The sequence below is a fragment of the Hetaerina americana genome, unplaced genomic scaffold (genome assembly GCF_022747635.1).
Source record: "Hetaerina americana unplaced genomic scaffold, ioHetAmer1.1.p SCAF_11, whole genome shotgun sequence".
In the NCBI taxonomy this organism is placed as follows: Eukaryota; Metazoa; Arthropoda; class Insecta; order Odonata; family Calopterygidae; genus Hetaerina; species Hetaerina americana.
The window spans coordinates 37,440,005-37,562,784 of NW_027286181.1; the positions used below are offsets into that span (position 1 = coordinate 37,440,005).

The 122,780-nt window shown below is 37.5% G+C and overlaps 3 protein-coding genes across 5 annotated transcripts; 1 reads left to right on the top strand and 2 right to left on the bottom strand.

Annotated features, from left to right (window-relative positions):
- The first annotated feature begins 3,479 nt into the window (after nt 1-3,479).
- On the top strand, nt 3,480-10,815 carry bonsai (28S ribosomal protein S15, mitochondrial). The gene is made up of 5 exons (XM_071599593.1): nt 3,480-3,648; nt 3,723-3,894; nt 6,266-6,399; nt 8,079-8,274; nt 10,372-10,815. Exons 1-5 carry the CDS (start codon nt 3,531-3,533, stop codon nt 10,682-10,684), a joined length of 933 nt encoding a protein of 310 aa, XP_071455694.1. The 5' UTR covers nt 3,480-3,530; the 3' UTR covers nt 10,685-10,815.
- Nucleotides 10,816-12,055: 1,240 nt separating this feature from the next.
- Papss (PAPS synthetase) lies at nt 12,056-112,442 on the bottom strand. Of its 3 annotated transcripts, XM_071599590.1 has the most exons (12): nt 112,193-112,442; nt 31,440-31,469; nt 29,924-30,038; nt 28,161-28,396; nt 26,873-27,011; nt 25,355-25,473; nt 24,033-24,257; nt 21,088-21,336; nt 16,855-17,052; nt 15,891-16,100; nt 13,751-14,027; nt 12,056-12,820 (listed from the first exon to the last, which is right to left on the bottom strand). In XM_071599590.1, the coding sequence occupies exons 1-12, from the start codon at nt 112,235-112,237 to the stop codon at nt 12,723-12,725; spliced, it is 1,941 nt and encodes a 646-aa protein (XP_071455691.1). In that variant the 5' UTR covers nt 112,238-112,442; the 3' UTR covers nt 12,056-12,722. The 3 variants fall into 3 exon arrangements, with proteins under 3 accessions (XP_071455691.1, XP_071455692.1, XP_071455693.1); XM_071599591.1 differs by lacking the exon at nt 31,440-31,469 and having other exon boundaries at nt 112,193-112,441; XM_071599592.1 differs by lacking the exons at nt 31,440-31,469; nt 112,193-112,442 and adding an exon at nt 55,619-55,897.
- A 3,808-nt stretch (nt 112,443-116,250) lies between these two features.
- Nucleotides 116,251-121,284, bottom strand: LOC139701031 (carbonyl reductase [NADPH] 3-like). Its single transcript, XM_071599594.1, has 7 exons — nt 121,181-121,284; nt 120,952-121,071; nt 120,746-120,874; nt 120,532-120,663; nt 120,178-120,431; nt 119,875-120,083; nt 116,251-116,585 (listed from the first exon to the last, which is right to left on the bottom strand). Exons 2-7 carry the CDS (start codon nt 120,973-120,975, stop codon nt 116,455-116,457), a joined length of 879 nt encoding a protein of 292 aa, XP_071455695.1. The 5' UTR covers nt 120,976-121,071; nt 121,181-121,284; the 3' UTR covers nt 116,251-116,454.
- Nucleotides 121,285-122,780: the final 1,496 nt, after the last annotated feature.

A 122,780-nucleotide genomic window follows, 5' to 3' on the forward strand; every position in this document is an offset into this window, starting at 1 on the left:
AAGGAAAAATAGAGGGAAAATTCCCGTGAGATAAATAAGCTAATGGATAAATACATAAGACAAATAAAGAAGAAAGTGTATTGCAAAAAATACCAGGAAGTAAGCCAATTGGCATCAGATAGGATAGGATGGAGGGCTGCAGTCAACCAATCTTAGGATTGAACGACCAATCATGATGATTGCAAAATTACTCATGTGGTTGAGCTAACACTGTATGGCTAGAGGTATCTATTGCCGTCATTTATAATAATTACACAAAGATTAGGGGTGAATCATTATTCTACCCAATGCTTCCATTAATGAAACTAGGAGCATGCATATATCTCTTGCGGGGAACTTCAGTCAGCGGTCGAACACATATACTTACACATACAAAATGTGGCTCAAGGGCTAAATGGGACAAGTAACACCCTTAGCGGGATAAGCATCTGGTGAAATTAACAATTTCGCTTGTTCATTGGTGGAACTTCCATATTCCAGCGAGTAAAAAATATACTTTTCTACGTTATTTTCAAACTAAAATGTTCTATAACTACTATTAATCGAAATACCAAGTTACTATTGATTTGAATAACATACCATAAAAAACCATAAACACCAATCAACCTGGTCAGTTTGGTAGGGATCGGTGGTGTTCGCCTAATACTAAGCCCAACGACGTAGGGGAGCAGGATCCTAACGCCTATGATTTCCCAGGAAGTTCTGGTACCCGAAAAATCACAGTTCCGATGGAGCTGAGAGTGCCTAGAGTGGCGTGTCCAGGAATCGAACCCAGGCCCTCCCGGGTCTACCCCTGGACTACCACGTCCTCCAAAGAAGTAACATAAGTTATAAAAATTATTCTAATGAATGTTGTAGAGTTTCTTGCCCCAAAAACTGCAATTCAACTTAGGTTAAATATTTTTCCAATTAAAATTCTTATGATTCTTATGTTAAAGCCTTTCACCCATGCATGTAAATCTTTTCCGTTACAGAATTAAAGTGTCTGTATTTGAATGGTACATACTTAAAGGGAGAGTTAGCAATAAAATTAGCCTCTAAAAACCCCGCACTGATTGCCAGTACAGTTCTTTCCTATCATGTAAAAAAATGGCAATGGATAGGTCATACTGATTTAGTTTATCAATTTTACATTGTGCTTTGACAATATCATTATAAGGTTACAAGTAACAAATTATTGCTTAATTACATAAACCCAACTTTGGAACTTTGAGAAAACGAAGGTATTATTATTATTTGTATTCTAAAGAAATTGAACAACCTCCCGTTATCGTTTCGACCGAAAAAGAACCAAACGTTCTCGAGTGACCCGGACGAGATGGGATAGCAAATAAGTACTTTGAGTTTTAAGATGCAGTTAGGCACGCGATGCCGTGGTCGTGATAAATATGTTTACAATGAACACTTATAAATGCGTTCAATGCATCTACTTGGAATGGATCTCACTGCAATCGACATTGTGTTTAATTCAGACCGCCATAACTGCGGAACCCTCGATTTAACGCGGCAGAAAATATAACAGGATAACGTAGCGTCAACCCCTGTGGTTTAATTAAGCAAGGCTTCCTCTGATAGTGTGCGTACTGCCGGTCTTCCCTGAGATACTCGATTCACATCACAGACTTTCCCTGTCCCTCAAGCTCTTTTTTTTATCCACACTTGTACGCTTGTCGGTGAAAGTTAGAAATGACTGTAAGTAACTTTCAAATTGCTACCTGACCTTAAATGAGAATCTTTGATCCCACTATCCCGCATTGTCCCATAGTGCTGCAGTGAAATTGGAGTAGGAGATACTAACCGCCAAAGCCATGCGGGTCTGCGATAGTGGGTGCCCCTTGGTTATAAAGGTAAGCGGCACGAAAATATTTGACTGGTCTGGCTAATTCCAGCTGAAAGTGACGGATTTAGGACCAAAAGGGCTGGCGACATTTATTTGTCAATTAAAGCAAAAATTAAACCAACCATTCATTAAATTACAAAAGTAATTATATAGTTTTCCAAGTGAGATAGCTGCTACTCTATAATTAAATTCTAGCTTAAAGGCTTTATTTTTTTCTCCACAGGACATGGACATATGGTGTGGATTTGTTCAACTGACAATCATGCTCACTTTCGTAGCAAAACGATCGGAGGTGCACGGCGAATCACTAACCCCGCCGCTAAGTGGTGACGAAGAAGCATTGCTAAACGCCCAGATAAAAAATTATTTCAACGAACGCGTGCAAATCACGAAATCCGGAGTCCCACAGAATGGGCGATTCACCGCAACTACCTCGCTACCACTGGATTACAGAAATAATTTGCCAGTCCGTCCAACTCAGACGATTTCAGCCGACCAGAATAATGTTCCGGCTCCGAAACCTTACCGAAACTTCGTCTTGCCCTACAATGGATGGTCGCCCATAGTCCCTTCATACACCTATCATCCTCATCATATCACGCCTGCGCCGGTGAGATTTTATCCATTTAATTTAAAAAGTTAATTCATTTGATTTAATATACATATGAGAAGGTAAACTCTTACTTCTTTAGACCCTGGTAACTAAATAGTGAAAAATGGCATAGTTTTCAAACAAATGGCGAAAATGAATTAGACAATGAATAAATAGTTCTGTTCAGTGACAATATATAGGTAAATGGTAGGTAAGTAACATAATCGAGTTCTTTGCCGGATCCTGATTTCACAAACCGTCCCCTAATTCACAACCTGATCGGAATAAATTCCTTGTAACTAGTCAATTTCTTCTGATTACTAGACAGCCATTGTCTGATCAATATTCATCAGTTTTTTGTACATTTTGCTGTTCATCGGCATGGCATTGGAATCTTGCATTACTATTTATTTTAGTTAGTGGAGAGCCAGTGACGGTCGAATTTGTCACTATTGTCACTATGAAATCTGGTAACTTTTCAACCATACCCTTTGATACCCTTGATAAAAACTATGGAAAATTAACGAGCATTCTTCATGGAATTTTGGGCGGGACCCTGATCAGTTACCAATCCTATAGGACTGGTGGAACAGGAAATGTTTATAAAAAACGCATAGCACAGCAATAGCCTATTTAGTTAAGGCATTATTTTTTTTATTTCAGAAAGCCCCAAAAATTTACCGATGTAGACTCGCGGAGAGGACGCCGTTTGGAAGCAGTCAACCTCTGCGTTATAACAGCCAGTATTGCCGTTGTATTTGCCCTGGATGGAAGAAATAAAATCTTGAAAAATAAAGTAATCGTTTTTCTATAATTTGAGTATAGTTTTCTCCTCTTTGGAACAAATTGTGCCACTTCCTAGCATATAAAATCTATCTTACCCAACCACTCCACGGTTCTCTACGGTTGCCATACAATTTTCACGTCTTGATTTTCCCTCCATGCCAACTTGAAACTTGAAATCTGTTGTGATAGCAAGAGACATCTTCTGGATAACTGTACAACTACGAAAACAAAAGCGTTATGAATAACAACGAGCGAAACTGAGAGAAGCACATAATCGAATAATATACCATCGCCGTGGAAACTTAAATAACGATGAGTTCACTTAGCTGTCTTGGTAGACTAAGGTTACCGTGCTCATCCTTCATGCACCACGTATACCAAAATCCGTTGATTCACTCTCCGGCTAATAGTTCCTCAGTCTGTGGAAGCTGTAAGATATTGGACTTTAAATAATGTGTGGGATATTTTGTGACTTTTATTAAACTATATATTATTACTTCGCAGTATTCCTGATTCAGCATGGAAGAGGATTTAAATCTGATCTCAAAATTAAGTGGGTTAGGCCTACAAAAATACCATGTTTTAAACCAGAAAAGAGTGGGGATTGTGAATTATTTCCTAATTTAGACTTGAGTCGCCCTCCAGCCCAATTCATGCAGTCTAAAGAGCTCGAAACGTGAGTTGTCGTAATTTTTCCCTTAACGAATGTTTCTAAGGCGTCTAAAAAAGTATGTAAATTCACTGGCCACGCTTTGTTATGAGTGTCCCTATCAACTTTGGTTAAATAAATAAAACTACATTTAGCAAATGCATTGCTGGTAAACGTATGAGCCATTTCTTAGTCTTTGTAAGTCAGTCAAGTCTATCCACATCTGTCTTTTGATAAACAGCTGGTTAAAAATTTCTGTGATACCTATAATTGTTTTTTCTAAAACGGCTAAGTGATCAAGATTACGTTAAGTTAGGAATATATTCGAGAATTGAACACTGTTAATCCTCTTGAGAAGTCGAGGGTGGGATTCTGTGAAAATGCTCATTTAAAAGAACGCCGATTTGAGATTTTGCACTCCACAACTATCATGCCATGAATGTTTTTACTTTATCTTTGTGAGGTACTCCGATTTGATTTACTAATGCACCTGGCGATTATTTTTAAGTAGGCAATTTTCGGTATAACTTAAATTGATCTATTGCTCAGATGACCGGTACATATCCAAATACCATATTCCATTCCCCAAATGTTGTCCAATGTTGCCTTTATGTACTCTTTTAATTTGTACTGTCCGTCCCTGGTATACTCAGAAGAGTAAAAACTCGGAGAAGAGTAATTCATACAGTTTATCTGACTGCCCATCCCTGTATACATGGGGCAGTAATTGCATTCATACAATTACTTGGTACAAGTTTGCTGGCATAAACAATTAATGAAACACAAGATAAAAAACTTGCCCTTCACTTCAACATTTCATGCTAATTTTAATATCTGCACATTATTCAATATTCTCATTGTAGTTACAACCTCATTTTCCTGAGTCTTTTTCATCATTAAATATGTTTTGCTCCTTTGCCTACTCCATCCCACTTTAATAAAATCCAAAAACTATCCCTCCTTTTCATTACTCAGTCCTATTTACCCAGGCCTGAACCAGAAAAAAATGCCCCAGAATCAATTGTTAAAAATCTCTGGAACTTGTATAAAATTCCCAGGATTCATATTTCTTTTTCTCATGGAATAAATAAGCAACGAAGTAGCTCAATTGCATTTTCCCCATTTTAACTGCATAATTATAACTTGTTGAAGTTCCTAGCTTAAATGAAAATGGGATTCTCTTTTCATTTGAAGGTAGTAGTAGTTTAAGTGGCTGTTTCATGTATTAAAATTTATGAATGAATGAGAAATAATATGAATAAAATAGTGTGAGTAAGCACTGGATTAAATTGGACATCTTCATCAAGTTGCCCAAACATTTCATTGAATTTTTCCAAATAGTATTTTTTTTTTTTAAGTTTGTAGAAGTAACTTAGCATTCGATTGAAAATAATTTTAGTGTTTTGAGGGAATGTAATTATTCATACCTCCATGTAAGTTTCAAAAATTTAGTATCATTGAGGACCATATTTTTCCTTCCTTGCCCATCAACTTTCCTCTAACTTACAAAGTTAGAGGAAAGATGTCACTCCTGTTTTCACCCATGGCATATCATGATTTTCTTTCAAATCCAAATATGATACTAATATTTGTTCCTAAGTATCCTTTCGCATTGTAAGTCAAGTAATAGATTTTGGTTGTTATGTCAGGCATGATATTTTATGATAAAGGAAAATATTAACCAGTGTTTTTAAAGTATCCTGACATTTCTATTCATAATTCCTTAAATTCTATGCCTGAATGCTGTTGTAAGCTTAGAAAGTTACCTCTTTAATTCACTTGAGGTTACAAATAGCCCTACCAATTTTACAGCGATATGTCTAATCCCAGTTAAGACATTTGTGTGACCCAACACTGTTATTCTTTCACTAAGGTCCCAGTGATTCGAAACTACTCTTAATTTCCGTAAAACTCATCTTTATGATTTTTTTTACCTTTGACTGGTACATTACAAGTTACAACAACAACAGCTCTTATAATTCATTCTTTCATATCGACCCAGATGAATCTAGGAAACTTGATTCTTATTTCCTTACATTCACTCGAGCCCTCTTATATAGAAATAACTACTCAGTGACTACCATGTGCACTCCTGAACAAATGGGAACAACCATCTCTATGTCATTTTTGGCAGTATGTTGCAAGCAAAACCAAAGCCTAAAGTTGCCCTGGAATGATTTCACGAAGCAGGTGTCCTTCCTGAGTTATAGTTATATAGCTTTATAGTTAGCATAGCTTTATAGTTAGCATTTACTGTTTTGTTATTTTTTCCTTCTGAACTTAACCTGACTGTGACTTATATCTCATTCTTATCAGAATGAATTGTATTTCTTTCTTATCATTCCCATTTTGCACAACTGTGAAGTTGGTATTACATGCATTAATATTTTTGTTTTAGAGCTGATGATGCTGTGAAGAAGTTGTTTTCCTTGGATTTCCTTCCCAAAAAGTGGATCCGAAGGGAGTATGAGTACATGCTCGTTGAACAAGTTAAAAACCATGAATATGACTCAAGATCGATTGAAGTTCAAAGTAAGTATCTTTGAAGCTGTTAGCCATTAGCCATTCCTTTTTCAAAACTACAATAAACCCACTGAGATGCTCTAGGAGATAAATGACTGATAGCAGACTGAAAGTGGGATAGTATTTAGCACTGAATATGACATGCATTGAATCATTTTTTCTTCATTTATAAAAGTTGTTAGACAATACGAGTATTCAGTTGTTACCACTTGATATGTGTAAGTAAATTTGTTTTTCACCATTATTGAATGAAAAATGAGCTGTCGATTTATTTAAAATAAACACTTGTAACTCATTTGCATTGAAAATTGCTTGAAATTTATAGATTAAAATGAAGAAAAGAAAATTGCAGGAATGACACTTCAAACGAGTGCTGAAATATTCTTTACACTATTTCCCTGCATTGGTCTGTATTTTTAACATACTTGCGAAAGTAAACCAAAAAACTGATAAAAATTAATGTTAATTCAGAGGGGAAATCAACTCAAAGTTAACTGTGACGTAGTTGTAAGTTCTCTGTACTACTAATTCTTTAGTTAGAATGAGGTTTCCAGTATATCTGTATTTTCTACTTAGAGAAAAATTTTAATTCATAAACTATGGGCCAACTTGTATTCTCTGATAATGAGGCAGTCATTAATTGTTAACAATTTACCCTTAGGATACGCTGCTTACTAATTGTCAATGAGTTATACAGTTTTAATTTCAGGGAAGTTAACAGTAGAAATAATCCTCAGGTTGTGTTTATGAAGAGAAATATTAATAAAATGTAATCAGAACATTAATCTCAGACTTCATCATCTAGATGAGTAGCAAACAGTAGTTTTTCAAAGATAAACGAATTAATTTTTGTTCTTCTTTTGATATTCCCCTTGAAGGCTTAGACACCCTACAGCTCTTCTCTTAACAGCATCCTAAAGTTCCACCCTTGATTATTTTTGTCATATTACCATCAGAGTTTCAGTTTTAAAGAAGAAAAAAAAATGTTTTAACTTGTTGGAAAAAATAATTATTTTTGCTTATATCAATGATTCAGTTTCTAATAAATGTTGAATATTCCAAAATATCATTCATTACCCTCAAAAGAATGAAATCTTAGCCATTGCAATGCACAAAATATGGTACGAATGATAATCAAGGGTTTATCCAATATTCATTACATATATGCAATTGCAAAATTCATATTCTAATAGTGTGATTTCTGCTGCCTTTTTCTTGTGATTGATTCATGATGAGGAAGATTATATCGTCTTTCTGAATGGAACTATGCAAAAGATCAATTTATTCCCTCATTTTTAACATTTTTCTTCCTTGGTCTTTGAAAAAAGCCTTCACAGGTTTGCTTTTGCATTGTTATATTTCCAAGTTGATGTTATCGAAAATGGGATATCTATACACTTATATTTTACATACTGAGTTGGGTTAGTGACCAGCTTAATTGGTTTATGGATCCTTCCAAAATAGGCATACAATGCTTCTATCTGTTTGTGGCATGTTTTTTTTTGACAGATTTTATTATTGCCTGGGAAGAGGGTTTAAAGCATATCGAATGTATAATAGTGTTTAGGAGGTAGATTTTAAATGAGTTTCACTAATTCAATTTTTGGTTAACCTTTTTAATGTGTATTGCATTTATCTAGAAAAATGTTATAACCTTATCCAAATTTTGACTACATTTTTCATTTCAGTTTCGAGGATGACAGCACACATTAGGTTCTTGCAAAAACATACTGAACATACACCAAAGGATGTGAGGAGTAGAGTTATTGTCAAGGAAATCATAGATAGAAGAAAGAAGTGCCTGAAATTTCTGCGCAGATGGGATTACAAGAGATTCGAATGGCTTCTTGACAAATTAAACATTATTTACCGGCCACATCCCAAGTAAGTTAATTTAATCAAGTAATGAGTCTGATATAAAATAAGTATTTCATTTTCAGTATTTTCGTAGGTGATCACATCCTGTTGAATCAGACAAGAATGGAAGTATGTTTTTATTTCTCCATGATTAAAGAGAAACAGGAATACCAATTTGTTACCATATCTGGCTTCAAACTGATCCAATATTGTTAATCTTAATATTCTATAAGTATGCAGCAAATTTTTTTAATCAATGAAAGTCTATTCAATTTTTGTCTGATGTGACATGAAACCATCAATGTACTTGAATGTCTGAAAAGAGAACCCTGAGAAATTGCATTCAACATTTGTAAACAGTAATTAAAATCCGTTGTCAAAGTAAGAATTGAGTCCTAGATAAACGAAAATGACAAGAAAGTTTAACAGATGTTGGCTTAAGGATAGAAGCTAACGTGAGATATTAGTTTAACTTATTTACATTTATTTAATGTTCCCTTATTCTTTCTAGGTTAAATTACTTTTATTCTGAAATTTTCTAAATTACAAACTCTCATTTACCAATGTGTTAGTGTCTACCAAATGCTATTCCTCTTAGAAAAGAAATGCATAATTATAAATTTTGGCCATTGGCCATTTTGTATCCTTTACAAATTGAATGGATCACTAATAATCTGAAGAATGAAAATTTTAAAACAGTCACTCAACTTTTCTTGTGAAATGTGAACCTGTATTATTATGAGAACTCTGTTACCACACTGTACTGCAGCCATTTATGTTAATTCCAATTATTAATATGCATATGTGTTTTGGTGTATTTTTTTATATGGAGCAATTTTTGGCTTATTAGGTAATTATGGTCTTACATTTATATCTGTAGTGATTTATACCTTTAAGTCTGACATTTCATTTCACATCTTATGTATTAGGATATTTGCCAGCCACAATGCAGCGTGTCAATAGAATCTTACCTTTTGAGTAACCCCTTTCAAGAAGTGGTTTTTTAATTAGTAATAATGAATAATGCCGTATTTTCCCATCAATAACATTGTGTAAAATGAAAATTGAAACAAACCAAATATTTACATACCTCTGTACATAATAATTTAAAGAAGAGTCTCGCAAAAATAAATTGGTCTAGAAGCATGTCTTTCTGATTGCATTCTATTTTATACAGATCTAATACTGTTACATTTATTTCATCTCATAAATCCATGAGGAAAAGAAGAACCATAATTTATATACCTTATTTATTCTTATACCTAGTACTTCTTTATTCTAATACGTAGTACTTCACATATACGTAGAGTGCATTTTATTATATTCAAGCACAATATATGATAGGATAGGTAGATTACTCAAATTGAATTTAGCGCCGATACTAACAAAGCAAAGTAAAGCAAACAAAACAAGAAAATTTCATTTCATTCATTCTCTTACTTTTTTTATAGTTGATTTGCTGAAAGTTAATTTATATAGCAAATAAAAGGGCACACAAACCTATGTCTCGTTTCGACTGACGAATCATAGCGGAAAAGCAATATGATAAAATATTTATATTTACAAAATATTTTCTTATTTTAGTATTTCCAATTATGAGCATTATTATGTATATGTAACTTATAATTTATTAAAAATGCATGATTACTGATGATATCAATGAATTCTTTGAAGGATCCATGCTGCTTCCAGGGTTAACTGTCGTGTAGGAATGTTGATGGACAACTGTTTCACCCCCCAGTCCTGTAGGCATCTTCAGGTCGAGTGACTAAGAAGACACCTCCAGAACTGGGGGTGAAACAGTTGTCCATCAACACACCTATGCCATGGTAATTCGCAGAAGCGACATGGATCCTTCTTCAGAGAGGCATCGTAGAAGCCTAAGTATTAATGAATTCTTTGTTTTATAAGTTATTGAAATGGGTGAATTTCACCTGCATAATAAAATTTACTCCAGTTGCCTTGAGTAAGTTTAAATAATTGCAATTTTAATTATGATATTAATACTTCACAAAAAGAGTGTTATGGAATACTTTTTATCTCTAAACTCTCATTTTGTCACTGCAGCCTTGACATTTTCAAGTTTTGTAGGTTTTTATAACCACCATCATGTGTTATTTTTAGATTTTATCATCGGATCACAAGAAAAGAATCTCTTACCAAGCTCACGCGACGACACTGTTTAGGGATAAGACAAGAAAGAATATTGGCTTTCAAAAGGCGTTTAGAATCACAGAAGGAGGCATTTCTGGAAGAAAAAGCCAAGTCATTGGACTGGATCCGCAATGAGGAGATAGCTTGCGGTGTCGAGCCTACTGTGAGAGAGGAAGATATTGCTGATGTGCAAAAGAAATTAGAAGAATTGAGATTGAAGAAAGTGAAACAAACAACAGAAGATGCAAAAATACCTTTCCATCCAGAATGCTTAGGTTTATAAAATTTTTTTTATAGGAATTTTGAAATTTACTATAATTTGTGATTTCCGTGCTTGATAAATTAATTTTCATTCCTATTTTATGTAAATAGATTTTTGTCCAAGTTGTTTGAAATAAAAATAAATAAATGACATTGTGTATTTATTATTTGTCATTTGAATGAAGTTTTTTAATGGTACCTTCTGCCTCAGAATTCAAGAGGATTTTTATCTTTAAATTTATTTCATTTGCGAGGTCAAATTTTAATGTGGTCATGGAATAACCAAATTAATCTTCCAATTCCTTTTAGTTTAATTATGGTACACAATGGATTTCATTTGCCTCGGGTTATCTCCTGGGACATTCATAATTTGGGGTTTCTTGATTTTTGGATCTTTATTGCTTGTTTAGCTGCAATATTTACAAGCTAAAAGCTCAGTAGATGGAATTTTCAGTGCTGTCAAAAATTTCAAATCCACTAGATATATATTTCACTAACGCAGTCATTTAGTAAATGTTTGTGCTGGAAGAAAATAACATTCCTGTGAAAGAAATAAGGGCTAAAGGAAGGTAAGAATTAAAGAGGGAAGTTCGTTTTTCTTTCAACCTTTAGAGGATAATTTGTTAAGCATTTTCATTTAACTGTAAAAGAACTAGGTAATACTTTGGTTTATTCATAATTTTGCAGTAGTTTGATCAAGTTAGTTTCAATAATTTGAATGAAGGATTTTTAGCCAATTTTTTATGCTGAAATGTGCCTGCCGTCTGACTTAGACATATGTAGCATTAAGTGCCACAAACTCAAACAAATACACAATATTTTATTCTTCAAAATAGTAGCTGCGCCCATGTCTATACATTTTTCAATAGTGCTGACTAATGGTATGAAGAAAATAAACCACTCCATACGTACCTGGCAAATGTGAAACTTCTGGTGGAAATGTTTTTTTCGTCAATTACTGACTACCCTTACCCTGGGATTTGATATTACATTTTGTCATTATCAAAAAATCTCAAGTGTAAGCTAATAGAGATTACACAATTTACTGAGGAAGATTGATATAATTCAGTCTAGAGATGATTGATGGGTGAAAATCATGAATTATCCCCAATGGTATGAGAAAACTCGACTCATTTAATGGGGTACCCCGGTTCCTTATCCTTTCTGATGTCCCTACTACTTTGATCATCTTGATCATTGATTAATTGATCTTCATCCTGTATTTTGCACTTGTAATCTATTGAGCTTTAAAATGATGGTAATCACTTGGCTAACTAAAGCATGATCATTTAGTTAATTAATAACCACCCAAAATATTATCTAGAAAATATCACAGGCATATTCTACAAGTCAGGTTTACGTCAAGGGTGTGAAAGATAACTCCAAATTTCCAGTGATAACATTTTATTTTTTCATAAATTTTTAAACAAATATTTTTAATAAAATGTCAAAAGTGGAGAAAGAAAAACATTGGAATGTTTTTATCTAAAGTTTCCTAAGAATACACAGCACAATACTGCATATCTATTGTCTTCTATTAAACACTTCATACAAATAACAAGTTTTAAAAATGATATATAAAGATTTAAAAAAAACCTTGTGCCAGCAAGATAAAATATAAAACAATATTTGGGTCACAGAATGGGTATTTTTAAATGATCAAAATACAAAACAATACTAAAAATTTTCCCAGATACTGCTCCTTATCTTAACAATCAAATAACAATATCAACATATAAATTTGAATATTCTTTGGTTGAGAACAATTTTGTAAAATTGCACAATTATTCATGGAAAAAATGTTAAGGAAGAGTTATAAATCAGAAAAGAGAGCACCTAATTAGTATATACATAAATGTGAAATGTACAATATTTGCCTATATACCTCTCCTTGCTTACTTTTATCAAAATGCCCATTAACTTTAACAGAAGTACCTTTGAATGTATTAGCAATGCAAGGAACTTTCCTTTCATGTAATCTCGCTGTCTTCAACTTCTTGATATGACTCCTTCATTAAATAGCGAGATCTTAAAAAATATGTTACATTCTAATAAATATGTCAATTGGCCCTTAGAGACTGGTAGTATTCAGCAAGCACCTTCCATGCCTTGGGTGCCATAAAACCATCTGGAGGATTCTGTCCACTTCTGGCAAGACCTGTAAATTAAGAGTAATTCCAATACATGATGCTTGATTCAACAGGAAAAACAATTCTATAATTACTGGAATGGGAATCCATACAAAAAGCAATGTCTATATCAAATTGTAATGCTTAGGCACCAGGAAAAACATGGCTTTTCTAATAAGAAATATTTTTCTAAGCAGGGTATTCAAAATTGATTTTAAAAGCAAATTAACGACAGACTTGATTATAATACAGAGTGACTAGATCACATATGATAATGGAAAAAATAGAGTGCCATTGAGCATACATATTTATACAGTAACATGTAACCATAAATACTATAAGTTATGAAGTTAATTCTTCTGAAAATTCTAACTTTTTATTTGTTTTTCAGCTAACATTTTTGCGTATGTTTTTTTGAAAAAGCTTAACCTAAATCTAGACAGGTTAAAATATAACTCATCACATGAAAGGCTGTCCTCATAAAAATAATTTTAGGTTTAAACCAGCATGGGACAAAAACGAAATAATGAGGAGACTTCAAAAAGGCACCATTACCAGAGATATGTATGTGTAAATGTTCTTCTGCTTGTATAAATAAATCATTTTTTCTTTGAGAAAAGGCATATCTTTAGCAGGAAAAAAAATGTTCTGAAATTAAAATATTCTGATTGAACTTAATAAATTAATTTTATCAGGCTTTAACATATAACATAACTAATTTTTTCAAGTTAACTTACACCATGCCCTGGTAATTATAAAACACAATCAATACATCGCTAAATAGCCAATGTGATAGTAAACAATACTTTCTGAGAATCAATGGATATGGACAACTGCAATGAATAATTGTCACAAAGAGTCAAATATATAATGATCAAGTGACAGGTACAATGAAGGCTTGCTGCCACTGAACCTTTAGTCACTAATGGCCTCGTGTAACTATAACTTTTTCAACTTACCCCTCATCTTAGTGCCCGAGATGAACTCAAAGTCAGAAGCTCTTGATGGGTCAAAAAATGCCATCTTCCGTACTGATCGATCATATGCCGCTACACGGAAAGGCACAATTTCAAGATGGGACAAACCAGGAGCTGCCCTCAAAACTCTTGCTCCATGTGTTGCCTCATAAAGGTCACCACCAACCTCTTTGTTGGGATGAGGTAAACCAGCAGGATCTCTGCCCACAATGTAGAAGTTTGCACCAGCATTCATACGAGCTTTTGCATGCCACTGCACCTGCAAGTTGAAAAAATAAAAGTACTCTTATGAAAATTTGATTTTAATTCAGAATTACATCTTGAACAGTGGGCATGTAATTTATTTTCTGTTATTCTATTATGAAAATCAAAATTCCCAAGCTTCTATCTAGAAATGTAATGAAATAATTGACTTTGTAATTCCACACACATTTGTGTGGAATTACAAAAGAGTGTGTGGAATTACAAAAAGTGTGTGGAATTACAAAGTCAATTATTTCATTACATTTCAATATGTTATACAAATTCCATAAAGCTACGCCTGAGACAACAAATTCTAACTAGAATGCGAAGCTTTTTAACCAGGGCCCATGAAAAAGTTATCTGAACACAAATAAAACAACTATATTGAAATTAAATGAACTGAATATTCACTTTGTAATTCCACACACAAAAAGTGTATGGCATTACAAAGTTAATAATTTTATTTCATTTCAATATTTTTGGAAATTCCATAAAGTTATGCTGGAGACAAAGAATTTAATAAATCATCAACCTTCCACTTTCGAGGTGAATGTTTGAATTCACCAATCAATCCAGCCTTCTTAATTCTGTTTTAATTTGAATGAAGCCAGGGATGGAAATTAAAAACAGAATGAAACATTTTTGAAGAAATGGTTAGTCCATGAGGGATGGGTGTTGAACAAAACATGGTAGTTATGTATGCACCATCCACAAGACTAAACTAAATTCCATCAATTATGATAAATAAATTAAGTTCATTTTCATCCTTTTAAATAAAGAAATTAGTAAAGCATCACCATTCAATTGGAGTGGCCACCAGAACATACATGGTTTGTATAAAAAGTATCGGGAAGATTTTATAAAAATATATTAATTTCAGATATTGCTACAATGCCTCAAAATTCTTCAAAGTACATCCCTTAAGTGTTGACATACTTTTGCCAACGGCTTTTCCATGACTTAAAGACTCCCTGGTGGGTGGATTCCAGAAGGTCCTTAAGGGTACACATGCAAGCTTTTCTGAAGGTGCTTAGGGTCCCATTGTGGTGTCCTTTGAGGAAGAATTCCACTTATGGGAATAGGAAATAGTCTGTTGGTGCCAAGTCTGAACTGTAAGGGGGTTGAGGAATCATCATGATGCTGTTGCAGGTCTTCAAAAGAATACACTTGACTCTGCTCTTAGTTGTCCGTCAAGACCTTTGGGATGAGTTTAGCGCAAATCTATCGTATCACCAAATTTTCAGTAATAATGGTGTGCCATGTCATCCTTTCAATGCAAATACGATCTGCAATCATGCCCGAACTTAACCAATGGTCTCAATTTAGCACTTGACACACATTTCAGGAAAAAATTGACACCGATACTTTTTATGCAAGCCTTGTGAATGATGTGCATTGAAAAGGCTAGACACAATAATAATGAAAAAAAATTTATAAAATTGGTACTTAAATCTATTAAAAGCCTTTCACCTAGTAATAACCAATCAGCACAATAAATGAAATGGACATCCATAAGGATGATTAATGGAGACTCATTTCCAGTGGTGGGTGGAATACATGTATATGCCATTGATTCCCTTGAACTTTAAATGCTTGAATACCTCCATCACAAACAAAAGACATCATTACAATACCCGCACTAATTGTTTCAATAAGAAAAGGCACATACCACCAATAGTTCTTTGTAATGGTGGGCAGAAAATTGTCCAAGAGAGTTCATGAATGAAAAAAGTTGAAAATTACGTATGGTCAATGAGACATGGAAGAATTCATGCATGATATAAGGAATTAAATATTTTGGCTTAATCAAATAAATACATAGGCCAGGAAGGGGCTATGGGGCTATTTTTAACCTCATCACAAAGGGAGTACTAATTACCTCTGTAGGTCCAGCGTAATGCATTGGGGATGGGAAAATAGCCAGAACTGTGAAATCATCAGGAAGAACACCCTCCTGAAGCACTGCCTGGTGCTGCTGCATTCGAACTGGAAGAGGAACATCATCATCCTTCGTCCAACCACCAAGGGGATGCAAAAGCAAAACTGGCTTCCTGAATCCTCTTTCTTCTAACAGGCGCCGCCTAGTGTCCTAGAATTAAAATAAGCATGAGCATAAAAAGAATTTTTCAACTATGAATTTTTAGATTAAGGAAATATACTACAAATTCCATGATCCCCATAATTTGCTTTATAGTTTTACACAATTTTCATATCAGAGCAGGATTCAAGCCCGTCACCTAAATATCAGCTACCCTACAGGTAAACCTGCAGGATGCACAGGCCTGGTAGATAATGCTCTATCAGATAGCCAAAGAACAAGAGAGGTTGTTGGACCATTGAAGATATTTCATTTAAGAAAATATTTAAAATAAAAAGCAAAAAGAGACAGCTTGGGTGTCTGCAAACTAATATTTTATCACAATAAAATAACCTGATATGCTATGCTCGCTAGAATTTGATTAGACTAATTAAAATCCAATAATTCACATTACACTGCTCTTTCTTCTCTAAACAACAACTAAATTTGATTCAGTGATGATCAGCAATATATTACTTTCACAATACACATTGAAGTGTAATGCAAAGCGGATTGCAAGATGTCCCACAATAAGAGGTTTATCATCACCCTTTGAATATGATGACTCTCAGCACAGGGTAATCTATGACAGTAATCTTGGACCAACATGAAAGGGATATAATTAAACATAAAGGGGGATCATTTGTGTGGACAGACCAAACAGTCCCCAATGAAAACGGTAAATTCTGATTGTTGCTAATATCAACTGCACTTTTTGTTTAAAATATACTGCTTATCAGTAAAAATAGGAGAATTATTTGTTTACCTGCATTAAAAGAGCATGACCATTGTGAATAGGATTTCTGAGTTGAAAGGCAAACACCGCATCCGCACCCATTTCCTTGAAACGTAGTCGAAGCTCATTGGGCGTGAGCCTATATTTGTCCAATCCATCATTCCACGTGATCTTTCCAAGGACCTCCAGTTCTCCTCCAACCAGCCAGTCACCACTTTCATAGATCATCTAGAAGGAAATGTAATAAATTCCAGTTCAGAGGAGGAAGGAAATGGTTATCTGGATTCAGCAATAAACTGCAGCAGAGGTCTTGCAATTAAGAGGATTCAAGAAAAATTTGACTGACAAGGTGAAAAATGAAGCAATAAAGGGTATGCATGTTGCATTCTTTCTACAACTTGTTTGCTGTCTAAAATAGTACCTACATAATAAATTGATGAAAAACTATTATCACAGAATAAATACATTTTATCAATGCCAAATAATAGAAATATTATAGATAAATAATAATAATAATAATAATACATTTATTTGTCTGGAGATTTGTTGCATATTCATACATACACAAATATAGGACACGTCAAATATAATTTTCACAATTTCACAATAGAAGAGATACAATATATAAATATATATATATATATACATACCAATACACTAGTATAATTACATATCAATTGTTTAAGCCGGAATTGATGCATTGCGACAATTCAAGGTATTCATTTACAGAATAGAACATATTATTTTTTAAAAGGTTAAACAGCTTTTTCTTGAAAACAGGTACTTTTGTATCATATTTCATTTCATGGGGAAGTTTATTGAATAACCTTAAGCCCATTGCTTTGGGCCCATGGGCAGTATTGTATGTCCTGACAAATGGTTGGTGCAGGTCATTGCAGGTCCTTGTGTAGTGACTATGGTAATTGTGGTTGGACTTGTAATGGGAAATATTACCCTTTGCATGTAAGATGACATTAAATATATATATGCAAGGTACTGGTAATAAACCAAGTCTTTTGAAGAGAGGTTTACATGGTGCATTGCAAGGAGCATTGCTCATAATACGTATAATCCTCTTTTGGATTTTGAAGATTATGCACGCATGGGGAGAGGAACCCCAGAAGAGGATACTGAAAGTAACACGAGAATAAAATTCACCATAGTAAATGGATAGAAGGACCTCTAAATTTACAGAATACCTACTATTTCTAATAAGGAAGCATAGGGAGCTTAACTTGCTGCGTAATTTGAAAATATGTTCCTCCCAAGACATGTTTTTCTGCAGGATTACTCCCAGGAATTGGGTACTGGAATTTTGGGGAATGCTCACACCTTCTACATCTACTGAGATTGCAGATGAAACTTTCTTTTTATTAGTAAAATAAATCAGGCTGGACTTATTTAAATTGGGTTTTAGAAAGTTATGAAGACACCATGCATTGAAAATCTGAGCTACTTCGGCGGCTCTTTCTGTCAAGCTGTCTACTGAGGAGGCTGATACAATGATATTTGTATCATCAGCATACAGTATTGGGTCTATCCCCTTAATGAGCTTAAGATTGTCTGGGAGATCATTGATATAGATTAAAAATAAAATAGGACCAAGTACCGAACCCTGGGGAACACCCAGTGTTACTTCTCTACCAGGGGAAACAAATTTGGAGCCATTTCTTGAGAGCTCAACATACTGATGCCGTTCACTTAGATAAGATTCAATCCATTTGTAGGGCGTGCCTCTTATACCATAGCATTTCAGTTTATATAGGAGTAACTGATGATTGACGAAGTCAAAAGCTTTACTGAAATCGAAAAATAATCCTAAAGTTTCAGTTCTATTATCCAATCCTGAAAGTATTTGATTCAACATGTGATATGTGGCAGTTGTAGTGGACCTTGTTTTCCTAAATCCATGTTGAGATGTGGATAATAGCTTATATGTCTCAAGATATGATACAAGACGTTGATAAAAAACTATTTCAAATATTTTCCCCAGCTGGTTTAACAGGGATATTGGTCTATAAGAATTCATTGCCATTTTGCAACCTTTCCCTTTGTATATTGGCACAATTTTTGCTGATTTAAGAGGGCTCGGGAAAATTCCAGTTTTTAGGGATTCATTAATTAAGAACAGCAGCTGATCCTTAATAGCATTAAACGACCTTTTTATGACTATCCCTGGGATGTCATCTAATCCAGGACTAAATTTGTTAGGTAATTTATTGATTACGTTGGTCAGTTCCATGGCTGAACATGGGAATATATATAATGAATTGCATGAGTTAGGAATATGAGAATAATTTGCTGAGTTGACTGAAACTGTGGGATTTTGATGGGATAGATAGAAATCATTCAGGATGGAGGCCATTTTAGAGTAATCTGATATAGCATTACCAGCGGAGTCCTGCAGTTGAAGATCTTGTACATGATGTCGACCCTTTGATTCGTTAATAATTTTCCAAATCTCTCTAGATTTATTGTCTGCATTGGTAAGTCTAAGGTTGTTGAAAGATTTTTTGGCATGCTGTAAGGTTTGGCGATAACTTTTCTTGAGTACTGAGTATTCTTGGCGATCTGCTGGATTTGATTTACTTTTGTAATACACTGCGGCATCTTTCATTTTCTTTGAAAGCCAACCAATTTCATCAGAGACCCACTGACTTTTGTAGTTAACAGAAGAGCTTTTGTTTTTTGTATGCTTCAGGACACGGGGAAAGCAGATTTCAAAGTAATGTAGATAGGTGGAATAGAAATATTCAAAGCTAAGGTCAAAGGACTTAAAGGAAAACAAATCGGACCAGTCATGGGAATTTAATAAGTCACAAAAGGCGATCATATTCTGATCAGAGAAATACCTTTTGTAGTATTTTTTACTTTCTTTGGATGTAGACACAGCAATTGTAGAAAGAAGTGGGTAGTGATCAGATATGTGGGCATTAATGGTATTTGTTTGTACTAGGTCAAGGTATAGATAAATGAAAATGTTTTTTTGCAAACCAATAATAATTAACTCAATTTAAAAGCATTGGATAGTCTAAAACCGCTTCTGCAATTCCCATCTATGTTAATATAGGTGAAGAGTGAGTTTCTTCTCCTTACAGATTACTTATATAGTCAACCACAGTTCACACACCTTATAACAAGGGATTCATCAACTCGATCCCTGCATCTATAAAACTTGGAAACACAAAAGAAGTTTGTGATCATCCTCAATTGGGTACCTTATTTGGAAGGTGATAGTCATTTCTACAGTTCCAATGATTCCAAAGAATTTAAAAAGCATGTCAATCAGTAAAACTAGGGCCAGTTACTTATATGCTTTTTTCTATAAACAACACAATAATACAGATGAATATATTTCAACAAAAAGAGCCACAATAAAATCATTAAAAGGAAAAGAATTTCTGTAGAACACACATGATATCTTGATTTTGGCAGTAGACTCCATATGACATGAATATCCAATAAATACACTTGAACATAACAGATTTTCAACAAAAAAAGATTAATTATTTTTCATTAGATAAGATAAGCTGCCTCTTGTACCAAATGCTGATGGTTTGATTCCAAGGGTAGTCATATATTTTTATCCAGTTATCTTTTACTTTGAATTCCCATTCACCTTGCATTCTTACTAGAAGTCATTTTGATTTGCAGATGAGCAAGAATTAGTGAGCCGGTTAGCCAAAGTGTTACAATCATTATTAAAGGTCTTGCAGAATCAGTGTGATCAGGATGAGAATTAATCACAAGAAACTGAAGTTAATTAGGTACTCGAGAAAAAAACGCCAAAATAATAATTAAAGCTGGGGGCTAAAAACTAGAACAGATAAACCAGTTCATCTATTTGGGAAGTTTTGGATGAGGGTGGGTAGAGTGATGGGAACATTGAAAGAAGAGTTGCATTGGGCCAAGAAGAGTATAAAATCAAAGTTCATAAACTTTCATTCAGTTTATAGCACAGTATTAGAGGGAAAATGCTGGGAAATCCTGGTAGAGGAAGGAAAATAATAGGCATTTTGGTTGGAATTGAGGGAGGCATAAAGTATACATAGCAAAGAATGAGTTATGCTAACATGCAGTATGGGATCTAAAGACATTTTGTGTCGATAATAGTTAGAGCTTAGGAGTACAGAAATATTTGCCGTCAAGGTTTATCAAAAAGCAAGCATAAGCCAGTAAATTGCTACCAATAATTATATATATTTTATAAGATTTAAATATTTTTCACCCACTATACAGAAAATTGCCTAAAGGTCAACTAACCTTAATGTAAGGGTGAACTCTGTGAACACATCCAAATGTCCTTGCAACTCGTTCCTCTTTCCTGTGAACATAGAATTCAGGTCGACGTAGAATAGCTACAGGCTTTCCTTCATACCGCAGTGAAATAGCTGAGCATCCATCCAGGATGACTTTGTCCTCTGAGGACACAGGAAGAACAATGGGAATGGAATGGTTACAAACTCCATGAGCTGCCTCATCTCCACCAGAGAGCATATTGAAATGCAATGACTGCAATGAATGAAAAAGAGGAACGTTAAAAATCGCAACAATAAGATGCAAAGCATGCATTAACCCCTGAGAGTGATTAGCGATAATATATTATTGTTTTCAATTTATGCTCAAATTGACAACAACAATACGTACATTGTCAACTCTGTAGCGGTCAGGTAAAACAATGAGTACCAATACACATGACAACGAAAATTGATCATATTGTCTCTTTAATCCAATAAAACCACATTGATTATCACATCATCCTGTTATATTGATGTGTTATTTGAATATCAGATAGATTTATCAATCAAATATGCTTTGCCTAAGACTGTTTTCCAAGGGTGATCTTCAGCTCTTATGGCATGAAATATAATTTGTTTCCAAATCAGCTATCAATTGCCTTAATCACATGTCTCTATTATTTGATACAGACATTACACTTTTAATATGTGGATCCAAGTTTCCAACTACAATAATGCAAATCAACATGAACAGCAATGTGATGCAGAGGCAAAGCATGTGAGATCAGTTTCTGAGGGATATCTTTGACAGTGGTACCTTTGATGAAAAAATAGCACTAGCTTTTTGGTTTCAATCTTAATCTTTAAGACTTGAAATGAAATTGAAAAGGCAAGACAACATATATTGGGTATTGTATGGCCTCCTACAGCTGCTATCTAGTGTGACTTCAATTTTAATTATCCCATAAGAGAGGATATCTTTGGCACAAAGCATGCTAATTAGTAATAACATTTGTAGTCTCAGGTGTAACTTTATGGAATTTGCATAACATATTGAAATGTAATGAAATAATTGACTTTGTAATTCCACAAACTTTATTTTAAAAAACACACGACCCAGGTTTCGACGTTGAACGTCATCATCAGACCTGATGACGACGTTCAACGTCGAAACCTGGGTCGTGTGTTTTTTAAAATAAAGTTTGTGGAATTACAAAGTCAATTATTTCATTACATTTCAATATAGTAATAACATAGTAATCCAAAATAAAAATCATAATTTTCATTCATCATTAGATGGTTAGATACCAAACTGTTATTGTCAAAAAATATTTAATAGACAAAAATATGAACACATCAATTAAGTTATTTCTGGGAGCCATAAACAATCATTATTTGTGGATTCTCAATTTATCAAGCATTGTTTTATTCATTTCAATAAATTTAGAAAACAATGCACTATTCCCTATCTATTAAGCAAGGAATTCTGCTCAGTATATTGATTTTGTAATTAGTTAAGATGAATTAAAGATAATCTTCATGTAATCTATCAGCTTTGTGGCATAAAGACACAATTTAATCTCAAAAATGGCTGTGAATTCAAAAATATATTTGCACCTACTATTTACAGGGAACAATTAGTTGGTGATCATTTTGGATAACAATACCAATGTCCACTTTACTTCAGCTTCAAGTAATGGAGAAAAGTTTTGTGATTCTGATGAAAACTAAATATTAGCTCATTAAATGAAATTCACAATTATTGGAAATGGTTAAGATTACAAAGTTGGGGTTGAACCTGATTGTGGTATCAATAATATATCTCCAGACTAAATTAGAGTTAAGGAGAGATGTCTCTAATTTACCCCTTACTCCCAAATATGAATGCATGGAAACCCGTGGTGCCAAAAATACCTAGCATAATATGGCTTTAATAGTATACTCTGAATTTTTCCATGTCATTTTGTTATGAATCATGACTGAGAAGGAAACACAAAGGGGCAACAACAGGTTATTGCTTTTCGTCATCAATTATCCACTAAAGTAAATGTATCCTCGTGCAGTTGTATAGGCAATGTCCATTTAAAACCTACCTAAACCCGTAGAATACCCATAATAATTCCATCAACAAAGTTGAGAATGATGAAATAGTGACCGAAAACCAAGGAGAGATATACTGAACATCAAAATACTGAAGCTATATTATTTAACTTCCCAATATGTGCAGATTAAAATGACAGGAAGACTTTTATTTGGGGTACTTTAGTTTAATTTTTTGCACAATGTGCACACTACATCTTTGTAAATATTTCAGGGTTTTACCCACATAAGCTGAAAATCACTTATAAAGCAAATTCCAAAGAAACTGCGGGAGATGCCGCAACAGTAACTTTTAACGGAGTCATCCGCTAATGTGCATTTCAATGCAACAATTTCAGAGCGTAAAAATCATTCGCCTTGACTGGGACTCGAACCCAGATCCCTCAATATCCGGTCGAGTGCTTTAGCCACTTAAGCTACCGAGGCGTCCTCTTAAACTCTGAAATTTTGGGGCTTTTAAAGGAACTAGATGTTATGACGAAATACCGTACATACAATGTCACATGCATTCGTAGTCGTGCGCGAGGCGCCACTGTCCACAAGGTTAAAGCCCACTTTAAACACTTATGGTGTTTTCCCAAAGCATTTTAGATGTTCACCAATCAAATGGCAATCCAAATCATTTGATGAAATGGCAATCCAAAATATTGTTTAAGTAATTTCTAGGAAACATAAACAACACATGTGACTCAGCTTACAATATGACTTACCCTAAGAAATAATTTGTCCCATGGACTTTATATACTCATGCTTAAGAAATAAACTCATATTATCAGAAGGAAAATAGGAAACATAACAGTTTTTGGCTTAACTTTGTGGACTCTTTGTGGAATGCTGACATGAGTTACTTTACTACATAACAATGCACACCTGTAAAAATTGGTCCTCTCTCATGAAGCCCTTAAGAGGATAGGCCCACCCTTCCGCTAGAACCTGCACCCATTGTAGGTCTAGTGTCGAGATTTCTAGTTGCTGGAGGGATTCAGCCTCCTTTCTTGCTGCCTCCAGCCTGTTCTCGCTCACAAAGAGCTCATCAACTTGGTCCATTCCAATTAAACCTTCTCCCTGCCGGTTTAATCCTTTTGGTATGATTCCCTAAAGAAAAAAGCACAATCAAAAGTTAATGTATGAAATAAAAATTCAATAGTTTACTTGCTATTAATTAACATAACTTTGCCGAATAACCATTAATTACCATTTCATATTCCTCTTAATCTCTTTAACTTATAATCCTAAAAACTACAGAGAACATACAAGCATCAGGGAAAAAATAATTCATATTGGTTCATAGTGTTTGAAAAAATTCAATTTTTACGTGACATGTGATGACTAACTTTTCAAAGCAGGCTTTGAAGGCTTTTCTAAGCTTTAGGCGGAAATTATTAATTTACAGCCCTTGAACATGCACTAGCATGAAGAAAAATGAGTCCAGTTCCTTTAGTTCATAACTTTGAGTCTGCTCTTCACAAACACATTTTCAAACTATAGTTCAGCTAAAGATTAGCTTTTTTGTCAAAAGGTGATTGTGATTAGTAAATATGTTCAATTTAAATTTTACTACTGACTACTGAACAGTCCTTTGAATGTTTCACATAAAATAAATGCCTAGAGTTTGAATGTTTCAAGTTGAATAGTACCAATAATTTTCCTTTGAATGACAAATTGGACTTCTAATTATGCCATTATTTTACACATTCACCAAACAGAGACTTTCAGAGATGAGATTGTTAAAAAATTACACATATTAATAGAATATCTATGTTTATCATTATTATTATTATTATTATAATTATTACTATCTTTTTGAAATAAAGAACAAAAAAAAGAAGATACAGTGAATTGAAAATTGCATTACCTAAATCAACTGTTTATGAAATGTATGTCAGTTTGCATTTGTAACTTAATGGCTATAAAAGCACTAATTTTATATTATTATTTTAACTGCAAACAAATTAAAGTATCCTGATAAGTAATAAATACCTTTATCCAAAATCGCAATATAGCCCTCATGACACAGTTTACATAAAAGTGTGCTGCCCTAATGGAAGTTTCTCTAAGCAATTTGTCATGGAAAATTGGAAGAGAAAAATTTAATGTGCTGTGGTAAATCAGCCTTCCATCAATCTATTGTAGGAAGAATGGTTTATTAAATCCCGATTTTATAAAACTGTATATTTGCCAGCTATACTTACATTCTCTTCCAGAAGATCCACAACCTGCAGAGTGGTTTCTTCTACAGTGCAGTCCACAGTTTTCACAACAAGGTCAGGGATCTCAGGCTTCTCATAAGCTTGATCCACACCAGTGAAACCTAAAATAAATCAATAAAGAAATTTTTTCTAGCTAATTACTAATTTAACCTTAGCTTTAGCTATTGACTTAAGGAATTGTAAAACGACACTATATCATAAATGCCATTCCAAAATTCACCACCATAAAGCCACTTAGATAAGTTAGTTTTGAGAACCATAATGAAGCTGCATTGCTACTAAAAGTGACCAGCTTTCACCAAAATAAGCAACATAGGATAGAGACTTATTATCATCAAGCATTACTGGGTATTAGGATTGGTCAAAAATTTCCTGTTTTAATTTTTTTTTATTTAATTATTACTAAGATCAACAATACATTTTGAATAATTTCCTTCCTAGGAATATGTTAAGACTGGGGTTAATCAGGCATTTGTTAACCATGCTGTTGGGGGTGTCACGGCTAAAATTTATAGGAGTTAAAATGGTTTATCTTTATTTACCAAGTACTAACAATTTTTATTCCACACATCATTCCCTAAGGTTTCTCCCAAAATGTCCGGACAAGTGGGATCATAAAAACATTTTTATTTGCTCATTTCTACATCAATACAAAATAAAAATCAAATATCAGGGCCCACACAGAGATGTTGCTGGAGGATATTGAACATGAACATCATTCAACAGCTTCATAATGAAGGTGATGTTCATGTGAGGTGGAATATGTCTACCTAATTAATAACTTTCTAGCTATCATTTTTCATCATTATTTTCAATTCAGAGTTTCACTGAGTGTATATTTATATCTTAACACCCTGAATAAATACTGTTTGATCACACCCTTTCCAAAATACAATGTATCAATCTTTTAATCAATTCCATAAGCAATTGGGTTCGATCAAAATATTTTAAATCCTCCATATCACCATATAACAAATGAAAAGGTAATTCGAAATTTTCCATACACTGTTTTAGTTGATTATTTCACCAGGAAATTGTGGAATCAATTAGTCAAATCTCAAAAATAGTTTTATCAAACTAATATCAATAACATCTATTGTATAGCTTTTCACCATCTTTTGTACTTATCTCTGTATTCCTGAATATGATCTTAGCAGGCAATCATGTACCTGCTAAGCATATTTTGATAGTAAATTCTCCAAATGATAAGTTTTCCACTCTTAATTGTCTAGAAAACAAGACTGATTTTTTTCTGACATGGCAAAATGGCTACAATGAAAATGCTCATTGGGGAAAATGATTTAAATCTCAACATACAGTCTTAATGTGGAGTGTGGTTGACTGAAAATGAGCTAATTCCTTGGGTGAGATCTGTGATATTTTTTCCCACACTCAATCTATGCATCAAAAAACCAGTAAAATGATGCTGCTGCCATTTACTTTCCCAGTAAACACATTACCCTTTGAATTGAACAAATTATAACAATGAAACTTAATCACCTTTTATGGACCCTTCTCTTGCTTTCTTGTAAAGACCTTTGGTATCTCGAGTTTCACAAACATTTAAAGGTGTATCAACAAAGACTTCAAAGAAGGGTAGCTCACTCTCTTTATGGATCTTTCTTGCCATCTCACGATCCTGTGCAGAGAATAACAGGATTAGAACACTCCAATATATATCAACCATTTCAGATTTGAATGACCTAAGGAATTTCATTGTTAGATTACATTGTATGTAAAAATGAAGAAGTATCAATACATTATCTTATGTACCACATATTTTTAGAAGATCTACATGAACTTTGGACAATAGAAAAATTTCTATACGCTCCTTGATGATACGATATAATTTATAAAATTATTATTAATTATTAAATTATTATTAAAATTCTTTAATAACATTTGTATAGATCCCTTAAAAAATTTAGCATCAGCTGCTCAAGTCTCAGACTATTTTTCACAAGTTCATTAGGTTTCAGTGTAAGGGTTTTCCTTTTCATAAGACTATCCCTGATGGAGAACTTAATTGTTACCTGCAATCGAAATTCTCCTCAAAAACACATTACCAAAGTATTAACTAATTTTATCATATAATTCAAATTTAATTAGTTAATCAATTAAAAATAAAAAGACTGCAACTACTCACAAAGCTAATTACAAATTTTAATGCATTCTAAATTTACTGAATTGGAAAATCTCTGCTATTATATATTTCAGAGTACTTAATATGCATTTATTTTAATGAAGCATAGCTTGATTACTTCCAAAAAAGCATTATTTCCCTAATAATAGCTATACTGCCATTTCTGAATGTATCAAGAGATCCTGATTGTTTCCCAACACTAACTTTTTCTCACTATACTGAAAACACAAAGAAGGAAGGCACCAACATCTACAGTTTTATACTATATGTACTTATTAACATGTGGCCAGCTTAGGCTATTATCTCAGGGATGGCTGTATGATTGTTATTAGTAAATTTTACTCCAATCAACTCCCTGGTTATGTAGATGGGTTCATGATGAATTTATCTAAATATCTTTTCATGAAAATTATGGCAAACTGGTCACCATGAAATAAATTTGGCTGCAATGAAATATTTTCTGATTCAAACTCTGCACTCAATTTTTTTCATTTTGTTAGAATAATATTGCTGCAAGTTGCCCTTCATTGCATATGAGTAACAAATTAGTGTTGGAACAAATCATTATGGCATTATTGTAGAGCCTTATAATACCATTGTCTTCATGAACATTATCATAGATATTGACTAAAAAAGCCCATTTACCTTGGAGAATGGCGAGACAAAGGAGCACAATGCAACAACCCCTGAATCTGCGAACAATCTGGCAACCTCAGCAACTCTTCTAATATTTTCTTCTCGATCCTCAGGTGAGAACCCAAGATTTTTGTTCAAGCCCTTGCGCACATTGTCACCATCCAATCCATAGGCTGGAATCCCTCTGGAAACCAGGTATGCCTCTAGCTCAAATGAAACAGATGTCTTACCAGCTCCAGAAAGGCCTACGAAAAAAAATTTCAATTGGAATTCAACATCATTATTCCAATAATACCCACAAGTCTTAGTCTCATACTATATGGAATTTTAGAGAAGTATAGGTATACAACACTCACTTAAGTCAATTTAATATGTAATTATTAATACAAAAAAATCATTTCGGGATTTTTTTCAATATTAATGATTCAGTCAGAATAAAATTCAGTTATAGAGACTTGCCAGCACCTAATAAGAAAGAAATTCTCTCTCTGAAATATTTTTACATATTTTCTATAATTTTGTTGTTTAGCACTGACCGCAAATATTTAAGAAAAATATTTTCATAACATATTTAACATAATAGGATAAATTTATATTCATAAAATAATTTCAATGCCCAACTTATGTTTTCCATTATCCTCCAGGCATATGATATAAATGATGTACATTCTTCTATTTAAGCTAAAAAAATTTTTTGAATCTCCTGACTTGAACTACTACAGTTATCATATGGACAAACTTTTGTCAAGTTTCTACACATAATAATGATTTTTGTAAAAATATACTAAAATGGAATGGTTCATATAACCTTATTATTTTCATGTTTTGGGGAAGACATTGTGGCATTTGCTCAGCTTATTAGTTGATCGAAGGAAGAGAACTTGATTATATAAGGTCATTTGATTAGAAATAAAGATCATCTGGGAGGAGAGTATTGAGTGGCACCAAGACTGATGTAAGATGAAGCATATCATCAATATAAGAGAAGCATAAAAAGCTATATGATAGTATGAGCTAGTGGGTTTTAACCAGATGCCTCCATTTTTATAATTAAATGAAACCTCAGACTCCACATGGATACTGTGTATGCTAGTATTTCATATTTCAAGATACAAATAAAATAATTAGTCATTTTCTAGTTTTAATAAATTAGCTAAGCTCACTTCATTGAAGTAATAATACTATAAAAGACACATATAAAACTGCATAAACCATAGTTATAACAATTTAAAATGATTTTTTTTAAAGCTGAAACATTTTGTTATGCTCTAATTAATGGGTCTCTTAGTAAAAAATCAATTCATCAGGAACTATAAACGATCTTACATGTTCAACTATATGCAACTGAATTGCATTATAGATAGGTTTTCCTTTATCCAAGAGCTCGGTTAAAAATTCCACAAGTTTGGATATTTCTCTTTATAAACATGTTCACATATGAGGTGAAATGTTACAGTGGAATCAACAAGCAAGGTACACTTGAAACTGAATCACCACCATAACAGTGCACATCAATGAAATAGGAATTCATTTTACTCAGCCAAAAACTTCCACAGAAGAGCGCACATTCTTTTCCTTGTGGATTTCTCAAAACTTATACCATTGATAGACTAATGTTTAATTTTACTAAGGCCACTCCCATATATCTATGAGAAAAAAATTCAATAGAGAGAATGAAGAAAAAGTGTCATTGCTATATGCTTGAAGTTCAAATACTTTCCAATACTATGTATATATTAGCATGTATATGATTTCATGGCCATTTGACTCACCAGTGAACCATACGGTGCAACCTCTGAAACCTCGTAGATTGCCAAGTATTTGTCCTCGTTTGTCTCGGGACACATGGTGCTTTTGCTCGGTAACATTGGTGGCAACTTGCAAAGCCTAGAGATATTAAAGGTAAAATGTCATTTAATATTCAACAAGCACAATTCCTTTTAAAGAGTCATTCATAAATTAAAATTTGCACACAAACAAGCTAGAAAAAATCAAATGAAAAATTACTGCATCAAAGAGAAAGAAATCAAGTGATGTTGTGAAAACTGATCAACAGCAAAAGAAAATAAATGAATCATTGAGAGTAGGTATTTTCACTTAATTTTTCAATGTACATGCATCAAAATATTTTCATTTATCAACAGTCTGAAATAGTAAGTAGAATCGTAAGTTATTCAAAAACTGTTAGCGCAAAATTTCTAACTACGGTATAAAAAGAGTAAACGTAGGTACACCAGGAAGAGTTAAAAACTAAGTGCATCTTAACTAAAGCCTTTCATAATAATAACCCAAGAAAATCAATCTAATCGTGAATGAGGCTGCATATGCCCTGGTGGGTAAAATCACACACAAATTTTCATTGAGCAAAGCATTGAGTTGAACATTTAATAAAATCCAGGCAGGATTTGATATTGGCCTTAATTATAAATAAAAGAGATTCTTGCCATTCACCAAAACTAAAATTTTTTTAGTTGTTCTTATTAAGTATCCCTTAATTACATTGAATAGAGCAATGTCTAATGATCCAAAAGCTAATCAGTTATATGAACAAATGATTTGCTAGGAGAGAGTGAGTTCCATCCAAGGGTAAGACCCTAAGATGTCACTAATTCTGCTTAAGAGACATTAAGTAGAAAAAGGAAGTTCAGCTCTGCAGCCCATGATGATTGAGTTCTCTTATTCATGGTCACCACATAAATTTCCCCATATGTTGGAATAAAAGGTTTTCCAATGCCTTCCTCATGCACAATAAAAGACAATATTAACATATATCCAGAAAACTATCATAAATAAATTAGAGAGGGAAGAAAATGGAAAATATCAGGTATCCGTCCAATAACAGGACTTCTATACACATTGGAGCATATTATATAATTTTTCACAGCATTTGCATTAAAAGTAATAGGTATTCATTTAATGTTTCAAAATGTAATTCCTTCTGACATGATACATATAATACTAAATAGGAGTTTCAATCAATTAAATTGATTGATAGACTCAAAAATATAGACTGCTTGATTTTCGAGAGATTTTTAGCAGTATTTATATAGTATGCTGCAAAGGATTCAAAATTTAACCTCAACAAACAATTGCTGGGGGAAAATGATGAAGTAACCAAAATTGTCATCAAATCAATCTCATAGAGCTATCTACATAATTATGCATGCAGAAAAATGGTATACATAACCCAAGATACCTAAATGACCAGAAAAGGCCATGCAACTATGTTATTTCCCAACAACCATGCTCAAGCAACTTCACAAGCACACAATCACAACTCCTCCTTACCCAAGCTGAAGTAGAGGTGTTGATCATCTCCTGTAAAGGATAAACATTTGATGAAAGTGAAAGTGCGTAAGCCCAAGCATGCCCAAGCTCATTTCCATTGGTAAATGGCTGGAAATTAGACATATGTACAAATATATGTATAGAGGCATTTGTTAGTAATAACAACCCCAAATTAGTTTCACAGCATTTGTGTTGAATAATTACGACAAAAAGGAATTAAAAGGAATAGGAGATCACATACACTGACATAGGAGTGTGAATATAATTTATACATAATGCATATTTTCTTTATTTAATATAAAGCTGATGTGAGCTATGAGGCACTTCCTTTAAAAAACGAAAAAATTCCAAAAAATCATGTCAAATAAGTGGAAGCTCCACAAGAAAAGTTAAATTAGTGCAAAAACTATTTGAATATTTTAAGACAGATCATTTTACACTATGGAGTACCAATCATACCAGTGCACACCCATGACATGGGGATGGTACTATTACTTACAAACCCATACAGTAACTTCTGTTTAAGTTCTGGTCCAAAGTATAAGGTAGATAAGAAGGAAAAGAATTGAATTATTCATAGAAGCTTTTACAAGGAGAAGGGAATCGATGACAAGGGTCTTGAATAAGGATGGCAAGAGAAGACCATGAAAAATAAATATGGAGTATACTTTTAAGGCACAGAAACTTGATTTTTGAAGTAAAATGGCAAGTGTACAAAGAAGGCTTTTCTGATATGGGTGTGGAGAAAAACTGAAAAAATAAAATGGATGGAAAGAAAAGCCAACAAAAAAAATTGTGCATATTAGGGGAAGAAAGGGGGTCAATGGGAGAAATTCAAAGGAGGTAAGTATATTCGATTGAGGATGTTTTGAGCACAAATGGAATGCTGAAGGCAGTGATGGATGGGAGGTAGGGGGGCAGAAAATAATAGGTACATTGGATGGAATGAAGGAATACAGAAAGAATGAAGGATTGAACAAGGGTTTAATATAACACAGGGTTTTATATAACACAGGGTTTTATATAACACAGGGTTTAATATAACTTTGCATCTTATTTGGTGAGGTTTAGAAATTTAGTGATGGTTAGTCTGTGTCCATTTAAAATCTACTTTAACCAGTAGACAGTCATTAATAATAAAAAATATGCCCAACAAATTAAAATAAAACCCACCACAAATAAGGATAAAGGGAAGAAATTCCCAAAAATATGGTCATCACATTTGACTGACCAAAACCTTTTCTGCAACAACATTACATGTACTATAAATTAATCTAAACTAAATACTATAAGTTAATCAACCACTATATATATATATATATATATATATATATATATATATATATATATATATATATATATATATATATATATATATATATATAAACCGTACAATAAGTGCCCAACGACGGAGTTAACACGACAAGTTTTTTGAGTAAGCTCGCGACGAAAAAAATTCCCTTGGGCGAAGACAGCAGTGTGAAAGTCACGCGAATTTAGCCATGTACCATCCATTTCCAGTCTGGTAATTGAGCAAAATAGGCAGCATGACGGAGTGCAGTAAAAAATTTATATTTTTTTAAATGCGTCGCTAGCTGGGAACTCGTAATTACAGGATCGTGCAATACGTTCTTCCGGGAGATGCGGGGAGAAAGCCGGAACGCCGATGATGCTGGATGGGCACAAGAAAGTAGAGTGGCCCTTTCACTAGCCTTAACTCTGACAAAGAGCGGATAACATAGCGGTAATGGGGGAAAGCCGCCGCTTTTGCCGCTCCGCCCTCGCGACATTTTTTCACGCAGGAGCTATTAATGAGACGAAACTGTGGATTTCCTTAACTGATCCAGTTATCCTAAAAAAAATGGCAGAGGATTAAACGTAGCCACGAGATAAAATAATCAAGATTTAAAGTATAGGGTACTTATTTTTACTAATGCGCCAAGAATATTTGTTTGAATTCTTCATAGTTTCTTTAATAAGTTTCACTAACTTGAAACGTTTTTCAATGCCTACGATTAATTTTTTACGCTAAATAACTCACGAAATGTTTTTTTTACATTTCTGTTTACGCATTCATACATGGGCATCAATAACAATACTTTCACAGCGAAAATACAATACAATACTATTCGAGTATGAAAAACAATATACTATAGGTATCATGTGAGTCATTTGTAATTGATGCTTAATGTGATTACATCGTATGGACCATGCAACAAATAGTTTGTTCCACCGAGATAATTCAATTTAATATCTTCAGAGAAATTGTTGACGATAATAAAGCGCCATTTTTACTGAACTTGGTGAGGGCAAGCAAAGGACATTCAGCCTTAAAAAACACTAACCTCGGAAGAATGTTTATTTTCTTTACTCTACATGACAGTTTGTCATAAATTCACGATATAACTTAGAGAAATGCGATTTAATGAAGTTTTCATGAACAAATTCGTATGGAAGATCGCTTTGAATTTCTTTCGCATCTCGAAGCCATCCAATTTTGGAGAAATTATTCTCAAAATTAGAGAATTTGCCGAGTCAACAATCGTGGAACGTTGCAATTATGGTAAATCTAAATTTCATTAGGAAAGACAACAGGCAAGAGAACAACAGGAAGGCAAAATACACTCGAATATTTTCTTTTAATCATAACAAGAGTCAGTTATGGACTCGACCTAACTTCACCATACCCGAGGAAGGCGCTATTTTCAAGCCTCTTTTACAGTACGTGCTGTAGGAAGTGCGAAATCATAACTGCGAAGAATAAGAAAAACATAATATATTTCTGGATGGCTGCCCTTGAAACGAAAGAAGCCAATAAAATTCTAAACCAGTAAGAAGGTCGAAAGAGTTGCACAAAAAATAGATAAGGACAATCACTGCAGGTATATTACGTCAGAAGTTACTTTTTTGTACCACGAGAAAATTCTCAACTTCTTTCAGCGACCTTTCAAGCTCCAGGAACAAAACATGATAAGAAACCAGTAGAGACGGCATTCCTATGCGGTGGGAACAATGGAAGCAAATCACTCCTCGAAAAAAAATAATCCAGAGGAATGAAAAATACGATGGAGCTGTGGATTTTTTTTGTCTCCGCTGTTTCGCAATGTACTCCGGAAACAAGACGGTCGAAGAAATAAGATGTCTTTGAGGCATTAGATGACTCCACATATTCTGGTCTAATCAGAAATCAACGAAATAAGATATAGGAATTCATCAACAAAAGCTTCACCAATCCAAAAATAAATAATATCAAGGAGTGATATTAAGTTTTTCAAGCAAATATTTATCACCGCCCACTGTCGAGTCGGGGTCCTCCCGCAACTCAGTCGTCCCTTTACAGTATTCACCCGGGCCCTCTTCCAAAATACTATGTAGACCTTTCTCGAGAGCACTGGTAATTACACACTATTACTTGAGTCTGGCATATAGTTCGGCTACCCAATCGAGACACCCTAAGCTTCACCCAAGCTGCGTGATTTTTCGGGTAATTATCTATTTATTTAACGACTTCATCGGGGTGAGATTGAGAATTTAAAGTCCCTTCTTCCACCTAATCCCTAAATATTACATTATAGGCAATTACAAACACGAGGAAAACCCAACTAGGTGGAAATCGGACCCGTGACCTCTGGATCAGACCACTGGATCTTAACTTATATCGACCCATCGCCAATCAGAACCAATTCTCGAAAATATTTGAAAAATCCTACCATCGACGGATGGTTCCTTCCTTAGAATCCTCCTGAAATTAATCATCTAAACAATGCTCTGGATGATAAATGTAATAACTGCGCTTTATTATTTGATTTCACGAAAGCCTTTGATCTTGTCAACCATAATATACTCTCTGAAAAATTACATAGGATAGATGTTACATGGCCACCAAAACACTGGTTGATGGTATATTTACAAGACATAGTTCAGCATGTTATTATCTGCAAAGATGGAGCAAAATATACTTCTCCCCCTAAAATAACCAATCTAGGTGTTCCCCAGGGTTCCATCCTCGGATCCACGCTCTTTCTTCTTGTAAACCAGAAAATTCATTCGTGGTTTATAAACAATTTCCTCAAAATTAATACTGATAAATCACAAGTAATAGAGTTTGCTCATAAGAAAAATCCATCCAAAGTGCTGAAAATACCATTAGAAGGTAAATATTAGCCTTTGGTGAGTCAGTAAAATTTCTTGATACACAAATTGTCATCTTTATTGGGATTCTCATATTGATATGATCTTAAACGAACTCAATCCACAGTGTTTCCTGATCCGGTTCAATCCGCTTTACTGTTCCTAATAATGTTCTTCTATCACTCTATTACTGTCTGTATTATTCTCATATTGTTTCCAATGTTAATTTCTGGGGTTCATCCCCACAGGCCATATGCATTTTTAAATTACAAAACAAAGTTGTACGATTGATAGCTTATGTTAGATATGATGCCCCTAGTCTTCCATTATTTAGGCAGTTTAACCTTTAACCTCGTCCGTGTATTTATATTTTTACAACTGTAGTATACACAAGAATGAACGTAAGGCTTTCCCTACTAATGCTGACGTTCACAATCACAGTACCCACAATATAAACAATCTACATGTCACTTTTGTGCGCACAAGATGCACCTACCAAGGGCCCAAGAACATGGGACTTATTTTGTACAATAAACTTGCTTATTTTCTGAAATCTTGTATGTGTTTAGTGACCTTAGGGTAAATTAAGATATTTGTTATTCAAAAGAATTTTTATAGTGTGGATGAATACCTGTCTTATAATCAATAAATGCGTCTGTCTTCAACTTGAATTGTATCCTCATGTTTCCATTGTTTTACATACATATATGTAAATTCTGCTCCGACAAAACCTATACCACATGGTCTGCTGGTGAATAAATGGTGATATGATATATGACCTTTGAGTTGGCAGACGAGGACGTTGCCCCGCCGCCACTGAGACCGGCAGAACCTGTCATAACTTCCTGGACCGCAGTCGGAAATACCGAAGAAATACGGGTTCTAAATATATTGATTTGAAAAATTGGTGCCAAAGAATACGGTGGCACGGAATATTAAGGTCGAATAATTTAGCGGAAAAAATAAATTTTTCTAATCGGAACAAAATGTCGTACCTGGGGAGAATTGTACCGCCAGGATATGACAGCTCTATCTTTTCCTTAAATATTTCTTATCGACTCACCTGGCCAATTATGATGCTACATCAATGACCGATTAAATCAATACATCATCTTTTATAGTCGGCATTAATTCTCTCGCTGTTAGTCCTAAATTCAATGGGACAATATTAGTCCTCAATTCAATGGGACAATAGAGAAGGCTTTACTGCCCTGTTTCGTTCTCCCAATCCATCCTTCGTGCTCTGCGTTTCGCATTCATTTGAATCGAAAGGTCTCCCTCGCTATATTATTCTTAAACTTAGCAGCTATAAAAAAATATATAACAATGAATATATTGTTCACAATAAAATCTTCGAAGGCCGATGATATGAATGATTATGAATAAGAATAAGGGAATTTTTATGCGGGAGAGAATGAGAAAAACCTTCTACTGGCTGCTAATGCAAGTCGTTTTTAGATTATTAAGGAATAATTATATACAAGAAATAATACTGTGGAATGCGATTGCAAAAGTCAAAAGTGCATGAGAAGTATTCATTACACACTACTCATTATTAGAAGATTTATAAGCACTCATTATTCACATTATTATGCATTAAGTTTCCGTTTGATCGCAATGGACGCACGCACACGTATATACATCGGAAGGCCTCGTTTACTTGAGTTATGTCTGAGGCTGAGCATGTAAATTTAGAACGCTTCTTTCCTGTTTTACACATATGGTCTCCATAAAGTCTTTATTGATTATAAATTGCACGAGCAAATTTTCATTCAATTCTCGTTTATTGTTAAATGATCCTTACTTCCTTTCACCAAACGCCACGTCTGCACGTGGAAGCCAGATTGAATTGATTATGCATTTAACTTGGCAATCCATCTATATTCATTACTCGTTACTCAGATAAACTCAGGTTTCATGTCGGAATCGAATCGAATCCAAAGTACCTTTGCTGTGGCTAGTTCTACCGGTAGTCTCACTTGGCAAGAGGAAGGATCACAACCCTCTTTTTTTTAAATTCGGAAGAAGAATTATCAACTGCCATTTTGTCCTTCGACAAAAACTCTTTGATAGTAAAGGCTCCAAAAATTTATAAACGTGGAGGTCAAAATGTTGGGCGTGAAAGCCTCTGGATGTCATGATACTTTTGTCGCAACATTTATAAAAATGCGGGTCGAGCATTACAAAAGAGAATTTTTGAAATTTATATCCTCATCGAAATGCAACTTTTTAATCTTTTTTAATCTAATTGTTTATAAATCTATCCCAACTAACATGTTTGAACATTTCTCGGAGAAGTGTTCATAAAATAATACGATGAATTTAAAATTAATTCAACCCCTAGTAATATTGATAGGAATGAGCTCTTACGGCTAGTAATATATAATAAATTTGAAACTCCAATAGCCGTAAACAGTTTACCTTTCTAAACAAAGTGAAAATGAAATTAATTGGCTAGCGCCACAAGTCAAAAAGGGGTAAAGGTAAAAAAGGATAATGAGGTAGGTAAAAGGGGTAAAAGGTAAAAAAGGTGGCCTTACCCCTTCGGATTGCCCTTACCCCTTCTCACTTCGACTTGTGTTGTAGTGACGATTACCCTTCAGTACGCTGAAGAGGGCTACTTAGTGGCCGAAATACGCGTATTCGTATTCACCTTTCTTATCCTCTCCTTTTTTACCTTTTACCCCTTTTACCTACCTCATTATCCTTTTTTACCTTTACCCCTTTTTGACTTGTGGCGCTAGCCAATTAATTTCATTTTCACTTTGTTTAGAAAGGTAAACTGTTTACGGCTATTGGAGTTTCAAATTTATTATATAATTCAACCCCATTCACGGAATTAGTGTGGTAAAGAGTATGGCTTTTACTTAATGACGCTTCCTACGCCTCAAACATGTCCGTGAGATCGGTAACCAGGTAACGTTGGTGGATGGGAATAATGTTTTGGATAGCCGCGTGGTATAATGATCGTGTATGTATTATACCAGACTTAAACATGAGGGTTAGGTTCATGAAATAGGCTTTGTGACATCACTGAACTCGATGATAACATCAAATTGGCTTTTCTTTTTTTTAGGAATGAAGTTCCCGGATTGCAAGTTCATTTTGACAGAACATAAAACTATCAGCAAAGTTTTTCTCGTGTATTTTTATATTTACAAGAGGAATCAGATAGATATGAGGTTGTCCAGCGATGGCTTTAACAGGCCTTTATTTCTACTAACAGTGACTAAATTGCCCTAAAAAACAAGGGAAGAACATAAGCATACAACACTATTTTTTTCGTCTAGACCAAAGCTTCTTCCGACAAAAAGATGATTATATCTGCACCGATACCCCTTACACAAATATATTTTTTATATTTTTTTATTTTTCAAGTATATTTTGTATATTTTTTATTTTATCTTACCAAATATACTTTAGGAACAACGACGTTGTTTCCAGAGTATATTTATAAAAATAGTAAATTTCTCTCACACCATTTAGAAAATTAGTCGGTAATATCGTTTTTATGAATTAATATACTTTCTTTTTTAAATTTATTATTCTTTAGTATTACTTGATCTAAACGTACCGAATTAGCTCGTAAGGTATGAATTGTATGAAATCGTATGAATTAAAGATAAATTTACTACCCTTCGTTCCAACGAAAAGAAACCACTAATCCTCGTGAATGAGTAGCATCAATAAATTACTTCCCAGTTCAGTTCGATAGATAGCCCCGATGGTTATGTTCTCCTTGTATGTTTATTTTAATATCAGGAATATGGAAGTTCATTCTGCATTAATTAACGTCGTATTTTTACTGAACTTAATGATTTCAATCTTTCGTATGTGCTCTAACGACAAAGGAGCTTCAATTTGCACTGAATATCCTTTTCCAGGAATATACTGGAACGGAATAACACCAGCAATGACCGAAGCGAGATTCGAAATGGCAACCTTCGGATTTTCTTAAGAGTGCGAAACCCACTGTGCTATGTTTTGGGGAAAATGTCATCAAGACAACATTAAAATAATAAGAGGTAGGGGGCCTATGTTCCTCCTTATTTCAATCGCTTAGAACCAGCCAATCCTTTCATTTCAAGGGCAATTACGTTTTCCCTATCCCTAATCAAGTTTTGGGTTTTTGCCGGTTGCACAAATAAAGGCCAAATTCAATGTTATCTTTCTAGGTTTAACTGTGTTCAATCATAAAAAAGCACTCATCAAATAGTAGACAGAGGAACTAAAAGTGACTATCAACGGGGTACCGAATTTGGGTCAAGAATAACCGCGATATCACGGAATCTTTGGATTAGCGTAGCACTAACGTCAGCCTTCTATGAATTTGCACACCAAGTCCGAAGAGGATTTATAGTTAGGAATATTCTAGTCGTAGTAGTAGTATTCTAGTAATTATGGGAGGCGAACTATAGCTAAGGTAATTTGCGTCATCAGGTATGCGTGGATAATTTCGTAGAAATATAATATTCAGGAAATGGAGAAAGGGTGTAGAGATACCCAGCGCCGGTATTAGCGCACTCTTAACCTAAGAGGCGTAGCGGTCTAGAGACTAATGTCCGATACGATGGACGGTGTACTTCACTAGTAGCTCTCTCTACATGGTCTCACTGGCTAGGAATCACTACAGACATTTATTTCCTTAATAGGTCCAGCTAAGTCGCACTTTTTATGCCAACACAATGTAAAATAGCATAATATATCGCATAAATGACGAGATTTTGAAAAAGCAGGAATGTCAAGTTAAACATTTAAGTGCGACGGAATGAACTAGAGAAGGTGAAACAGGTTTTACAGTTAGGCAGCATTCCTGGAGAAAAATGGGCATTGTAGTACGGAAACTAGTAGAAGAATAGCGAAAGAAGTACATTACATATTTGAAGTTATAAAGAAATGAAGACAGAAATAATAAGGGAAAACGAGTATTCACTACGCTGGAGGTAGCTCACGCGATGCCCAACAGTTGTTATAGAATATCAACACCTACCTTTGACTAACTACTTATGATGAGCAATGGAATAGTTAGGGTATTAGAGTGGTGTGGTGGTCTAGCGGTTTAGGTGGTGGGTAAGTAGGTTTGGAAGATTACGGGGTCTGGGGGAAGCCTCAGGACATCAGCAGCCACACCCGAGGCGTAATTTTCTGGTTACCAAAACGTTCTGGGAAATCGTGCCCGCGGGAAAGCGTGCAATGTACTCTTAGATAGTACAAGGAAAGAAACCTACCCCTCCCCTTCCCTGAAGTGTTAATTTCAAAAGCCGCACGGCTCATCAGGGTATGGGTTTTATCCTCAACGCAGGAATCCAGCATTTCAGCGTTGACGAATGCAGTTAGTAATGAACGATAACGTAAATTGAGGGTTCATAGTGAATGAATTTCTTGTATTGTGTATTTATTGCATTGCATTGATTCCTTTGTTTTTCAATGATTCCGTTGTTATTCCTTTATTACATCCCGTGACTGTATGGTATTGTATCGTACATTGTATTGTATCGTATATTGTATTCATCCATCAGGACGGATTCCGCTGTCGATTGATTTTGATAATGTGCAGTGTTTCCCCTAAACGAAAATTTCCAAAAATGAAAATGTTGTTCGAATTTATTTCTCCACGCAAATGATATGAAGCTGCGAGTACACAGGAGTCTTATGTCAACGCGTAATAATTTCATGAAGCCATTGTAGACGTTCGCTGGTTCGGAAGATGCATCCATGACAGTCATATTCTTCCAATAGGTTAACAAAAAAACAAATGACGAGGAGGATGCCGATAGGATTTACAGCTTTAGCCCGTTGCCACGAAACCAGATTTCAAGCCATATGCACCTTCTTCGGTTATACATATAATTATCCAGCCCCAAGTAACACCTCACGACATATACTTATAACTCGTCGTGAACCTCACATTTTTGAACCCGATCCAAAGGGAGATAGGTGCGCTTATTTAAAGAAAACCGGAATATTTAATAGCGCTCTTACTTTTCCCCCGACAATGTCCCCTGTCCTTCGACCGTCGCCAGTAAACACAAGCGCAGCCTTGCCGGTGACGGTCTTCGAGCCAGATATTGTCAAGGAGATCCCGCGGGCAAATTTTCAACCCAGAGCGGGAGTAAAAGTCCCACGTCACAGATGCGAATGCACCGAGAATGTGTCCGTTTCGCCGTGGCCCACTTTGAAGGTCGAGGCTGAGTGGAGTTCATGCAATTGGAGCTGCAGTCACGGGGGCGGAGTGGCCAGTGATGATTGGCCCGTGGATGAGTAACGGGATGCATAAAGATAGAGAAGCACATTTGCAGATCCTTCTCGGACGGTTAAATTCTAGCGTTACTTTTTACTCCGCGGGCCACCCAGAAGAATCCGTAAGCCCCATCCGTCGAGCTCAATTCCGTCCATGCAAAAATAGGAAAAACGAGGGGCTAATAAGTAGAACAGAATCAGACCTGAGTCCGCGGAAGTTGTAAGATGTGTTGGAATAAAAATTTTTGACTACTTTTCCACGAGTTAATTGACATGGCAGACAGGTTTCGCTAAACTACGGCATTTTCATGGTCCAAGGTGTCATGTAATTTTTCACAATATTATAAATTGTGAAATGGGGAATACGTCTACTCGCGCAAAAAATTACTAAGAATCCTTTATTAATAAGTATAGAATTCCACAACATTGTTCCAGATCCTATACACTATATTTGTGTTGCTATTATTGCACACAAGGCTATTATTTTCAATTAATAAAAGCTACCAACTCTAAACATAATCTTCGAGACACTACATACTCGCGTTTAAAGTATCATTTGTTTGCAAATATGAACTTACAAAATGTTAAGCCAGCCACTACGGACTGACGGACGGAAAGGGGCAGGTAATTTGGGAGTCAGGGTTCGAATACCAATCGAGTGCCTTTTGAATGCTAGGTTCATTACGAGGAAGCTTATACGAACAGCGAATTTCCTCTTAGGGTCCCAATAAAACTCGTCTACGCGTGTAAATAAAGATTCACGAGGATTAAACCCGTACTCGGACACTTGAAGCAACTAGTCGTACTCGGTCGCTAGAAGCCCGATCAAGCAATAAATTCAAGGGTAAACCTATGTGGAAATTCGCCTTGATGGAAAGCTACGTTTTATTATTGGCTGACACGCCTGGACAGAGAATGAGAGATGTACGTTCGATCTCGGTCAAGCGAAATAATTTTCTTCTAATCGAAAACATAAGCGTAGCAACTAGGGAGAGGAGATATATAAAATTACACCGCTATATTTAGAGATGGCAGGAAAATAAACCACCCAACGCCACACACTTCCTATCCCTAGAAGTAACCAATAACAGCCAAAGGAAACCGAAGTTATATTTTTGATAGAAATTCACACCAACAGAGTAGGGCTCTGCACCAGAAAATTTAAACTTCGAACATTTTTGTTTAGGGATAGTTCAAATGCTTTAACAAATAAGCAATTATCTCTAAAACTATTTCCTAAACACGAAAATTCAATATTTCTTTTCTCTAATGAAAATAAGAGTCGGAATAAGAAATGTTAGTAAGAGAAGTCCATAATCACCCGTACCTTTCAACGTATGCGTGGATTTCAACGCGGAGGAAATCGTAAACGAGGTACGGGAAGAACTGATAGGAATAAGAAGAAGGGATAGGGGTACACGTCGGTGGGGAGTTCATAAAATCAGTTTGGTTTGTGAATGATCAAGTTTAAGTTAGAGTGAGTCAAGGGGATATAATAATCTCTAAATGCACTGGAAAGTCAACGTTAAAGATATGGGATGAAAATCAATGTGAATAAAATAAAAGCCATTCGGTTTTCAAGAAAGAGGATTAAATATGAAAACTGGACGGCATAAACCAGAGCAGGTGGAATGGTATACCGAACTTGGAAATGTTTTGGAGCAATAAAGGCAAAGTAGTAGGGGCATTAGAAGATGAACTGTGTTAGACAGATAAATTTTCACAAGGATGAAGGAATTGATAATAGCAGACGTTGAGCAAATATGTTAAGAAAAGATAGGGAATGGATGGTCGAAGACTAAGATATAGGAGAGTAGGTTAGGTAAGGAGGCAGGGGGAGGAAACGGATAAGCATGTTGGAGAGAATGAAGGGAGGCAGAAACTACGCAGAATTGAAGAAGGGTCTATTTTAGTGTGGGTTGTCAAGTTGTTTTGTTAGAAGATGCTACAAAATTTTTCGCTGATCAGTTAGTATCCGTGAAAAATCTACCTTAAACGGTAAACCATCTGGTAACTAAATGATGTAAAATTTATGTAACATCAGTAAACCATAACATCAATGACATTTTACAAATTATTTAGAGAACTACGAACCATCAACTGATAACGGCGGTGTGGAACCACTTAATTTCGGCGCGCCGTATAGCCTCAATCTGATATATTTTGTAATTTCATTCTCAATTTTACGAGCCCTGGGTCATGATAAAATGATCACTTAGGCCTCTCGTTACATTGATTATGCAAATCATCGGTTGTTTTTCATGACTATTTGATAAGAAAAAAACAAAATATCCTGTAATTCTGCAAGGAATGAAATAACCTACAACGTAAATATAAAATGAACGTACCTACGGACGTGAAGCAATGAAAACGAGATAGCCGAGACGGTAAACTTTTTTAGTAAGCTTATGGACTCCGCTATCTCGTTTTCATAACCAACAACAATTAACATCTTTGAAAAAAAATCCACTCCTGACCATTAAATCATACTGAGAGACAAGAAAAACGTTCAAAATCAAACACGAGTGCCAAATAATTTGGCGTAAAGAACACTCCACACCTTGCGCTTCCACGTATAAGGAAGAGAATGCCAAATCTGTGTCATTAGTCTCACTTGGATAAAGCATTTTTGCTTCGGTTCGAAAAAACAACCCCATGCAATCAATTTTAACCGAGAAAAGTAATTTTTCGAGCACTATATCTTTCTGTGGAATCGAAACTGGCACATGGAAAGGAACTGGTCTTCTTATCCTGAATTTGTGAGTTCACTAAGGCCAACACACCGTGGCCTAAATACGAGGTCAGCTCTTCCCTTACCCATCGACTAACTTTCGTGTTGATTACTATGGTTTGGCTTATTCGTGCCCAAACCTTTTTCCGAAAAGTTAAGAAAAAAATTACATTTGGTTTATGTGTGGGATTTTTTATCACAACCCAAAGGTAGTGGTGTCCCTGCTCATTGAGCAAAGAGATTAATACCAGAATTGTCTAATTAAATGGCAACGTTTGCATTAACAAAAGAGAAACACGTTTGAACTAACTACAGGAATGCATTTAAAAACTTAATTCAAAAGAGTAGTGTGGAAATCATTCAAAAGAAAAATTTCTGAATGACATAATTTTTTTCCCGTGTATGAGACCTAACCATGCTTACAACTTCAGAATTAGGGACCACGTGCAGAAGTTTTAATTTTTTTAATTAAACAAAATACAAAGGATCGACAGCCGATATATTACAATTTTTAAGAGAGAACAGAAACGTTACATTATTGTTGGAGAATTTGGTAGGAGACTCGGTAGAGGCAGGATTCCTACATTACGACATAATCCGCTGGATAAATACAAATCGTATGAAATAACTCAGACACCAAAGTAATAATTCAAACCGCAATTGACCTTGGTAGGAGAGACAGTAATGAGAAGGGTAATATTCGTTTAGCGTATCCGTCCTTGCCTCGCTCAATTCGTTATCACAACAGAAGAAAACGACAAGCTCATAGTTTGAAATTCATAAGAAGTATTCAATGTTGCTCACCTATGTTATAAATTTTTAAATAAAATCCAAAGTTTCCCTCATGAATGATAACTAACTTAAAACCCCCCACGGTTGATCAGAGGGGAACGTGCAGATGTAGAAAACTCTCCAACTTTCAATTCCCTCTTCTCTCTCATGATTTTTATGTATTAGCATTGGAAATGTACACGTTCAATAAAATTGAATATTATGGGCGCGAGAACTTCCAGAAAAATTCACCGCACCTCCGAGTTCATTAAAATCTAAATTTAATTCCACTACTGTGAAAAATATTTCACGAAGGCAAAACGAGCCTTTGTGCAATGGAATGAAAACTGTTTCTTGCTATGGAGTCGTATTCTAGGTTGTGCAATTGAGAGGAAAATACGATATCCGGGACTTCTTGTTCTTGTGTAAGGTTGTCTAAGGAAGGAATGAGACAATACTACTGTACATGAGTCTTTATAGGTTTTGATGGTTGATGAAGCCACGGTTAGTGACTCTTAAGCTAGTCACTGAAGTTGGAATGTGGAATTTCTTTGCTGATCACATCCTGGTCGATGCAACCTCAACCAAATATGATTTGCAACACGGTATACCGTCGTTTCCATTACTTTTCACTCAGCATAGGAGAATAACATTAGAGAAGGTAGCCACTAAAGAAATAGCAACAATTCATATGAAAACTACATCGCTCCTATTTAATGTGTATCTATTCTTTCTGTGTTTCTTTCCCAGGCAAGGAGACAAATGCAATTATGGCAGCATTATCATGCAAAACCTATCGGAAGTGGAACAATCCCAACCCCAATACAAAGGCACAAAGTCATTTCAAATGGCAGATAAGTTGAGGGCGGAAGTGAAAGGATGGCAGCCGCGAGTCTTTTGTACTAAGCTTTCTAACATAAGAACGCCAAGAAAGAGATTGTTCATCGAAAGATTGGCCATCAAAAGAAGTCTTTCCGAAACCCATTCACTCACAATCAGCGATCAGCTTCTGCTATTCTTCTTCTAGAAGAAATATATCCATAACTTTGAGTTTAGGCATACATTACCGCACACAAGCATCCATTTTCAACAGAAATGAAAATTAATGCGCAAACGTCCTTCAGCTTATGGCAGGTATTTTAGAAATGTACAAAGTGTATTTTGCAGTCATCTTAAAGAGCAAACCAGTGCGAAGAATGTTTTCCTCAACAGGTACGACTAAAACTATTTCGAGAACATGATGACACATGATAACATGAAAAATATGTGATTTCATACAGCAGAAGTGCTACTGTATTGTTCATTTCTGCAAGGTTATTTTAATTGAACCTTTCCCTTGTTTTTGCTTTAGAATACAGTGATTGATTTCTTGGAAGAAAGACGGGAGTCATTTTGGCACGGGAAGCGTAGTGATGTCGTGATTTATGAATTGATTTTACGCAAACAATTAATTCTCCCATTGGTTAGCATTTTCATGACTTCATAGTTCTTCGCGTTGACGTCTGGCATTATTTCTTTCACGCATATCATCCGGGACCTTACTATTCAGTTCTTCCCACTCAACTCATCCCAAACAAACCGCCTTCATCCGACTATTGCGCCTCAATACACGTGTATCCGAGTAAATCTCAGCATATCCCCTCTTTGTGCTATCCCTTCTTTTTTCACATTTTCCATTAATTTTACTTTTCTCCCAACATCCCCTGCCATTTAAAAAAATACATTAATGAAACGTTCATAGCAAGAAGCAGCATTTCCCGGCAACGGGAAATCTTTTACTTCGGCAATACCCGGGGGCGGGGAAATCTTTATCCCTTTTTTCCACCCCTACTGCTCTAGTGGATCCACTATCGTCGCATGCTCTCACCTGTAACGAAGGAATTCCTAAGCGGTTGATCCTCTTAATATAGTCTCCATACGTCACTCTTAAGATATCATTCTGTTGCTTTTCACACTGACATTAACTGCGAGACAAGCGAAGGAGACAACAATCATCGTCTTCTATCTTCATATAAAATTTGTTTGTAAATTTAAGCCGCAGGAAATGTTAGCTGCAAATGAATAATGATCAACAGAGCGGGCTGGATCCACTTAACTCCCGGCTGATTTTTTGACCGAGACTGATTTTCACTTTGGAAAACAAGGCAAGAAGCGCCATATTCTCATTCATTAATCGAATATCGCCTCGGTTGAAACACACATCAAACAAAAACTCAATCGAGAGCAAAGATAAGGACTTCTCTTCGAACCCGCTACCAATAATGGACCATGACACTCCAGTCTTAAACACCATTTCAGTGTTACATGCACACGTAAAAATTGACTTCACCTAGTAACGTTGTAAGCCAACGAACTTAAAATATTCAAGACAGTGATTTTTTTTTCAGAATGCTCGGGTGCCTTGAGCCTGGAGTTACAGCATGGGGTTCTCTTTAAGCAGATTGCTCATAAGTATCACTTGAATATGAACTCGGCAGTCAAACGATCAATCAGTTAAGTTAATAGTCCAGGTATGCAAACTGAGTAACGATCACAAAACAGAAACTCGATTGAAACGAGGCGCACAGATATTGACACGAATGAGTATAAATCAATCAATATAAAAATAACAATAGTGGCATTAAACAATACAGTGCCATACATCTCGTGATGATGAACTGAGCTCAAAGCTGAAGTAAACAGTTCCCTGTAGGAACATAAACTTTTACAAGGCGTGTGGAATTGCTGAATTTCACTATCCAATCCAAAAGAACCAGGCACTCATTTAAACGGCATAAGAAACAAGTTCAGTTACCGTTAATCTGGCAGAAGGTCAATTCATAAACCCAGGGACTTATACAAACGACCGCAACGAAGATATGCAATGCTATAATTGTGTGCATGATGAGCATTTAATACCATGCAACGAAATGCCATTGCGTTGAATTTTCTTCATTGCATTCCATTGTAATTTGTTTAATCATCGTTCAACGGCCTCGACGATTCTCTTAATCAGCTATGCGATAATTGGCGTAATACGCACAAGACAACAAATTCTTCGGGTAGGAGAGTCGAATTGGCAAATTTTCCGCTTCAATGCTGAAATAGAGGTTTATGACTTAGGGTATTGGAGTTGTGTAATAGCAGACATCTTGCTCATCCGTAACTGTTTCCTCCTTTTCCACTCCAATTTGTTTCTCAACGACTTGGGCGAATAAACGACCACCATATAAGAAAGTAGAACAAAGTACATCACGTCAAAAAATAGAAGTCCAGTATATCTGTTAATGCACGTGAGGGATCTACCCTCATTCCTCCAATGTTTGGATTTTTTGGGTGACCGAGGTGAAACAAACAACCTCCCACAGTGTTCGTTTTTAATATGTCCCTCAACTTAGTACTCAACAAATAACGCATTCTTTGCGTGGTCTGAAAGATTCTCATACTTATCCGTGAGCTTTGATTAGAAGTTTCTTTTTATGAACAAAGACTACAACATTCGTAGCGTAAAAATGAGATTCAATTGTTTAAAATGTGTTCCTATTTGTCGAATTCATAATGAGAGAAACGAGAGTCGTCTTGCGGAATGCTTTAATTCAAGTACATCAACTGAAGGATAAACAGAATTTTTGTGTGTGTGTGTGTGTGTATATATATATATATATATATATATATATATATATATATATATATATATATATATATATAGTATATGCTTTCGTAGACGTAACACGGAAGTGCCGAATAGTACAATACACAGTAACACACAATATAGAAACACAAAAAAAGAAGAACACTCACACGTTATTTCTTGATATTTCGACGGAAACAATCCGTCTTCCTCTGAAGATATAGAAGTAATGACTGCTGGAGTTGTTGAGGTGAGGGGTGCGAGAGAAAGGGAAGGGGGCCAGGAGAAGGGGAGAACGGGAGGCGAAGGAGGGGTGAGGGTGGGCTTCCACAAAGTAACAATTTTAGGCCACTCCCATCAGTGAACGACATTGAGGCCCGGATGCTGATAGGCCATACAGATGTAAATGAATGCCATTTCAAGTGTTTTTAATTGTATAGGGTTATCGGATGTGGGAAGGGAGGCCAGGACGGAAACATTGTAGCACAGGTTGAAAGGGGTATTGTGATGGGAAGCATGTTAGGGATGGGGAGACCCGCGGACGGGGAGGAGGGATTGCACGAGGCGCGGTGGTTATTAATCCTAATGTTAAGTGGTGTGGAACATTGGCCTATGTAAAATGACGGGCAGAGTTTACAGGTAAGAAGATAAACTACATTCTTGGAAGTGCAAGAGGAATAGGGGAAGGGCGGGAGAGAGTTAAATGGTGGGATGGAGTGGGGTGGAGTGGTGAAAATAGGGCAGGTTTTGCATCTTGCTCGATGACATGGAGTGGGTATGGCTCTGGGGGTGTGAGGGGATTTTGAGAGCGGCCTGGTGGATTTGAACATATATAAGGAAAAGGGATAGGAACACGTATAAAGGACGAACACAATAGAGGTGGGGAAGGCGGAATCGAACGGATCACAAGAGTAAAAATATTTCCTCAACCGGGACTCGAACACCGGATCTTTCCACTTGCCGGGCGGATGCATATATATATACTCTTATTATTATTATATAATAAAATATAACTAAATTGTACATACATAATTTACTTATATGCACACCTATAAGTAGCTTAGAGTAATCATCTATGATAGTAATAACGGCATCTATTAAATACATTTTTTTGTTAAATAAATACTGTAAACTATTTCGTGAGATACACTACGTAATCCTGAATATAAAAGGTCCATCGTGAGTATCCTGGACGTTACGCATCCTTTTTTGGTTTCATCGTATTTTGACAGAAAATTAATATAAAATCGTTCACTATATCACACACCCACTGAAGCATCCTAAAAAAAATAAAATTAATTCGGCCAGGTTATCCCAGTGAGCAAGGAGTGTGGCGAGTTTACAGTCAAGACATTCGCCTTCCCCTAAGCCGATATTTCCTTGGACCGACCCCTGAAATTCCTTTTGACAAGCAAAGGTTAACATAATCCAGGGTAAGGGATCATATCTCCGAAACAAATGAAAAAAGAGTGAAATTAACATTAACGTTCTTTGGGAAATCATCAGTCAACAAAGAATTCTAAAAGAAGATGATATAAGTTGAAGTTGACCAAATCTTTAAATTTTAATATTTCGATGCCGATAACGTCATTTACGTAATTATCATTTCGAGAGAATTAAGCTCTAAACAGGAGAAATAAAGTACGCAGCGGAAGCAGTTTAGTACATATAATAGTAGATTATGATAAAGTATTTTGAAATATTTCCCAAACTATAGGTAATAAATAGGTGGATCATTGGTAATGAAAAATATACTTGTAGCCGAAACTCCATAAGTTGGAGTCGAAATATTATCACGATTAATTAGTTTTGTGTAGCTGCGACGAATCAAATTACACTCAATAAAATCTCTGGTCCAAGATGACTATGCCAATCAAATGAAATAGTTGATGACACAAATCTATCGTAGCTGGTTCATTGGCAAAACTAAGTTCTGATTCCAATCACATCCAAGTGGATATCCACCCCAATAAACCCTTTGCTGATGAAATCACGGTATCCAGCTTTCACTAGAGTCAAACCGTAGCTGCAATGCGATTTTTCTACCCTCGTGAGATAAAGTGAAGTCTTTGAAGAGAGTTGTTAAAATCACTTCTCCATGGAAGAGGCAAGAAGCTAATGCCTCTCTACTTTCAAAAAGCAACTACTTTCGAGGCCTTTCTTAGTGTAAAGCACTTCTAAATTTCCACAATTAAACGGAGAAAAATGCTGGAACAGTAACTTTAGCGGAGGCACCTGCCGATTTGTACACATAAAAAATGTATCCATGGAAAAATCGCTCCCCTATACTTGGATTAGAACCCGGATCCCTCAGTTTCCACCAGAGCTTTAGCGCTAGGAAGTTCATCTAATGAGGCATCCCCTTCAACAGTGAAGTTCTAAGGGACCTTAAAGGTACACTATGTTATGACGAATTACCGTACCCACAAAAATTACAATAAATCGAAGGATACGGATTCGAATTCCGGTCCAGTAAAATGATTCTTCGGCTGTGAATTCGCGCATTAGTGTGAACTTAACACATAGTTAAAAATGGAGAAGTGTTTAGCGGATAAACCTAATCGATGCACTCTGGAGAAAATAAAATAATGATGAGCATAGGATTGATCAATTTGACGAGTGAACATCAAAAGGTGTTTGAAGATGTAGTGCCTCATTCCCTTTTTACGAGTGAGTTCTGCAAAGTTGGATCGCCCAAGTAATGTCTATGAGAAATGAACAGTATCGAAAAAGGTTTAATTATAGGAATATTATATAAAATTAACAGTTGCCAGCCATGCCTAAACCAAAAAAACCTATTTATATTCAGCTGGGATCCACAAATAATGAATGTGCAAGTAGAGTTCATTCCTGGGCTAGGATATTTTTCCCGTACTTCAGGTTTCAATATAATGGGTTTGTGACAGGGTAAAACAAGAATTTTGGTTATTTTAACTAACTATGGTATGGCAAGATGAATTTCTGTGGGATGCAAACTATTTAACGGTGTTCCGAGTAAAGTTCAATGAGGAAAAGGAAATTGTAATTGTTTAGAAATTGAGCGCAGGTTTTGCAGCAGTATGATACTAAGTTTCTATGGACTTCTTGGAAAATGAGATCGATAATTAGGAGCAAAATTGAAATAATAAAAAAGCTGAAAAATTATTATCAGAGAAAATTCTTTCCGTTGCACCTCAGATTTCATAACTGCTCCTAACTTTAATAACAGACATTGACCTAAAAGGCAAAGTTCACAAATTTCGTTTTTTTCTGTAGAGGCATTGAGCTAAGACGCCTACATCCAAAATTATTTTTGTATCAACGAAATAAAGCACAAAAAGAAGGAAGCTGAAGATATAATAAAGAGGAAAACTTACTCGTACTGGTGAAATCTTTAAGTTCGTTTACAAATGACCTCGTTACAAATTTCACCAACAAAGTAAATTATCAATTTCTATTAATGTACTGACAACTCCAACCAACCGGTAACTATGCAGATAACTTTGTTGGAAAACTGGTCGCAATAACAATGCCTCTTAATTGGGTCAACGTGCGCTATGTTGTCTCGGACCAACGACTCATCAACACCGAATAATGATAAAATTACCTGGCGCACAAGTGAAGATTGATGGAATCATAAAATTAGGGTTCCTTCTACCAGTATCACGAAGTACTGTCGAAGTATTCAAGGGGACACATCCACAAATATCGCCATGAAAATTAAATTCATGATTGTAGTGCTCGAGTTTTGCACCAATAATGCTCTCCTAAGTCACAGTGTCTAAACAATGTTTTACTAGCCAATAAGAAAGACATCATAAAGGGAAAATTGTTAAGACTTCACTGAGGCAAAAAATGAATTGGCTAGTTCGGTTGATTTTAAAGTGACAGCTGCTAAACTAACATGGTAGACAATTTCCACCGCGGGTAAGATCAATGGAGAAATGTCTATTTCACATCAAAAAGCATGAACATCCTAAGGAATCATTTTCAAACATTTATGTAAGACTAAGGAGTCAAAGAAAAAAGTATCACAAATAAAATCAACAAAAAATAAAAGACGAAATGGTACACGAAGTTAAGGATCCTATACAAAAACAGAAGGACAATAGACTAAGTTATATAGGGAAATACACTTTTAAAACTTAATGCTGCAGATTCGTAGACTATGTAAACTTAATTCTTTAGTTATTCTCCCACACATAGGGATCGAAATGAGTAGACATACTACGAATTGAAACATTAAACTCCGCGCAATCTCTACGCTACTATTCTGATACTCTCTTATTCGACTTATACCACTATAATTATTAATCAACAGTCTTTAAACGAAAGTAATTGATATTTAAGTACAGACTCCTCCATAGACATGAGATACAAATTATATGCCAAAGTTGGATCCGTAGCGATTTCTCTGTACAAATAAATGCTTTTCTAACAGTTGAGTGAATTGATTTTTTAAAGTATGCGTCCAGAGCTAAATTTTAGGCGATATGCCCCCTTTCATTAAATTCAAATAATGACACCTGCTATAATTTACATGCTCCTTAATTTTAGCGTCAAAACTTCATGACTGCTTTGCGTAGCAGAAAACACGCAAATGAAAATTTGTACTCATTCTGTTGCGATCCGAACTTCGCAAAAGTAGTAGTTCTTTTCAATGGAAAAATGGTTGATCACTTATTTTCTATTAATATTTATTTTCGACTAATTACTTGAAAACTAAGCAATTCCTTGTGATTATTTTATGCTTTAATCTCATATCATAAAAATACTGATATAAAATTACGTTGTAATGAGATCGCAATTGTATTCGAGCCCATTATATCCCTCGGTACTTTTCCCGTCAGTATAAATCAATTCATAAATTCTTTCAATTGAGGAAAAATTCCATAGGTCAAGGAGTTAGTGTGCTATGAAATGGCATGTTTACACGAGAACGTGTATTCAATTAAATCTGAATATAATTTATTAGCAGTCGTATCACACAGAGACCAGTGATCACTTAGGTTCACTGGTGCACAATACATATTGCAAAATAACTTGCTGTGGAATAAACATAATCAATTAGCATAACATTTTTCACATTTACTCACTGATTCGTCTATATGCAGCCATCGCAAACACTCATCATTAGTCTATTATTTACAAAATAATCTTTCCTTTCATCACCTCGCTCTCTACGCGATTGTCTTAAATGTTATTGTTTAATTGAAATAACATATCTCCGAGATATTTTTGGGAAGTAATGCGTGCCAAAATATAGTTTTATTATGACAATCCCGCTAATTTTCCCCATTTTTAAACATACTAAATCCGCAAAGATTGCAGAACTTTCGAAATACCCTAATTCTCCTAAAAGTTCGAAAAAATGGGCCAATTTTGACCAACAGCCTAAATTGAAGTAACTACTCCATGCTTCACTTTGTGGAATGCTTCCATGGTAGTATTAAAACTCTAATTCGTATTTTTCCACACTATTCCATTGTCCCGACCGTGGTTTCGACGTCTTTACGTCGTTGCCAAGGGTAAAAAATAACCAATCTGTTTTGGAATGTTTCACCCTTGAAAATGGCCCTAATATATTGAAACCGCGGACAGGATAATAAAATAGTTTGTAACATTGCAGTTTGGTTTTAATTATACCACAGCCATTTGCTGACAAACTCAGGCAAACACTGATGCACACATTCACAAACAAAAGTAATCGGAACCATTTGAAATACCATAATACCCTCAATGGATTTTAATGTGAGCACTTGGAAGAGCACCAAAATTTGAATATAACAATAAAAAATGAAAATGGAAATTGTTTCAACGTACTTATTGTTCATTCTCAAATCCGGAAAACATCCGAAAATTAAATAGTATTAAGCCACATACTTAATGTTTGGCAAACGTCTCTCAGATTCCTCCAATTGAAGGATAAATATTAAACGACAAAAAGGTAAATATTTTTCTTTCTGATACTGCAGAGGATATGACATGTTTTTTAGCAGAAAAGAACTCAATTCATGAAAAATATCCAACTTCTTCCACCATAATATGAATTTCAGGGTACAAATACCTTTCACAGAGATCATAATTTCATCCTCGAAACTTTCAAAGAGCCTAAGACTTTTGAGAGGATAATAAAAGCGACGACTGCCTTCGAAACATAAGAAAAATGCTAGAAATTTTACCAAAAGTAGACATTTTAATAGCATTATACAATGTTAGACGCTGTAGAAGAATATATGCCGACCTTTTGAACAGCCTGAAACCGAGAGAACCACTTGGTTGTCACAGTATTACCTATCAATTTTTTTTCAAAACTGATTAGGACAGATGATTTCAACACATTCTTTTCTTGTCTTAGATAAATATTAAGGATGGCTTATGGTCAAAGTTTGTAAAATAATGAACTGCCAGTTACGATCTTCGAGAACCATTGATACTCGATCAGTCGCGGACTGGAAAATTACGCTGGAGGGAAGACGCCGTAGAAATCAACAGGACAACTTGCGCGACCCGACGCACATGACGTTCAAGACAACAGACGAGTGCGGCGTTCCGGTCCCGCTCGCGATAAACGGACGGAAAGTGTTATGACAGAAACATATCTGCATTCAGACCCACAACGGCACGTGCACACAACAAGTAAAGCGCATGCACACTCCCACACACATACATGGGATCAAGTATTTAAAAAAAATCATTCTGCGGAAGACATCCTACCCTCAAGTTGCCGATGACGGGCGTCCTTCCGTTGCGATTCATTCCGGCGACGCAGATAATCTCGCCCGGGGAAGAAAACGTCGAAATTACTCTCTCCTCCACTGACGCGGCTCTCCCGACTTCCTCGGGTCCAACAGGCCTCTCGATCCCTCCGGTGAAAACTCCGCGAGCCGGTTTCGGGCGGACGAAACGAGGAATCGACGCGGGACCACAAACACTCTCCTAGCGCCTCACGGTACGACCTCTCTCTCTCTCTTTCACTACCCACTGACCTATAACACGACGCGACGACTGGGAGTCTTTCTTTATAAGAGGCGAGCGTATTCCCTCCCTCCTTCCCCTCCCCTCCTCCTCATCGGCACTCCTCCGCCCGCTCCATCCAGAGGCGAGACCACCGCTTACAACGCCCCCACGGCCGCAACCCTTCCCCCTTCCTCCAATGAACGTTCCCACAGCCTCACTCCCCTCCTTCCCTTTTAAGTTCCTCGGTCCTCCACTCTCCCCTTTCCTGCCATTCATGCAAGTCCCCCCCCCCACCACAATATATCCTGATTTGGCCGCGAGCGGGCTCTCTAATCAAACAGATTCCGAAATGCTTGGGGTTTCCTAGCCTCATTAGTGATAGAAGTGTCCCGAACCGAAACCATCCCCGGTTCCGTATCACCCCTCCCCCCCGGGATTTTTCCTGATCCGCGGTTGACCCGTCTGGTATTTCCCCAGAGGGTCAAACTCTTATTCGAAGATCCCTCGATGGTCAAACATGCTCAACCGAATTACGATTACCAATAAATCAGATATGAAATACGGAGGAGTTGACTCATAAAAATCCAGTTTTGTCCAAACCAACCACATATGCCTTCAACTTGGGACTATCGGAAGTGTCTATCCGCAAATCCAAAATTATCGTCCACGTTGTTACAGCCGAGAGCAATACTGACAGCGGCTCAGATGAGCTCGGAGAAATAAGAACTTCATTAAGAAAAATTTAATAACTTATATAACGCTGGAAACAAACGAAAAAATGGCGTGTTCACTCCATTTAATAGTTAGCGTAAACGATTCTCGTATAGCAGAAATTGTGGAACTCAATAGAACGACTATTCTATCGAGACCGTGGACGATAGTGATTTATGATTTAAGTCAGTGTGATGGGGGTAAAAGTCGACCTTCGAAGATGACTCGAAGTGTGTAATTGCCACCATTGAAAATAATTCAGTGTCGATAATACTTATACGTATACATCGAACCATTACGTTGCTATGGCGCTATCCCAGAGAAATTTGTGACCAGCTCCAATAAGAGCATAGCGATATTCAAAGGTGTATTAAATCAGATAATAATTGGCTGGTGGCCACACGTTACAACTGGATTGCAAATGAGGCAGTGTATGTTAATTCAAAGTCTAGAAGTGTTGGGGAAAACATGTTTTCGCATTGATAGTCACAAGTGTGCCTACAGTAGTGCTTACTACATTATAGTTCGCAATATTTTAAATACTTATTGCATTTTATACATATTATCCTATAAATAAAATTTTCTATCCACATACAACCATTCCATAGTCCTAATTGGTGTAAGAGACAATTTCACGTAATGAACGCCACACCATATCTCATATTGTTTACTGCATACATGGAAGTGAAGAAGGGTTTGAAAATAAATACAAAGTCATCATTCTAAGGAATTTGTTGCAGCGTTGAATGCCATAGTTCATGACTAATTATTTTAAAAATGAAATGAATATTCTCACAGGCCTCCAAAATCACAATAAAAGCACAGCGTTTCTCCCTGAAATGTGACCGTGAACACATTTTAAATCCAAATGATTGTAAAGGAGAAGAGACATTGAAAAATGATTCCGACCGAAGGAATTGCCATCGCATTAAAATCTATTTACAAATCAGAGATAGGAGATACAAATAAACGATCAAAATCACTACGCCAATCGATTCATTCAAGTGTTCCATTCGTTATACTAAGAACCAAAACACAAACAAATCGATCCGGATCAAATTAAAACCGAAAAAGCCACACTAGAAATGAGATCAAATTAGCCATAAGATTGATGGAGAAAATCGGTGTGATGCAATATAATTTCGATCAGGAATTACGCTGAATTCGATCAATACAAATTATTCATCGAAAACAATCAGCAGTCGAGTCAAAATAATCGATTTTCGAGTAAATCGAATTTAAATTGCCAGTCCCTCATCCACCACGACCTAGGATGCAACAAAACATCCTTTGGGGGAGGAGAAGGATACGTGCTGCTCCCCAAAGATTCCCCCATCCCTTGCCTCCCTTCCAATCCCATCCTCATCCTCCTGTTTCATTCATCCTCCTACATAAACAAAACAAACGACAACTACCTCCACCTTCCTGATTTCTCGCACCTCCCCATTGGTCATTTCAATGGCTTGGCTGCTAAACTTCCGGCTCCCCTTCCACGCGGTCATGTACGTATTGCTTTTCCTCCTCGCGATACTTCATCGCGAGATCAAGCTACAACATTACATCGACTTCGCTCTACCCGAGAATGGGTGTGGTACTAATCAGAGAAGGCGATTGGATAATCTAAGTGTAACAAACATGAGGAAAACATTCCAAACGTAAGAAGCAAACTCATTGTCAATAAACGAAAAGAAGAGAAATACTAAGTTCAGATGAAAGCATTCAGGAGTGGAGTTACTATGAATCAGACTTCATCTTGAACAAGTCTTTAGCAGAGAAAAAAGCGCCATGCGTTTAAAGAAATGCTGTTAATAAGCTGAAAGTGACTAGCTGTTTTTAGAAAACCTAGGATGCGAGCCACTCGATGCAAGAAGCTGGAACGCAAGGCTTTTATTCATTCAAGGTGTTCTACCTATTAAAGGAAGGTTTTGGACATTCCCCATGACTGTTATCCTCTACGAATAAAGAGAATTCTTCATGTTTGACCTACATTACGTATTTTCTTCGTCATTTCGACGTAAATTCTACCTGCCTTCACGCTGTCTAAAAAGACTATTCTCTTCCTTTTTCTACTCAGCTTACCCTAAGCTCTCCCTCCATAAAGGTCTTCTACATCTCACCACTATTCAATATTTTCTCCACCGACTTTCTTTCTTCTCGTCCACCTGTATTTCATACTTCACCATTTGTCTTCCGCTCTATCCAACTCATTCTCTTCACTCTTATGCACACTCGCACGTAAAAAACCTCCGATCTACGCACAACTTATTCACATAAAGACGAATGCGAGGCTTTATCAAGGGAAAGGTACGCCTAATACAAGTTTAATTCTGAAGACGAGTGAATAATTATAATGCCATGTTACAAAACTGAAGCAAATAGACTGTCAAATCAGCCAACACAATAAAACCCTTCTCTAACGTTCTCTTCACGCTATGAAAGTTACATTTACTTCATGTCTTCTTTAAAATACCGTGGTCTTCTCATCCGTATGAATTTACCTCAATTCAGCACACCAATTAGTAGGTTTTTCATTCCGCGGCGGAATGACGCAAGAATTTTTCATAACATTGATAACAGCTCGGACTCAATCCACACGTGTCACGTTAATTCTCAACTCCTACTCCCCTCTGTCATTCAAATCTACCGCGATAAATTCGCCTCTCTTCCTAAAATAAAGACTTTCCTTCACAGACTAAACTGCAACTAAAACAATATTGGAGACGCCCTGCGATCACCTTAACGAATATGTAATTATTCCCGTCGATGTCTACCGAAGGTGCCGTTGACTGAGGAAGCCGAAATCAACATGCATGTACCAAAAGCTGATATCAACAGCATAAACATTTTCCAAGAAGAATATATATACTTGAAAACCTGGAAAAAGTGCTAGTATCACCCCGCAATGGTGGATAGAGCCAATGTGTATAAACACAGTCAGCAAACATAAAGATAAATACAAAGTCCTACACCATAAGTGTAAATATTCAGTGATGTGTGAACAATCTTTTCGTCAAACGCTGTTATTCAAGAAACGCCTGGCTTAAGCGAGTGTACTGAATTACAACCTTGAGCGAAGGCCTACGCACATCACTCAAATTTGTAAATTATCGCAACACAGCACAAAAAAGCTATCTAAACAAAAATACGTTATCCACGCAACAACTTGAAGTGAGCAATGATAAAAAGTTTAAAACTTCTTTCCCCTATCACTATGACCGCAAAAATAAAAAGTGCAAAACCTTGTTTCATTATCACTTTGACCACAAACATTTTTCATCCTCATGTTTAAACACAGTAGGGCAGTTTCGGATAGAATGAAGGCCGTTTCGGCAAGTTCTTCATAAAAAATAGGAATTGGGGATGCTCGTAGATTTTTTTTAGATATGATGGAATATATTTTTCATTAGGGTCCAGGAAAAAATTGCCCCCGACGCTCAAAATAAGTTTGTTCTGTGGCGATAAATTATGTGTTAACATGAGTATAAAATATACAGCAAAGTAAACGGAGCATTAATTGTAACTAGTCATTTAAAATGTTGCGAACAAAGTGAAAGACGTTCATTAAATGACCTAGTATCTAAATATTCACTAATGTGATATGCACGTGCACTGGGAGCTAGCATTTGTGTTCGATTAGGCTCTGCTTAGTTATAATAAATTATGACGTTAGATACCCAAGGTTAATTTTAGGAGAAGAAAGTTCTCCAGCCTCTTTTAAGCCGGCGTTGAGAGAACCAGTGTACCAAGGACTGGAAATAATGATAAAAATTACATAGATATCACAAATGCGACCACGTTAATCTACGTATTCAAGTGTAGACTGGAGAACAGATTTAAGACTATTCATAGATTTTTCTGTCGTCACATTTTATTAAACAGCTCCCCTCGCATCGAGCGACAAGTTCCGTGCCATTCATTTCACTCCACCAATGGGATGCGGGCAACCCATCTTCTAAACAAACATGGAGGGAGAATTGACTTGTTGAAGTACATCGATTACTCATTTTTAAATTAAAATACATATATGATAAATTGTGTTAATTTATCTAAGTCGATTTAATGTGGGACCTTGTGATGTGTTCTGACTTTGTGCTTTGCCATAAAGGCAATTATTACTTTATTATGATGCATTTAGTGGAGATTCCTATGTGTAGGACATAAATTATTATCATTAGTGGTAGCACATGAGAACTCGACATAATTTCGTTAAGAACAAATTAACCGATTTTCCTTCCTCAGACGAATACAGTTTAGGACACAAAAATATGAAAACTCCACGGCAATCGAGCAATAAAATATGTAGGATGAAGGCATAGGCTTGAAGGATGTTACTAATTAGTTAGGTGATCCATCTTATTTTTACATAGAACAACTAAAGTTAGGTTATCAGCTAGTATTAAAAGTGAAACAGAAAATATTGAAAAAAGCTAAATTATTTTTTAGTTTTCATACACTGCCTTTTTAATTGTTGACACGAAATTAACTTTTAGTAATTTCATTCGCAACAATTTGACTTTCCTCTTATTCATCTGTTAAATTCCAACGATCATTTGGCAACGCCGCAATTTCAATCTTGACCGTTCGACCATACCCATTAACATACCGATGTAAACGGTGAGTAAATAAATAAGTCTTATAATAATGTAAATAAATCATAATTACAAATAATTCAGAAAAAGAAAAACTGAAATTAATTCACTGAAAACACTCATTAAGTCAGTTAACATCGTTAAATTAAAGTGGTGTACTTTTTTAATAGCACAAGAATATCTTCCCATGAATTTTCTCGATATTTAATTGCGTGAATTGTATTTCACTGTGACTTCACATCCATATGTAATCTGGGCTTATCCCGGCTCATGAAATAAGTTCTACTGCATTCCCTTAACATTGCACATACTTTAATAATCTTACAACCTGGCACTTAAAGATTACACCGAAATTAAAATATGAACAAGCCTCTGCTACCAGTTTCTTTATTTCAATTAGTGAAATAAATGAAAAATCTTTGTCCAGAAAAGTACGAGTCTTTCTTTCTATTTCAATAATGGATATCAATTACTTCCACGAAGTGAAGCCTGAAACAATAGAAAAATCTTTGGATTTTCCCGCAACTACAAACATTTACTATGCTTTTCCTATGCAACAATCTGCTTTTATTTTTTTTTCTTCGAATCGTTAAAAAGGGTCTACAGGTATATACCAAGCTTTCTCCTCGGGCAACGTCTATTTCTCAAGATAACCCTTTAAATTTGACAATTTTAGAGGCTATGGTCGTCAGTTTTCATGCTTTTCTGATAGATGTGTCCCCATGAGTTCCATTTCTCGCATTCCTCATATTCTTCCGGCAATAAGGTTCGATTTTTTTACTTAGTTATGCCGGTAATCCGCTTCAAAAATCACCTCAACGAACATTTGAACAAAGAGTTTTTCTGTGGACACACGAGCATAAAACAAGCATCGCAAATGTTTTCTACCTCTTCCAAAAAACCTTTAGCATATATAACATTGTAGCCAAACATTTTGGAATGAAAAATTCCTTAACAAAAAAACAATTCCATGCATTCCTACATAGTAACATGGTTTCAACTAAACAATTAATCAACTGCTACGATCAATTATTATCTTAAAATGTTAGTAAATCCTAAAAAGTACATGTTATACAGATTCCCGCACGACCCATGAAAGATGTTTCGCAGAATGACGGGACACCAATAACAGGCGCTCGAATATAAATAACTAGTCTAGAAATAGTTGTAAACTAACTCCAACCCATATAAAATTATGATCGCACACGCATTAACTGCATTATGCATCATTTTTAACTCGTAAAAGTGAATTCTTCTCCAAAAGCTAAAAGGCGGAATACTTTCAATTCACAATAAGTGGTCGGCATACGGTTTTACCCTTAACGCATTCAAATATAAATATGTATTTGACATCACAAATCACCACACATGACGAGAAAATTGAGCATTACTCCAAGTTGGATAAATACATTTATATAGTAGAATAAGAGCAGATAATGTGTGAGCCGGAAAAGGCAGAATTCGTTCTTATTTACTCTGAATTCAAGGAGAGAAAAAAAAGAATGAAGTAAGAGGTATCGAAATGAAGAGGAGATAAATCCACGATGTTGCCATCAAGCGAACCAATACTATGCCGTGGTTCATATTTTTGCCATACGAAAACTTCGCCAACGCCTAATGACCGCGTCTGAATAGGTATTTCTGAATAAATAACAATATCTCCATACATCATCGAATATTTAGTATCGTCTTCTGCTCCCTTTGAGATCGGGGCATACTAAGTGAGAAAGTCACATAAGGACAAGGAGGAGATAATATTGAGAAAGAAACTTTCGGCTGACGCTAATGAATCAAAGGGCAACTGGGTCCACAAAGTTGGACCTGATAAAACGGAGTGAGTGACGGAAGTAGTGAAACGACGACGAGAATTTACGAGTAACGGACGGGTGTAGTGGCTAGTGTATTTTCTCCTCAATCCGAGCTCCAGAGCTCGACTGTTTTCATTATATCCCGCTCCTTAACCGAAGCATAATCCCAAAATCAGTACACCTTAAATCAGATGGAATGTTCAAATGGTGGACCTACGTTATATGCGTTGGCAATTTTTTCACCGCCATGTCAAAATCAGAAAATTTGGCAGACACACACTCATTAGGTTTTAGCGATTGTAAAGCACAAGTAAAAAGCAACAGCACAGTAAAAATGAGGATGTCGCCCAACACTCGAAAGACCGAATTGAAATCTCCCATACGAGCCGTGGGTTGCCGATCCCTGCCTTTGAAACTTCCATTGAGCGAAGACTAAGCCGACGCTGGGTTCCCCACAACGCCTTTTCTCGCTAACTGTAACCCTTTGTTTTATTATTCCCCCCCCCTAAAAACTACTTGAAGGATGATGTTCTCTTAAATTTCGAGCGACGCTTTTCGGATGACCAGAACTTCGCGTGACTTCATCATACCCTGAAGTCTACGAAGACTGCAGGGTACGACAATTATCCCCCAAATTATTTTTGTGACTATTTATCTGCGGTATAGCAATTTCATTGGCTCTCCCAAGCTAGAGGAGGCTTAAAACGTACGCACAAGTGGGACATGCAACCCTCAAAACAAAATAAGAAATATTTAGAGGCAGAGAAAATGAATTCGTGAGCATCACATGCGTGAAAATGGCGCTCTTATTTAGAGATGCTAGCGGGAAACTCTAAATCATAATCCCTACCGGTAGTGGCCATATCACAAACAGATAAATAATTCTCATTGTTGCTAACAGTTTGATTTTTTACGGAGGCAATTTTTTTTTAACTCGCCGAAAACGTTTATCTTTTTATCGAAAACTTAATTTATAACATTATATATATATATATATATATATATATATTTTTTTTAAGGTAATCTACCGGTTAAGGTAGGTTTTTGGATGGACACAACTACCAAACAAATATTTTATTACTCCTAACAAAACACAAAATCCATTATCCTACTCTATATCAGGTCCCTCTTCATCTCTGAGTACTTTCTTCCTCCCTTCATCCCGTCCAACATCCCTATCCTGTTCCTTCCCTTTCCTCTTTTGCCCAACATTCTACCCTCTATCACAGTCTTCAACATCCCACTGCCGGTCAACACCCCCTTCATCCACTTTTCCTGCCTCCATAGGATTGCTCCCAACAAACCCCCCTCTTCGCCCACCATACCAAGTACTTCCTCATTTGTTTTCTTCTCTGTCCATTTCACCTTCTCCATTCTTCTCCACACCCACATTTCAAAAGCCTCCAATCTACGTCTATCATCCTGCTTCAATGACCACGTTTCCGCACCGTACATAGCTACGCTCCATATCAAAGTTTTTACGAGTCTTTTCTTAACATCCTTACTCAAAGTCCCTGTCATCAACTCCCTCCTCCTTGTGAAAGCCTCTTTGCCTAGCGCAATTCTTCTCCTTACGTCCCTACTACTTTGACCGTGTTGGTCCAAAACACTACCGAGATACGTAAACTGTTCTACCTGCTCTAGTTTTTGCCCTCCTATTTTAATGTTAACCTTGGCCTTTTTCTTTCTAGAAAATCGCATAACCTTTGTTTTATTAATATTGATTCTCATCCCATACCTGTCGCACTGAATTTCCAATTCACTCATCAATGCTTGCAGCCCCTTGGCTGACTGACAAACTAAAGCTTGGTCATCAGCAAACCTAACTGATTTTACGAATTCCCCGCCCACTTTCATTCCTACCTCCAGTTCTTCCCATGCCTCTTTGATCATTTCCTCTGCATACAGGTTGAACAGCAACGGTGATAATTGGCAACCCTGCCTTACACCCCTTCCTAACACTGCCCATCGTGACTCCCCGTTTCCCACCCGCACCTGAGCAGTCTGAGACATGTACAGGTTGCGGATTAGCCACCTTTCCCTCCAATCTATTCCTATTTTCTGCAATATACTCATTAGTTTTTCCCAATTTACTCTATCAAACGCCTTTTCGAAATCTACGAAACAGGCAAATACCTCCTGGTTGTGTTCTATATTCGTCTCGATTAATAATCTCATTACTGCAATGGCATCACGCGTACCTCTCCCCTTCCTAAACCCAAACTGATCATCCCCTAAGTAATCATTTGCCCTACTCTCTATCCTTTTGTTTATGATCCTGAGAACAACTTTAGCTGCGTGGGATATCAAACTAATTGTCCTATAGTCCTCACATGACGTGGCCTTTACCTTTTTCGGAATAGGAACTAAAACTGATCTCACAAAGTCTTCCGGCCAGATTCCCTCCTCATAAATACTACGGATCAGCCCATATAGCCTCTTCCTCCCACATTTTCCTAAGCATTTTAAAAGTTCCACGGGAATGTTATCCACCCCCACGGCCTTATTTAGTTTCATCTCCCTTAATGCCCTTTCTATCTCATTGTCTAGTATGCCTGGACCTAAGCTGTCTTCCTCTACGTCATTTTCTTTTTCAATGTCTAACTTTGTTGGTCTGAGTTCTTTACTATACAGTTCTTCTATATACTCCTTCCATCTCTCTTGGATTTTTCCTGCGTCAACTATTACCTTACCCGCCTTATCTCTAACTGTTGGCATAGCTCTTCCTTTCTTACTTCCCGATAACGATTTAACTTTGCTGTACAGCGCACCGATTTCACCCTTCCTCTGCAGACTTTCCATATCCTCGCACTGCGTCTTCCACCATGCTTCCTTTGCTTTATTTGTTGCCCGCCTTAATTTATTATATATATATATATATATATATATATATATATATATATATATATATATATATATATATATATATATATATATATAGACTTATATTTGCGAAATATGATAAGAGAGATTGCAATGTTCGTTTTTTTTGCGGTAGCAAAATCTTCAGTGGTTGTGTTTCTCCTACCTCGAAAGAGTGATTGGAAATACTTACTCGCAACTTTATGAAGGAACAACCACGCAAAACGGATTCGGCGGAGAGTATAGCGGAAATCATCTTCTTCAGAAATATTTAGGTATATGTACTTATGCAATGAGTGCGACACTTGAGCGTTTTGCGGGTTGGAAAGTGTCGAGAAGCACTATTCATTCAAATGAAATGCAGATTTCAGACCCACGTGAATCTGAAATTTACGAAGGGATCGAGATGGTGGAGAGGTTAATGTACTGGCTACCAACCCCGACATACGTTCGCATCCCGGTGTTGGCAGTACCCCGTTCCTACTTGGGGTTCTATGCGGAGATCACTTCAAGTGTAGTACGCCATACGTCGGATGGGACGTTAAATTACGGACTCAGTCGTTAAGAGTAATCTAATGCAGACTCCGAGTTCCCCTACACAATTCATCACATCCCTGAAGACCCTGTCCGTAGCAAATTACACTCTATCACTTATGGAGCCAATGAACATAGCTGTCGGTCGCCTCTCCTAATCACTGCTACAACTAACTCTTACGATATCTACCGAGGCGAGTGCCACCGAACGAAGAAACCGTTAGAAATACTACGACAATTCTGAGAAGTCCATGTCAACATTTACCAGGGCAAAAATCCCGTAGTGAATAGATAGAGGTTCACCAAGGGAAGGAGAGAGCGAACGCAAAATTGGGGAAATCACAAAAACCTTACGACGGGGAACGATAACTCGTAGGGAATGACTCGGCGGATACGCTCCCAGTGAAGAAAACGCTCTTGTTCAGCAACACAAGGGGGTTGGGGGGAGAGGCACGCTCCTGTCGCTGGAGGCGCCGCCGCCTGCCATTCTCGGAAGCACATTTTCCCCCTCCGATTCCACGCAATCTTCAAGGAGATCCGAGGACTTGCACACAATGAGGAGGCGGAAGACTGGGGGCGGGGCGAGGGGCGTGGAGGGGGAGAGATCGGGACGGAATGCTGATTGAGGGGAGGGTGAGAGAACACATTAAAGATGGAGGACCTCGCGTGCGGATTGAAAGGGGATGTCGAGTTCCAATGAACCACCCCCGGCCCCTGCCCGTCCACCTCCTCATCTGAGCGAGTGAAGCCAGAATCCTGCGTCAAGGACGACGATGCCGTAGAACCCAAGCGCCTGTTTGGTGTGGCCGATTAATGTTTTTTTCCCTTTAATGTTGCCTCCCCACCTTTGGTATTACGAAAACCAATCTCTCCAAAGACAGAGGAGGTGAGGAAACATAATGGATGGAGCAGAATAATGAGTTTATTTTTCTCTCGGTAATCTTCCCTAAGGGAATACGTTGAGGAGAAAAGAATAAAATGGCCAAATACTATAAACAGGAAAAACAAGAGTGACTAGAAAAAATATATATATACATACGAGTGCTCGTACATGTATTTATGTATATATGTACATGTTATTATGGATTAATCATATTTATATGATTTCGCTAATGTATTCTTTGAAAACTAAATGGTATGATACCCTCCTATTCGAAATTATTTAACAGTTCATTACATGTGCGACAGGAGATTTATCTTGAAAATAAATCGGATAATTTTCCCGTAATTCTCTAAGGGACAGTTATTTCCTAATTATGATAATGTTTTACATTACAAAAATTAGAAGAAAATAGAAGAAATGATTGATGCTTTAGCAAATGGATAATCGTCTATTGAGCTTTTAAATATAATGCATTCCATTCATATTGAAATAGTTAAAAGTCTATTGTTTGAGCAGGTGCGTACCGTACTACTGAGATGTCGTCTTTCTTTACATTTTTCAGGGTGAAAAGGGTGACCGGTAGATTATTTTAAGGTTTGTGATACACACGTGACACACAAAACAGAGCAGAATAAATAATAGGTCCTCTCCTTCCATCCGCCGAAGAATTTGGTAGTGCGCGTAGGTACACACACAAAAATATAAAAATATATACACGAGGATACTAGTAGAAGTATTTAGGGGAGGCGACCGACAACTGAGGTCATTTGTGCCATTAGGGATGGACAGGAAAGGATGAAAGGTGGAGAGAAACCCGGAGTCGGCATTAGCTCTTTACGAAAGGCGCCAAGGTGCTCAGCTTAACGTCCCATCTGACGGACGGCGTACTCTTTCAAAGTGCCCTCCACAAAGCATCTCAAGTAGGGATCGAGATACCACTGCAAAATATTCAACACCGCCGGGATTTGAACCTGGGCCCTCTGGGTGGGAAGCCAGTACGATAGCCACCGCACCCCCTGGACTACCATGACCCACACACACATATATATTTTTTTTTGCGTGTCAGTCGCGGTAGTCCAGGGATAGGGAGTTGTACAACCGACCGGAGGGCCCGGGTTCAATTCCCGGACAAGCCTCTCTGGGCACCTGGAGCTCCACCCAAATTGTGAATTTTTGGGTATAAGATCTTCCTGACATTCTCCCCTCTATTAGTGTCCAACATCCCACTACCGATCAATACGCCCTTCATCCATTTTTCCTGCCTTCTTAGAATTTCTCCCAATAAACCCCTCTCCTCGCCCACCATAGCAAGCACTTCCTCGTTTGCTTTCCTTAAGGTCAATTTCACCTTCTACATCCTTCCCCACACCCACATTTCAAAATCCTTCAATCTAAGTCTGTCATCCAGCTTCAGTGACCATGTTTCCGCGCCATAGATATAATAACTACGCTCCATATAAAAGTTTTCACGAGTCTGTTATTAACATCTATGCTCAACGTCCCTGCCATCAAATCCCTCCTTCCTCTGAGAGCCTCTTTGTCAAGCGCAATTCTTCTCCTTACGTCCCTACTACTTTGACCATGTCGGTCTAAAGTATTTCCGAAATACGTAAACTGTTCCACCTGCTCTAGTTTTTGCCCTCCTATTTTAATGTTTAGCTTAGCCTTTGTCTTCATGATAAATGGCATGACCTTTGTTTTATTTATATTGATTCTCATCCCATAACTGCCGCACTGAATTTCCAATTCACTCAGCAATGCTTGCAAACCCTTGGCTAACTGACAAATTAGAGCTTGGTCATCAGCACACCTAACCGATTTTACGAATACGACGAGTCGGCGGGGAATTAAAGACTGTGATATAGGGGAGAATGTTAGACAAACGAGAAAAGGGTAGGAATAGGATACGGCTGTTGGACGGGATGAAGGGAGGAAGGAAATACCCAGAGATGAAGAGGGCCAGTTGTATATTAGGATGATGTGTTGTGTTTTTCAAAGAGAAACAAAATATTTATTTGGTTGTTGTGTTCTTCCAAGAAACTACCTCAACCGGTACATTACCTAATAATAATCATGCTATTAAATTATTAAAGAATGCATTAGAACATTATACACGTCATAGACACTAATCAACCCGGAGGTCGGTTCGATAGGTCAGGTCAGAGCTCGACTAGAACGAAGCCCAACGGTGTGTGAAATGACATCCCTGCTACGGTTTCCCAGGAAGATCTGGAAGCCGAAAAATCACACAGTTCACCCAAGCTGTAAATTAAGAATTCACTTCACAGATTCATTCAATTTATTAGTAGAGACAATTACAGTGTCGCATTTTTTTCTCCAGCTCTGATATGATTTATGAACGTATGTTATCATTTACGCCGACAGCTCTGCAAACGCTTCGTACATTCTAAACAGCTGCTGCAAAATTCGAAGGTCTTTTTCGAAAACTTTAAAAGTGGATCATTTTTACGGCACACTGGTACTGATAAATTCGATGGTCTCGAATATTTTCTTTAAGTGTTAACTTTTAAAGTGCATGAGTTCATTTTTTCAAGTTCTGTGTTAATTATGCCATGCAAAATCAATTCTTGTGTATTTTAATACTTATTAAATTATTTTGTATGTAAAACTGTTTTGCAACAGCGATCAAATTTCAGAATTACATCGCTATTTATGAGAGCAGTTATTTCTTCAAGAATTATATATATAAATATATATATATAATATATGTTGTATATATATATATATATATATATATATATATATATATATATATATATATATATATATACTATATATATCACATTTGGACGGCACAATAGAACACAAAATAAAATGGATAACACGTAAAATGACACTCATATCCTAAATTGTTTGTGCTTCCGGCCTTCTTCAGGTGTGTTCGTCCTTTATATGTGTTCCCATTCCTTTTCCTTATATCTATTTCCATGAGAAAAAAATATATATATACATATACACACGCATACACACACAAATGCTTATACACACACACACACACATATACATATATATATATATACACACACGAGGGTCATCCGGAAAGTAGTACCCGTTCGTGCCGCATGAAGTGCTGACGACGCGAGTAGCCGCTGGACGAGGTCAGATAGCTTCAGTGGCTTGTCTGCCTTCTCTGAGCCAAGTTGCGTGACGCTAGCATTGCCTGTGTTGTTTCTGTGATTGTTTACAATGTTTAAAAAAATTGAGAACGCCGCCAGTTGTGAAGTGAGGGCAGTGATTAAATTCCTCAATGCAAGAAACGTTCGCCCATGTGATATTCATCGCCAATTAAAGGAGGTGTATGGAGACAATGTAATGGACGAGTCGTCTGTTCGGCGGTGGTGTCGCAACTTCAACATGGGGAGGGGGAACACACACGACGATGAGCGTTCGGAGAGACCGTCTGTCATTACAGACCAACTGGTGAGCTCAGTTGACGAATTCGTGAGGAACGATCGGCGCGTCACAATTGATGACATCTGTGAGCATTTTCCCAATGTTTCTCGAACAATTGTTCATGAAATTGTTAAACACCATCTGCATTATGCAAAAATTTGTGCAAGATGGGTCCCTCGCGTATCTCAATGAGCTGGCGGCGAAGGACTATGCAGCAGGAATACAGAAACTTGTCACACGTTATGACAAATGCCTTAATTTGCTTGGAGATTATGTTGAGAAGTAGTTTAAAGTATCCTCTTTCAAATAAAATTTTTTATGTTTGTTAATATTTACTTTTGTGTCTTTATTTCACGAACGGGTACTACTTTCCGGATGACCCTCGTATATATTTTTTTTTTCAGTACTGCTCAAAAGAATGCTACGCAATATGAATGTAATATGAAAATAAACCATGAAGAAATTATGCATTTGAACTGAATCTTCAAGTAACGGACTTATTTCATATACATGTACAATAATAGAGGGGAGAGAGAGAGAGAGAGAAAGGTTCATAGGGTGTCTAAGAGACAGAACGGCTCTAAAGATGACGTGCAGATGGATTGGTATTTTGTTTTTCCCTCCATGCTCACCCCTCGGGAAACGAGGGGTGGCCCCGCAACTCCCCCGCGATGAAGGCTTTTGTTGTCGCTCTTCGTGAACCAATTTTTCAACGCCCCGTAGTTGATTAACGTCTGCCAGCAGACCTCGTGTCAAGACAAGAAATTTTCTGTCCCGTCAAAATTCCTGAGTGGTGTGAGTTTTCATCTAAGGTTATCGGTATTCTGGTCCTGTTATTGGTAGATGCCGGAACGATAAAAACGATTTCAATCCTGTACTTTTTTTCCAATAGCTCCGTAATGAGCGCGGCGAATTAGATAAGATTTGGATGCAAGTCACGGAGATGTCACACAATATCATTTTGATGCCGAGCTATGGCGTTCCTAGTGAACTGTTGTTATAAATGCGATTGGCAAGGATGTGAATGAAAAAAATCTCAAGTGCCAACCGCCTAGCGCCTCATCTATTCGTAATTAGAAATTTGGAAAAATTAGAGAAATAGATGTAATACCGACAGTATCAACCTCACTTGAAGAAGTACAACAAAGAGTTGATACTATTACGCCCTATTCCACTAATGTTTTAGCGCTTTCTTGCATAAATACAAAAAAACATTTTAAAAAACCGTGCCGATACCTGCTATGCCCAAAACATTAATTCACGGATTCAGTTACTAATTGTTAACACCCGTACGATTGACTATGGTATCTGGTTTTACTCAGTTCCGTAAAAAGTTTTGTTCTTATTCCGTTTAGCCTATTTTGTAGCTAATTAATAGAGCAACGTTCATGAGAATGCTTAGCAGAATGAATGTGATAAAACTGAACCACGAAGAAAATGTAAAACTGTAGAAAATGTGAGTTTGTGGGAATGAAAATGTAGAGCTTAATTACCACAAGGTGTGAAAACTTCAATTGATTTACATATTTTTATCACAAAAGAAGTGCAGGTGGCTCAAAAAAAAACTTTTAATCCAAGGCGCTATTCATTAAGGTATGCTTCACTATGCCAAGATTGACAATTTATTTTTATTTTCCATAAAAGGAGGCATTTTAAATTCATACGTATTGAGCCACAGGAGAGTCGTTTATTTATTCACACAAACCATAACTTCTCAGAACGCGATCAGCTCGATCCTTGATCGGGTCCATTCGAATAAATAATCCAAAATATCACACAAAATTGTTAGGGTAATCAATGATTACCTCAGTAAGGATTCAGATACATCCGTAGTTCCACACTAAACGAACTACCGCCTTTTCGATTACAATTCATCGTGACTCCGAGAAAAGGTTTTTCTAATTGCTACAAATCCACGATATGCACAAACCAGCGAATTAAGAGTATGATTTTGAGATCAAAAGAACCGGAGTCACAATGTCAGTACCATGTCACGATTAACTCCGAGGTTAAATACCATTGCGACGTTCAATAAAAACAGGCATCGGCACAGCTTTTACGCAATATGTGAGAATTGCTCCAAGCGATAGCGAAACTAAACTGATATGCGAGAGACAAAATACGAGAACATGTTTATTTCCCCAAGGGCATCACACACTGAATGCTTTTTTGAACTCCGAAGTACAGACGAAGCCATTAAGTGCTTAAAAGGTCTTACCGCTAGTTTCAATTACGTTAGCCAGGTTATGTTATATTTCACTGAGACGAACAGCTGAATTAACTTAATAACTAAATTCACGAGCTCAGCTGCTTCTCTTATCCAATGATCAAGAGCAAGCAGCATATTTATTTTGTCTTACTTTCAAAAGATACTCAAAACGGAATAAGCAAATAGAGTCAAATATCGCTGGCAACACAATGACAGGATTCTCATTATAATATCAAAGAGAAAGCAATGGATCAAGTACTTCGGGAATGTAATATGAACATCAACTAGATGAAAAGTAAAACCGATGTCTGTGGAAGGCGGAAGCTGAAGACGGATATCACAATCCGAGGAGTGACACTAAAGCGAGTGGGAATCCTTCCATCTCCTTATGCAACAGAAAGATTTAGAAGGATGAAGAAGTTCGCCCTACAACAAGCGAAGAATAGCTCAAGCTAGGAAGGCGTTCATGAAGTAGAGGTAACTACGCGTACTTTCTCCAAAGAAAGGTCACAAACAATGAAGCAGTTCGTCAAAACGTTCGTATGAATTCTCATGGGTCAAAGACATGTTGGAAAAGTGAACCAGCAAAGAATAGAAGCCTTCGAAACGTTATGCTGGAGTATGGAGGAGGAAGCTAGATATTACATTGAAAGACAAGGTGAGGAACGAAGAAGTTGATAGAAGAGCAGAAGAGGAAATGACCACATGGAGAAGGGTATGTCCAAGGAGAACTAGATGGACTGGACACATCTTGAGGAACAATGGGTTAGTTAAAACATTAACTTTGGAGAAAGTGAAGGTCAGATCGCGAGAGGAAGACCAAGAGACAAGTTTATAGGACATAATAAGAAGGTCTTAAAACAGAAAAGCTAACAGGGGGTGAGGGTGTTCAAACGAAATAGAGAAAAACTGCGGGCTGAGGTAAATCAATCTTAATACTGAAATACTGATGATGATGATTTTAAAAAGGGGTCCACAAATCAGCATTGCCGTGATCAGAGCCCTTGGCAATGACGCTCAAGTAAATGACTCATTGGTTGGTATTTAAAATATATGTAAATGAGAAATGGTACAAAATTGCTCTACGTCCTCTAATTAGTCCTTCTAGCCCATGATTTCGTATTCAATTCCGATCCTAATACGCTCTGATTGCTCTTCTTACTTATGTCCGTGTTATTTCATTCAAATATTTATCCTGTGAGACCTTCACATTTACTATTCTCTCCAGACACTCATCGCGTAAATTACTCTTGAATAATTTCCAATAAATGACTCCTGAAGCTATTACATATATATCTTCACGTTCGTGATTTTCAACGAGTGAATACGAGTAAAACCTTACCGCTAATGGCAGTAAATATATTCAAACAATATTTATTTTGTATTTTGGTTGAAGCAGGGAAATGATCGATTGGGAATTTTTACAGCATATTCAATTGCTGTGAATGCAGATTCCGATCGATTTCAATTTTTTTAGAATCAACACTACCGCACGCGCCGGATTAGAAGATTAAGCGTTAGGTGCCGTGATATGAGTAGCCATCACGAGTGATCAATTCGAGGACTGGTTTGAAGAAGCTCTCCAAAGTACCCTGTTCCTGACAATCTCTTCATTCCCTCAAAGCTACCTATACCGAAATTTTAAATTACAGCTGCCGTGCTTCACGATGCACTCTACAAGAATCTGTATCCTTTTTTTAAGTGTCCCCCATTGCTTTATCTCTGAACTAATTTTTTGAGGGACTTCCTCATTGTTTACTCTGCCGATCTACTCCATCTATATCATCGAGATACAATAATTGATATAAAATATAAGGCGGAAACAGGCTACGAGAACTAATGCAAAACTGGATTGAGATTCGCAAATAAAATATCATCCTCATGTCAACACTTCTTCGTATCCCACAAATACCAGTAACTCGGGTGAAACTGGTAGCATATTCGGCCGCTCTATATAACGTCAGTCCACCGATGATTGAGGACGTATCCCGTTTTTCGGTGAGAGTTCAGTGCACCTTCAGAGTTTGCCTTCAATGAGAGCGCCGGCCCACAAAGTGCTGAACATTAGAGAGCCAGGAAAACCGCCGGAGTGCAAGGCCGAAATAACAGAACGCCAAACTCCTTTGATGCGCCGTTACGTAAAGGTTCTTGCAATTCCGTGCATGGCAGAAATAGTGCGAACTCACGCCGGCAATATTAATGCTAAGCTCACAAGTTCACGAAAGACGATAACCCAAGACATCCGCCGAGGGAGAAAAACCGCAGGAAACTTTCCCGACATTTAATCGAGGGAAATAGGAAGAGAAAATGAGAGCTTTCACAATAAGGCCACCAGCCGGCATGAGATGGCAGGCAAGATGTTCACCGCAGCACACGAGTGTGTCATCGTGTGACCCGAGAAATTCCCCCGCGATATTCCTACAGCTGTTATCCGCGAGTGAGAGATAAGTGTAGAACGACTACGAGTACGGATAGAGAATGTTCTATCGGAGGAAAGAAAAATGCGAAACTAAAAGCCCTAATAAATTTTTCTAAGGCGACCTTTCTTCTCTCCAAGGACGAAAAGATTTAACATACAAAAATCAACACCAATATTTAGTTACACCGTAGGGATACCGTTGTCCTACAAATGTCTGAGTTTATCGCCTTTGAATTCCCTATCCCCTGACGGCCGCGCCATTGGAAAAAGAAATGAGAAAACTTTGAAATTACGGTAAGAAATAAGAACTGAGATTTATTTTTTCTTAAATTCAGCGAGAAGGATAAGTTACAGCCCTCTCGCTCTTCGTGTGCTTTCTATTTATTGAAATTATTCACAATTTGAAACCTAACAATACTCGTCCGAATTCCTGACCCTTTAGCTAGAAAACGTGTCTCCTCATTGTTTTTGGAGTTCAGTAAAAATTAGATATAACATGTGCAATTAACGCAATAAAGAAGACCTGAATTTGATTACAATTCGTTACACAAAGATTAAGGTAAATGAAAGTAAGTTGTAACCCCAAAGCACTTTTGACCGGCTTTATATCGGAGAGAAGAGGCCGGTTTAATGCTCATTGATCTTTCATCCTCCTCGTCCACTTTGGCCCAAGACTTTCTCCGACTATCCCTTCCTCTCGATTGAATTTATGTGACAAGAAAGTTTGGCGATTTGAGAGGAAAGGGGAGACCAAGAAAGCCATGGGTTGTTACGGTTGAAGAGACTTCTAAGACAAAGAATTCAACAGTTCTCGCGGTCAAAAGAGCAAGTATTAAGTAATGCATGAACGTGGCATAAACAAAAACATCGAAAGGATAGGGAAATATGATTAAAAATAATAACAGAGTCAGATCCGTAAATCACAACGTGAAATCGGGAATATTTAGTCCGCCTACAGCGAAATAAATGGCTTGAAGGATATGAATGCAAGCATAACATCTCAAAGTGTCCGTCCGGCCTTCTCCGTCACGGCAAGGATGGAATTTTATGCACGTGTGCACAGGCCTCGTGACGACAAGGACGCGGATACGCGTGACTCTTTTCGTGTAAAACCGTGAAATTTAGCATCGCTCGCACTGAGTTAATTCAACTGCGTGCAGACATTTGATGATGAGATGACTTTCATTCGCCTAATCGCAATCGCCTAATTGCAACGTAAAATCGCCTAATTGCAACTTAATTCTTAAATAAATAATAAATTCACAATAGTGATAAAACCGAAATATTTAAAACATCAAAGATACATGAACTTATGTTTATTCCACTGCCCAGCTCACAATGGCCACCTACTTGAATTAGTATTAACTCAAAATCTGCAAAACTGGAATGTTCATATCTACTCATAAATTCCAGCGATGACTACACTCAACCTTCCACTCAATCTACAGTATCTCCTGTTCGCTAACCTCGTCGTTTTTATATTCCATCGCTTGCACGCCGGCCCTCCCAGCCTCTTCGTGTATCCCAACCGGAGTATTTGTATGGAGTTCCAGTTCAATCTGGCCTCCACAAACACCTAAGACTGAGAAGTGATTAAAGGTTTTCACGGTCGTCGCCAAACAACAGAAAAAAATGGTAGGGCATTCGTAAAAAATAATCGACCGTCTCTTCGACAACACCCGTTGAAATTCAGATCACGAACACGCGCGCCTCAAGATGCTGAGTCATTGTGAGAGCCGACGAAAGCCGACAACTACTGAGAAGTTACCAAAGAAGCTGCTGCGCAGGTTCCTCAAAATTTCCACGAAGGGATACTGAAATTATTCATGCCCTGATGACATTTAAAAAGTGAAAGATCAGAACTTACGAATAATGTAATCGCATCAACGAAGAAATATTGTTGCACGAATGGTTAAGACAACGCAGCTCAATTTAAATGATCATTTTAAAGGCATTGGAGTTCACAGGAAAATTTGTGTAAGTTAAAACCCACTTGCGAGAAGCGATAGCCATAGATGCCAGATTTGCATTCTTGGAAGCCGCTAAGAGATAGGAAATCAATGATTCCCCCCCATAACTGGTCACTAGAGTAATTAAGAAACCCAAATCACTTCTCAAGAATACAATTTACAGGTTTTTATGGAAATACCAAGTATTCACCGAATGAGGCCAGGCAGTATATATAACAAATAAGCATTAAAGCTTTTGGAGCACGTTATGAGCTGTTACCATCCAATTTAAAAGCAATATCGAGATAAAAATTCAAAACTCAATCCAACACCTTCCACTTGGCTCCTTACATAATAAAACCTATTACTATTTCGTAACGATAAGAAAAAAATATTCACTCTACAGTAGGTAATAGGATGGTGCTTTCATATTTCGTCATACCTCGCTCCATCTCCCGCAAAACTACTGTCGCCTAAAACAACGCATACCACGGCAATTCCGGAAGAAGTGCCAGTCCAGCAATAAGACGCCTCGGTAGCCTGCAGATAAGCATCTAATAGAATATCATTCAGTATTTTTCAAAATTCAGTGAAAACTAGGAGAAAAAAGTCACGTCTGACAGCTGAAATTCAACTTGATTGGCATGATATTCACCACCTCACAATAGTGCACTGTCGAAGATTTTTTGCGAGAAACGCGCTCTCATCTGGCTATTGGTACTCTGGGCAATTATTGTGAGATTTGAAAAACAATTTCATACGCTCTTTTTATGCACAGGCCACAGCATTCAAAGCCGAAGGAAATCGCGGAATGGTACTCGCACTGCGATTATAAATCTTTCGGTGAACAATAATTTACCCTGGCTCTCCCTCTTCACGAAAAAAAGGTGAAATGCGTACAAATGGACTCAAGAAATGAATAAACTTTTCCCGAAGTCATGGTGAGCCAACAGTTAAAACGAAATAAGTGGTTTAGCGCAGGGATAAAAAAGGCGTAATGATTTAAAGAAGGATATGAAGAAAAAATGAGCAAAAAGGGTTGGCAACGTAAATCAGAACTGCTAGAATTCTAACGTTCATCAATTCTTGAATCCTACCATGACGATCAGTTACGTCATCTCTGGAGAAACAGTAAATCAAAAAAAACATCTACACTACGCGCACTAGGAATACTTACTTCACAACCACACCAAAACAAAACGGCTAGGCGTGGAAACACGACTTAAAAAAGACCAATCAACGGCAAATTTCAACAGCAAAACACCAACAACCAATTTTTAAGACAGTTTCGCCCTTCCATGCAGCCATTAAAGTGATGACCTAACGGCTCATTGGCATTCTACTCGAGCCCTAAGCCATTAAATTTACCGCTCGTAAAAATAAGCCGCAATTCAATCTTCTATCTAGTAACCACAGTAGGAGAAACAAGGATGCAGCTCACATTTCCTTCGCCTTATCCTTTTTCGTTCGCCCAATTATTCCCAGAACAACAATAACAAACACTGGAATTAAACTAACAACAATTTTTAATATTCTTCATCAAATAAGCCGCGGGGGGGAAATGATTTAGGCGCTCAAGCGAAATAATCATTATCGAATAGAATGCCTTTCATTACAAAATTAATGATTAGTGTTCTGAGGTCCATCTGTTGACGGTACGGTGCGGAAGAGTCTTCCCACAGGGCACGACCCTAACTTATGCAGGTCAGTAATGAGATGCCATGACCTGCCGACCGCTGCCCGACGGCCATCAACAGATGTTTTAGCTGTTGTCTACCGGTTTATGATGCCCCCTGGCACTATACCCCTCACTAGCATCACACAAAAAATCGTTAGAACCCTTACCACATGTAACAATAACTCATTCTTTGGATCTGCATCTTTCTACCTCACGTAATTTCATTAAAAATGTTAATTATTTTCCTTCTTCTATCTATAGGTTTTCCAGCATTCCCACCAACCCTCTAATTACCACCTTCAGCATCCCATCGTCTCTCAATCTCTCCAGCATCCACTTGTACTGCCTACTTCGAACTTTTCCCAACAACCTTCTCTCTTCCATTAACGAGTCTAGAACTTCATCTTATGTTTTCTTTCCCGCCAATTTCATCTTCCCTATTCTTCTCCACACTCACTTCTCCAAAGCCGCCAATCTACGCTTATCCTCTTGTCCCAACATCCAAGTTCCCGACTCATACAATACTACGCTCTATATTAAATTTTTCACCAGACTTTCTTCACGCCTTTACTTAAGTTGCGTGTCATTGATTTCCACATATTTATAAATGCTTCCTTACCCAAAGCAATTCTTCTTTTTATGCCCCTGACAGAACATCTGATTTCATTTAATACACTGTTCGCTCATTATATCGACCAGCGCGGTTCCTCGCGCTTAAGATTTACTCAACACTTGTGTCCGCTCTTGAAAAGACATGACAGATAGAGTGAATTATGATGAGACAATAATAAATACTATATCATCCAATAGAAAATACCAATCCGGGTAAAAATAGCAGCGAGGACTAGCCCTGCGCTTGAAATTCCCTGTACATCGTACAAATGTGCTCGGCTCCCACTAAGCGAAAGACGCGAGAGGCCATGAAATACACAATCGCTAGTGCAGCAAATTCTCGATTTAACTCTTCTCTCCCGTATTCTTCCTCGGGGCCTCACCTGACCATTAATTCCGTAGCAAATAACAAGATAATTTTACTTGACGGCTGCCAAAGGAAAATTATCAAGGAAATTTGACCTCTTTCTGAAGTCAATTAAATGTGCATTTCCCTTATTTTCTTGAGCTCAGAGAAGAGAGTGATTTCAGATAACTTTCGCAACGTGGACTTCGGAAGTATTTCAGAGAGCACGCTATGAATCAATGGCTGAATATTTCAGTGATCCATTGGTGAATCTGTAATTCAAATTCACAGCAATTACGTAACTAACAACATTTCAATACGCATATAATCGCGAATGGTCGGAAAATTGGAAATGATTACTCAAAAGAGCCAAATTTCCACACATTTCGAGACTATTTGGTTACGATTAGTTTATTTTGCAAGATTTTCAACACTCTCAGCTAAAAAAAGCAGGCATCAACAACAAATTCAAACTTACTACAAAGCATATCGTGATCATTCTAAGAAATAATCGTATAAAAAGGTTAAACATACGCGTGTTTCCATAATATGCATTTATTAGAGAGGAATTTGGCCGGAAGACTTCGTCAGATCGGTGTCAGTTCCTATTCCAGTAAAGGTAAAGGCTATATTATGTGAGGACTACAAAACAGTAAGTTGGATTTTGCATGTAGCTAAAGTGCGAATCTTAGCGGCTCAGGGCCATCAACATGAGAATGGAGAGCTAAGCAAATTATTACTTGGGGGATGACTGTTTGGGTTCAGAAAAGAGAACGCACGCGTGGTGCCATTGCAGTAATGAGACCATTAATAACGAGGAATATAGAATACAATCATGACGAATTTGCCCCTTTAGTATAATTCGGAAAGGTGTTTTATAGAGTGAATTAAGAAAAACTAATGAATATATGGCAGAAAATAGGAGTGAATTGTAGCAATAGGGAATTATCTGCAACCTGTACATGTCTCAGACGGCTTAGGTGCGAGTGAGGGATGATGTCTAGATGGAAAGTGTTAGGAAGAAGAGTAAGGCAAGGTCGTCCATTATCATACTTGTATGTGCTATTCAAAGTATACCTGGAGGAAATGATTGAGGAGGCATGGGAATAAATGGAGATAGGAATGAAAGTCGGTGAAGAACTCATAAAATCAGTTAGGTCTGTTGATGACCAAGCTTTAGTTTGTCAGTCAGCCAAGGGGTTGCAAGCATTGCTGAGTGAATTGGAAATTTTGTGCCACAGGTATGGGATAAGAATCAATATTAATAAAACAAAGGTTATGCGATTTTCTAGACAAAAAAATGCTAAGCTAAACATTAAAATAGGAGGGCAAAAACTAGAGCAGATGAAAGAGTTTACGCATCTCGGAAGTGTTTTGGACCAAAATGGTCAAAGTAGTAGGAAAATAAGGAGAAGAATTGCGTTAGGCAAAGAAGCTTTCACAAGGTGGGGGGAATTGATGATAAAGGCGCTGAGAAAAGATGTTAAGAAAGGATTCATCAAACTTCTATATGGAACGTGGCGTTATACGGTCCGGAAATATGGTCATTGAGGCAAGGTGATATGCGTATAGTGTAAGCTTTTGAAATGTGAACGAGGAGTAGGATGGAAAAATTAAAATGGAGAGAGAGGAAAACAAATGCAGAAGTGCTAGGCATAGTGAGGAAGGAGATGGCATTGTCGGGAGAAATACAATGGAGACAGGAAAGATGGATGCACAACGTTTTGATTGTCAATGGGCTGTTGAAGAATGTGTAAGAAGGAAGAAATCTTGGATGGTAACTAGGGCAATATTCTCAAGCACCGCTTTTATAGCACTACCGGTTTCACCTTTTATGGTATCATCAGGTACAACAAAATGATGATGAGTCTTTGGCGAGCAATGTTGATACAATAAAATAAGGGTGCAATGTAACCTTGTAAAAATAAGCTTACTGAAAACTGGGTTACGGAAAAATACTCGACTATGTTTTGTTGTAAATTTAGAAAAGTCGGAAATCCCCACTAATTGAAGTCCTCTCGACTTTCGCTTTATGCATGTTTTTCCTCTCCCAATACGCAGATTTTATGTGACCGAGTGATGGACATATTTCCCCCATGGACGTGTAATGTTGGATGGGAAGAATTACAATAGATTTAAGATAACACAAGGGAAACCCGTCAGTTCCAACGAAGGGCACCAATAGGCCTACGGTGTATTATATTTGTAGCGACCTACACCGCCCGCCCGTGGTGGGATCCCTTTCCTTATTAACTCACGTCTACACTTGGACCCGATGTTGTAAAATAATCAACTCATCTAATTGAGTTGACTTCTCTCTTGTGAGCATTGATAACCAATGTGACTGTGTTCCCGCGAACCGAAGGGATACCGACTTGGAAAAGAGGATAATAAAACCAAGCTGAAAAAAATAGCCAACGTCAGAACTCAAACCCAGTCTCTGGACTAATTAGTTGCTATTACAACGGCCGGCATCCCAAACTGATCACCAAAAGATTCGATATTGTAAACAAGTCTACTGAAAAGACACCAACGATTTGTGTCGACGTCATAAAACCTACAAAATCCACAGCGACGAATGATTTATAAGGATCGACGCAAAACAATCGAAAGCCGGCCGCAACCGAAAATGGACCAAGGGCACGGCGAAGGTTGGGGGAAGCGGGCAATCCTTGGCCTGACCTTGGTGACCAGCGGGAAAGAGGACAGGGGAGGGCGCAGGCAGAGCCGAATGCCGTTACTCTCCGGAGCAACTTCCTCGTTCACCGGTCAAGCTGTAGGCACTGGCCAGGAAAAAAAGAATGCAACGGACTTTTTTTATCACGAAGTGTTTGTAAGCGTCACATATAGTATACACACTGTTCAAGAAATGCCATCGAGTAGCGGGAAAAGGACAAAATAATGCAACGATTTCAATAGAGTAACAATTCTCCCTGGACCTCAGGGATTTCTCTTGAATTCGAGCGCAAGGCAGATCCGACTTGTTCTGTCTTTGAAATAGCCCCGCCGAAATTAGGAGTTCCGCTTGTCGACCTATGAATGTCACGCGCGAAATATTCTCAAAAATTCAAAAACCGCAAAATTAAAACTCACGAAACAAGGCAAAGGTGTGCTGTCGTGCTTAAAATCGTCCGAAGGTGTCCCACCTTCGGATGATTTTACCATTCAAATTGAAACCTCGTGATCTCTCTTCCATGACTAACGTTCAATGATTCAGACAAAAGGAGGACGATTTTTTTTTAAATTTCCAGGGAAATATATTTTAGAGTGACGATAATTCAAGCACCAAATGTGAGTTGATAGAATATGGTACGATTAATCAGAATGTTTATGAGCAAATCTCAATCACATTTTATGGCGAAATATAAAACAGAATGTGCAAAATTATAAATTATATTGAACAAATTTCGATAATAAAATGAGCAAAAATTTAGCATTGTCTCATGAAAATTGATGCCGAAGAGGAGAGAGAAATTTTCCCGCGAGGTGTGTTAATACGAGGAAATGGAAACGATAAATAAGTAGTTGCCAAAAAGTGAGAGGAGTATTTTAATACTAGCTCTTGTTTGTGTCAATACGTGTCATATTTCAAACTTAAATTCGTTATAGTAAACAATAGTCAGTCCACCCAAATGGTACGATAAAAAGGATAATAAGAGTATTTCAGAAGGTTGGCCACAATACGGCTCTCACACCGAACTCATTACCGACTCAACTCGAAAAATAACATGGTGGGGAAGCAATGATACCAACAACTTCATCTAGCTTTGCATTAAATAGCATTGACATGACTATACAAACAGAAAAACGACAATTTTTTTGCCAGAACATCGTCGCTATTCCGTCGATCTGAAGGCAGGTACCTCTCCATTTTTCTCGGTGTAATGCTAATTACCTCCCGCCCTTACTCTTTACTCTCGTATTCCTCATCCCCTCTTCCTTTGACCGACGTATTTTCCCTCGGCCTTCAACGCTGCAACTTCCCTTCGATGATGCTTCTAAGAAATCCAGTGCCTCACGGTGTGTCTTAACCATCTAGTTTTTATTTTCCGTACGTTGTTCCACATGGCTTTTTTTCTATTTTACTCTTCCGTGTATTTCCACGTTTCTCTTCATGACCGTCAATTCCGTCCCCAGGATATTTCCTGTAATTTAGTGTCACTAATGGTCGACCATTTTCAACAAAAATCTCAAAGATAATAAAAATAATGTTCCCCTCCACACGTTACACGGTGGTTTTTATGTTAGGAATAATGCATACCAATGTTATTATGTGCGATCGCACCTAATGTCCCACATTTATATAGTAATAAAACTAAGAATATGAGACTCTCCGTCCTGCCGCATATACTTCCTTGAAGAAAGGCAAATCTTCTGGAAGGAGCATGATGGGAATCGGGATGGTGCGGTGGCTAACGTACTATCTTCCCACCGAGAGGGCCCGTGTTCAAATCTTGAAGAAAAATATTTTTCAATGGTATCCCGATCCCTACTTGAGGTGCTTTGTGGAGAGCACTTAGAGTGAGTACGACGTCCGTCGGATAGGACGTTAAACTGCGGATCCCTTGGCGCCTTTTGACAAGAGTAGGCTAATACCGACACCGGGTTTCTCTCCACCCTTCCTTTTCCATCCATCCCTAATGGCACAAATGACCTTACTGTCGGTCGCCTCCCATATAAACTACTACTAAGAGCATGGTTTCTTAACGAAAGCCCCATTCATTTGCTCCATAAAATGACTAATTACATCATTACTCCGTAAGTTTAGTCCTGTCTTCTATTAAGATATGGTCTAAGATAGAAATATCTTTATTTGCAGAGAAAATTCGATGAAGGTTGTCAACTTACGATGTCCTAAACCTATCAATATATCCACTTCCAAGGCGACTTGCGACATCAGTGAAGTGATCAGTGGTGACCCTCCGTAAGACTACCCTTGCTCTTTTTGACAACGGTTTTTTCTTAGCGTCCACCTTGGCCTAGATGTAATGGCGAGAAAACTTAAAGAGCTGATTCATTGATCAGACAGAGAATACTTCAACCCAATACAATCATAATACACCCAACGGTACGCTTAAACATAATATCATAAGTTAACATTGGATTTACAAATTTGCTCCAAAACACGCTTTTTATCTAATTGATACATAAAAAATGCTCTTCATCATTACTAACAATGGGCCATTTCTCGACAAGTTTCCGATAAAAATATACTCAACACATTCCATTGAAGATTAACGCTAATGATCAGTGGCATGTGGTGATTGATGGCGCAGGAAAAATTGCAAGCTTGGGCTTCCATTAGGACTCTCCTTTTAATAACCTTATCCCATTTATCCTAAGCAAACCATATCAATCATCCCAAAGGTTGGTTTGATATGTGGGGATAGAGCTCACCCAGTACTGTCCTACATCGTGTGAATGTCGCAAATCAGGGTAGGGGGGCCAGTTTCTTCAACAGTGCCGCCCGTAGTTTCCCAGGAAGATATGTACCCGAAAAATCAATCAGCTTGGGATGAGCTCGAGTGCTCAGAGGTGTCACCCTGAATCGAATCCGAAACCTCCGGTCAGTAGTCCAGCGTTCTACCCTCTCTTCCACCAAGTCCCGTGCCATATATTATAATAGTAATATTAATAATACGATAATAGTTTTCCCAAAAGACAACAACATGGTATTTCTACAAACAAAATTCTCCACAAAGAAAGAGGTAACGTTGCAACTGAGACACTAAATAATGAAATACTCAAGGATATGGAAAACGAAGAAAGCCTACAAATATCTTGGTTTTGATGTGAGCATAAATATAATCCACATAAGCATCAATAACCATATCAAAAGAAAATGCGAACAGGACATCACACATTCTGAAATCAAAACTCAACTCCACCCATGTTTTCAAAGAAATAAATACATTTACTCGCTCGGCATAGCAAAATGGTAAAACGAGGATAAAGAAGAATAAGGACACTAAAATTCATCAAGAACAGGCGTAGTGAACTGAATTATTTTGAGTTTGATGCCAACACTAATGCCATAATGATAATATGCTTAAGGGAAAACATAAAATTGCAAAAATATTCCCGGATATATGAACCGTATGAAAGAGACTTCTCAGAAATTTGCACGAAAACATTAGTGAAAGCTTTAATAAATGCTTTTGTACGGTACGGAAACATGAGGAAGCAAGTTGATAGGCGTAGAATGGTGGCTTTTGAGGCATGAGAGTGGAGAAGGATAGAAAAATGACGGACGGAAAGAAATCCCAACGAAGAAGTACTACGCATGGTGAGGGAGGAGAGTGGATTGAAGGAAGAAATCCAAGGAAGTTAGGGTGAAGAGAATTTTGATTGGCGATGGAATGCTAAAGACTGTGATAGAGGGGAAGAAGTTAGGCAAACGAGGAAGGGAGAAGGATGGGAGAAAAGATGAATTTCCTGGTGGAAATTCGAAGAAAGCAGACATGTAGTTGAGGAAATATTATGAGGTAGTGCCATTTAGGAGGCTGTTATACAATAAAAAAACAATGTTAGGATTAAGGGAGGAAAAAAATAGTCATACTGGACGGTATGAAGGTAAAAATTATATTAAGAAACAAGAGTGTAGAACAGAGACAATGAAAAGGCTGGAATAGAAATTTTGCAGCTGTAAAAATATAAAACCTTTAAATCAGGCTTGCCAACGAGAGCATATAATTCTGTCTCCCTTCTAAACCATCTAGAAACGAACGTGCCTGAATGCGGAATTTCATCATTGAAAAACCTGCTTAATGATGAGTTGTATATTTTTGTCACGCCTATACTACCTTGATCAAAAAGTTCCCGGAATAACCACCGTGTGGCGCTCCCATCGTTCCGATTTGAGTTCTGTTTTTTTTGTTAAATTGGTACATCTGTTGTTGATATTCCCTTTAAATCTTAGTGTCATAACTTGACATTTGCAAAAGTTACGGTCGGTTTTCGGTATGTCCATCAGTGCTTCCTGCGATTTTTCCATTACTTCCTCTCGGCTGCTAAAACGCGTTCCCCGTAATGGTTTTTTAACTCGATTGAACAGAAAGAAGTCACAGGGAGCCAAATCAGGTGAATTCGGTGGCTGTTGGATGGTATTTGTTGCATTTTTCGTCAAAAAATTACGAATAATGATAGCACTGTGCGACGGTGCGTTATCATGGTGCAAAATCCACGAGTTTTCTGCCCACATTTCTGGTCTCTTTCGGCGAATTGCTTCACGCAAACGTCTCATAACGCCCAAATAATACTCTTCGTTTACTGTCTGGCCTTCTGGCAAAAATTCATGATGCACTACACCGTTGTAATCCATGAAAACCGTCAGGATTGCCTTCTTTTTTGACTTAAAACGACGTGGTTTTTTTGGTCTCGGCTCATTTGGTGAACGCCATTCACTTGCCTGATGTCTGGATTGCGTGTCGTACTCATAAACCCACGTCTCGTCTCCAGTAATGATCCTTTTGATGAATGTGGGATCGGATTCAGCCTCGCAAATCATGTCTTTTGCGACGTCAACACGGTCTCTTTTTTGCATGAAATTGAGGTCTTTTGGAACCAACTTTGCTGCTACACGACGGAAACCCAAATCATTAACCACAATGTCTTGGGCGGATCCATAGGCAATGTTCAAGTCCTCCGCTATTTCTCTGATGGTTAATTTGCGGTTATTGACCAACATTTCTTTTACTTTATCAATTTTTTCACCGACTTTCGATGTCGATGGTCTGCCACTGCGTTCATCATCTTCGATTGACTCACGACCACTTCTGAACCGCTCGTGCCACTGGTAAACGACCGTTTTTTTTAGAGAATCGTTGCCGAAACACTTTTCCAACATTTCCAACGTCCGTGCGCCACTAAATCCGTTTTTTACGCAAAATTTAATACAAGTTCGTTGTTGCAAATTTAAATCCATTTCTGAAATTGTAAAAAATCGCCAACACACACAGAGATAGATGTACTCTTGGCTACGTAACTTGTGCAAATGTCAAGTTATGACACTAAGATTTAAAGGGAATATCAACAACAGATGTACCAATTTAACAAAAAAAACAGAACTCAAATCGGAACGATGGGAGCGCCACACGGTGGTTATTCCGGGAACTTTTTGATCAAGGTAGTATAACTGCATCTGACTGCATCCTTGCGTAAATAATAATAAATAAATAAATAAATGCATCCCTTATCAATACGTGCTCAGGACCTCATAGTGCAATCAGTTACGTGGATACAAAATACCGCTATCTAAAAATATATCACGCAGCCCGTCTAGCATTTTAATAAAGTGATTCATTTCTATTTTGATATTTTGTACAATAATGTCTGGATCACTGCTAAGTATCATCTACTATTTATGCATTGCTTACACTTCAAATTATCAAATAGCAAAATGATATCAGCATGTATATGAAATGTACTTCATCGTTTGATTCTCCATAAAACCTTATCCAATAACTTGTATGAGCCGATTCTGTTTTCACGCATTGTGGGCCAAACAATATCCTTCCTTCGCTATTACAAATCTGTGTTAAAATTCCTCACGTTTATTCGCTTCGATGCGATAACACCAACAAACATGAGTCATAGGCATTCTTTTATTTCGCAGCCGAAAATTTCATTGGTGACTAGGAAGGCCATGTCGGGGTCGTATCTATTAAACAGAGCCTTATATCCGCGTCGAGTGTCCGTGAGGGGAGGGAGTGAAATGAGGAGCCAAAGAAAGCGGGAGGTGGGAAAAAAAGAGGAAAACAAAAGCCCCAGGCGGTTCCAAGGAATCAAAAATTGATTAGCTTCGGGATTTCCTTCAGTTGAGCGCAACGCCGACGCGATTGAAGAAGCCAGTGATAAAAACACCGGGCTTCTCGGTAACTCTTCTCTCGGGAAAGCTCCCCCCACCCTCTCTCCTCCACGGTCAGGGAACTATGCAGAGTCCTGAGGACACCCGATTCTGAGGCGCACTTATTTCATCACTATTTCAGCCAACATCCATCTGAAATGGCGAGCGGTTGGTTGGTTGGCGGCCGGCATTCGGCCCAGGCAATGTCCACAAGGCCCCATTCCCACGAGGGACGAATAATGGAATTGCCATCTCGGGCGGTCACGTGACCGGATGCGTGTCGCCAGGGCGAGCGCGAAAGACTGCTCGCATTAAACGGATGCGCTTACACACATGTCATACACACGCAGGCATGCACCGCCAGATGAGAAGCGCCACAGCCTCCCGTTTCAGGAGCCATGGTGCGAGGACGCAGTGCGCAGCGCGGTGAGCATACAAGTTTATTTTTTAGCGTGGCCACGTGCGTGACTCGCAGTCATCGCCTCGAAATTGATGTAAACTCAACTGCTCGGTGGAGTTTACAGATGGTTTGAGGCTCAAGGATCGTAGTAAATATGAACCTCATGTGTATCCACATGGGAGAACACTCAAACACTTTCACTCGAATTCATATCTAGCTCAACAGCCATTAAGAGGGCATCTTACGAAATGAAAGTAATGGTCATAATTGTGTTATCTATTTGTTCGTTATCATTTAATACGATCAAAATGATCGAAAATGCTATTTATTCCACTAGTAATGCTAAATAATAAATAGCGTAAGCCTTTCTTTCATGGCGAAAATAGTAGTCATGAGAATTTTTTAAGAGGTTCGAAGAACAAAATGTGGTAATTCATTACCCTTGAAGGATTAGCACAGGAACAATATGGACCACTGATATCGGAGCATCTTGCTAGAATGGAAGTAAATTAAACTGTTGAGCCCCATGCCATACATATCTAACAAATTATTTTTAAAAAACATGCAGCGAGCTAATCGTCTGGTAAATAACTATGAAATTTACCTAAAGGCCATCCGAAAATAAAATTCCCCCACAAATAATTACTTTTTGAACTTTTTTCAAAACACTACGAGACACGTTAGTCGAGAAAACGGCTAGGCTAGGCGAGCACATACGATTTTCAGTAGCGAGAATTTTTCCAGGCGCAAAAATGGGAATCTTAAGTTCGTGACGAATTTAATTTGTGACGAGCAGATTCGACCACGAGCGATTAAAAAGTTCGAATCAGTTCTTTTTCAGAAGCGACGGGATTGTCGAGGATTTTGATGAATCGTATAAATACGCACGGATCTACAGGAATGTACCTAATGTCAGTAGAAATATCAATTGAATTTTCCTTGAGGAATATGCCCGCGATTGAGGCTCCCTTAGATACTATCATTAATTCCACGACTATGATTTTTAAAAGCAGAAAAAAACTACACATACTTCCATAAACTTAAAAGAATACAGCGACAAAAACTTCGCAGAGAAACTTAAAAAAAACAGCGAAGAAGTCACAAATTCGTCGTGGGTCAAGAAAAACAGCCCAGCCGAAATCGCCATCGTACGAGATTTCATTTTTATTATTGGCAGTCTACCGTTAAAGGTAGGTTTTGGATGGACACTGATTTATCATCGCTCCATTCCTTAGCTTCGCCTAACAAGACACATCCTAACATCCCACACAATATTTAACTATTATTCAAATCCGAATACTTTCTATCTCTCTTCATTCTGCCCGAAAAGCCTACCTTTTTCCTACCCAAACCGCGCTTACCTAACGCCCCTCCCTCTATCACAGTCTTCAACATTTTATGAGAATCGCCAATCAAAATACTCTGCATCCCACCTTTCATGCCTTTCTCGGATTTCTACCAACATTCCCCTCCAACCATACCCAGCACTTCCTCATTTGTTTTCCTTTCTGTCCACTTCACTTTTGTCCATTTTTGTCCACACCCATATTTCAAAAGCCTCCAATCTATGCCTATCATCCTGTTTCAAATACCACGTTTCTGCGCCGTACAAAAGCAAGCTCCGTATCAAAGTTTTAAGGAGCCTTTTCTCAACATCCTCACTCAGAGTCCCTGTCTTCAATTCCTCTTTCCTTGTGATTCCTCTTTCTCGAAAACCTCATAACCATTGTTCGGTTTACATGATCTTCATCCCACACGTTCCACATCGATTCTCAATTGTGCTCAGCAATAGTTACAACTCTTTGGCTGACTGGCTAACTAAAGCTTGATCATTCGGGAAGTTTTTTTTGAAGAACATTAAGTGATAAGGTAAACATGGGAAATTAGGAATGTTTATTCCTCGCCGGTGGAAATGCCTTAATGGATACGGATTAAAATCAATGTTGATCTATCGCCTTCATGTGTCTTCTGAGCTCCAATACAAATTTTGAGCCCTGTCTACCCAAGACCGCTTAGAAAGCCGCACCCTTCTCGCTATAAACGCATGGCTTCTGTTTCTTGGGACTAATTACGGAGAGTGAATTAGTGCCGGCGACCTATTGCGTCATATTTGCGTCCTTTCAGTGGCGCTCACGCAAGTCCTTAGCGGCGAGGGACCTCATACAACCGACGGGGAGTAAGTACACATAAAGGCGCTCATTTTACAAACAGGCGGCAGAAATAGAAAATTTATTGGTATGCTTCCTACTCGGTGTCTTTGCCGCCGCGGCTCATAGAATTATAAATTCAGAAGCCTGAAGGAACAATAAACCTCAATTCTGGAAGTCATTGGCGTCCTTCGGCGGCGTCTTTTACTACCCCCGCTTCAGCAACCGCATTTGATAAGAACTAAAAGATAACACCAAGTCAACAACCTCTTCGTGCGATTCTGTTGCCAGGTTCTTTATTTGCAGATGAAAACACAGAGCGTCAATTCTTTCTCGGCATTGCGAATTCTTTGTCAACTAATTCATACAGCAGAATAAGTTACGAGAGCTGTAGTAATAGAGCTGCATTATGGAACTTGGATTCATCAAAAGAATAGTGAAAATATAATCGAATGAAAAAACTAGGGAGAGGTGCTATTTTGCTTTGGTTAAGCCTCATCTTGAATATAAGTCGAGCATGTAGGACCCTGCGCAGAAAGGCCTCATTTCAAAATTACACATGATAAACTGAAAATTCTCTTGAGATGCGGGTGAGGTAAAGAATGAAGAAAATAAGGCGGAGAGACAGGAAGACAGACGGTGAAGTTTAAAATAAGGCGACCGAAGAGAGGAAGTTACAGGAGGAAATCCGAAAAAGTCAGAGATCGCGGATGGAGGAAATATTGAACAGTAGTGGTATGTTGAAGGTTATGATACAAAGGGGGTATGTTGGGTAAGAGGAATGAAGAGAATGCTCTTCTCAGACAGCATGAACAACTGGCAAAAATTACGATGAAATGAAGAAGGAAATAATGAAGGTCAAGCGGGATTAAAAATCTCGTGATACATAGACAACAGTCTTTAAGGACCGCACAAAACCTATCTTACTAAGTAGAATACTTAGAATGAATGAATACAAAAACTTAGGCATGGAGAGTGGTTTCGTGTGGTGCGAGAGATCAGTCGTTGTGGCAATATGATAAGCGTAGATTGGAGGTGTGGGTGTGGAGGATGGAAAAGGTAAAACAGACGGAAAGGGTAGCTAAGGAAGCAGTATTAGGGATGATGGAGGAGGAGAGAGGATATTTGGGAGAAATCCAAATGAGGCAAGAAAGGTGGATGCAGAACATTTTATTTGAGGATGGAATGTTGAAGATTGTGAAAGAGGGGAGAACGTTAGGCAGAAGAGATAGGGGTAAGAGAAGAATTATGCATATTGGACTGAATGAAGGGAGGCAGAAAGTACGCCGAATTGAACAAGGGTAAATTTTAGCGTAGGGTATTTCGTTGCGCCACGTCAGAGGAAGTTCAGTAGTGGTTAGCCGGTGGGCCCAACCAAATCCTATTTTCATCGGTAGATTACCATTATTATAATAATTACATTGGCAGGAGGGATCACGACAAGAAGAGGTGTCGAACTACCGAACGAATCGTCATGAGAAATCCCTCCTTCCTCGTTATCAAAGCGATAGAAAACATAACCTACCGTAAATCCAACCTTCTGTCAATAATATAATACGGAATGATTAAAATCCCCAATTACTTTTATGATCGATCACATAACACCCTTTTCCACATGTCCTCTAAGCGGATTTCAGGGTACGGTGGGGATAAAAGATAAGCTATTTATATCAAACATTGATTATCGAGCAGGATAAAAATGAGGAGATATTTTAACGAAGAGAGCCATGATACTCTCATCGTTAAATGGTACATTGGTACGAATTGATTCCATTGCAGAGTACAAAAGAATAAGTCCTGTTAACTCGGGATGTAACTTGTGTAAAACGTGTAACGTATAAATTGTCATCAGCAGAATATTCCCAATCTTCATATCTCGCCAGTCTAATAACATCTGTGCATCCTGAAAAATTTGAAATTCAGTTCTTTGTCTTCTTTTAAGATGAAAAAATAGTTTTGCTCACTATAGCCGCCTTTCATCTTTTTCGCTTATAATCATATTTGCCATCTTATCACAACCTCCATTACCTCTCTATAGTGACAATGTTATGTTCATTGGATGGCCTACTTTTCTTTTGTGTTGGAACTGCACAGGAACTCGGAGATTTCATAATAAATAAATAATTAATACCGCAGAAATCCTTGAAATTTCGGCTCGGATTCAGACCGAAAGGTCCAAATGATGTTATGATGATGTTAGCTATGAATGGCACACAAACAAGGATCCACGAAAACGAATAACAGAGCCGCATTTCTCTTTCTATCTCACTCGGAATCGATTTGTTTAGAAACACTTCGTCTGACGAAACTTCCCGTATAAACACATGACAAACTCACTCCACCATACGCTGCGCGCTCTTAGCGTACCAAGGAGAGCGAACGTATCATTTCGCAGTCTCACGTCAGCAGCATGGAACCGGTTCGACACTTTTCCGCTTAAGAAAGTGGAAATACCTGGAAGCTTGGAGGAAGCTTGAAACGGCGGGAATCCGCTCTGAGGGTCAATAGTCTGGTAAGAGGAAATCGTGGGGCATACACACCGGCTTAAACGCTGTGGCAAGTCGACTCAGCATTTTTCGATCCCTTGGAGAGAGTAATGTGATGGGCAGGTCGCTATAAAATAGGCGCATCCAAAGATCGCCATAAAAGCCCACAGGACATTACCACGAATGCTAATTGGTTCAAAAAAGATTAAATTTTCCACACATGGGTGTGCACGCACGTCCATTTCAAGTAATGGGCCACAAGGTAGCCTCAAATTCCTATTCGGGATTTACGCTTCTACTTAGTACTCACCACGAATATATCATTTTTATTTTTTCATTTGTGAACGGTATGTATCTGTTCATTAAATGAGTAACGTCACCAAATAGTCTATAATGATGTCAAGATGCAAAATGACCACATTTATTTTAACATTCCGCGCAGGGGGGGGGGTATCTTCGGCTTCTAAATGATACCCTGCAAGGCACTGATAGGGTATGTGACGGGGAGTGATTCCACAACAGGCATAAAACACCAAAAAGAAAGTTTCTTTAATTTTTTAGGAACAACATGCATTCGTAAAATAATTCAAATGATTTAAATCATGGAAACTGCAGTACTTCGATACCGTAATACATGCACTACAGTATCTAAGTGCGATATCCTTCGCTACGCGTACAAGAGGAGCTGCTAATAAAAAGGACAATAACTAAGGTTAGATGAGATAATGATAACATATTAGGCTGCATAGAATGAAAAAAGAAAAATTCTTCCACCCCTAGCGCGGTCGGTAAATAGCGGGATCGTTCGTGGAAAAAATAACATCTTAAATCTATCATCTATCTGTCCTGTACTTAATCTCTCTAATTTTATTTACACGATAACAGCTGATATAGTATTATGTGGTTAATATTATCATTTTCAACATCATCGCAGAAGAGACCTCCCAATTTATTAAGAGTTTTAATCTGTAATGTAACCTTCCCTCCGAGAGTGATTCCCAACCTAGCTTCTCTTGATAATAACCTTGATAAGCTACTCAGTTTATCTAAAAATTGTTCTGCAAATATAGCTCCTCTACGCTGCACGCCATCTGATTCGGCAATCAATCCAACTTCTTAAGGATCTCATATAATAGCAGCATATTCTAAATGAGGCCTAGCCATCGCAAGACAACAATCCTCTTTAAACTTCACGACACCCTTCCCCAATACTCTTCCAATAAATACTAGTTTTTTGTTAGTCTATCCACATATTCCGCGTATATATTTCACCGAGAAAGGAAGGTCGTAAGCATGGGTAACACCTAATGGTTTAACCGAGTCGGCACTTTCTATTTCGGTATTTTTGATGCTATAGGCGTTCGGGAGGAAAATCATCCCATTCCAAAAATTAACAGCTACACACTTTTTTCGACTTAATTCTAAACTAGTGAAAACGCTTTCAAAGAAGGAATGTAATGAATGCATTGGCCTTTTGTGAACTGCTGGTACCTCTTTCGTCCTCATTGTTTTTTTAGTGAATTGAACCCTAAACCTCTCTGACATCGGGTCAAAATATTTTTGGATTCTCGTTTAAATTTTCAGTTAGTTCTTTCATTCTGAATTCCCTAATGGCTTTGCGAAATTTTTTCTTGGTGTACACCCTACATATACAATTATCTCATTCCGTTCGTAGCTAAGGATATCATTCCGTATTCCTTTCATCTTGGCGTGACATAGTCTTAGGCGTCGAAGTGATTTTCTATCTTCCGCTTTGTACCATATTATATTTTATAAATTTCATTGGAATAAACCTGTTCATTGTTAGGCGCGCGATCTCCAGGAAGTATCCTCAATAATTCGGTGTTTAATATATTTATATAACATATATAATATATAACATTAAAATTAACTCTGTAACACGCACTATCCATTCCAGTCCCCGTTTTTAAGCAAGTAAATTGATCTTTTAAGCTTTTTATTTTGACACCAAATAGGGAAAAACTTGGCATTTATTGCTTAACAAGCAACGCACATTTTTTCCGCCAGTTAGTAAAGTGACAAACGATGTATGAAGTGCAACGTAAAAGAACGCAAAAGCGACTCGCAGGCATCTTTGAATTTACCCGCTGTTTTAAAACTAGATGTGCACCAATCAATACATGGGATATTGAAATCTCCACCGATTATTGTTTCGATCGTTGTTTGGGATGATAAACGTTTAGTTTGCTTTTCTTGTTCAAATATTGAATTAACTCTATCGTATGGTGGCCCGTAAAATACGCATACATAGATTATTCTGGATTAAGGACTTTTAATTGAACACCATACACTCTCCAAACCGTTATCTGGAATTATCTCAGCCCCGCTGACGCAACAGTTCTTAACGGCAATAAAAACGCCGCCCCGATTCTTACAGTTAATTTCTGTAAACGGAAAAGGATTTTGGGGAAAATTCATTACGATTTCAGTGGACAACCTGCTTTTATTTCCAATAATTATTTCCGAGTCGATGCCTTGAACCAAGGTTAAAAAAAAGCGAATATTTTCCAAATATTCAAAATATTCAGCGAATGTTTTATAATTTCGTTTTTGACTACTCTTACAGATATTGCATCGCTGGCAATAGGGTTGCTTTAATCTTAGATGGGGATCTTTTTTTTATTATTATCGAGTCCTTCATAAAACTTTTCATCCGATACATTATGGTTCACGTTAAATGACCTGCCTGTATTGTGTAGCATCCAGCACCTCTAGCACCGATTCTCACTTCATTTTAAGCTAAATGATTTGACAATGAGGACAAGATACCAAAAAATTGACCGACACACACAAAATGTGACCTACACTACAAAAAAAGGCCCCAGACTTGTCGAATATCCCAACCGCTACACACCTGGGGGCCTTGATAGATGTGTGATGAACACATGAGAGGTTCAAATTGTTCCTACACGGTTGAACTGTCGGCCGAAGGTCAACGAAGAAGACTGCGATATCCCTGCAGAAATGGCCATTTATGCCTTCCAATCGACTATAAACCAGAGATCCACGACCACTCCTCGGGACAAGGCTACAAATCGTCATTCGAAATTAATGTCAATTACAAAGCACCATTTCAACCCCCTCGACTACCCTTACCTGCTTTATTTCAGAGTTCAATACCCTGAAGGAATTCAGAATATCCTCTAGGATCCCCGGTCTATTGCTTCGTTGACGCAAACATGAGCCACAACCCGCAGCCTGGAGTACTTCGTACCCGCAGCCACCGCTCCAACCGCCTTCGTCACCTGGGAAATGCCACCACTCAGAATGCACCAGGTCAGGCGCTGACTAGCACCCTCATGATGGTCTGCCCTTTTCCGCAATGAAACTATCACACACCCGATACTGTTACTCCCTAGGTAGTAGTAGCTACTGCCTATTCTAAGTAGCCTACCTGTAATAGGTTGCCATCATTTTATTGTTCTTCTTGTTGTTAGCTTGCATACGTAGAGAATTATTTCCAATTAAATTGTAAAAATTATTTACAACATTTGAATTATTTAACATAATATCTAACTAATAAATAATTATTCAGCAATATTAAACATGGAATTGCATTCCGGGTGTGGAATCACCCTCTTCCACGTATCCTAGAAAAGGCTTGCTGGGTAAATTTCAATTGTAGATAAAAGATTACATTACACTAGACTTCACAAGCACCATATGGATCTACTGGGGCTGATAAGCCTCACCAAAAAGGCTATTCCAACGTAAAAGCGCTCCGCCAGGACGATATTTGCATATTAGCCTAAATTATATTCCAATACAACACTTGCAAAATCGTATGCTTCTTTAATCATTGCCAGTCTGTGTGATTACAATAGCTGACCGAATAAAATAGACATGTTGGTGAATTAAGGATTGTAGATACATTTCAGAAAAAGGCACATGATACTGACTCGGTGATCGGATTATAACTCCCGGTTCTAAACAAAGACTGAAAGCATTACAAATGGAAAAGAGCTGTTGCGACTCCGGAGTATATCTTGCCTAAGTGTGCTTGGACTAGGATTTTGCAAAATGTGAAAGCACAATAACTTGCTTTACATGAAAGCTATAGCTAGAGGAGACAGTAAAGATGTCTTAAATCAAAGTAACACCTACGTTAAATGAGATTAACAATTAAGTATGTACTTAATTGAAGGGAATAGTGACATGGAATTTTGACGTTACAGGAAATCGGTCAAAGAGCAAGGAGAATTTCAAATAGAGCAAGAGCGGATTTGCAGGGAATTTACCTGCGGAAGATTTAGATTAAATTATTAAAGAATGTCCTGCCTAAATTACACAATATATATGCACTTTTTCACCAGTAAGGAATTGGATAAACGCATTGATTTTTTTAAACTTTTAGTTATACGTCGAAGTATTAACCTTCGGGTAATACCACATGCACCAAAAGTGCATACCTACGAGAAAATGACAGAAAAAATATGTATTAGAAATCATAAATGATTCTTGTTCTCGAATATCTTCCGCTTTGCCGTTATTGCAACGAAAACTCCCAATTAAGGTCACTTATGATCCCAAGCATTGTCTCACTGACTAATGTCATCCATTTGGGAAAGATTTCGAAGATAATCACGAAAAAATTACTGAAAAAACAATTTAATAATCGTTCGCTGCCCAGATTTTATCAAACCTATTGGTTGAAATAAATTTCAACATTTGATTTAGACCAAAATACATTATGTATTACGTCCACTTCGAATCAACGTAAGAGCTTTTGAAGTAGAAAGATGTTCCTTAGAAGATAACTACGAATATTAATTATTATAAGGTAATCAACCGGTTAAGGTAGGTTTTTGGATGGACACAACTACCAAATAAATATTTTATTACTCCTAACAAAACACAAAATCCAGCATCCTACTCTACATCAGGTCCCTCTTCATCTCTGAGTACTTCCTTCCTCCCTTCATCCCGTCCAACATCCCTATCCTGTTCCTTCCCTTTCCTCTTTTGCCCAACATTCTCCCCTCTATCACAGTCTTCAACATCCCACTGCCGGTCAACACCCCCTTCATCCACTTTTCCTGCCTCCATAGGATTGCTCCCAACAAACCCCTCTCTTCGCCCGCCATACCAAGTACTTCCTCATTTGTTTTCTTCTCTGTCCATTTCACCTTCTCCATTCTTCTCCACACCCACATTTCAAAAGCCTCCAATCTACGTCTATCCTCCTGCTTCAATGACCAAGTTTCCGCGCCGTAAATAGCTACGCTCCATATCAAAGTTTTTACGAGTCTTTTCTTAATATCCTTACTCAACGTCCCTCTCATCAACTCCCTCCTCCTTGTAAAAGCCTCTTTGCCTAGCGCAATTCTTCTCCTCACGTCCCTACTACTTTGACCGTGTTGGTCCAAAACACTTCCGAGATACGTAAACTCTTCTACCAGTTCCAGTTTTTGCCCTCCTATTTAAATGTTTAGCTTAGCCTTTTTCTTTCTAGAAAATCCCATAACCTTTGTTTTATTGATATTGATTCTCATCCCATACCCGTCGCACTGAATTTCCAATTCACTCAGCAATGCCTGCAACCCCTTGGCTGACTACGAATATATGAATCATTATTTAGCTACATAGCCTAGCTTCATTTATTCATTTTGTTTATTAACATAAATATTATCCTTTGAAGAAAAAACCTACATAAATCTCCGTATGAGCCGCTCTCTTAAGGGTTGGGAATCCTAAACATTTCGAAATCTTGAAAATCAAAGACATTCACGAATTGCGAAAGCCTTGGGTGGTAAACTGCCGTCCCTGAAAGGAAACTTTTTATTTAGCTGCCCAGGCGGAAGGTTTGCCGAACCACAATATTCGCCGTCTCGTTCGAAGAAGGCTGAAGAGATCTCGGTACCAGGAGTGATACCCCACTTTCCAAAGCGAAATATCTCGCACGCTCGGTAAAAAATTACGCATTCGTTTTTTATTGCGATCAGGTTCTTTTTGGCGCTGGACCATGGTTCCAGTAAGAAGCCTTTGGCTATCATTGAAACCAAATTATATAGCTGACTAATGAGCGATAAAAGTGAAGCATGGAGTCATGAATTAGTTGTTACGTGCATAAAATTCGCATGGCATTTCATTGATTTATTACATTTGTATCGATCTGCTGAAATCAGCTGAAAATTAACAGGCTCTTGCGGAATCTATCCAAATTACGTAGGACACGAGGAATACATTTCGTAACGTCATATAAAGCGTGATTTCTCCTCTTTAACTTCATCATACGTGATTATTAATAATTTATTTCATTCATTTATGTACCCTGCAAGCCACCGCTAGGGTGTATGGCAGGGGGTGAATACACACCGAACTAATTTTTACCCAAACATGACCCTACCGCGGTAGGACAATGTTATTATGATCCCTTATCGTTCCTGGAAAAATATGACATCTTAAATCTATTTGCTCAGCACTTGAGCTCTAATTTTATTGATCTTTATCCTAACGTAGTGCGATAGGGCTAATAATACATTTTCAACATCACTGCTAAAGAGACGCCCTTCCAATTGATGTAGGAGCTTCAATCTTCAATTTAACTTTCGCTCCGTGGGTGATTCCCAGCCTAGCTGCTCTAATATTTTGGATACGCCACTAAGTTTATCATAATAACGTTTTACAAATCCAGCTCCTCTACACTGCATGCGATTCAATTCGGCAATCAATCAAACTCCGTGGGAACACCATATACTAGCAGCATAGATGGGCAAAGGCGTGTTTTGAATGCGTAAAATTACACCACAACGCCAATTTACCACTTTTCGTGGGTGCTCTCCAAATTTTTTGTCCAGAGCTTGTAACAAAGTCACCGAAAAGCTTCAACTACTAATCAGCTGAGCTAAAACCAGAACCAGTCAGTACATTTCCGAGGGCCACTAAGTACCCACCTACGATTATTTTCAGGCAATGACTGCTTTTCATGACGTGGTTGTGGTAGATACTTCAATGCCACCAGATAACTTATTCCATTGATATTTAGGTCTGCTGACCTCTTAGAAGGACCCTTCCTCGATTAATAATATCTCTTAACGGTTCAAACACTGATGATAGCCCTATGTAAAAAAATCTAAGCGCCAAGCAGCACGAACACAAAGTAACTGTCTATATTATGGCACCACGGATCCATTATCTTGCTTTAGGAGCACAAAATTTCAAGTATATTTATTTGTTTCTCGGAATTCCATGCGCTCAAATGAACTAGGACCAAAACGCTTACTGCGGTCGGGAACAATAAATGCACGCCTAAAATAAAAATGGGCCCCGTGATGGGGAACACCCAAATGGCAAAGATAGCGGCCGCATTGGGCACTAACTTAGGAGGGGTGTGAACTGTGACATGCGTCACCAAACGTGGGAGATCCCCTCACCCCCATCGCTCTCAGTTTGGTTTGATAGGTGATGGTGGAGTTCACCTCTTTACCAGACCACGCGGAGTGTAAAATTCAAGCATTCTGGGTAGAGGAACAAGTTATTTTCCCTTTCCCACCTTCAATTCCCCCAAAGATATGGTATCCGGAAAATGGCACAGCTCGGATAATGTTGAGGATGTCCAGAGTCTCCCAGATCTGAGCCATCCAGTAAGTAGCCAGATGTTCTACACATTGGACTATCACACCCCCTATGAGAATCTCTAAAGCCCTAAAATTTATGGAAGATACAATTTGTATTCTAGTTGTATCTAGAGCTTAACCAACTGATTGCGTGAGAGAGACGGAGTAAGTTTGCGCTGCTTTCAGTCATTGTACCTCGCTCATGATGGGAGTCCAATTACGCCAGCGACGGACAAAAGAAGGACCTTCCATTCAGGACGTCGAAAGACATTCTCTCATTCGATGCGGATAATCTACGCGAATATATGTACTGTATGTTTAGCGATCTCACTCGAAAAGGGAATGATTATTTTCTTCACTGTGCATTCAGGGCCACAGTCCACATTTATTCCGCTATCACGTGTGACTAAGTCACTATTAGTCTTTCCGACGTCTCCATTGTGACAGAAATTTTTGCAATTTTTCTCAGGGCGAAAATACAACTGCAACACTACCAATAGCTCTCACTGAACATTATCACTCAACTGGAGTGAAGTTGTTCAATGTAAACCACTTCTGTAATTTTTTAAACTATCATTACAACAGAGGAGTAGCACCTTGGTAACAGCATTAAGTGTGGACGAACTAGGGAACAAAAAATACCATCTTATATAATTAAGGAGCTTTAAATAACCTCTAAGCCTGAAGCGTAGTTACCATCGAATTATTTCGTCATGTAAATGCTAGTTGTGCTCTCTATAAATGAATGGAACTGCCAAAAAAGAAAATAAATTCGATGGTATTATTGACAATTAAATGAAGAGAAAACATCAAATTACATTAAAATGGTCATTCATAGTATTTTGAAAAATTGCTTCAAAACAGTAAAATTTTAAGTAAATTTACCAAATTATTCAAGCTTAAGAACAATAAACTGGCAATACATCAAATGAACAATATGCAAAAGATTTTGAAGAAAAACCAAATTGGCCTAACACAAAGATTCCAAAATCTAAATATAAACGCATATATTTAACCTTTTTACTAGGCATATTAAACCTTGTGTTCTTATCAAGCCTACTGTGTAGTAAAGAAAGGTAATCCAAAAAGGTTTCAAGAAAGCCAAAATTGGCATTAAAGAAATGATTTCACAATTCACTAAAGGAGAGGTAAGCCTATTTCTCATATATTATGGCCCGAAAGGGTTAAATAACACAGTTTCTGGCGTTACACGGTGGAAATCCTTCATGATGAACGCAGACACTTTACTGATCCACATAAAAATAGGTTTTATGTACGCATGTGTTTTATGTACGTGTGTATTTTAAGTGGAAAAGCAAAGTGTCTTCTTTCATCAGGCCAAAAGGGGTGAGAAAAGCACTTGATTAGCCGCAAAATTCACCATTCAAGTTCCAATCAAATTCAAACAGGTTAGGATAACCAATTCAAGGAACCAACGTCACGTCGCGCGTGAAGACCCAACCTCGCAGGTTCCTGAGGCTAACGCGGATTATGAGCGAAGAGCGGGGGATGGGATCGATGTGGTAGAGTTGAGTAAATTCGCCCCAATTTGTTACGATTCAAATTCGGGTTAGAGGACACGAACGCAGATTCGGCGGAGTGAAGATTGCCGGGGACAATCTCGACCATTCGCGGCCAAGGATGGCGAGCGTGGTCCGAAGTCCTCTTGATAGAGCATGATGGATCCCTGTTTCGTAAGCCCCATCCGAACCCAATTCCTTTGTTTTTTTTGGCGACAGAGATAACGGATGATTCCAGAGGAGGATGTAGAATGGGAAAGTGAGTGTCAATGACCTTAGATTCCATTTGAACCCACGGAGCACTGAGAGGAGTAAGCAGCTACGGCATTGACTAGCTACAGTGACTAAGGAGCTCACTTCTCAAAGCAGCTAGTGAGGTCACAAGCCCTTTTAATACTATGTAGAGTTTTCTAACGACAATGAATATGACCCAACTCTTGCCATATTTTCCTTTTGAAAAACTGATGACTAAGAGTAAGTTGCATGAAAATTCAAATCATTTCTAGGGGACTTTTAAGTTAACTAAGTGTTTAATCAAGTTTGAGCACGTGATTAGTTAGCTAGACAGCCAAAGGGTAACAATAATTGCTTAACGCATTACAGATCCCGTGCGATAGGTATATGATGACAATTAATTGTAATAAAACGAAGGCAATGAAGTCCACAAGAAATAGGAAGACGGCGATAAATGTTAAGGCCGGGTGACATGCACTAGAACAGGTAAAACAGTACACCTATATACAAAGCGATTTAGTTAAAACTGGGGAAAGTAGTTAGGACATTATAAGATGAATTTATTTGGGCAAAGGAGCTTTTATAAAGCGGGTTTGATGCCAGGAGCTTCAAGAAAGGATGTAAAGAAAAGAAGAGCGGAAACTTAAATATGGACCGTTGTTAGGTGTGACTCGCAAACTTGGTCGTTGAGGCGATAAGCGTAGATTTTAGGCTTTCGAAATCTGCGTGGCGGGAAGAATGGATTAAATGAAATAGACGAAAAGGAGACCAAACGAAGAAGATCTGGGTAAGGTAGGGGAACAGATACTTCTGTTGGGAATGCAGGATACTGAAAGGCAATGGGATACTGAAGACGGTAATACAGGCGGTAATACCCTGTAGAAGGGTAAATATTGGGAAAGCTGGTTTTTAATGGAGTTGAATGGAGTTTTTAAAGTATGCATAGCTAAATAATGAGTTATTGTAATATGAAGTATGAAGTTTAAGGATAGTTTGCCATTGTAGCTATGTGTTAGAAGAACAGTAGTGTATAGTGCAAGCGTTCATCAAAAACCAACCCTACCCCGGTAGAATAAAGCCTAATAGGAAAAAAATGAACATGTTACAATAGTTTGCTAAGACAAGCGAAACGAATGGGTTTTTCCGCACTGATCATCAGAATTCATGTCATAAGATTCATTTAGTCCCTGCTATAATACCACGGACTCCCAAAGGTTAACTACACTCGAGATTCTCTCCGCAAAATTCTCACTTGCCATTATGATATCGGAAAAAAAAATATTGGTGCTTGTTTTTGCACTTGTTATTATGCTCATGGTATTGGAAGATAGCACCCTGAAGGAAGATCTAAATGCATCAGTCAATTGCTTGTGCACAGGCAAACATTTAACTGCATTAATTAATCAGAAATTAAATAATTTCTGTCTAATTCGCAGAGTGAAACAGTTCTGGCGCAAGTTTCCCTTCGCTTTTAATGGGAATTTCAGGATATCTTTATCTTACTTCGTCTAGCTCCAGACAATGAGCGCAATTTTTCGCGAACTGCCTTTTTATTTAAATCTTATAGTGAATTAACCAATACTTAGAGTATTTTTATGCATGTGGTAAAACACAATTTGTTACAAGACAGATGGCAAAGCAACCTTCTTACCATAGGAAAAATATGAAGCCGCACAACGTAATCGTAGCCATTTCCCAGTTATCAACTCTTAATCAGATACACGTTGACTAAGACTGGTGCGGTAGCTATTTTCGGGTGTCTTACTCCGAGGATGTGGGATCGGATGTCGTCGGTAACGGATCTTTGAGAGACATTTCAGTGGCAACGGACGTCGCCTGCAAAATACGTTTAGGGCATGAAACCCTTCTCAATGGTTCAATTAGTACAAGAGAATTGGTGCTAAATATAAAATCTGTATTTTTCAAGTTTTTTCCGTAACACCATCTTTACAGTGGTGGCCACCGAAAAATCCCATATTTTTACTACCCCTTAACTTACAAGCATTCAGCAACAACTTAAGGAATTCAACTAATGAATTTCACATGAAGTTAATCTTGAAAAAAAAAATAATACAAGCTAATTGATTCTATATTAATTCATGTTTTGAAAAGTCATGGATACACTGAAAGGATTCAAAATTATGAAATAAAATAACAGAATGCTACTCAATTTTATTCAGTTTATTTTCCAAGACTTAATACTTTTTTGTCTCTCTTACAAGTGAGCGATTTCGGGTTTTCTTTATTTTTACCACAGCACTAATTTTATTAGCAATTCCCATCGCACGAATCGTTGTTAAATGACTACCTTTTCTCATTAAATTAACATGTCATAATTCAATGATTTTTCTTCGGCGGCTCAGCGTCCTGTGGACCTAAGGTGTTACACTATTGTGCCTTTATGGGTAATATGCTCGGAAATGAGCTAAAAGCCCTACAGTTTCTCACTCCTGCCGTCAGAGCATTAGCATTTATATAAAGAATAGTTTACGTAGAAACAGCATCATTAAACGTTATACGAAGTCCGAACACCACAGCCAACCATCTGACATAACACTATTTCAACCTATTTAACCCTTCTCGTTTTAACGCCCCTGTGAAACAAAGTAAATCGTCATTTCGCCCGCAAAAACTTGCAGAAAAAAATAGGCGTCAAGAGCTTAAGAAAATTCTTTTTCAACTAGCTCAATTACTGGACATACGCCCTCTTTTTAACTTACCCACACGCTGCAGCCAGCGATGTAAAGGGTCGCCGTACACGACCTTTCTAAATGAATATGACACGTAAAGAAAATTCTCCAGGATTCATTAATGCGCAGTTAACCGCGGAAAAAGAGAATTAGGCGCCAACAGAAAAATTAATTGGTGTTTCGAACAGCGCATGGGATTCGTTATTCCGAATGTTACAGCTTTATTTCCCCATCCTAAGCGACAACCACCGACTTGGCATCACTCCCACCCTTATAGTTTTAAGATAGTCTTTAAGAAAAACACTAACAAAACTTCTCAAAAGTCTCCGATCCACGCTTATTCTCTTACCTCAACGACGAATTTCCCGAGACATACATAAAACTATGCTTCGTATCAAAGTTTCCAATAGTCTTTTTTTTACATCTTTACTTAGGTGCCTGTCATTAACTCCAGTCACTTCGCGAACGCTTCTCTGTCAAACGCGATTCTTCCTTTAATTTTCCTACACCTCTACCCATCCTCCTACACACCTCCAAAAGGTGAACTGCTCCAGATCACGTCCTTCAACTTTAAGTGTTTCTTAGTCTTCCTCTTTCTGAAGAATCCATTTCACATCGTTTTCTTCTGATTGGTTCCCATTCTATACCTATCACACTGATTTTTCCAGGCACCAAGTAATGATTGCAAAACTTCGGGTGACTAGCTAACCAACGCCTGACCATCCGTAAATCACATGTGAAGAATTCCCCTCCTACATTCGCTCCAACCGCCAGTCCTTTCCATGTATTAAACTTACAATTACAACAATACCACTCGCTCCGCATTGAAAAGCAGAGGTGATAATGGGTATTCCTGTCATACTTTCCTGCTTAGCACTGTCGATTCTCACTTTCAATTCGCTATTGCCTGAGCATTCTGAAACGTACAGGTTCCGGACAAGTCGTCTTTCCTTACAGTCTAATTATATCATTATTGTTATTGAAATGTGATGAAATAATTGACTTTGTAATTCCACACACTTCATTTAAAAACACGACCCAGGTTTCGACGTTGATGATCTGATGATGACGTTCAACGTCGAAACCTGGGTCGTGTTTTTAAATAAAGTGTGTGGAATTACAAAGTCAATTATTTCATCACATTTCAATATGTTATGCAAATTCCACAAAGTTACGCCTGAGACAACAAATTTCATTATTGTTAGTTCACCGTTTACGGTAGGATTTGATTAAATTATCTCAAATTCGATGAACAAAATATTAATTTCGTTCATTAACATTTAGTTGGGTATTGGTTGCCATTTTACAGTGGAAAAACATATCTTTTACGTTTTAAAACATTTGGATAAACTTTAAGATGCCTTATGAGCATTGATTGCCAATTAATCACAAAGCCTGCGCTTGGTGTTGACTCCAAAAAAGATGTCGTTTGTTGAAACGAATATATTTGGTAAATACTTTCAGATCCGTGTGAATTCAAACAGCGATTGAAAACAAGACAAAATCACGAAAACTGAGATGCACGAGGTGTAATCGTCATTGATGTAATAAGCTACCGATTGTTCCATTGACCATCGTCAATTTCGACAGTGAAAGAGAATTGACACAAGCGCATCGTATGAAAAACCGCGCAGACTCACCATAAAACGCAGATGTAAGGACTTCGAATGCCAACTACAAGTCAACACCGCCTTGACTTTTAAATCGGCAGCGACTGTGCAAAGTTCAAAGAAAACGACATCGAAGAAGAAGTGGTCTTGCATCCATCAGCCTAACTCAAACTTGGATGTCAAATAAGCTCCAGAAACTAAAATAAAATAGCTAAATTTTCAAATCCTGAAGACAGTAGATGCCAAATCATTCAAAGAAATAAATATTTTACGAAAATGTTTTCCCTCGATTGCCATGAAAGGGTCCGTGATAAAAAGTGTTTTACCAAGGAAAAATTGGCAGCCTTCCCAAGATTCTCGTCATTAAACAGCATAACATTTTCCTTGACAGAACAACTGTAATAAAGAGAATAATAAATATGCGGACGGATAAACATTAACATATATATATTCAATTATATATTTATAAATGGTAAATACTATAGCTTGAGATTACGTCGAAAATTCTTATTTGCGGCCTGCGCACAAATAAAATATTTAACCTGAAATAATGGCAATTAGCAACCATATGTTCGCAATACTCCATTATTTACTACGGTAATTAGGAGCATAATAATCAATTGAAGATTTGATGCGCTTCAATTACAATTTTATACCATAAAAACAAGACAAGCTTGAGGGATGCCCGAAGGATAAATTATACTCACAACTACGCTATATAAAGGTCATATTAACAATTAAAGAAAGAAAACTGAAGAAATAAAATTTATAAAAAATTAATCACGTCGAAAATAGATTGCTTAAGTTTGAGTTATTAATTTTAAAATCGCGTGCCTTTGAAATCTGAAATCCTTCGATGGGGGTTTGCCAATAACTTTTGAGAAGGTGGTCTTTAAGAATGTGAGAGATACATGGAGAGGAAAGAAAATGGAGCAGCGAATCAAAAACCAGGAGAATATATAAAAGTTGGTGATCGAAATACGAAGATAACAGAAAAAGTGATTCTGGGAGATTTTAAGCGAGTGTTTACGGTGATGAAAACGTGTTTGAGTATGAAGTAGAGGCGTTGTATGTCTCAAGTTCTCCACGGGCACTCGGTTCGGGGGCTCATGGGACGCAAAAATTACAAATGAGCAATCTCTGGGGTATCCCAATACTGGTGTATTCTCCCAGCCTCCAGAAAGACACAGTACAACATAGATATCCACTTCCGCGTAAAGTTTTGCGTTTTCGCGAAATTAACTCTTCACCTCGCAGCCGAACTCCGACAACCGCAACAATGCAGTAATTAAATGAAACCCATCGCAATGTTTTTTGAATAAGTGCATTAATTTCTTGTCGCTCAACTATCGGAACTGAAACTTTAATCAACGCTGAGATGACTTTACAGAAGTTACGGCACCCGAGAGAATATCTATAACCGTGAGTTTGGGTATCTTATTTTAAAAGGGCGATCTACATCCGCCAATGCATGTTATTTTTTTCAAAATCCCCGATGATGAAAATCGCCCTGCACCTAGCAGTAGTAGCAAGCATGGGGGGCGACCAAAAGCCGAGGTTATTTGCGCCGTTAGAGATTGGTGAGTACTTTGGTAAGATGTAGGACTTTAAAGAAACTGGGAAATGGTGGTACGAAACCCAGCGTCGATATCAGCCCACTCTTGACGAAATGTTACAACGAGACAAAATTTAACGTCCCATTTAATGGACTTCGTACTACACTTGAGGTGCTATCTAGATTGCTTACCGCCAGGGATTGAGGTACCACTGTATACGTATTTCTAAAACACTCGGAATGTCGAACCCATGACCTCTTGATGGAAAGCAAGTACAAATTCCATGGCACCAAGCCGAAACAAGTCTTTGCTTATTTCGCAGGTTTAGAGAAGATGTTCGATATTCAACTGGGCAGAATTGATGAATGTATTAAAATAGGAGTTTTTGAGGGTTATGTTACATATCCGTAAACTGTGCATGTCTCAAGACAGTATTGACGACAGGAGCACCATTCGAAACCGCGGCGTCAGCATAAGTCGGCGAGCGTGCAGTTCAGATCCTCCGGTTGTGTTTGTGACGAAGGTTTTTCAATTCGGATGGTGTAAAAAATACGCCGGTAACGAAACTAATGAGAGGGATGTGCCTCGAAGACTATAGAGAAGCTTTGTAGCCGCAGACGGGTTGAGACACTGAGGCTGGCTGCTCCCATCCCAGCAATGGTATTGCGGCGCTGCCAAAGAAGGAGAGGAATGTTACTGCTACGGCGAGCACCTTTGCTTGAGAGGACAAGCAGAGGAACGGAGCGTCGCCTCCTGTGCTGCATGCCATGAGAAGTGTTACCCAACGCAACGGTAACGTCATTCGGGGCAGAAGTGGAGGTGCAGGACACGGACTGCCTACGGGTCGTGACCAAAGTCGCCATCGAATAAGCATGAGTTCGCCTTTTCCCCCACGAATTTCGGGAGCGTCAAAAACAGAAAGAAACATCAACACATTATAACATCTCTCCGCAACGGAATTCTTACCTCCTTTTCAATGATCGGTGTCCGATCACGCCCTTAATGCTCACCTTAGCAGCCTATCACCGATGGGGGTAAATAGACCGGCATGATAGCGAATTAGAGTGGGGCCTTTTAGCAATATTAACCATCCCCATGTAATTGTTCATTCTTCAAGTAAATTATCCTTCCTCTCGCGATACTTGTTTGGAATTGATACTACAAATACCTAACTCGGGATGGCAACGCCCCCTACGTGGATACGGGGACATAAGGGTTTCGATTAGGCGGGTCGAGGTCTGGGCTCTACTGTCTTGGATTTATGTGGCCAATGGCACTCTTTAGCGGTGACTAATTGAAAAATATGTGAGTACCTTTTGTGTCCAATAAACTTGGAGACAAACATTTTTAAGGCTTTCATTTCTCTTCATCGCAACAATAAAGCATACCTGTATATGTACACAAATAAGAATATTTAAATATTTGCCGCGGAATATTTTTCTTCGATAATATTTTTATAACAAGGACGAAAGAATGATTTTCAAGGTAAGCTACTGAAAATAAAATTATGAAATCTGGAAGAATATGGATCCCATGACCCGTCTCATACACAAACAACTGGCTAAAAAAGCGGGGATCGAGTAAAATCCATTAGACACAAAATGATTGTCTGAAGCATCATTTTCGGTCCACAGCTTCCTAACTCGGCTAATTCTTTAAGTACGTTTACATTCTGGGTTCAAACCTTTGATCGCCTGAGCCATCCCACCGTCTTTTACCCATAATTTTATTATTGGAAACTGTTTTTATAAGGGGTTCTCGACTGATTGTTCCCCATTGAAAACTTCGGAATAAAACCGATGGGAACACTAGGCAATCCAACGGCCATCGATGTGAAGTATTCAGGAAATGTAGCATTTATTACTATCTCGAGAATATTACGTGACGAAGGTATTAGCCTAACTGTTGAAGTCGTAATGCTTCCATGTGGAAAGCGATCCATGTGGATAGCTTCTCACAGACATGACGCATAATTACCGTTTATTTAATGATACACTAAGTAGATGTGAATTCCCCCTTTTCTCTCGATTTCAACCTACAACTACCACGAATGCCTGGAGTAATTTTTCCTGAATAGAAATGTAGAACAATGCGGTTGTCGCATCCCGTTTCCTGAAGCAATAAACAGCAAACGCGTTACCCACCTGAATCACCCGCCAGATGACGATTACGAAAACATTAACAAAATGATTTTAATGCAATATCACCAGTACTTCGCGGAGTACGTAAATTTTATTCCGAGCATGATTTATGGACATTATTAGTATCTACTATTAGTCAGAAGACTGGCAATGAAAATTAAACTATAACTCAAATCTAAAGACTGGGAATTTCAACTGTTTATGCCATGAGACCTGGTTTCTAGGGTTTAAAGTTTAAACGGATGTAACTGACCAGTTTACCTAAGAGACACACGGCACGAAAGGATGCAGTGGGGTTTCCGCCACTAAGTACAAACCTTCTATAAATCTTCAGTGGATTACGTGGTATCATGGCTTTGTTAAACTAGTTACAAACAGAACCTTGATGAAAATGTGATGGAAATTTGTCGTCCCAAAGCGATTTTCCTTAAAAGGTTCCAGTGTTCATTAATAAAAGAATTATAAACAAAAGCCAGGGATGACAAATTCACTTTCTCGCAACGCTTTTAAGCTGATGCAATAATTGTAATAAAGTAAACGGCTTCACTTATTAAACTTTGGATAGGGCTAGGGCAGGGGCCGATTTCCTAGCTAGCGTCATTACTTTCAGAGTATAGTGCACATTGAGACTTCCCCAAACTCTTGGAAAGATCATGTATAAGAGAATAAATATAAGTAGTTGCTTGACTGCCATTGGTATCCACAGGATACATTGACAGGTTCCGGGAAAATGACATGAATAATTACCAAAAACATACTAAGCCATGGAAGAGTGAAATCAAATTCAATGAAAATTACATCTGCGAGAAATGCTTAACTCTTTACCTCTAATTGCCTGAAGTCACTACATACAGAGAGCAGTGATCAAGCTATGAACAATCTTGTTTTAAAATCCTAAGAAAATACAATCAAATTAAGACTCGACAGTTTTTCACCATTGAATGAGTGAAAAAAACAAACTCATGATAAAACCAAAATAGTCAGACTTCCATACACTGTTATCTCTTTCAGGTGGGCTCAATAAAATAGCATGCACGAAGGGTTATGATATCCCCCTGATGAAGTCGCGCCTGCATTAGACTCAAAAAATCACAAAAAAATAAAAACTTACAGTCCTTTGCTTCTTATTGTCTTGAGAATCTTGTCCGGCAGGCATTGTGTTTGCAAAGATATCTTGAAGGAAATACAGCTAGGCAAATTTTCAACGTAAACAATCTTGTTAGGAAACTTTACTGAAAGGCCTAACTAGAAATTATCAGACACTTTTGAAAAAGTGACCGGGAGAACTTCAATGATATATATTAAAAATAATATAGCACAATTATGTACTACTCCCGAGAACTATTATTCACACCACGTCCCACGAAGCAGACTTCTTTCACCTCCCACAATTTTATTTTCGGCTTTCATTTTGTACATACTTTCCTTTTCTCTCACAGAGGTCAGTTAAAGACATTGAAGAGAAGCGGTTAGTGAGCCGCGTAAATTGGCTCTCTCTTCGGCTCGTCAATTTTTTTTGTATTTCATTATGCACTTTTCCAATGGAACATCCTTGCTGGGCCTACAGATATGACAATGACTGTGACTTATCGTGTACGTGTCTAGAAAGGTCGCAAAGTTTCTCTCGCTAAGCTACAAAATAGTTCTTCGCAAATAAAGTAGTACACACTAGACAATTTTGCTATATTTGAATATATAACCTTGTCATGATGGTTTGCTACATTCAATATACTTTAAATTTGCCATGCAAAGTTAAATTTTGTAATCATTAACGGGAAATTACTCTACTAGCAGTATTTGTGTGCGGCAGTACCACCCAAGCTGTAGGCAAAGGGAAAACTACGTAATTGGGAATCGAACCCGTGGAATAGTAGGTGACGGTGTTACTACAGCCACAGTGCCGGTAGGGTAACGACCTCGCCACTTGTCGAGGGTTCGATTGCCGCCAAGGTTACGCGTGTTTGTTGCGTATACCTTTTAATAGATCAGTTGGGTGGTTTTTTAATAAATCATGAACGTGTGACAAAACATCACTAAGAAAGACTTCATTTTACAAAAGCTTCCCATAAGATATTTAAATTATGAACAGATGGCCTGTGTACTTCCAATCACATGGTGCCCTATTAGGTACCAACCTTAATAATACCCGGCAGCACCAAACAAAAATATGGTGCCCATTTCAATCATCTGGTAATATGCAGTTGAGGCTTTTTAAACCCTACTCAATAGTAAAATATCATTCATGCATGCAAAAAAGACATTCATGCGAAAAATGCTAGCAGTGAGTACTAAGACTGTTTTAATGTATCAGATTTTGAGCTAATTACTCCATAATGGGACCACAAATAATGTTTTATGGCACATAGAGGAGGCAGGGTCTTGTGTCTGAGAAGAGTAGGGAAAAAGTACGAAGTTACACCCAAAAATTGAAAAGAATCATCACATGGAAAGACTGCTGTAATGAAGACAAAGTCAATGATTCTTTGATAATATATTGTCCGGCTATCGTTATTTTTGTGATTCACCACTGGTATTTTAATCCTAAGAATGGCTCATTCCAGCCCTTCATTCTTCTCTGTCCAGGAGTAATCCCCTAACCTCCTGATAGATTTTTCCTTGTAGATTCCTTCTTTTTTCCTATACCCTTGTCTCTTGCTGGAGCTGCTCTTTAACTTTCCCTTCTATTATGTCTCTAACTAATCCACTGAGCTACAAGATGTGTCCAGTCCATTTAGTTCTTTTTGCAATAGACTTATCCACATATTCCCTTCCTCTTCTGCTCTTCCATATACTTCCTCATTCCATTTCATCCGTAATAGCCACCACCAGCACCATTTTAAAGGCTTTTATTCATCACTGGTCCACCTTGCCATGGTACGTATGAACATTTTGGCAAACATGATTGCAACTTCAGGTTCTTTGAACCGAGTAGTTACCTCTTCTTCATGGTCACCTCCTTAGCTTGAGATTATCTTCACTTTATGATAGTCCAACTTCTTCTGTCTAAATTTATACTGCTGCCCAGGTAGAGGAAGGTTTCCACTCACTTTAGTTTCACTCTTTGAATTGATATCTGCCTTCAGCTTCCCTCTCCTACAGGTAAGGATTATAGATTTCTATTTGTTAATTCTCATATTATACTCCCAAAAGTACTTGGTCCCTTGCATTCAGACTTGCTTACAGGTCCTTTTGTGTTTCTGCAACTACTGCAATGTCATCTAAAAACTAGAGCATGTGAATTAATTATCCATTCACCTTGACTCTGATGCTCAATTCTTGTGCTTTTTCATGTCATCTAGATATGCATTGAAGAGTAATTGCAAGACTTTGCATAGCTGCCTAACTCATTTGTTTATTATGGCATATATTTTCCTTCCACATTCATAGTTGTCATCTGATTCTGGTATTAAGTGATTAGAAATTTATTTAGTTCTATCATAGTCTAATTTCTTCACCTACTGACACATTGGGTACAGCCCTTCACTGTGAAGAAGAATTTAGGCTAATACTATCAGTAGCACTATCATTCACACAAAATATCAATGTAATACAATCATTTTCTATATTGAGACTGAGTTTGAGCTCAGCTCGATATAGAAAATTTTCCCTTGACCTGAATGAATTGGGCAACAAATTCTAACTCTGACTCAATTGTTGTGGGGATAGATTAAGAAGTATCCACTCTACCATGCCCATTAAACATCTGAGCAGCTATTGAACAATAAATATAAATATTACAACATAAGTGGTTAGTTCATATTTGCTAATGCCAGGCAAGGTGTAAATTGGGAAATGAGCAATTTTATGACAGAATTAAGGCAGTGGTTTTCTGAGCACTTTTCAATGGACTATTTGACCCCAGTGAGCAGAAGCTTATGTTAAGTCATCAATAATTTCTTAGCTTTAAATATTCTAGGCTTTAAGGTTATTAGCACCAAAGCACACTGATTGCTCCAACTGCAACCGTCCCAGAGAATATTACAACTACCAGAGGCCTCTTGCCAAGGGATTTCTTAGCCTTTTATAGGGTCTCAAGTAGCAATGTCAAAATATTTAATTGCTTGTTACCCTGGAACCATATCTATTCTCTCCATTATTCTTGAAAGCCAAATGAAATCAGAATGAGCTGTCCTTCATTTTCAAAGTTACCTATCCAGAAGAGTTAGAAATTCATTCCAACACTAATTCAAGGAGATAGAAGGATAAATATAAACTTCTGCAATAGGCAGTTATACCAGTCATTTACTGTGATAAGCACACACACGAGAATTTCCCTTTGAAAAATACCATTCATCTATGATTCCAACCCAGATCTCTGAAATGCATAAATTTCATTGAAGAAATCTTTGTCTAGAGCGTCATATTTTTACACTTTGAAATTTATGCATTTTAACGCAAGTAAGCCGTTCATTAAAAAAGTTACTGCCGTGGCCTCTCCTGCAGTTCTTTGAACAGTTCCCTGAATTTAAATCAACTCCTGAAATAGTAAAATTATTTTTTTTGCAATGCAAACTTCTAACATTTGAGAAAATCATTTTTGTCTCTTCTGGAAAAAAACTTGAGCAATGGCTTACCTGCACTGCTCAATCTTCCTTCAAATCAACCAAGCAAATGAATTTACACAAATTGATGTCGTCAACATTTGGAATTATGAACACCAATATAAGTTCCAAAAAGATCTTGTAATTTTACTTTACCTACATTCATTAATTCAACTTGCACATTCTGAAAAGTTATTTTCATTCAAATTTTCTATGTAATTTGATAAAATAAATAGGCTCAATAAAAGCTTATATGTCACAGGACCAAATAGTAAAACGTTTTATTATACTGGGTATTATCAGATACATAAGTTCTGCAATGAAGTGACCTTGTATTATCTTCAGAGAAGGCGATCAAGCCTTTTCTCCCATAGATATTCAATGATATAAGGTGGGCATCTTCTTGCTCCTCTTCCCTACTATTGTCACTGCATTAGTAAAAAAAGTTTTAATGAATTTTTATTTTCTCTTCAGCTTTAAAAAGCTTTTGTTGTTATTCAAACCAGTATAACAAAACAGTATACTGAGGCAGTACAATATTCCTTTATGAAAGGCCAACATAATTGCATTAACATTTCCTTAGTTATCTCTCAGGAATGCATACAGCTTGTGAAGAAAACAAATTAAAAATGAGTAATGGACGTGTATTTCAAATACATTGTGAAGCAGCCAAAATGCTGCCACTTCATTAGAAGCACTATACCGTACATGTACCCTTGTTTTTAATGCACTCATTTGAATAGTTTGAAGGCACATTTTTCTTTGAATTCAAAGAGTAATCCATAGTACTACTTTAATTTTGAAAATAGGATTACATGAAAAAATGAATACTTTAAACAACATAATCTGAAGGAAGCTTCTTGGTCCAGTCAAGAATGGTCTTGTCCTGCCACACATAAGCACCCTTGGGAGTTTTATCATCAGTTGGTGGCAATAGGGCCAAATATAATGGTGCGACAGCACCTGAAAAAGAAAAAAAGTTATCTGTAGCTGACAATATTCTTAAAATTTCCATTGCAACTCTGATGAGACTAAGCTTAAGGAACAGCTATTTATTCCAGATTATCCATTTATCAGGCTGTGGGTTTGTGGGATGGCAATGGAAAAGAAACCATCCATATGAAAACCTGAATGCCATTCGAGAATCCAGATTTAGTTCATTTCATTGCTGAGTTTACTTCGATCTAAAGACTTTCCAACATGACTTTTCATTACCAATCACAAACTTGTAGTGGTAATTTAAGGCTACAAAACTTGATTTGGCAAGAGTTCAAATATGTTCCTAATTATCTGTACAACTATTACTTTTCCATAAAAATCGAGTCATCAATGGTCATACACACCAGTATACAGTGGAGGTAGGTTATGAATGGTCCCTAACAACTATTATTTATTAAATGTTAGTGACCTTCCTTTTGTCCTAACGAAGATGCATTAATTTTCACTGAATTCATTCTCCCCATTTAAGGTAGGTTTTGGATGATGACACATAATGACTATTTTTTTAATGCCATGACACCTTCCTATTGTTTGCCAAATGTTATTATTCTTGCTTCATTTCTGTGTAAATTAAGTCTATGGTCATTCTTTCTAAAAATCCATCTCCTTTCCTCTCAACCCAACTTAACCAACATTCTCCTTTCTATTCAACCCCTCAACATTCCACAACCTTTTAATATTTCCTCCGCCCACTTTAAATGCCTTTTTGAATTTCCCTTGGTAGCTTACTCTCTTCAGTTATATTTTAAAGTTAAGCATTTGTCTTCTGTCCAATCCATTTTCTCTATTTTCCACCATGCCTCCAAACTATGATGATCTTCTTTCCTCATAGACCAAGTTCCACATCCATAGAGCACTGCACTACATAAAAAATTCTTAACTTATCTTTCCTCCACATTTACTTGTCAGAACTGTCAATTTTCTTCACATGACTGCTTCTTGGGGATCGAGATGGAGCGGTGGCTATCGTACTGGCTTCCCACCCAGAGGGCTGGAGTTCAAATCCCGGCGGTGTTGAATATTTTTCAGTGGTATCTCGTTCCCTACTTGAGGTGCTTTGTGGAGGGCACTTTGAGTCAGTACACTATCCGTCGGATGGGATGTTAAGCTGCGGACCCCTTGGCGCCTTTTGTAAAGAGTAGGTTAATGCCGATGCCGGGTTTCTATCCACCCTTCATCCTTTCCTGTACAGCCTTAATAGTGCAAATGACCTCAGCTGTCGGTCGCCTTCCCTAAATACTACTACTACTATGAATGCTTCTTTAGCCAATACAATTCTTCCCCCAACTACCTCACTACTATGCCCATTATCCTTAAAAATCCAGCTCATATGAATGAAAATCCGCACATGCACTTTTATTCCCTCCTATTTTGAAATTGAACTTAGCTTTTCTACTTCAGGTGGACAAAAAACTGAATTGGTTCTTTCTGGGCTACCACAGATATTTCTGGAGGGAAATAAGAGAGGAGTAGGAGTTATGCAGAGCTAAAGAATGAATTATTCTAATATGTAGTACCAGATATATAGGCGTATTATGGATAAACGTGGTACCAGATATATATGTGTACTATGAGTGTATTAAATGATGAGGGCTTGAGTGAACTTAAATACATTAATGTCAACTTTGACGTTGAAATAAACAAAAAATGGTTAAAACAAAGAGAAAAATTTATAATTACCATAAAGCAGACTGAAACTTTTGCCAAAGCAAATCGCGACCTCAGGTGGTACAATAAAGATGTTAGAAAAGCCTTTAAAAAGCAGAGAATATTACACTCTAGGGTAAAGAAAGGAGCCAAGAACACATCAACCTTGAAGAATAAACAGCTATTGGATAAGTATAGATCCTCTAAAATTGAAACCTAAACAGAATCAGAGATCAATGGGATTTGTTTACAAATTAGCTGGAGTTGACCTAGAAGTAGTTAATATGGCAAAATTACATAGGTGTTATATTCACTAAAGACAATTTGGGGGATCCACATACGTGAAGTCTGTGGGCAAGTATATAAAATATTGGGATTTATTAGATACATTGTCAGCAGAAGTGACTCCAAGGTCAAGAAACGTTGTTACCATGCCCTTGTAAAGCCTCATTTAGAATATGCATAGAGCGTATGGGATGCAAGTTAAACGGCCTTATTTGGGAAATTGAGAAGGTTCAATGCCGGGCAGCCTGTTTCATTAAAAACTCTTACGACAAAACAAAAAGCGTCACTGCAATGCTAATGTAGTTTGGGTGGGAATCATTAGAAGAAAGAAGATTCAATGCTAGGTTGAACTTAATAAATAAATTCAGATCCAATTGTTTCAGCACCGAGGTCTCGCAAATTATTTGCCCTCCAACATACATTGGTCGCTTGGATCATGTATATGAAATTTGGATAGATGCCATTACTAGCAGACTCAAAGACTCATCCTTCCCATGGACATTACAGGATAGCAACTGTAGGGTTATAGAGAGCAAAAATTTCACTTGCCAACCTCAGCATTTCGGAAATTATTAGTTGCAGAACAAGTTACTAAATTGCATACAATTTCACTAACATTGTGTGTTTTGTTATCTAAAACCCTTTCTTTCTGCAAGACCACATTAAAATGCACTTAAATGATGTAGTGCTCTTTCCAGTATTGCTTCCTCTGCCTCCAATTACATCCCTCATCTCTCTCTGTGTGGGGACCCTCCCGTTCCCCACAGTATTGGGTCACAATCCCTACCTGTGTCCTAGGGGAGGAGACGGGTGTATGCTACATGCCTGTCAATTTGCAGTGGAATTTCACCTCCTTACTTTTCCAATTCTAGCCTGCATGTTATTGGATAAATTTTTTACAACATCCTAAGGTGCAATTGTTTGACAGTAGATAGTATATGTATTTGCATGCATGTAAGTTGAAAGGATTTTTGCATGAATGTATACACCACTTTGGGTATAGGTTTGCATGGAAGTATTGATTTTGAATGTGATTTTGTTCCCTTTTATGGGTGGTGACCTAACACCCAAGCCACACGCCATCGCAACTGCTTGCGGGGTATTATGTAGATGTAGATATAAGGATATTTTGAGTCTTGTAAATCAGGACTCAATAGTATAGTAATAGTCAGGGTCAAAGCCAATCAAAAACTTGATATAAACTATGAGAACACTGGCAATTAACTGTTTCACACTTAGTTTAACTAAGTTCACACATATCATTGGGATATCTGCCCGAGTCTACACAATTTTATAACCCTTCATACATCCCAAGACTTACCCTCTTCAATCGTGAGGGGCCCTTTGTGGCTAGTCATATCTGTATCAACATAACCAGGATGAACATGATTTGCAACAATCCCAGGTTTACTTGTATCAGCATCAAATGCTCTCTGCTGGACTCTTGTTAAAGCCGAAAGGCCAACTTTGGATGTAGCATAAGCACTATTGGGCCAACCTTTGGCAAAGTGATCACCTGCTTTGGCTGCCCTGAAAAAAAAAACAAAAAATATGTCTAACTCTTTCCAAAAATAAGAAGCAAACAGAAATTTTTAACTTCTTATAAATCCATACTTCAACGTACTGGACAAACTCCTCCATCAATGCACACAACTTATCTTCCGTTAGATCTGGACTCGAAAATCTTTCGCGGAGTTTTGATGAGTGTGGCTCCTCTCCATTTATTCTAAACAAATGACCCGCGCTGCTTGAAACGTTGACAACGCGAGCTCCAGCTCTTAATATTGGGAAAAGCACGCGACATGTGTTGAGCACCGAAGTAAAATTTACACGGACTGTTACCTCAGCCTGTTCGGCAAAGGGCTCCTTAGCATCATTCTAAATAGATAAAAAGAGAATTTTTTTCAGTCAAGTATATGTTACTAGTTCATAGTGCTTTAGTCACTAGACCACTCGTGCTCTCATGCACTGCACTGACCTTGTAGGCAATTGCTGCGTTATTCACCAGAACATCGATTCCCCCATGGTTTTTCATGATGTATTCTTTGAAAGCAACCACGGTGTTTTGCTTTTCAATATCCAGAACGTGGAATAGAGGCTTAAATCCTAACTGAAATAATATTAAGTAACAATAGCATAATTTTTATAAGATTCAAAAGAAATTTTCGATAAATTTTACAGATAAAAATTACCTTATTTAGCTCAGACACGGACGCCTTTCCTCTAGTTTCATCCCTTGATGTCAAATAAACTATGCCATCGAATTTCTCACAAAGTCCCTTGACAATGGCGTATCCAATTCCTTTGTTGCCACCGGTAACCTTGGGATAGGTGAAAATTATGAAATACTGACTCAATATCTTTAGATTGCGCTTACGTGAAATAAATTAATACATACCACTGCAACCTTTGTAGTGGACATGACTAAAGTACTTGTTCACACGAAAATTCCACCTGTTGTATCAGCGTTGTGCCTCCGCAGTAATCAACCGGGAACGATTTCGAATGCTTCAATTTTCTGGAAGATAGGGCAGAATTAAGCTGTTGTCATTCGTATTTCACAAGACTAAATTTTTTACGTCTTATCTTCTTATGTAAGCAGAAAATATCTCCTCTGGACAACTTACCCTATCTTTCTTAGACAAGTGTCATGAGGTATTAGATAACAGTACGCTTTCGGGGGAGGGTCGAATTAAATTGCGCGTTAGACAGTATTTTGTCGTTGAATATTAACGACCTGATGCCCTAGATGTCACTGTAGTCGTGCGTACTGTACTATTACGAGGTGTAATTTTGAGGGGAGGCGACCGACAGCTAAGGTCATTTGCGCCATAGGGGAAGGACAGGAAAGGGTGGAGAGAAACCCGGCGTCGGCATTAGCCTACTCTTTACGAAAGGCGCCAAGGGGTCCGCGGCTTAACGTCCCATCCGACGGACGGCGTACTCACTTAAATTGCTCTCCACAAAGCACCGCAAGTAGGGATCGAGATACCTCTGAAAAATATTCAACACCGCCGGGATTTGAACCCGCGCCCTCAGGGTGGGAAGCCAGTACGTTAACCCCCGCACCATATCGATTCCATGTACTATTATGATGATGATATTTTATCAATACTGAATGGTTCGGACGCAGCATAATATTCGTTATTTCTTTCTCTGCGTAACTGACTGTGTTTTACAAGGCAGGCATCGTAAGGCTTGGGCTCCATTGGTTGCCGGTAACCATTACTTAAAATGGGTTTCGGAATCCTTGGTTACAGGTAGCCGTTACTATGGCGAGGTTGCTTGGTGTTGTATTGCTTTTATTTATCCATACCAAAACGGTTGGGTGAAATATGGAGGAGTCAGAAAAGAGGGATGAAGAACACTTGGGTGTTAAGGGCCTTAAAGAGGGGGAATACATGGCAAGCGAGGAAAATATAGTAATGTATAGTAACCGTCTATGTTGGATGGAAGGAAGCAAATGAGGAAATAAAGTAATGATTACTATCTGATAAAAATAAAAAAATCTTAAGTATAAAGAACATCAGGTTATATGTAAATGCACGAGGGCGTGTTGTGTGTAATGAGCATAATTAATTACAGAAGCTTATAAGTAATGTGAAACACTCAATAAGGAAAACAATTTTTTAATACAAATCACCGTCATATAACGTCCAGTGGTGCTAACTTATTACAGCTATGAGTTTTGCTTTAATTTTTTATTTTATGAGGCTATAGAGCTCAAGTTTCCTGGATTTTAAATGAATGTAAAAAAATATATTGCATTCCATGCCAGTATACAAAAATGAATGCATAATAGATTTTCAAAGAATATTATACATACCAACCTGTTTTAATGATTCTTAATCAGATAATATAAAAAACAATTTCTTTAATATTTTTGATACATACTTAATTCCTGTTCTCTAGAAATCCGTCTGGCGACATTTAATTTTTCCTTATGCTTCAAAATTTCTCGAAAATGCGACATGGCATCATCATTTAAGATAGTTATAGTATGCATAGCCTCTGCCTTATTAGGATGGTGCCTGTCAATTTATGATGCAACAGCTTCCCATGCATCCTGCATTTCTCTTATTGCACGAGAAGATTGGTGCTTTCCTGTTGCCTCCTCCTCTGACTCCACAACCTTTATCCGTGATTCAGAATGCAAGTCCATTAGCTCTTCAGTGGTCAGTTCCTGACTCTCCTCTTCAACAAGGTCATCAATATCCTTGCTATCCA

What these genes read in the sequence shown, in the direction of transcription:
- bonsai (XM_071599593.1), top strand. Translation starts at nt 3,531, where the DNA reads ATGAGTTCACTTAGCTGTCTTGGTAGACTAAGGTTACCGTGCTCATCC. An exon ending in TTCCTCAGTCTGTGGAAGCT is followed by an intron (nt 3,649 to 3,722) that starts GTAAGATATTGG and finishes ATTACTTCGCAG; the next exon opens with TATTCCTGATTCAGCATGGA. An exon ending in CAGTCTAAAGAGCTCGAAAC is followed by an intron (nt 3,895 to 6,265) that starts GTGAGTTGTCGT and finishes TTTTTGTTTTAG; the next exon opens with AGCTGATGATGCTGTGAAGA.
- Papss (XM_071599590.1), bottom strand. Translation starts at nt 112,237, where the DNA reads ATGCCTGCCGGACAAGATTCTCAAGACAATAAGAAGCAAAGGACT. An exon ending in GAGAGGACCAATTTTTACAG is followed by an intron (nt 21,337 to 24,032) that starts GTGTGCATTGTT and finishes CATTCATTGCAG; the next exon opens with TCATTGCATTTCAATATGCT. An exon ending in GAGTTCACCCTTACATTAAG is followed by an intron (nt 17,053 to 21,087) that starts GTTAGTTGACCT and finishes ATTTCCTTCTAG; the next exon opens with ATGATCTATGAAAGTGGTGA.
- LOC139701031 (XM_071599594.1), bottom strand. Translation starts at nt 120,975, where the DNA reads ATGTCCACTACAAAGGTTGCAGTG. An exon ending in ACGCAGCAATTGCCTACAAG is followed by an intron (nt 120,432 to 120,531) that starts GTCAGTGCAGTG and finishes TTATCTATTTAG; the next exon opens with AATGATGCTAAGGAGCCCTT. An exon ending in TTGATGGAGGAGTTTGTCCA is followed by an intron (nt 120,084 to 120,177) that starts GTACGTTGAAGT and finishes TTTTTTTTTCAG; the next exon opens with GGCAGCCAAAGCAGGTGATC.